The sequence below is a fragment of the Ornithorhynchus anatinus genome, chromosome 10 (genome assembly GCF_004115215.2).
Source record: "Ornithorhynchus anatinus isolate Pmale09 chromosome 10, mOrnAna1.pri.v4, whole genome shotgun sequence".
NCBI lineage: Eukaryota > Metazoa > Chordata > Mammalia > Monotremata > Ornithorhynchidae > Ornithorhynchus > Ornithorhynchus anatinus.
In genome coordinates, this window is record NC_041737.1 from 56,660,359 (window position 1) to 56,800,086 (window position 139,728).

The window sequence follows — 139,728 nt, forward strand, 5'->3', positions numbered from 1 at the left end:
TACAAGATAATCAGATCTGACACAGTCCTGTCCCACACGGGCTCACAGTCTGAAGGGGATGGAGAACAGATATTAAATCCTCCTTTTACGTTATCGTCATCATCAATTAATTTATTGAGCGCAGAACACTGAACTAAGGGCCTTTTAATGGTATTTGTTAAGCGCTTACTATGGGCAAAGCACTGTTCTAAGCGTCGGGGTAGATATAAAGTTATCAGTTACCCCAACTGGAAAATGGGAATTAACACTGAGAGCCCTATGTGGGACAACCTGATTACCTTGCATCTACCTTAGTGCTTAGAACAGTGCTTGGCACGTAGTAAGCGCTTAGCAAATGCCATTATCATTATTATTATTATTATTATTATCAGGTTGGACACAGTCTATGTTTGACGTGAGGTTCACAGTCTTAACCCCCATTTTACAGATGAGGAAAATGAGGCACAGAGAAGTGAAGTGGTTCACCCAAGTTCATACGGCAGACAAGTGGAAGATATGGATTAGAACCCAGGTCCTTCTGGCTCCCAGGGCTGAGTTCTATCCATTGGGCCACGCAACTTCCCTAGAGCTCTTCCTAGAGCTAGGAAGAAAACATCATAAGCTAGACATGTTCCCTGACCACGAAGAGCTCACAGTCTAGAGGGGGAGACAAACATTAATATAAATAATATATAATATATAATCATAGATAGTTTCAGGCGAAGAAACTGAGAAGCAGAGAAGTGTCTTGACCAAGTTCTAACAGCAGGCCAGTGGCGGGGTCAAGTTAAAAAATCAAGTCTCATGACTTCCAGGCCCCTGCTCTTATCATTAGGCCGAGTCACTTCACCTTTCTTGGATGGAGAATTCCCAGAGGCAGGCGGTTGGGATGGGTTGGTTCCACCATAGTCCAAACCCATCAGAGAAGCTGAGGGATTACCCTATTTATTTTGTTAATGAAATGTACATCGCCTTGATTCTATTTAGTTGCCATTGTTTTTACGAGATGTTCTTCCCCTTGACTCTATTTATTGCCATTGTTCTTGTCTGTCCGTCTCCCCCGATTAGACTGTAAGCCCGTCAAACGGCAGGGACTGTCTCTATCTGTTGCCGACTTGTTCATTCCAAGCGCTTGGTACAGTGCTCTGCACATAGTAAGCGCTCAATAAATACTATTGAATGAATGAATGAATATTTTCACACAGCAGAGTCAAGACTGGAAACCAAGCAGTTTCGCCTATTGGAAAGAGTCCAGGCCTAGAAGTCAGAGGACCTGGGTTCTAGTCCTAACTCTGCCTCTTGCCTGCTATGTGTCCTCAGGCAAATCACTTCAATTGTCTGTGCCTCAGTTTCCTCATCTGTAAAATGGGAATTCCATACCTGTTCTCCCTCCTACTAAGGCTGTGAGCTCTATGTGGGACATGGACTGCCTCCAACTTGATTGCCTTGTGTCTACCTTAGCGCTTAGAACAGTGCTTGACACAAAGTAAGTGCTTGAAAATACCACAGTCTTAGTCTTAGCACTGTACTAAGATCTTGGAAAGTACAATTCGGCAACAAATAGAGACAATCCCTAATCAACAACGGGCTCACAGTCTAGAAAGGGGGAGACAGACAACAAAACAAAACAAAATAAGTAGACAGGCATCAATAGCATCAATATAAATAGAATTATAAATAGGCTGCACTCTCCCAAGCGCTTTGTATAGTGCTCTGCACCCATTAAGCCTTCAGAGATTGATTGATTGATTGATTGATTGATTGATTGATTGATTCAGGCCTTTCTGTCCCTTGGGGCTGTTATGGTCCAATGCTGGCTTTCTCTTTCCCCACCTGAAGCCCACTCGCCGACTTTTCCAGACTCGATGTCAATGAGAGTCGGAGGGAGACCCTCGGGGCTACCGGCCGCCGGTGTCTCTCGTGTCTCTGACCCTCCAAATCGGACGACAGGGAGCAAATCACTGGCGGTGACGTCCCAACAGGAGCCGGGGCGGCAGTGAGGATTGAGTTTGGTGAGGCAGCAGGTGGTGAGCCGCTATGGATTGAGGGGTGGGTGCGAGAGAGACCCCCTGCCCCTGTAGCCCCTCCCACCCGAAAGTTAATTTGGGGAAAATTCGCCTTAGTCTCATGATCCCGGACTTCTGGGAGTCCCAGATTTTGGCAGGATGAGTGATGTGCAGCGTGGCCGATTGGAAAGATCACGGGCCTTGAAGTCAGAGGATGTGGGCTCTAATCCCGGCTCCCCCACATGTGTGCTGTGTGACCTTGGGCAAGTCAATTCACTTCTCTATGTCTTAGTTATATCATCTGCAAAAATGGGGATTAAGACAAGACCATGTGGGATTGGGACTGTGTCCAACCTGATTATCTTGTACCTTCCTCAACGCTTAAAACAATGTTTGGCATATAGTAAGCACTTAACCATAAATGAATTAATGAATTAACAAATTCCATTATTATTATTATTTTTATATGGTTTTAAGAGAGGTATCCCCGCGTCCTCTCTGGGACCGCCCCCAGGTCCCAGACTGAGATCAACTCTCTGGATGAACAAATCAGCTCGAGAAACTGAGGGTTGAGAGTTCTAATCCCGCCTCCTCCACCAATCTGCCGTCGCTGCGCACATCCTTTGCACTCTCTGAACGTCGGCTGGAGCTGACCCAGCCTGCCTCCCCATCGCCCATCCCCTCGTCTCGGTTAAACGCACTCCAGCCCACAGCTTGAGTTTTCCTTGAAGTTTATTGGGAAAGCGGCAGAAAGCAGAAGGTTTTGAATGGCAGATGCGAGCAGAAGCGCAGAGGTTTTTATCTCCATGAAGAACCCCCCTCTTTGTCCAGATGGCACGCTCACCCCGGAACGAGTTAGGGCCGGACTTTCGCCTCTGGGTACCCGAGGGGTTGGATAAAGGGGTGGGTGAGAGAGAGTGAGGTGGTCCTGACCTCCACCCCTAACCAAACCTATCCGGATCCAGCTTTAATCCCCTCCTGGGGCCATCTGGGCATCTCCTGGGCAGCCGGATTAAGTTCCGAGGAATCTCTAGCTGTTTAGACGTATAAACCAGGAAGGAGGTTAACCATTCTGGCGGTGTAGACACGGACTCAAAGCACCTCTGTCCTGTTGGTGTTCGGGGAGGTTGGGAGGGCGAGGGGCAGGGCAGAAAATCTACGGATGGGAGGCAGAAAGCAGGAAGCCCCCAGAGATCCCAAAAAGAAAGATTCCGAGAAGCCGGGATTGGTGGTTCTCTCGTTGGAGGTGGGGAGGGTACCTAAGGAGTTGGGGGGCGGGGGGTCCCTCGGAAGGTCGGGAGTGAGGGTGCACCTCTCCCTCTCTTTCTCTCTCTCTCTCCCTTCTACCGGCTTACTATTTCACCAGAGAAGCGGGGCTATCCCGGGTTCCCACTTCCGAGCTTCTCCTCAGGCTTCTTCCTGAGCTGGAATCTTGGACGCCAGAGATGGAAACAGAGTCGGAACCAGAAACGGAGCTGGAGACGGTATTTCGCGACGTGGAGCTGTTGCTCTTGGATACCAGAAGCCCTCCGGGAACATAGGGGCCGCCTCTCCCTCCCGAGCCCAGCGAGCTTTGAGACAGGCCCTGGGTCGAAGAAACACTCTTGACCACGGCTGCAAAGACAAAGGGGGAAATCAGTGCCTGAGACGCCCAGAAACTCCCCCTCCTCCTGCCTATCCCCACCCCCCTTCAGTTTTTCTTCCACCCCAGACCCTTCTCCCTATACTCCTGAAAACTCTTCGTGCGAAGGGAATGTAACGGCCAATTCTATTGAAATTTCCCAAGTGCTTAGTACAGTGCTCTGCACACATTAAGCGCTCAAAAAATACCAACGATTGATTGACTAATACTCACAATAGCTCACGTTACTGGAGAAATCTCCGGACAACCTAAGAGGTGACAAATTTCGATGAGTCTCAAAGAGAGTACAGGTAACATCCAGCTTTCCAACCCTAGCATCCGGGGTCCACCCTCACCTCCCTCTCAGCCATCCCAAACTAATGCGACTACATCCAGGACGGTATCTTCAAAGCTTAATTTAAAAACTCCCCAGAGAAATCAGGCTGGATTTCAGATTCATTTCCTTTCAGAGAAATGCAGTTCCATCTCATCAACCAGCAAAAGGGCGTTGCATCCCATCAAGAAGTTCCATCTCATTCCAAGCGCTTAGTACAGTGCCCTGCACATAGTAAGCGCTCAATAAATACTATTGAATGAATGAATGAATCTCATCAGCCCACAAGAGGGCATTCCCTTCATTCATTCATTCAACCGTATTTATTGAGCGCTTACTGTGTGCAGAGCGCTTGGGGGAGTACAGTATAACGATAAACAGACACATTCCTTGCCCATAGCGAGTTTACAGTCTAGAGGAGCTCTCATCAGCCCGCAAGAGGGCATTCCGTCTCATCAGCTCCCAAATCGTTCATCTGAAAAGTTGAAGCTCAAAGGGATTGGAAAAGTTTAGGCCCCACCTGCACTCCTCGCCCTCTAGCAGGGTGCGGTAGGTGGCGATTTCCACATCCAGGGACAGTTTGACGCTCAGCAGCTCCTGATAATCGCGCAGCATTCGCGCCAGGTCCTCGCGGGCCATCTGCAGGGCCTCCTCCAGCTCTACCAGCTTGGCCTGGGCATCCTTGACGGTGCGTTCACCCCGCTGCTCCGCCTCCAGGATGGCTTCCTGCACGCTGGCACACTGAGAAAATAGAGAATCAGCATCGTTCACTGCTCCTCGAAATGTGGAAGAGGAAAACTCTCCCCCAACCAGCAGGGAGCGAGTAGCACCCTAGAGGGGGACCAGTTTGTAACCGCGGATTCTTCACCTGCTCCACTCAAGTCCGTACCTTCTCCTTAGACTCCTGTGCGACAGGGGCTGTGTCCATCTGATTATGCTCCGCACACAGTAAGCGCCTAATACATACGATTGAATAAATCTACCCCAACGCTTTTGCTGCGTAGTTTAGCAAATACCACAATTATTATTATTGCTTTCTGGCTAACCTGCACCCCTCTGCCCACTCACGGCTTCCTCGCCTCCAAATTCTGGCCCCCCCCCTCCTCCCCGCTTCTGGAATGGCCTCCCTGCAGCATGGTGTAGTGGATAGAGCACGGGTGTGGGGGAAAGAAGGTCATGGGTTCTAATCCAGGCTCCACCACTTGTCTGCTGCGTGACCTTGGGCAAGTCACTTCTCTGGATCTCAGTTACGTCCTGTAAAATGGGGATAGAGACTGTGAGCCCCATGTGGGACAGGGACTATGTACAACCCGATTTGCTCGTATCACCCCCAGCATTTAGTACAGTGCTTGGCACATAGTAAACGCTTAGCAAATACCACAATTATTATTATTATTCAACAAACCACTTTGAGCCTCCCTTCCTCCAAACACTACTGCAAATCCGCCTCCTTCAAAAAGCCTTCCTAGATTGCTACCCCACTCAGCTTCCGTCACGCAGATTCCCAAGCTCACAGGGCCTGAGGATGGATGTGAATTGCACAAGGGCTGGAGTGGGTTCCCACTCTAGACTATAATCTGGATGTGGGCAGGGGATGCATCTGTTTATTCTTGTTTTGTACTCTCCCAAGCGCTTAGTACAGTGCTGGGCACAGAGTAAGCTCTCAGTAAATATGATTGACCTATTGACTGATGGACTGGCTAGAGTGGTTGTGAAGAATCCATGGGAACACCCTCATTCCTTGTCCTTATGTTTTCCCGAGTGCTTCGTACAGTGTTACCAGCTCCATTATATTGTACTCCCCCAAGCTCTTAGTACAGTGCTCAGCACACAGTAAGCGCTCAATAAATACCACTGGTTGCTTGATGATTGCCCTGAGCCCAGGACCTTCCCAGTTAGGACCGTCAGTACTCCCGCTGCTAGAAGGAAAGCAGCGGGACTCACCTGCTTCTTCACGTGTTCGATCTCGGCCCGGAGCCTCTGAATCGTCCGGTTCAGCTCGCTGATCTCGGTCTTGACGACTTTCAGATCGTCTCCGTGCTTTCCTACGCTTACCTGGAGCTCCTGGTACTGGAGACCGGAAAGGGATGGAGAGTAGGGGAAGGGGCTGAATTCAGGGACGATTTCCTTTCCCCCACCGCTACTCTTCTGCAGCTCTGGTCATCCACCAGAACCCCCCATCTTCCTCACCACGACTCCTGATCCCCTAGGCGAATCCCCAGAAATCCTCCTTCCCTCCTTCCCTCCCATTCCCGCTCCTCTTCTCCAAACCACTTTTCCTTTTGCTTCCAAACACTACTGCAAAACCCGCCCTCCAGGAAGCTTCCCCAGGTTCACCCCCACCTGCACCGGTGACAACCATTCCCTCCCCCCGCTCCTGTGCCGCTGACTGGCCTCAGCTTTCCGGGTGGGTCTGTTACCTGGCGGGCTGGTGCGGTTAGGGCACTTGTCCTGTTCAGGAAATAGCAGCCTAGAAGGTGGGCGGGCTGAAGTGAAGCTCACCTTGTATTGGTACAAGGCCTCGGCTTCGGCCTTGCTGCGTTGGGCGATCTCCTCATACTGGGCTTTGACCTCTTGAAGGATACTATCCAGGTCCAGGCTGCGGTTGTTGTCCATGGACAGGACCACACTGGTGTCGCTGACGTTCCGTTGTACCTCGGATAGCTCCTGCATAGACCCATCCTGTCAGCCTTTCATTCATTTATTCAATAGTATTTATTGAGCGCTTACTAAGCGCAGAGCACTGTACTAAGCGCTTGGAATGAACAAGTCGGCAACAGATAGAGACAGTCCCTGCCGTTTGGCCGGCCGGGCAGCCCGTCGACCCCCTCCGTTATCCTCTCCGCCCCTCCACCCCTGCGCCCCGCTCTGACCACCCTAACTCACACCAAAAATTCAGCAACAGTGATAGAGGACGGAGATATTATCTTGTGAAATTGAACCTCTATTTCTCGAGGGAAAACAATTCTGTGAGCTCTTGGGCAGATTGTTACTCTTTGTTGCTGCACTGTACTTTCCCAAGCGCTCTGCACTTAGTAAGCGCTTAATAAATACAATTGAATGAATGAATGACTGCAGCCGGTATCCCAACCCTGTTTTTCACTAGGAAGCTCATCAAATTCAGAAAGTTTCCTGTTAACGCTGGCAGCTGGATGAATGATCTCTCAGTTATCCGCGGTGATGAGGCCAGGTAGAGCACCGATCAATTAAATCCCCGGATAACCCAAATATCCATAGTTTCAACCCACTCCCACACCAAACCTTTTCTCCAGGATTTCTCAGAGGGAGCTCTGGGTATCCTCTTTGTAGAGGTTTTGCTGTGCCCCCAAAGGAGAGGACATGGGGAAGTGAGAAAGGTAAGAAGGGGCCGAGGGTGAGGGGGAATTAAGAGAGGAAGAAAAAAGGGGAAAGTTGGGGGGGAGAGCAAGGGTTCGGGGGATGGGGAAGAGGAGAGAGAGGGAGATAGGGGTAAGGGGGGAGAACAAGGAAGGCAGAGAAAGGAAGGGAAATTGGGAAGGAAGGGAAAGGATGTGGGAGAAAGATGGAAGGAGAAGAAAGAAGAGGATGGAGGAAGAGTGGGGAAAGAGGGAGTAAAAGAGAGGGAGGAGGGTGAGGACAGGTGGATCGGGACAGAGAAGAAGGCGGAAGAAGAGAGAGGGGGACAAAGAAGAGCGGGAGAACAGGGAAAGGGGAGGAGAAGCTGGAGGAGAGCGGAGGAGAAGGAAAAGAACCTCACCGCTTCGTAGAAGACCTTAAGAAATTCAATCTCCCGCTGCAGTCCCTCCACTTTGGTGTTCAAGTCAACCTTGACCATGAAAGCTGCGTCCACATCCTGGAAGGAAACAGACCCCGGTTGGGAGTTGGGGGTTGGGGAAGGGGTCTTGTTCTCATGGGTGTGTACCTGGAGCCTGGTGATACGGACGCATGACAGCTCCTGTTTCTCTACCTCCTTCCCACTAATGGAGGCTAGCAGTAGTGGGTAAAGCAAAGCAAAAGGTAGGACACAAAAAGGGAAGCAGCTGTGTGACCTTGGGCAAGTCACTTCACTTCTCTGGGGCTCAGCTATCTCAAGATTAAGACTGTGAGTCCTATGTGAGACAGGACTGTATCTAACCTGGACCGTTTGTATCTACTCTAGTGTTTAGTACAGTGCCTGGCACATAGTAAGCGCCTAGCAAATACCATCAAAAGTAGTCCCTATTCCAGTTGGGGCAGGGAGCTCCGAGCGATAGATTCAGGAGAGAATCTTCGTTTAGAGGGCAAGCGGTACAGGAAGGGAGAAGATCAGAGAGAAAGCACATTAAACCTCTGCAAAAGCTTCTGCGGGGCATAATCCAGAAAGTGGAAAATCAGCATGTGGATAAGGGAGAATGGACTGTATTCTTACTGTGTGCCCCCAGTTTACAGATGGAGAGAAGTGGTGACCTGAAGAATGGGTAGAAAAGGAAATGGAGGATCTGGAGCGGGTACCTCTTTGGACGCCCTGATTCTCTTACCTTCTTGAGCAGCACAAAGTCGTTCTCGGCGTTTGTTCGGCTGTTGATCTCATCCTCGAACCTAGGGGTGGGGCAACAAGGCAGCTCAGTGTGAAGTAGGGCTCGCCAGCCCCCACGACTATGAACTCCCTATGTTTCTGAAAAACCGATCGATCCCCATCTCCCACTCCTCCTAAACCTCCAGTGACGACCCATCCACCTCTGCATCAAAAAGGAACGCCTTACCATCGACTTGCATCAATCAATGGTATTTATTGAGCCCTTACTGTGTGCAAAGAAATGCACTAAGCGCTTGGGAGAGTACAGTACAGCAGAGTTAGTAGACACTTTCCCTGCCAACGGCGAGCTTTAAGACACTCAATCAACTCTCCCCCTCCTACGTAACCTCGCTGGAATTTTGCTCCTGTAAGGTTCACCTGATATGACAAAGCCGCCATTTTCCACTAGGACAGAGTGTCGTGAGGGGCACATCTGATTCCCGCCCCCTCCCTACCTCCTACTCCCCCCCTCCTCACTTCTTCTTGTACTCCTCCACGCGGTCCTGGATGGTCCGGAGCTCCGAATCCTGCTGGGTCCTCTGGGCATTGAGAACATCCACCTGCTGCTTGAGCGAGCTGATGTAGGCCTCGAAGAGGGCGCTCAGATCGCTGGTCTGCGTCGTGGTGTTCACCTGCTGCAGCAGCTCCCACTTGGTCTCCAGCACCTGGTTCTGCTGCTCCAGGAACCGCACCTGCGGAACGAGGGACAAACATACGGGATTCCTGACCCAGCTCACCCCGAGAGCTTCTCGGGGAGAGGCCTAGGAAAGAAAGAAGACACGGGAGTCCCTACCCTGGAACACTAAACACACACACACACACATATACATACTGTGCTAGGTTCTGGGAGGAGGGATAAATCAACCAACCAATCAATCAAATGAGCGCTAATTGTGTGGAGAGCACTGTACTAAGCACTTGGGAGAGTGCAATATTACAAAGGCAACCAATAGTACTTAGAGAGCGCTTGTCCTGAGCACTTGGGAGATTGCAATATTATAAAGTCAACCAATGGTACTTAGTGAACGCTTACTGTGTGCAGAGCACTGTACTAAGCACTTGGGAGAATGCAAAATAGCAAAAGGTGTACACAAATTCCCTGCCCATGAAGTGCTTACAGTTTTAAGACAAAGGAATTCATTCTAGTGGCCTCCCCCCAAAGACTGGAAGTTCTTTGAGGGCAGTGATCATATCTACTAATTCTATGGGCACGCTTTCAAGCGCTCGGTATAGTGATGTACTGTAGTAAGAGCTTAAAAGAGGACAATATCACAATAAACAGACACATTTCCTGCCCGCAACGAGCAGTCTGACTCTGGCTAGCAGGTTCCACTCAGCAGAGGTCCACTAGCTCTGAACTCTATGTCCTGCTGCCCCTAAGGAGTTTAGGGTGGCCCCAGTAAAAGCCACTGCCATGTACCTTATCGATGAAGGAGGCGAATTTGTTGTTGAGGACTTTGATCTGCTCGCGCTCCTGCGTCTTCACGTTCCCAATCTCGGGATCGACCTTCAAGTCCAGCGGCTGCAGGAGGCTCTGGTTGACGGTCACCGCCTGGATGCCTCCGGGGGGGCAGGCGGGGCCGAAGCCTCCCGGTCCCCTCCCGGCCCCGAGCAACCCTCCGGCCGAGAGGCCAGAGACCCCCAGGCCCCCTCCCAGGAATCCGACGTCCAGGGCGCCCAAGCCGCCGGCCACGCTAGTGGAGATGCTCTTGGTCCCTCCCAAGCTGACCAGACTCTTGCTGGTGAAGGTGCCGGAGCCGGCGGACCTTCTGGAGCCCCCCGGTCTACAGACGGAGAAGGAACTGCTGGAGGTCCGTCGGCCTCCTCCGGTCAGGACGGCCGAGCCGCTGGTGAAGCCTCCGCTCCTGGACTTCCAGCCCAACTGGCGACTCATGGTGACGACGGGCGGAGGGTGGAAACGATGTGTGGAGTGGTGATGGAAGGATGGAAAGGGCCGAGACTCAGCTCCTCTGACGGAGACAGGCCAGCCGGGTCCTTATAAGCTCCAGGGGAGCTGGCGGGGAGCCAGAATCGAGGAACGGAGGGCGAGGGCTTGGTCGGCTCCACCGGGCAATATGCCAGAATGTGACAGCGGGAAGGGGTGTCCCACCAGGGTTGCTGCGCTGGCAGGTTCTAGATGGGTTATCTGCACCCTATCTTCCTCCCCGGGGCCATCCGCGGGGTGAGATTCGGCTCCCAGAAAGCCCCGGCCTGCCACGGGGCCGAGCTGGGCTTCCTTTTCTTTTAAATCAACGGGATTTCATCACTTCTTCTGACATACAAGGGAGGGAGGGATCGGAGGATAGAGTGGGGATAAAGAATGATCTATGTGCAGCAGAGTCAGAGAGACGGAAAGGCAGATAGGGAGACAGAGAAAGAGGAAAAAGCACGGAAAGAGAAACAGAGACAGGTAGACGGGTACAGAGACGAGGACAGGGAGACAGAGACAGAAGCAGAGAAAGAGAAACGGAGACAGGGACAGAGAGGTGGACAGGAAAACAGAAAGAGGCAGAAGCAGTGAGAGAGAGAGGTAGAGACGAAAGCATAGACAGGTAATATTAATAATGGTATTTGTTAAGCGCTTACTATGAGCCAAGCACTGTTCTTAGCAACGGGCTACTTACAAGGTAATCAGGTTGTCCCACGTGGAACTCATAGTCTTAATCCCCATTTTACAGATGAGGTAACTGAGGCACAGAGAAGTTTAGTGGCTTGCCCAAGGTCCCATAGCAGACAAGTGGCGGAGCCGGGATTAGAACCCACGTCCTCTTACTCCCAAAACCAAGCTCTTTCCACTTATCCATGCTGCTCCTCAGTAGGCAGAGGCAGGGCAGCGAAAGAGAGAAAGAGATCAGGAAAGAGAAACAAGAGACAGATAAACAAGGAGACAGGGCGAGAAAGAGATAGAAGCAGGAAAGGAGACAGAAAGCCATCTCGGTTCCCTCTCTCAGAATATCAATTTATTCCCTTATTAGGACCTTTCCCCGATTGATGAAGCTACGGGCAGAACTCTATGGAATGCTTGTAAAGTGCGGAACACTATACTGGATGCCTGCTTTGGGCAGCGTGCTGTACTGGGTGCTTAGCTGTGTGTAAACCCCAGGCCTGGATCTCTGCTGCGTGCAGAGCATTATATGGGTGCCTGTGTAGTGAAGTACTGGGTACCTACTGTGTTCAGAACATTGTACCGGGCTTCTAACAATGTGCAAAGCACTGTACTGGGTGCTTACTGTGTGCAGAGTGTTCTACTGGATGCGTACTTGGTGAAGGGCGCTAAGGTGGGTGACCTACGCTAGGAAGAGAGCTGATGTCTTTCCTTCCTTTCTTTTCTTTCTTTCTTTTCTCTTTCTTGATGTCTGCAGTGTGCATAGCGCTGTGCTAGGCACCTACTTTAACCAGAGCCCTGCTGGGTGAAGGCCATCTAACCCCATCATTTTAGCCCCAGGAAAATCCTGGTTCAGACCAGTTCTTACCTGATTCCATCCACGTGCTAGTGGAACAAAACCCCTTCCCGCCCCTCCGGGAGGGAGAGAGCAGCAAAACCTGCTATTACTCCAGTAAATCAGGAAGCAGGAGTTTATGCTGAGGTGTGTGTTGGGTGGAGGAGGGGGACGCTCCCTGTCCCAACTCCCAGGAGATGAACTGGGACAGTTGTAACTGTCAGTGGAGGGCGTGGGGTGGAGGGAGGGGGTGCACACCTTCTTCTCCCTCGGAGGAACTTCCCGGTTGCTCCCTTTTTCCCTCCAGGTTACTCCCCTCCAGATCAAGGTGGCCGGGGAGACAGTCAATTAGCTAAACCCACACGCCGAATGCAGAATACTATACTGGGCACCTACTTTGTGTAGAGCACTATCCTGGGCACCTACTGGGTGTAGAATGTTTTACTCTCCACCTACTGGGTGCAGAAGACCATAGTGGCTGCCTATTGAGTGCACTGTACTGGGTGTCTATTGTGTACCCAGTAAAGTGTCTCAATGGATACAGAATGGGCCTGGGAGTCAGAAGGACCTGGGTTCTAACCCCGGTTCCGTCACACGTCTGCTGTGTGATCTTGGCCAAGTCACTTCACTTCTCTGAGCCTCAGTTTCCTCATCTGTGAAATGGGGATTAAGAGTGTGGGCCCCATGAAGGATAGGGGCTGTTTCCATTAACATGTATCTACACCAACGCTTAGAACGGTGCTTAGCAAATAATAAATGCTTAACAATATTGTTATTATTATTATTCCTACTCTGCCCAGTAATCTCCTCCAGGGCTGCGTGCCTGTCCATGACCTTTTCTGAGCTCTTGCCAATTAAATGTCAGAATAAATCAGGAGTGGGGAAGTGAGGCAGAAAGCCCTAGTTTGAACCAGATCTTTGGAATCAGACTAAGCTCTTGCAGAGATCAACCCAAAGTCCCTCAGGGGACGCTGGGACAGGGCAATCAATACTAATTATATAGTTTGAAAGATCTCACAACTAGCTCAGTCGCCTGAGTTGGTGAACAATGAACCATCAGGACTGGTCCCTCTTAGAGTTTGTCTTCGTTGGTAGAGAAGGGGGGAGAGAAAGAAAGGAGAGAGTATGTTCAAGGCCTTTCAGCATCATTAGAAGGCAGTAAGTAGGCAAGAGTGAAGGCGGGGGCGAGATCAGAGAGGCTAAGAATCCTGTCTTAGGTCACACAGCAAGGAAATTATCCCACAATCCGGGTTTCCTCTACTCATTCATCAAGCTATTCTCTGGCTGTCCCATTCCTGAAGAATGTCCAGTATATGCTCAGTTCAGTTTTCTGCTTTCATTAGATGCTAAGTACAGTGCTTTGCACAGCGGGGTGTCTAGTATAGTACTCTAAACTGGACACAGAGTAGACATAATAATAACTACCAACTCTGTTGTATTGTACTCTCCTAAGCGTTTAGTACAGTGCAAACAGTAAGTGCTCAGTCAATACGATTGATTGACTGATGAAGCACTTACTAAGTACCAAGGACTACACTAAGCGCTACAAGATAATCAGGTCGGATTGAGTCCTTGTCCCACATAGGGCTTATTTCCCCTATTTCCCCCTTATCCCTAATCTACCTTAATGTCTGCCTCTCCCTATAGATTGTAAATTCTTGGAGGGTAGGGATTGTATCTGCCAACTCTATTATATTATACTTTCTCAATCGCTTATTACAATGCTCTGCATATGGTAAGTGCTCAATAATCATCATTGATTGATTGATGGAGAAAAAGATAATAATAATAATAATAATGTTGGTATTTGTTAAGCGCTTACTATGTGCCGAGCACTGTTCTAAGCGCTGGGGTAGACATAGGGGAATCAGGTTGTCCCACGTGGGGCTCACAGTCTTAATCCTCATTTTACAGATGAGGGAACTGAGGCACGGAGAAGTTAAGTGACTTGCCCACAGTCACACAGCCAACAAGTGGCAGAGCTGGGATTCGAACTCATGAGCCCTGACTCCAAAGCCCATGCTCTTTCCACTGAGCCACGCTGCTTCCCCAGCATTGAATCTCCATTTTACAGATGAAGAAACTGAGGCACCGAGAAGTTGCTTGACTTGTCCCAGGTCATACAGCTGTCAAGTGGCAGAGACAAGATTTTTAACCTGGGTCCTCTTACTTCTAGTTCCATATTTTTCCCACCAGGGCAATCTGCTTTCTATCAGTCAATCAGTCAATCAGTCAATTAATTGTATTTATAGAGTCCCTACTGGGTGCAGAGTTCTGAACCAAATGCTTGGTAGAGCACAAAACATGATACCTCTCACTAGAATGTAAAATACCTGAGGACAGGGATCTTGTCTACTGATTCTATTACATTGCATTCTCCCAAACGCTTAGTACAGTGCTCTACACAGAGTAAGTCCACAGTAAATACCTCTGATTGATTGATTCCAGGTTCACAATGAGAGACAGAATTTAAAAAATTACATAAGGGGGGAGTGATTAAATGGCAGGGTATATAAAATGATATTACCTAAGGACAGTGGAAAGATGTGAGTGCAAAAGTTCTGAGACACTGGGAGAATGTAATCTGAGAAGAAGAAAAATTAATGAAGTAAAGCCTTCTAGAGGACACGAGATGCCTGATGGGTTTTGAAGTTAGGAAGAGAAGAGGTCTGGCTCATCTGAGGGGTTTTTAGGGCGCGGGTTTGGCTAGCTGAACCTTCATCATTTTCTGTGCTTTTGTGGGATGCCAAATTTAAATCGGGGGTGGGATCATCTTGGGATGCTCTGGGATGGAGCTCCAGGAGAGTCCCTACCTGAATGTACGGGGTTTGTCCCCCACCCTCACCGAGATCCCCTCTGCTTCCCCTCTCTTTCTACCTTATTATTCTGTGATCTACCTTGAGAGAGGGGCGGAAGATGAAGGAGATTGAAGATGGAAGGTGAGGAAGGGAATGTGAGAAGGCATAGAGGGAGGGGAGGGAAAAAAGGAGACGATCTGCTGGTTCATCCCTCCTGCTTCCACTATGAGGCATGTTCTTTCTTCGAGGGCCGCCAAACCTACAATTTTCCTTAGGACCCTCCCTCCCCGGTCCCGGGAAGTTCTTCTCGTTGTTCAGCCTCCACCCTTCTTGCAGCTGGAAGGGAGAGGAGATGGGAGCAATCTATTTCCCTGCCCCCTGTGGAGATGGACAGCAGCAGGCCGCCTCCCTCCAGGACCCTAGACCCGCCGGGAGGAAGACGACAAGGACGAGAAGAAAATTGCAAATGCTGTTTATTGCGGAGACGCGGAAAACGCAGGCGCCTCAGGCAGGGAGTATATACACAGGGCAGCAACCACTAATCTCTTTTTTTCTTATGGTATGTATTAAGCGCTTATTATGTGCCAGGCACTGTAGTAAGCACTGGAGGAGATACAAGCTAATCAGTTTGGACCCAGTTCCTGTCCCACATGGGGCTCACAGCCTTAATCCCCATTTTATAGATGAGGTAACTGAGGCATAAAAAATTGAAGTGACTTGTCCAAGGTCCCACAGTAGACAAGTGGCAGAGCTGGGATTAGGACCTAACCTAATCTTTGACCTCCCTCCTCCCGCAGAAGGGCTGAGGCAGGGAGAGGTCATGAAGGGGGGGCGCGAAGGGGGTGGCAATTCATTTAAGGACTCAGCCGCCCCCACCCGATGCTGCAGTGAAAGGGAGGATCGTCTCGGTGCCAAGGGCAGAGGCCAGAAGGCGGGAGGAACGGGGAACACCGGAAGCATCTGGAGACCAGGTTAGCGTTTCCCCAGAAACACGAGGTTTCTGAGGGTCCCTGGGCAAGTTGGGGGGTCGATAGGGAGGCCAAGGTGGAGCCCGCAGCCAGGGAGGAGACAGAGATATATTTTACATTCTGGGCGAGAGGGATGGAGTCGAATTATTATCTGAAGGCAACCCTCCTCTCCCACACACGCTGTAAGCATCACCCCCTCTTCTGGAAACAGAGCTGCCCCCTTTCCCTCACTCTTCTCAGTGGCCGGGTCTGGAGACAGATACTTTTGTCCCAGAGCTGGAGCCTCCGACTCCTCCAGAGCTTCCCACCCGGCCTCCTCCCCCGGAGCCAAATCCCCCTCCAGAGCCTGAGCCGCCTCCGGAGCCGTATCCCCCTCCAGATCTGGAACCACCTCCGGAACCGTATCCCCCTCCAGAGACGGACCCGCCTCCGGAGCTGAATCCCCCACCGGAGCCGAAACCGCCGCCTCCAGAACCAGATCCGACTCCCGAAGTCATGGACACGCTACTGCTGACCACCGCTGCGGGAAACAAGAGGCCTCCCCTGATTAATCCCCATTTTAAAGATGAGGTAACTGAGGCATAAAAAATTGAAGTGACTTGTCCAAGGCCCCACAATAGACAAGCGGCAGAGCTGGGATTAGGACCTAACCTAATCTTTAACCTCCCTCCTCCCGCAGAAGGGCTATTTATTTGCTATTGTTTTAATGAGATGCTCTTCCCTTCGATTCTATTTATTGCCATTGTTCTTGTCTGTCTGACTCCCCGATTAGACTGTAAGCCCGTCAAAGGGTAGGGACTGTCTCTATCTGTTACCGATTTGTACATTCCAAGCACTTAGTACAGTGCTCTGCACATAGTAAGCGCTCAATAAATACTATCGAATGAATTAACCCCCCCCGCTTCGCCCAGTACCTTCTGCTCGCCCTTTATTCATCCCCCCTCCCAGCCTCATAGCACTTATGTCCATATATGTAATTTATTTATTTCTATTAATGTCTGCCTTCCCTCTAGACTGTAAGCTCGCTGTGGGCAGAGAATGTGTCTATTGTTATATTGTACCCTCCCAAGCGCATAATAAAGTGCTCTGCACACGGTAAGTGCTCAATAAATACGTTTGAATCAATTAACCAACCATGGCTAGAGGTCAGAGCTCCCACTCTCGGCACAGCTCTTCGCACGTAGTGAGCGCTCAACAAATATCACAATTATTCAGAGATCCTTTCCGCGGGAGAAACTCTGCCCTTTCCCGGACCCCTCCCCTCCACCCAACCCACAGCGGAACCATGTGCGATCACTCCTGGCTACTTACATACGGTCACTTGGCTGGGATAGTCCCCGGACATCCTGGAAACGGAAGAGAAGAGAGGAGATCCCATTGGAGTAACATCCCCCTCCCTCCCCTCCCGCCTTGAGCCTGACCCTCCTAGAAACCGTTTCCAGAGTCGCCCCGATCGCCTCCTTTCCGAGGACCCCCTAAAGGTGTAGATGTCATTCTCTTATCTCTTTTTATTCTCACACCTTCTCAGAGCGCGAAGGAGAGGCAGGTTTCATCATCCCCATTATACAGATGATGAAACTGAAGTCCAGAGCGGGTAAGGGATTTGCCCCAAGTCGCTGAGAGAGCAGGGGACGGGGATAGAACTTGGAATTTATAGAGCCTTGAAATCCCCCTCCCCTTTTCTTCAAAGCGCCCCATTAGTTGGGTCGCCAGGGAGCGAGGGGGTGACTCTCATATCGTCCCAAAGGGTTCAGTTCTATCCCCACCCCAGTCCAACTGAGTCTGCTCCACATACATCTCAGCGTGGCTTAGTGGAAAGAGCACGGGCTTGGAAGTTAGAGGTCGTGGGTTCTAATCCCGGCCCCGCCACTTGTCAGGTGTGTGACTTTGGGCAAGTCACAACTTCTCTGTGCCTAAATTACCTCATCTGCAAAATGGGGATTAAGACTGTGAGCCCCACGTGGGGCAACCTGATAATCTAGTATTTACCCCAGCGTTTAGAACGGTGCTTGGCATATAGTAAGCGCTTAATACCATTATTATTATCATCATCATCATCTCCCCCAGCCCCTCTGCCTGTCCGGCTCCGGAGGGAGGGAAAGTCAGTCCCGCCTTTTAGGACCGGGAAATACCGGGGTCCCCTTCTGGGACCCCTCCCTCATTTCTCCACCTCCCCTCGACCTCGCCCCTCCTTCCCACCTGCACTCCTCTCCCTCCAGCAGCTTCCGGTAGGTGGCGATCTCCACATCCAGGGCTAATTTGACGTTCATCAGGTCCTGGTAATCCTTCATTAGCCGGGCCAGATCCTCCTTAGCCTTCTGCAGGGCGGCCTCCAGCCCCGCCATTTTTTGAGCGGCGTCCTGGAGGGCCCTCTCTCCGTGCTGCTCGGCCTCGGCCACCGCGTCGCTGATGGATTTACACTGTAGAGGAATAATATTAATAGTAATAATGATATTTGCTAAGCGCTTATGATGTGCTGGGCACTACACTTTGGATACAAGCAAATCGAGTTGGACACTCCCTGGCCCATGTGGGGCTCACAGTCTCAATCCCCATTTTACAGATGAGGGAACTGAGGCACAGAAAAGTGAAGTGACTTGCCTAAAGTCACATAGCAGGCAAGTGTAGGAGCCAGAATTAGAACCCACTACCTTCTTACTCCCAGACCCGTGCTCTATTCACTACCCCATGAAAGGACTCTGCTTTCCTGCAAGCTCCCCCCACCCCTATTCATTCCCCTCTGTCCAGATGGATGCGGACAGAAGAGGTACAGGAAATGAGCCCGTTGTGGGTATGGCCTGTGTCTGTTATTGTTATATCGGGCTCTCCCAGGTGCTTAGTACAGTACTTTGCACACAGTACACACTCAATAAATCCAATGGAATGAATGAATGAAAGTCATAAGCAGTGACCCTAAGTTGATGAGGGTCTTCATCCACTCTAAGGCATTCTGCTTCGGGACACCTAACTGGCCCTCTGACACTCAGTCCCAAATTAATCGCCTCCCTTTCCCCTCAAACCCCCTGCTCTCTCTCCCCTCTTCCCAATCAGTTTCCATCAACTAGGTCTTTGAACGTTTTTCCTGTGGATTTTCCATCTAGGAATGCTCTGCGGCCTGATCGGAAGTCATCCCTCCCGCTTCACCGTGGACAGCCGAGAACCACTGGACACGAATGGAATCCGTCCTCTTGGATCGTCTCCCGTCCTCCTCTAAACCAGGAGCCACCGAGGGTCAGACAAGGTCGGCCTCACCTGCTTTTTCACATGAGCGATCTCCCCCTGAAGCCTCTGGATCATGCGGTTCAGCTCGCTGATCTCCATCTTGGTTTGCTTCAGGCGGTCCCCGTGACTCCCGGCGGTGACCTGGAGCTCCTGGTACTGAATCCGTGAAGTAAAAGGACAGTGTGAATGGGGGAAGAGAAAGTGAAGGGGGACCAAGATTTATGAGTTTCAGGGCCCCCAAAAGGAATTTCTGCTCTCTCTCACACACACACATTTTCCAATTTGCTGTATTGTACTTTCCAAGCGTTTAGTACAGTGCTCTGCACACAGTAAGCACTCAATAAATACAATTAAATGAATTGATCTGTCTCTTTCTGGTTAACAGCATCCCAAGCTATGATCTGGAATGCCGGATTCCCTTCACCCACCAGTGAGAATCAATCAATCAATCAATCAATGGTGTTTATTAAGCGTTCACTGTGTGCAGAGTACAGTACTAAGTGCTTGGGGAGTACAATACAAGAGAGTTGGTAGACACGATCAAGGAGCTTCTAAACTAGTGGTAGAGATGGACATTAAAATAAATTATAGAAGTTTGTTTGGAAATAACGGTCTAGCGGGTTGCCCCAGGGGGAATCCAGACTTTCCCTACTGGTTCGAAAGGTGAAGTCATGCCTCAAAAAATAAAGGCCCGAAAAGTCGACCCCACCCCTCCCCGTGCTGCTCCTGGCCTTAGCCCCTCGTCCATCTCAGCACGACAGTGTCTTGGGTTCTCGGGCTCAGGAATTGGGAAGAAGGGGTCTCTCCTGGAGACTATCCCAAGACCCACCTTGCTCTGGTACAGGGTCTCGGCCTCCATCTTGCTCCTCTTGGCGATCTCCTCGTACTGGGCCTTGACCTCGGAGATGATGCTTTCCAGGTCCAGGCTTCGGTTGTTGTCCATGGACAGGACCACGTTGGTGTCACTGACGCTCTGGTGCATCTGGGACAGCTCCTGAGACCCAGAGCAAGAGTTCAGTCCACATGCCCTTCCAGGGGATGATCTCCCCGCTCCCCAGTCCCACAGTCTTCCTGCCAGAAAGGGTTGGGGGAGCCGCTTACCATGTCGTACAGAACACGGAGAAACTCGATCTCCCTCGTCAGATCGTCCATTTTGGCCTGAAGGTCTACTTTGACCATGAAGGAGCTGTCGACGTCCTGGAGGTCCGGGGAGGTTAGGATTAAAAACAATAATAATAATAATAATACTTTTTAGACACATACAATGTGCCAAGCACTGTTCTAAACTCTGGGATAAATACAAGTCATTCAGGTTGGACACAGTCCCTGTTCTACGTGAGCCACACTCTTAATCCCTGTTTTACAGATGAAGAAACTGAGGCCCAGAGAAATTAGGTGATTTGCCCAAGGTCACACAGCAGACATGTGCCAAAGTCGGGATTAGAACCCAAGTCTTTCTCACTCCCAGGACTGTGTTCTATCCACTAAGCCACCCTGCTCCTCAGCTCTAGGAACTGCTCTAAGCTTGCGTCTACTAGATCAGCCTCACCAACCTGGTCCCTGGTGGGGATGACTCCCCGGGAGCCACTTTCTTCTCCCCGCTACCAACTGTAGGGTAAAATAAGTGCTATTCCCCTAGAGTAATCAGAGTTTCCATGCAGGGCTGAAAAAACTCCAAATCAGTACTTTCTGACCCAAGCAGTATGGTGTACTGGAAAGAGCATGGGCCTGGGAGTCAGGAAGTCATGAGTACTAATCCCGGCTCCGCCACTTGTCTGCTATGTGACCTTGGGCAAGTCACTTCACTTCTCTGCGCCTCAGTTACCTCTTCTGAAAAATGGGGATTGAGATTATGAGCCGCACATGGGACAGGACCTGGGTCCAACTCCTAATTCAATTTGCCCACTGCTTAGTACAGTGCCTGGCACAGAGTAATCATTTAACAAATACCATAATTATTATTACCAATCTGTCCCCTCCAAACTCCCTCCCATATGTGCTCCTCTCCCACTCCCCCGCCATCCCTACAAGGAAAAGTGCTTTCCACGATCAGGAGTGAGCCCCCTTCTCTCGGCTCGACCCCCTCCCCCCAACAACCCCTCCACCGAGACTTAGCCTCTCGCCTTTTTGATCGTCACGAACTCGTTCTCTGCGTTTGCCCGCTTGTTGATCTCATCCTCATACCTAGCGGGACAGAGAGGACATCGGATGGTCATCGCTGGCTTTGGCTGCCGGCCAACACCGCCCCGAAGAACCGCGCGCCCCCTCCCCCATCCCCAGTTGAGGTGTCTCCTTTCCAGTAGCAGGAGGAAGGGAGCAGGCCCAAGTTAGACGCTCCCTGACGGCATAGTTTACTTCCATCCTTCAATCCATAGTGTGTACTGAATACCTTCTGCTGACAAAGCATTGCGCTAAGTCTTGGAAGACTACAGCAGAAGCAAAAACCCAGGTCCCAGCCTTCAACGAATTTATAATAGTACTGGTACTGGGCTAAGCTCTGGGGTAGATACAAGATCATCAGATCGGACATAATCTTTGTCCCTCATGAAGCTCACAATCAAAGAGGAGGGAAAACAGCGATCCTACCCCCACTTTAATCAATCAATCCAGCCATCATATTTATTGAGCGCTTACTCTGTGCAGAGCCCTCTACTAAATGCTTGAGAGACTACAACATAATAGATGGTAAACATGTTCCCTGCCCACAGTGAGCAGGGAGGGGAAAACAGACATAACTGTAAATAAGTAAATTCCGGATAGGTACACTATATTTATCTTTTTACAGAAGAAACTGAGGCCCAAGGGGGTTCAGTAACTTGCCCAAAATCACACAACAGGCCAATGGCAGAGATGGGATAAGAACATAATGCCTCTTCCCCACTCCACCCGCACCTGATTTATTGCTCCCAGATCCGGGCTTCTTTCCATGAGCTAATCAAGGACACTGGCAGCTTGCTTTCAGACTCTAGACTGTAAGCTCATTGTGGTCAGGGAATGTGACTGCTTATTGTTATATTGTACTTTCCCAAGTGCTAAGTCTAGGGTTTTGCACACAACAAACACTCAATAAACACGATTAAATGAATGAATGAAATCTCCTCTCAATTTCACCACCTCCACCAATGAAGTTTTTGTGCAATACGAATGTGATGTGTGTTAGGGGGTGGAGGGAGGAGGTCCCCCTGGAAGCAGAAAGGGAGTGGAGTCCTATTTCCGCCGGCTCACTGCCCCTCCGTGCCCCGTACTTACTTCTTTTTGAAGTCCTCCACGAGCTCCTGCAAGCTGCTCAGCTCCGACTCCAGCCGTGTCTTCTCCCCAGAGAGCGAGTCCTTGTGCTGACGGAGAGAGCTGATGTAGGCCTCAAAGATGGGCTCCAGGTTGTTAGTTCGCTTCGTCGTGTTCACCTGCTGCAGCAGCTCCCATTTTGTCTCCAACACCTTGTTCTGCTGCTCCAAGAACTGCACCTGTGGGCCCAGAGGCATATGGTCGTGAGCCGCTGGAGACCGGAAGAACACCTAGCCCCCAGAGGGAGAAAGGACGTGGCCAACTGGAAGACAAGGGACCGGGAGAGGGGCCCGAGGCTGTGAGAAGCAGCACGGCCTAGTGGCAAGATCACAGGCCTGGGAGTCAGAGGAAGTGGTTTCTAATCCTGGATCCTCCATTTATCTGCTGTGTGACCTTGGGCCAGTCATTTAACTTCTCTGTGCCTCAGTGACCTCATCTGTAAAATGGGGATTAAGACTGTGAGCCCCATTTGGGACAGGGACTGTGTTCAACCTGATTAGATTGTACCTACCTCAGCCCTTAGAATAGTGCTTGAGCTTAAAAGATACTATTACTATTATTATTATTAACAGCATTTACTGAGCACCTACATGTACTAAGCACTTGGCAAGATAAAAGACATGATCCTTGCCATCAAAGAGTTTACAGTCCAGGCGGGGGAGGCAGACACTTTACTGGGCAACTACTGAGACCAGTACTAGACTGCGCTGGACCACCGCCAGTTTCAGAAAAACCATATTAATATTCATGGTATATATTAAGTCTTCCTATAGATCAAGTTCTGGGTTAAACTCTGGGGTTGATATAGCATAACTGCCCTTCATGGAGTTCACAATCGAGCCTCAATAGAAAAGCGGGGTGGGGGAAAAGGGGAGGAGGAGGGAGTTGGATTCAGAAAGCCCTCCCAGCATACCTATCATTCCCGAGAAGGACAGGGCCCTGACTGATTCCCAAACTTAATATAACTAGTATTAGTGTCAAAGTAATAATAATAATAATAACAACCAAACTTGGGTGATATGCATTGGGGTAGATGTAATTTAGATATACTATAATCAGAGATAGTCCCCATCCCAAGGTCAAAGGCGAATAGACCTTTAATCCCATTATACAAATGAGGAAACTGAGGCTCAGAGAAGTCAAGCGACTGGCCCAAGATCACATACAAAAAGCAAGCCGGGGAGCTGAGATTAAAACCCATATTTCCTGACTCCCCATCCTTTACTCTTCCGTTTTGGCCACCCTGCTCCTCTTTACGGGAGGAGAGGACGACTCGAGTCACAGGATAGAGGAAACAATTCGCCCTAGTTCCATCTTGGGGGTCTTGAAGGTGACTGAAATTTCCGAAGGCCTTGACGGGGCCCGGGGCATTCCTATCTGCGCCCATGTCATGCTTCTGGAATGTTCCCCTCCGCTCAAACCCCCGGGATTCCAATCCAACTCCAAAGACCCTCCAAGCCCTCCCAGGTGGTTGGAAAAAACGCCAATCCCTCCAGGACTCCGCCGGAATCCCTGCCCAGAGTGAGCAAGGATGGAGCTCGGAGGGGAAGGCTTTGTGTCTCGTAAAGTCAGCGGGGACGAGATTCCTGCAGAACACAACTCCTTTAGAGACCCCTTGGGTCCCCAGAGTTCTGAAACTGCCTAGGGAAGGGAGGGGAACTCATTTAGCACGGAGAGCCCTGGGGGATCCCCAAAGGGTGTACCGGTTCCCTGTGCCAACCGCTCCCTCCGCTCTCTCCCTTGCTTCCTCCCTGAAGCCATCTTGAGGATCTCAAATTCACACAGACCAGGGGGCCACAGGCTGAATGACCTCTGAGGAAGGGATAGGGGCTTCCGCTACCCAGTTTGGGGTTTATGAAAGATGGAGCGTCACCTTCCCCCCAGCCTCTAGGGAGTTTTGTGTCGGAAAGGGGGCGACCTTCCCCCGTCTCTTTTTCTTCCGAGGATGCGTCGCCCTTACATTTAGATTTGGCCCTTTTATTCACCCCTTCCTCACTCCCACGGCACTTATGTACATATCTGAAATTTATTCATTTATATTAATTCAATTGTATTTATTGAGAGCTTACTGCACACAGAGCACTGTACTAAGCGCTTGGGAGAATACAGTACAACAATAAACAGACACATGCCCTGTCTCCCCAACTGGACATGCGTCACCCTTACATTTAGATTTGTCCCTTTTATTCACCCCTTCCTCAGTCCCATGGCACTTATGTACTTATCCAAAATTTATTCATTTATATTAATTCAATCGCATTTACGGAGAGCTTACTGCACACAGAGCACTGTCCTAAGCGTTTGGGAGAGTACAGTACAACAATAAACAGACACATTCCCTTTCTCCCCCACTGGACTGTAAACTCGTTGTGGACAGGGAATGTGTCTACCAATTTTTTTCTGTTGTACTCTCACAAGCGTTTAGTATAGTGTTCTGCACACAGAAAGCGTTCAATAAATGCCATTGATTGAGCTCCCCGCTGAGAAGCAGGATGGCGTACTGGGTAGAGCCCGAGCCTGGGAATCAGAAGGTCATCGGTTCTAATTCGCATCCGCCACTTGTCTGCTGTGTGACTTAGGGCAAGTCACTTAATTTCTCTGTGCCTCATTTATCTCACCTGTAAAATGGGCATTGAGACTGTGAGCCTCACATGGGACAGGGACTGTGTCCAACCCAATTTGCTCGTATCCAACCCAGCACTTAGTCCAGTACCTGGCCCATAGTAAGTACTTAATATATACCATAATTATTATTATTATTATCATCCACGGCCAGGACGGCCGAGACCCACCTTATCGATGAAGGACGCGAATTGATTGTTCAGGGTCTTGAGCTGCTCGCGCTCCTGGGTCCTCACGTTCCCGATTTCGGGGTCAACCTTCACGTCCAGGGGCTGCAGCAGGCTCTGGTTGATGGTCACCTCCTGGATGCCGCCAGGGGGGCAGACGGGGCCTCCAGGTCGACCAAAACCACCGAGTCCGCCGAAACCACCACCACCGAGTCCGCCGAAACCACCACCACCGACGCCGAAACCACCACCACCACCACCGAAACCACCACCACCGCCGCCGAAGCCACCACCACCACCACCGAAACCACCACCACCACCTCCTCGTCCGAATCCACCCCCTCCCGAGCCGGCCACGCTCATGGAGATGCTTTTGCTCCCGCCGAGGCTGACGAGGCTCCGGCTGCCGAAGCCACCGCCACCTCCTGCCCCTCCGCTGCAGAAGCCACCACCACCTCCGCCGCCCCCACCGCGACGCATCATGCAAGAGGTGGAGGCGACCCTCCGGGAGCCCCCGGAGACCAGGACCGAGCCACTGCTGAAGCCCCGGCCCCCTCCGCCGCCGCGGGAGGAGCAAGACAACTGTCGACTCATTGCGCTGGGTGCCAGGAGGCGATCGGGGCCTGCAGGTCGGGAGTGGAAGGAGAGTCGAAACCGGAATCGGAGACGGGACTCTGCATCTCCGGGCAGGTGGCCGGGGCCCTTATATGCCCCGAGAGGCGGCGTTGGCACCGTGGGTGGCACCGCCTCGACCCCTGGGCTGGGCAGGCTTGGGGGCCATTGGTGCTGAGTGACGACCGGGCGACGAGGAAACGGCCGATCCTGAATGTGCTGGGCCGACACTTTCCCGCAGCCCGCGGGTCTTGGATCTGCTGACTCGGGCTGGGTTGTTGGAAGGGCGCCGGTCACTGGGATCTCCCCAAGGCGGAGCGGGAGGCTGCCCAACTCCCGGGCCCGGGGCCTTCCCCTGCCGTCGAAAGAGGCCTGTGTGGGCTCGCGGTCCTCAGTGAGTCACCCGGGGAAACAAGGGCGAGCATGGAGCAGCTCCAGTCGCCCTCTTCCCTCGGCCTCGCCGACCCTCCCCTCCGCCCCCCTAGCCCTGAGGGAGGGTATTCAGAGGGGTCCAGGAGTTCGGCTCATCTCGGGAACCCCAGATCTAGAGAAAGTTGCAATTTTACCATGTTGGTTTCCAGGCCCAATGCAAGAAAGATGTGTCTAACCCGGTTTGCTTGCATTGACTCCAGCACTTAGTACGGTGACTGACACATAGTAAACACTTAACAAATATCACCATTATTATTATTAAGGAAAGTCACATAGCCCCATGGAAAGAGGCCAGGCAAATATTTGCTCACCCTTTGGACCTTGGGCTAGTCCCTGCTCCTCTCTGGGGCTCACTTCCCCCATCTGCCAAATGGGGAGACTATTTCTGCTCTCCCTCCTTCTTAGACTGTGAGCCCTGGGGTGGGACAGGGACTGAGTGAAATCTAATTCTCTGTATTGACCCCAGCGCTCAGATTAGGGCCCAAGTCAATAATCTCCTGACAAGCAACATGGTTTAGTGGAAAGAGTACAGGCCTGGGAGATAGAGGACCTGGGTTCTAGTCCTGACTCTGCCCCTGGATTGCTGGTTGATCTTGGATAAATCACATAACTTCTCTGCGCCTCATTTGTCTCATCTGTAAAATGGAAATTCAGCATGGCTTAATGAAAAGAGCACGGACTTGGGAGTCAGAGATCATGGGTTTTAATCCCAGCTCTGCCACTTCTCAGCTGTGTGATTTTGGGCAAGTCACCCAACTTCTCTGTGTCTCAGATTCCTCATCTGGGAAATGGGGATTAAGACTGTGAGCCCCACATGGGACAACCTAATTACCTTGTATTTACCCCAGTGCTTAGAACAGTGTAAGTTTAACAAATACCATCATTATATATCTATTCTCCCTCCTCCTTAGACTGTGGGCCCCATGTGTGTCAGGAGCTATGTCCAACCTGATTATCTTGTATCTTCCCTAGCACATAGTATAGTACTTGGAACATAGTAAGTGCTTAATAAACGCTGTTATTACTATCATCATCACAAATAAGACTTGAGCCAGGGCCGGCCCAGCTCAAAGAGAAGGAGTCCGGGGAGGAGGGATTGCTAAATTACCCCCTCCCCATTCCAACTCATTTCCCACACCCTCCTGTACTCTTCCTTCTGCCAATGGCTGCATAATAATAACTAGGATATTTGTTAAGTGCTTACTGTGCCAAGCACTGTAAGAGTACTATAATCAAGGTGAACACAGTCCCTCTCCCACATAAGGCTTACAGTGTAAGTAGGAAGGAGTAAGATTTCTGGGTTTAAACCCTGGCTCTGTCGCTTGCCTGCTGTATGATCTGAGGAAGTCGTTTCACTTCTCTGTGCCTCAATCACCTCATCTGTAAAATGGGGATTAAGGTTGTGAGCCCCATGTAGGATAGGGAAGGCGTCCAACCTGATTAGTTTGTATCTACCCCAGCACTTAAAGCAGTGTTGGGCACATAGTAAGCACTTAACAAATACCACCGTCATCATCATCATCCCCTTTTTACAGATGAGGAAAATGAGACACAGAGAAGTGAAGTGACTTGCCCAAGGTCATACAGCAAACAAGTGGCAGAGCGGGATTAGAATCCAGGTCCTCTGATGTTCGACTCATGCTCTTTCCACTAGGCCAAACTGTTTCTCTGGGATCGGAGAATTCCACAGGCATCCCCGGAATCCTGGGGTTGGCACGGGTCTCCCAGTGAACTTGGATTCTCCCAACACCCCACTCCAGGCTGAACATCCCTTGCTGGGGCTCAGCTATGGGAGCTAAACCGGGAAGCCTGAATGGCCTCCTCAACATTTCCAAAGGAAGAATCTGTCTGCGGGCTGGGATGGATTAAATAAGATTAATTTCCTTGGATTTATTCACGAGCATCAGGCGTGCGAGCAGCTAAAACCCCAAAAGATTTCCCCAGGCACCAATCTACTTAAACACTCTGATACTCACTCCAGCCCCACATTGCTTATGTAAATATTCTTATGCTCTGCTATCTCCCCCTATCTAATTTATTTTAGTGTCTGTCTCCCCCACAGAATGTAAACTACATATGGGCAGGGATTACGACTAGCAACTCTATTTAATTGTACTTTTCCAAGCACTTAGTACAGTGCCAAGCATTCAATCATATTTACTGAGCACTTATTGTGTGCAGAGCACTGTACTAAGCGCTTGCAATGTACAATTCGGCAACAGATAGAGACAATCCCTGCCCAACAACGGGCTCACATTCTAAAAGGGAGAGATGGACAGCAAAACAAAACAAGTAGTCAGGCATCAATACCATCAAAATAGATAAATAGAATCAAAGATATATACACATCATTAATAAAATAGAGTAATGATGTAGCACTCTAAGTACTTATTGCTAAGTGCTTGGGAAGTACAATTCAGCAACAAATAAAGAAAATCCCTGCCTACAATGGGCTCCTCGAGGAGCTTGTACTATAATAATAATAATAATGGTGTTTGTTAAAAGCTTACTATATGCCAAGCACTGTTCTAAACTCTGGGGGAGATACAAGGTAATCAGATTATCCCAGGTGGGACTCACAGTCTTAATCCCATGTTATAGAAGAGGTAAGTGAGGCACAGAGAAGTTAAGTTAACTTGACCAAAATCACAGAGCTGATAAGTTAGAGAGCCAGGCTTAGAACCCATGACCTCTGACTCCCAAGCCCCTGCTCTTTCCACTAAACCATACTGCTTCTCTACTCTAATGAAGGAGACAAGCAGACATGACAGGGAAAATCTACAGTAGTGGCAAGACTTAATGTAAGGTGCTCTTTCTCATGAAACAGTGGCATCCATTGTTGCAGAATCAAATGTTTAACCTTTGTATTTCTTTAACCTCCTCCTTCCCTTCACACCTCAGGACGTACAGTCTCCTTCTTCCCTCAAGACCCTCACTGAGAGGACCGGGCAATCCAGTGTTTAGAGTGTCCACCTAACCCACGTTCTGCAGATGTGCTGTTCGATCTCTGACAGGTCGCTTAACCTCTCTGGGCCTCTATCTCTCCAACTGTAAAAATGGAGATGGGGGGAATCACTCCATGTGCTTCCTGACTTCCCTGGGATTGGCTGAGGATGTGGGAGACCTGGTCCTGAGAAATCCAAAAGGCTGCAGTGACTCTGACAAGGCGGCGGTCCCTATGACCAACAGGGCAGGGGGGGAAGAGTGTCAAACGGTGGGCAGAATCAGGGATATAATCCGGGCTCTCGACCAGCTTGGATGGTTGCAGCCTCCTGCAGCCTGGGTGCCAGTCAGGGCGTCTTCAGCCCTGCCCACAACTCCACTTACACCATGCCCGCCCGGAGCCATCTCTGGGAAGGCTCTTGTTGACAAACAGGCCCTGCCTTGTATCCTGCCCTGCCCTGTGACCCAGTTCTAGAGGTGAAGTTGAGCCTCCCTGCAACTTTCCCCACATAACCCTTGACCCTGTGTGGACATTCTGGTCCATCTCTTGGGGGTGATCCCCATACCACCCCCATTTCCAGGGACTCATATAAGATGTCCTCAGCCTAGCTCCCTGGAGTGAAGGGAGGCTTTCAAATCAACAGAGAAGGCAGAATACCTCTGGAAGAATTTCCTTCTCCTCAGGTCACCACCTGCTAAACAACAATCAATCAATAGCATTTACTGAGCGCTTACTGTGTGCAAAACACTCTACTAAGTGCTTAGGAGAGTACAATACAGCAGTAAGTAGGCATGGTCCCTGCTCACAGGATCTTACAGTCTAGAGTGGGTGCAGATATTAATATACATAAACAATTTATAGCATAATAATTTATAAATATGTACATATCTAACACTTTTGAACTCACAGTCACCCATAGTACATCTTTATGGCTCAGTTTCACCATATCTGTATGTGACTATTCAGATGTGCATATTCTGCTATTTAATCTTTCTACTACTATTTAATCTCTCTACTAATCTTGTTACTCTCCTACTACAACCCAGCCCACTCACTTCATTCCTTTAATGCTAACCTTCTCACTGTACCTCGATCTCATCTATCTCGCCACCAACCTCTTGCTCATGTCCTGCCTCTGGCCTGGAACACCCTCCCTCCTCATATTCAACAGACAATGACTCTCCCCACCTTCAAAGCATTCTTGAAAGCACATCTACTCCAAGAGGCCTTCCCTGACTCAGCCCTCCTCTCCTCTTCTCCCTCTAGCTTCTACATCACCCTGACTTGCTCCTTTTATTCATTCCCCCTCCCAACCTCACAGTACTTATGTGTATATCTGTAATTTATTTATTTATATTTGTAATAATAATTATAATTGTGGTATTTGTTAAATCCTTACTATATGACAGGCACTGTACTACGTGCTGGGGTGGATACAAGCAAATTGGTATGGACACAGTCCCTGTCCCACCTGGAGCTCCCGGTCTCAGTCAATCCCTATTTTACAGATGAGGTAACAGGCCCAGAAAAGTGAAGTGACTCACCCAAGGTTACATAGAAAATAAGTGGCAGAGCCAGGATTAGAACTCATGACATTCTGACTCCCAGGCCCGTGGTCTATCCACTTTGTCATGTTTTGTCTCCTACTCTAGACTGCAAGCTCACTGTGAGCAGGGAATGTGTCTCTTTTTTGTTGTACTATATTCTCCCAAGTGCTTAATATATTGCTCTCTATACACAGTACTATATTCTCCCAAGTGCTTAGCGTATTTCTCTACACACGGTAAGCACTCAATAAAGATGATTGACTGACTGGCTGACTCTCATTTCTCCACCTATTCATCTTCCCATTCTCTGATATCTTATATACTCTGTTATTTCTGCTCTGAAATTTATTTAAGTTTTCCCTTCACCCCACTACATTATAAATTCCATAAGGGCAGAAACCTTGTCTACTAATATTCGTTGTTCTTTCTCAAACATTTAATACATTGTTTTTGAGAGCCTACCTCCTCCTCGAGGAAGCCTTCCAGGAGCCTCTTCCAGGACCAATCTCTTCTGGGTCCCCCTATATTTTTACAATGATGCTTAGATGAGGAGAAAATAGCTTTCATTTAGCTCATTCATTGTCCTGGTATGGACGACCACCTTTATATTGTTACGGATGCCTCTGGGAGTGTGGGTTTGGCTATGACGCACTTAGATCATTAGTTTTTAGAGGACCTGTGACTAGCACAATAGTAGAAAAACACTTAAGGTAACCAATTTTTCCATGAGAAATCCTCAAATAATCCAAAAATTAGTCTCTCATTTCAATCTCCTGCCCCTTCAACCCTTGAACTACCACTCAGAGGGGAAGAGGTGAATCCCACAGTCCCAAAGCTGGAAGGGGACTCAAGGTCATGGGGTCCAGGCCCCTGGCACCAGGTTGGGAGATGCTTAAGCCTTTCAGGGTAGGCAAACAGGCTTCCGTGGGAAATGGGGAGCAGCATGGCCTAGTGGAAAGATTATGAGCCTGGGAGTCAGAGAACCCAGTTCTGCCACATGTCAGTAGAGCAACCTTGGGCAAGTCATTTTACTTCTCTGTGCCTCACTTCTCTTATCTGCAATATGGAGATTCAATAACCTGATTATCTTATATCTACCCCAGCACTTAGTACAGGTCTTGGCACACAGTATGAGTTTAACAAACACTACAACTGTTATTATTATTATTATTGTTACTATTATTACGGGCTGTCCTCTGTTTAAAAGCCTCTGTGGGTGGGGAATCCACACTCTCCTTTGACCATCTGTCCTAATTTTATATCCCTCTTCCTTTCTGGACATTCTTCCTTAGATCTAACCAACTCCTTCCTGCATTTTCAGCTCTTTTCTTCTTGTCTGGCTCCCTGTGGGCCCAGAGAAACCAGTCAGGATCCATCATGTGGAAACCCTGGTGTGGCCCCTCAACTTTACATTAGCTTGGAGAAGCAGAAGGTCTGTGGATGGGTTGAACAGCCACTGCAAGATTGAGTCCGCATGATGCCCCTAAGAGGATGGAAATCACCCCAAAGCAGTGCCAGGCCTTACCCATAGCTCCCGCCCTGCCCGGGAGCCAGGCCAGGCCTCGATCTGGCTGCCATAGAAACAGGCTCATCAATCACCAGCCTCAAAGGCTGGGCCTACCTTGGAGGTTGTCAGTAATCCAAGACACGCCCTATTGATCAGCCCTCAAGGGGTGCAAGATGAGTCAGTCAGTCCATCATATTTATTCAGTGCTTACTGTGTGGAGGGTACTGTATTAAGCACTTGGGGGAGTACAACACAACAATATAACAGAAATGATCCCTGCCCACAAGGAGCTTATAGTCTAGAGAGGGAGACAGACATTCATAGAAATAAATAAATTACAAATATGGACAGAAGTGCTATGGGGCTAGAGGGCTGAATAAAGGGAGCAAGTCAGGGTGACCCAGAAGGGAGTGGGAAAAGAGGAAGAAGTGAAGGGGTAGTCAGAGAAAACCTCTTGGAGGCCTCTCACAGATTTAATCCCCCTTTTACAGATGAGGGAACCGAGACACAGAGAAGTGACATGACTTACCCAAGGTCACAGGGCACACAAGTGCGTGGCTTAGTGGATAGAGCACAGGCTATGGAGTCAGAGGACATGGGTTCTAATCCCGGGCGCAGCACTTGTCTGCTGTGTGACCTTGGGCAAGTGACTTAACTTCCCTGTGCCTCAGTTACCTCATCTGTAAAATGGGGATTGAAAATGTGATTCCCACATGGGACAATCTGATTACCCTGTATCTACCCCAGCTCTTAGAACAGTGCTTGGCACACAGTAAATGCTTAAGAAATACCATAATTATAAAGTGACAGAACTGGGATTAGAACCCAGTTCCTTCTGATTCCTAGGCCCATGGTGTACCCACTAGACACACTGCTTTTTCTCATCCTTCGCCTCCTCTTCTCCCTCCTCCTCTTCCTCTTCTCTCCTCTCCTTCTCCTCTTCCTCCTTCTCCCTCTAGGCATCTGGTGCTTAGTATAGTGCTCTGCACATAGTAAGCGCTCAATAAATACTATTGAATGAATTGAATGAATGGTGCATCAACTCTGTGGCTAATGTCTACATCCCCGGCAGGCTGCCCCTGGTTTTGCCTCCCCATCCAAGTCCCTCCTCCATACACATCTGTCACATCCCGAATGACTCAAAAAAGAAAAACAACTCTGTGGCCTGGTTCCAGTCAAGAGCTCTGTGATTCCGGACCGGGTTGGGGGAGAGGGAGGAGCGGTGGAATACCCAGAGAGGTGGGGAATGGCAGGGTGCTGGGGGGACCCGAATGGATTACCTTTCCCTAAGTGGCTCCCCTGTTGGGTCACCAGAGACTGTCACTCCCATGAAGCGCCAGGCAGCAAGGTTCTTGACTTCAGGTGTGGTTCCAGAGGTGAACCAGAGAGATGCCATCTCGTTATTCCCTCCTGCCCACAGCATCTCCCACAGGAAAAAGGGGAGATGCCTCTGGGATCCTCCAGAAAGAACTGATTCATAACAGAGAAGTTAAGTGCCTTGCCCACAGTCACGCAGCTGACAAGTGGCAGAGCCGGGATTTGAACCCATGACCACTGACTCCCAAGCCCGGGCTCTTTCCACTGAGCCACGCTGCTTCACTTCTCTGTGTCTCAGTCACCTCATCTGTAAAATGGGGATTAACTGTGAGCCTCACGTGGGACAACCTGATTACCCTGTACCCCAGCGCTTAGAACAGTGCTCTGCACCTAGTAAGCGCTTAACAAATACCAACATTATTATTATTACAGTGATCTGCACACAGTAAGTGCTCAGTAAATACGACTGACTGATTGACTGATTAGGCCACACATGTGAGTGCCAGGGTGAATGCTCCCTCCCACCCTTGGGCACCTTGGGCTCCAGATACGGTTCCCGCCCTGACTTGATCAACCAGAACCGATGTTTTCAAATATTCTCCCACATCTGGGACTTCCTCCTACCTTCCCCAAACACTCTTTAGGAGAAGCAGCATGGCTCAGCGGAAAGAGCACGGGCTTTGGAGTCAGAGGTCATGGGTTCAAATCCCGGCTCGGCCACTTGTCAGCTGTGTGACTTGGGGCAAGTCACTTAACTTCTCGGTGCCTCAGTTACCTCATCTGTAAAATGGGGATGAAGACTGTGAGCCCCACGTGGGACAACCTGATTCCCCTGTGTCTACCCCAGCGCTTAGAACAGTGCTCAGCACATAGTAAGCGCTTAACAAATACCAATATTCTTCATTCAAAAATAAAAGAACCTCCCCAGATAGGGAGCAGAATCAAGAGAGCTCAATCCTTCAGATGAATTTATTGAATGCTACTGTGTTCAGAACACTGTACTGAGCGTTTGGGAGAGTCTAATCCCGCTTCCTCCCCTCGTCTGCTGTGTGACCTTGGGCAAATCATTTAACTTCTCTTTGCCTCAGTTACCTCATCTATAAAATGGGGATTAAGACTGTGAGCCCCACATGAGACAACCTCATTACCGTGTATCTACTCCAGCGCTTACAACAATGCCTGGCACATAGTAAGTGCTTAACAAATATCATAATTATTATTACAATACAACAGAGTTGGCAGACACGTTCCTTGCCCACTAAGAGTTCAGTCTAGAGCGGGAGGCAGACGTCAATGTAAATGAATACTTCATAATATAATAATGATGGTATTTGTTAAGCGCTTATTGTGTGCCAAGCACTGTTCTAAGAGCTGAGGTACAGACAAGGTAATCACGTTGTCCCACGTGGGGCTCACAGTCTTAGTCCCCATTTTACAGATGAGGTAACCGAGGCACAGAGAAGTTAAGTGGTTTGCCTAAAGTCACACAGCAGACAAGGGAGTCAGACCACGGCCTCTGACTCCCAAGCCCGTGCTGTAGGGTTGGTCTGGTGAAAGTCTGAGGGAGTTAGGGACTGATTTTGCAATTGAAGGCTAAAATGAGTGTGTGTTTGGGGGGAGGGGGAAGAGACGGTCGTTGCGGGTTTCATTTTTTCACGTTCTAGCTATCTCCTTAGCATGGGTTTTCGAGGGTTAAAGATTCTAACCATTCCTTAACTTTTCACAGCTCCTTTCTTCAAAGGGCTTCTAATAATGCTGTTACTCGTTCCCAAGATGAACAGGACGGGAAAAGACCCCATAAATCGCTGCCCTAAATGGGACCTCGGTAGTTGACCTGATGTAGAGAAACAGCGTGGCTTAGTGCAAAGAGAACGAGCTTGGGAGTCAGAGGATGTGGGTTCTGATCCTGACTCCGCCACTCTGCCTGCTGTGTGACCTTGGGCAAGCCACTTAACTTCTCTGTACCTCAGTTGCCTCATCTGCAAAATGGGGATGGAGACTTTGAGCCCCACGTGGGACAACCCCAAGGCTTAAAACAGTGCTTGGCACATAGTAGGCCCTTAACAATGATTATTATAATGATTATTATTAATTTCCCTCCCCATTCCTAATCCTAACACTTTCCTCCCTTCCTCCCTCGGCCCCCTCCCTCGATTCTCCCCCCACCCCCGCCTTCACAGCGGAGCCGGAGAAACCCACAGAAACGGAGGGTGAATTTCAGATGTGCTTTATTGCAGGTAGAACCAGAAACCGAGAGCTCCAGGAAGACAAGCCACCCGGGGGTTTTCTATATACACAAACAAAACCAGCGGGGCCTTGCGGGCCTGGTCGAGAGGCGGGAGCGGGACAGAGGCGAGGGGCTCTCCGGGCCTGTTGGGGGGACTTTCTAGGGGTGAAGGAGGACCCGGGAGACCCCTCTAAACCCGCAGTAGGGTTCTGATTCCGAAGAGGAAAAAAAAAAAAAGGTCGCTCCCCCATATACCGCCTCTGCAGAAGTGGGGGCGGGTCGTGCGAAATGGCACCGAAAGGCACAGGAGGACGGGGGCTGCGGGAGCAAGGAAGGGTCCGGGAGGACAGAGAGGGTGGGTTTAGGGGACCTAAGGGGACCCCCCCCCCTCCCCCCGGGACTCTGTGGGCAGGCGGGGAGGGAAGCCGGGTTTCTTTCCAGGAGGGAGGGAGTGTGGAGGGACGAGGGGGGCTCCGGCTTTATCTTATGACCCTTTTGGTCGAAGACGTGCTGGACGAGAACTTGACACTGCTGCTCCCGCCGCCGCCGCCCCCGGAGGTCTTGCTCCCCCCGCCGGAGCCGCCGCCGAAGCCCCCGCCGCCCCCGGAACCGGAGCCCCGGCCGCCGCCGAGGCCACCGCCGCTGCCGCCGCCGCCGGAGCCGTAGCCGCCTCCACCGGAGCCGTAGCCGCCGCCCCCGGAGCCGTAGCCGCCTCCACTGGAGCCGTAGCCGCCGCCCCCGGAGCCGTAGCCGCCGCCTCCGGAGCCGTAGCCGCCGCCTCCCCCGGAGCCGTAGCCGCCTCCGCCGCCTCCCCGGCCGAAGCCGCCTCCTCCGCCCCCGGACATGGAGACGGTGCTGTTCACCACGGCTGTGGACCAAAGTCGACGGCTCAGCACCCTCGAGACTCCCCAACAGCTCTCCATCCAGAGCCCCGTGCCCCCAAACCTCACACCCTCTCCCCAAAGCCCCGCGCTCCCAAACCCCATACTCTCTCCCCCAACCCCCTCGCCCCCAAAACTTCATATTCTCTCCCAAAGTCTCACGCCCCGAGACCTCACACTCTTTCCCCAAACCCCATCGCCTCCAAACTTCACACTCTCTCCCCAAAGTCCCGCTTCCCCAAACTTCACACTCTCCCCAGAGCCCCGCGCTCCCCAACCTCACACTCTTTCCCCAAACCCCGTCGCCCCCAAACTTCACACTCTATCCCCAAAGTCCTGCTTCCCCAAACTTCGCACTCTCCGCAGAGTCCCGCCCCCCTACACCTCACAATATCTCCCCCAAGTCCCACGCCCCCAAACCTCACTCTCTCCCCAAACCCCCTCGCCTTCAAACTTCGTACTCTCCAAAGTTCTACTCCCTCAAACCTCACGCTCTCTCCCCAAAGTCCCGTACCTCCAAACTTCACACTGTCCCCAAAGCCCTCTCAATATCACACTCTCTCCAAAGCCCCGCGCCCCAACCTGCCACTGTCTCCCCCAAGTTCCTCTCCCCCAATCTCATATCGTCTCTATAGCCCTGCGCCCCTACACCTCACACTGTCTCCCCAAAGTCCTGCGCTCCCAAACCTCACACTCATTCATTCAATCATATCTATTGAGCGCTTACTGTGTACAGAGCACTGTACTAAGCGCTTGGGAGAGTACAACATAACAATAGACAGATTCCCTGCCCATAACGCTCCAAGCCCTATCTCCCACCTGATACTCTGTCCCCAAAGTCCCACGCCCCACAGTCTCACTCTTTCTCCCCATGGCCCCCCACTCAAAGCCCCGCTCCCCGGACACTTACAGATGCTCACGTTGTCCTGAAAGTCTCCGGACATCCTGTCGGAGGGAAAGAAATTGTAAAGTGAGAACTCACGGTTACACGCGCTGTTCACCCTCTCCGCCCCGACTCGGATACTCTGGGGTGATGGGTGGGGGTGAGAGAGAATCTTGGGGTTCCAGGTGGGGGCCCCTTTCCCTCTCGGTACCCAACCCTCTCCCCCGGGGTTCATCATCTCGACTCAGCCGATCAGAGACCCAAAAGAGTCGGGAAGATCAGCTCTGGGGACCAGTGGGGACCATTCCCCCTCCCCGCATTTCCAGCTGTGGCGAAGCCAGGGTCCCCTCTCCGACAGCTGTGAGCTCTGGACCCGCGCACCGGACCGAAAGGCTGGAGGGACCCCTGAATTCGCCCCCCTGCCCCGTTAGCTCTTGGCAATCGCTCCAGCCCAGTCCCCACCTCCATCAAAGCCACGTTCCAATAGCCTCGACCCCTCTTTTCCAGGGGGAGTCCGAGGCGCCCCCTCACCTGCACTCCTCGCCCTCCAGCAGCTTCCTGTAGGTAGCGATCTCCACGTCCAGCGCCAGCTTGACGTTCATCAGCTCCTGGTAATCCTTCAGCAGCCGGGCTAGCTCTTCCTTGGTCTTCTGCAGGACTTCCTCCAGCTCCTGGAGCTTGCCCTGGGCATCCTTCAGCGCCGCCTCGCCGCGCTGCTCCGCGTCGGCGATGGCTTGTTGCAGGCTGGCGATCTGCGGTAGGGGAGACCCTCGTCCATCCATCTCTCTCCCCGGTGGCCGCCCTCCCCTCTCCCCCAACTCGACCCGCAGAACCCTGGGATCCGAAGCTCCAGGTGCCCAGATGTGGGGCCCCAGAAACGGGGAAGCCCCCCTCAGCCTCCAAGTCCTCTTTTTAATGGTATTTGTTAAGCGTTTACTGTGTGCCAGGCACTGTACTAAACGCTGGAGTAGATACAAACTAATCAGATTGAACACTGTCCCTGTCCCACAAGGTTTCACAGTCTTTATCCACATTTTATAGATGAGGTAACTGAGGCCCAGAGAAGTTAAGTGACTTGCCCAGAGTCACACAGTAGACAAGTGGCAGAGCCGGGTTAAGAACCCAGATCCTCTTACTCCCAAGCCCGTGCTCTTTCCACTAGGCCTGGCTGCTTCTTCCCAGGTTCAGGGTGTAAAACAGACTCCTCCCCTCCTTCTCCCCTCCACCCCCCACCCCCCACCCCTTCCTCGTACCTGCTTTTTCACATTCTCGATTTCAGCCCGAATTCTCTGGATCATCCGGTTCAGCTCAGAAATCTCTGTCTTGGTGTTTTTTAAACTGTCTCCGTGTCTTCCGGCAGTCACCTGGAGCTCCTGGTACTGAAATGGATCAGGGAATCGGCATAGAAAGTGTTATACTGGGGCTTTCCTTCCACTCCATCCCTGGACCTAACGTCAGACTCTTCCCCTGCTGGGCTCCTGCTTCACGGGGGAGGGAGGCGACCTGAGTCCCGTTTGGCCCCTGGATTGCTGGGTGACCTTGGACAAGTCACCTAACCTCTCTGAGTCTCAGTTTCCCACACGGTCATCCCTGCCCCGTCTGGGAAGCAAGGCCGGGAAACTCGGGGGTGGGGGAGGGGAAGAGGAGTGAGCTGGGGTGAACACGGGCCTCGGAGGGAAAGGGAGCAGCCCAGGGGAGGATCGCTTACCTTGTGCTGGTACAAGGCCTCGGCCTCAGCCTTGCTGCGCTGGGCGATCTCCTCGTACTGGGCCTTGACCTCGGAGATGATGCTGTCCAGGTCCAGGCTACGGTTGTTGTCCATGGACAGGATGACATTGGTGTCGCTGATGTGGGTCTGCATCTGGGACAACTCCTAATAATAATAATAATAATAAATGTGGTATTTGTTAAGCACCTACTATGTGCCAGGTCACTACCTGGCCCATTACAAGTGCCTGGGAAGGGGTAGATGCTCTTGGTGGGAGGGAAGATGGTGGGCCAGAGGGTTGAAGGAGGGGAAGAGAGGAAAGACACCTCTTACCGCATCAAACAGGACTTTGTAGAAATTGATCTCCTGCACCAGGGAGTCCACCTTGGCTTGCAGGTCCACCTTGGTCATGTAGGCCGCATCCACATCCTGCAAAAAGGCGACCAATCAGTGAATCAGTCATACTTATTGAGTGCTTTCTGTGTGCAGAGAGCACTGTACTAAGAGCTTGGAACTGTCCACTATAACAGAGTTCATAGACCTGTTTCCTGCCCACATGAGCTTACAGTCTAGAAGGAAATGAAATGATGTTCTCTGCCGCGGGGGACCCTAGGATATCAGCCCAGGTGTGAACTGGAGGTGCAGAGAGTAGAGGGAGGCAGGGAGATGGAGGTGAGAGACTAGGGTCTAGGGGCAAAGTCAGAGGGGTTAGGGGCTTTGGGGAGGGACAAGTGAGTGGGCCTGGAGGAAGAATGAAAGGGAGGGGGACAGGGAGCTAGAAGGGAAAATCTGGGTTGGGGGAGGAAGAGGCGAGTACAGAAAACTCTGTTTAACCCCCCAAAAGTTGCATAGTAATCCCCTCGCGGGTCCCTGGTAGGCAGAGGTGACCCCTACCTTCTTGATCGTCACGAACTCATTCTCGGCAGCTGTGCGCTTGTTGATCTCATCCTCGTACCTGTGTGAGACCCAAGGTTGGTGTGAGAGTGTGGTTTAGAATCCCCTGCCCCTCCCGACCAAAACACAGGCCCTCTATCTTACTTGGCTCGGTAGTCTTCCACCAAGTCCTGCATGTTCTTCAGCTCCGAGTCCAGCCGGCTGCGGTCACTCTTGATGGTGTCTATCTGGTGGCGCAGGGAGCTGATGTAGGCCTCGAAGATGGGATCCAGGTTGTTGGTCCGTGTTGTCGTGTTTACCTGCTGCAGCAGCTCCCATTTTGTCTCCAGCACCTTGTTCTGCTGCTCCAGGAACCGCACCTGTAGGCAGAGAACACGGCACCGGGTTCACTGCAAAGGGAGGCAGGGCAGAAGGATGGAGGGAAAGAGTGTACACCGAACAGAATCAGCATCAAAGTGCAGACTTCTGGGTGCCCTCTGGGTGCAGAGCATTGTACTGAACGTTTATGGTGTGCAGAGCACTGTACTACGTGCCTGTTCGGGGCAGAGCGCGGGGCTGAGCCCTTGGTAACATTCAGGAAATGGGACACAATCCTTTCCTGCTGGCTGCTTACCGTCTAATGCAAGAAGCAGACACAAATTAAGGAATAGGCCACAGAGAAGAGAGGATGTAAATAATAGGCTGGTGGAAATGCATAAATGGAAAAGGGAAGAGAGCAGATAAAGATAAGCTCGTGAAAATGCATGAATGAACTGAAAAATCCTTGAGATCTGAGGTGGCTGAGAGGAAGGAGTGACCGGAACTGTGAATGGGATTAATCAGGGAAGGCTTCCTGAAGAAGGTGGCTTCTTTAGGAGGGTTTTGAGAGTAACCATTAATGCTCTTTGGATGGAAGAGAACACTCACAACCCTTAGTGAAACTCTCTTAGGGAGGGGAGGACGGAAGGGAAAGAATAGGCTGGTAAATACTGGCTCTTATTTGCAAGGCTGAATAGTCTGCTCAGGGCCTGGGATCAGCTTGGATTTGAATACTCACTGGGGAGGTGAGAAATATGAAATGGGCTTCGCTAGACTGAGTGGATGGAGGTTTTTCCCTCTAAGAATCCCACCTCAGCGGCCGTGTCTCTACAGCCAAAGGGAAGGGGCGAGTGGAGATTATCCGAACAATTTTGGCCAAAGAAGGCCCTGGCCGGGGGTGGGGAAAGGGGAGATGGGATGGTCTACAGTGATCATCTCCCCCGACACCCTTTAAGCCCTGCCCTTCACCCTTGTAGACATTACCACAGCCAGGCCCTTTTGATTCGACAGGGTGTCCCGATCCTGCGAGATTTTCAGGAAGAAGCAGCTGCTCCCTTGCCAAAGCATCCAACACTCTCCCTCCCGTACATCACGGGCCCCAACCTTATGTCGGGGTCGGGAGGGTCATCCTGTCCATCCCTGCGCCTCTTTCCCGGGGCAGAACCGGACCAAGGACACCCACCTTGTCGATGAAGGTGGCGAACTTGTTGTTGAGGGTCTTGATCTGCTCGCGCTCCTGCGTCTTCACCTTCTGGATCTCGGGGTCGATCTCCACATTGAGCGGCTGCAGGAGGCTCTGGTTGATCTGCACCTCTTGGATGCCGCCGGGGGGGCAGACGGGGCCGAAGCCGCCTCCGGGGCCGCCAAAGCCACCCCTGCCGCCGAATCCGCCGCCTCCGAAGCCACCTCCTCCGAAGCCACCGCCTCCGAAGCCACCGCCTCCGAAGCCACCTCCTCCGAAGCCACCGCCTCCGAAGCCACCGAAGTGGCCTCCTCCTGCGGCCACGCTCATGGAGATGCTTTTGCTTCCCCCGAGGCTGACGAGGCTCCGGCTGCCGAAGCCACCTCCGCCGCCACCGGCTCCTCCCCTGCAGAAGCCACCACCGCCTCCGTATCTCCCTCCGGTGCTACGGCGCACGCTGCTGGAACTACTGGTCACCCGGCGACTCCCTCCCACCCCGGCCGAACCGGAGCTGAAGCCGCCACCGCCGCCACCGCTCTGGTAGCTCGATTTGGAGCTGAACTGGCGTATCATGGTGTCGAGAGGCGGGAGAGGAACAGAAGCGAGGAATCGGAGAGGGCAGGATCTGATCCTGCTCTAGGAGAGGCTCGGAGCCGGTCCCTTTTATACTGCGGCGGAGCTGGGCTGGGCGACCCGGGGGGGACTCGGCCGAGAATTGGAGCAAGGGAAGGGATCGGCAGGCCTGGGGCCATCTCGACTCTGCTAGCCCCAAAATAGACACTCCCCGCCTCGCCCACCTCGCTCGCCTCGCCCGCCTCGCCCGTCCCGTCGGAACCATCTCCCTAAAATGCTTGGCGTGCAAGATCTGCCAGGGCGATAAATCAGATCGGGGGAATTTCCCTTTGGCTGGGAGCGCAGTGGGGGCCCGAAATACTTCCTGGTGTCCCTTCGGGGTTCCATCTAACAATAATAATGATAATGTTGGTATTTGTTAAGCGCTTACTATGTGCAGAGCACTGTTCTAAGCGCTGGGGTAGATACAGGGTAATCAGGTTGTCCCATGTGAGGCTCACAGTTAATCCCCATTTTACAGATGAGGTGACTGAGGCACGGAGAAGTGAAGTGACTTGCCCACAGTCACACAGCTGACAAGTGGGAGAGCCGGGAGTCGAACCCATGACCTCTGACTCCGAAGCCCAGGCTCTTTCCCCGGTGCCGGCCGCTGTCCAAAGCACCTCCCTCGCGGTCAATCTCGGAGAGCTGTCTGTGTCCTCCGAGATAATAATAATAGTAATAATTTTGGTATTTGTGAAGCTCTTACTATGTGCAGAGCACTGTTCTAAGCGCTGGGGTAGATACAGGATCATCAGGTTGACCCACGTGAGGCTCACAGTTAATCCCCATTTTACAGAGGAGATGACTGAGGCACAGAGAAGTGAAGTGACTTGCCCACAGTCACACAGCTGACAAGTGGCAGAGCTGGGATACAAACCCACAACCTCTGACTCCCAGGTCCGGGGTCTTTCCACTGAGCCACGTCCACCCCTTCCCCAGCTCCAATAATAATAATAATGTTGACGATGGCATTTCTTAAGTGCTGGCTATGTGCCAAGTAATAATAATAATGATGATGGCATTTGTTAAGTGCTTACTATGTGCAAAGTACTGTGGGGCTATAAAGTGAACAGGTTGTCCCACGTGGGGCTCACAGTCTTCATCCCCATTTTACAGATGAGGTAACTGAGGTACAGAGAAGTTATGTGACTTGCCCAAAATCACCCAGCTGACAAGCGGCAGAGCCGGGATTTGAACCCATGACCTCTGATTTCCTAGCCCGTGCTCTTTCCACTGAGCCACGCTGCTTCGCACTGGGGGAGATACAAGGTCATCAGGTTGTCCCACCTGAGGCTCAAAGTCTTCATCCCCATTTTACAGATGAGGCAACTGAGGCACAGAGAAGTGAATTGGCTTGCCCCAGGTCACACAGCTGACAAATGGCACAGCCGGGATTAGAACCCAAGACCTCCGACTCCCAAGTCCGTGCTCTTGCCACTAAACCGCGTCTACCCTACTACGCGTAGTATAATAGACACATTCCCTGCCCACAACGATCTGGCCTGAGTTTGGGATTTGTCTTCTCAGAGAAGGGTGGGAGAATTTGGGGGGGGGGGGGTCTCAGGGTGGAGATGCAGGAGGCAGGGAGAGGATTGGGGAATTGGGAGGGACACCAAAGACCCCACGGCGACCTTGTCACCGGAACTGTGTTCGATCTACTTATCCAGACTCCAGCCCAGTGCTCAACGAAGAGCTTCATAAGTAGTAAACATTTACCTAATAAACACCATCACTACCTGAGCTGTTGGAGGCTGCTCACCAAGTCAGCTAAGCATCCGTAAAGTAATACCACATCACCTACGCACAAACCTATAAATTATTTATATACGTTAATACTTGTCTCCCGCTCTTGACTCTAACCTTGTTGTGGGCAGGGAACGAGTCTGCCACTTCTGTTGTACTCTCCCAGATACTTAGTACAGTGCTCTCCACTTAGTGAGCACTCGATAAATACCACTGATGATGATGAAATGCCACTGGTGACGATCACCACTCCCCTCTTCAAACCCCTACTAAAATGGTTATCTCCTCCAAGAAGCTTTTCCTGACTAACCTTTCATTTCCCTACCCTATTCACCGTCCCTTCTGCGTCTCCTATGCATGTGGGTCTGTACCCCTTAAAACTGTGATACTCACCCCACCTCTATTCTCACAGCGTTTATGTATGCATCGTTTTATCCTCCCATTTCTCTGTCTGTAATTTATTTTGACGCTACCAGATTGCAAGCTCCTTCAAGGGCAGGGATCGCGTTTACTGACTATTGTTTCTTATTCTTCCGGGCGCTTAGTACAGTGCTCCGCGCACCATAAGTGTCAATAAATGCTTTTGATTAACTGGGGCCAAATATTCTAGGGATCAGTGGCCACTCCCCCAGAGAGGTGACTGACCATGTCCGAGATTTGGGAGTGACTGAGTGTCAGGAAGAAGCTGCCATCTTCTCCCCCAGCTGCCCAGTCCAGGACCTCCAGCCCCACTCAGGCAGGAGCTTGATCCTTAGCTCTAACCTGAGTCCCTCATGCTGTAGGCCAAGTGCTCTTTCCCTTCCCGCTGCACAGAGAATGAATAGGAGTGGTGGGATTGAATCCTCTTCCGTTATCCCCGGGGAAGGGGGAGACCTTTCCCCGGCAGGAGGAATTCTATTCCAGGAAGGAAGGATGGAGGCAGACGGTGCTCCATCACCGTTAACCGGAGCCTGTGACAGTCGGAATCTGGAAAGACCAGAATGACACAGCCACAAAAGTTTGTGTCCCCGGCCTACCTCCGAGCCGAGGTCCAGGGGCCAGTATTCCCGCAACTCTGAGGAACGTGGCGTCGTCTGTGGGACCGGTGTTCTCCTTCCAGACACTTAATAGTCACCCCACCTTCGGCCCCACAGCACCCGTGTCCATATCTGTAATGTATTTTCATTCATTCGATCATATTTATTGAGCGCTTACTGTGTGCACTGCACTAAATGCTTGGGAGAGTACAAAACAACAATAAACATACACATTCCCCGCCCACAATGAGCTTACCGTCTAGAGGGGGAGACAGACATTAAATGTAAATAAATGAATTGCAGATATATGTCTGTCTCCCCTTCTAGACTCCAAGTTTCTAATGGGCAGAGAATGTGTTTGCCAACTCTGTTGTATTGGACTCTCCCAAGTGCCTAGGATAGGTCTCTGCACTCAGTAAGCGTTCAATAAATACCACTCATTGCTTCTCTAGCGCTAGGCTTGATCTCATCTACCTTACTGCCAACCCATTTCTCGTGTCCTTCCCTTAACCTGGAACTCCTTCCCCCTCTATATGCGCCAGATCACCACTCCCCTCCCTTCAAAGCATTATTAAGGTCACTTAACTTCTCTGTGCCTCAGTTACCTCATCTGTAAAATGGGGATTAAGACTGTGAGCCTCACGTGGGACAACCTGATTACCCTGTATCTACCCCAGCGCTTAGAACAGTGCTCGGCACATAGTAAGCGCTTAGCAAATGCCAACTTATTATGTCCAAGAAACCTTCCCCGATTAAGCCCCCTTTTTCCCAACTCCCTCTTCCTTCTCTATCACTTATGCGCTTCGATCTGCGACCTTTGGGCGTTTGATATCCTCCCCACTCTCAATCCCACAACACTTAGATGCATATGTTTGTATTATATATTGTAAATTATTTATTTATAATAAAAAATCATTTATTTGTACAGTATTTATTGATATAAAATTATATATTATAAATTATTTATGTGTACTAATGTCTGTCTCCCCGGTCTTGACCGTAAACTCATTGTCAACAGGAAATGTGCCTACCTGCTTTGCGGTATGGTATTCTCTCAACCGCTTAGTACAGTGCTCTACACATAGTAAGTGATCAGAAAATGCCACTGATGATGATGACGACGACGGGGATGGTGAATATCTGCGGCCTATTTTAATCCCTCCCCCACTGCACATCTGCCTTCTCTTGGATCTTCCCCTCATCCCTCACTCCCCCGCCGTCCCCTGTAACCTCATCTCACCTGCTCTGCTCATGCCCCAGGCAGCCTCTCCCCACTGCCTCTCCTGCCCTATCGCTGGGTGACCTTGGGCAAATCACTTCACTTCTCCGTGCCTCAGTTCCCTCATGTGGAAAATGGGGCTTGAGAGTGTGAGCCCTATATGGGCTAGGGATTGTGTCCAACTTGATTTGCTTGTATCCACCCCAGCGCTTCGTGCAGAGACTGGTACATAGTAAGCGCTTAAAACCACAATTATATCATCTGCTGCTTTGCATGATCCACGGCCCAGTCCCACCCTTGTCTGCATGGCTCCTCAAGTGCCGATTGGCTCTGTCTCCAAGTGAAGAATGACATTTGCAGCCGCCCCCTCAGCAGAGGCTCTCTGTGAGGGAGGTGACTGAGGGGAACCACTGGGATGGGAAGATGGAAAGCCACATCTGGGAAAGCCCTTGATCCACGCTGATAAAACCAACCACGGCCCGGGTGGGGCCTCTGCTAACCCTCTAGAAGGGCTGCAGACACACAAAAAAAATGCACACACACACACAGGACAGGGACACACACCTGGAGACACACCGGCATCCTGAAACCCACACACACGTGCACGCAGGCAGAACCTCTCAGGCACATTCACCTGGAGACACACAAACGCACACACACACACGTGCACTTTATCTCACAGACACGTACACAAATGTGCACAAAGTCATGTACATACATGTTCGAGCATGCACATAGAAGACACACCCAACTACATGTACAACTACACAAAGGGGACACAAGTAGTTCTGCTTATAAACACAGATGCACGGGGGTCTTGATGGGAGGAAATGAGAGGGTCCCTTCCCTCCAACTGCTCGCAGTGGGAGGGGGACCAGGTCAGAGCCTATTTGCCTGCTGTGAGACCTAGGGCAAATCACTTAACTTTACTGGGCCTCAATTTCACTTCTGTAAAATGGGAATCTGTTCTCCTGCCACCTTCAACTGTGAGATTCATGTGAGACAAGGACTCTGGTTACCTTGTATCTGCCCCAGGGCTTCACATAGAGTAAACCCTTAACAAATATCACTTTTTTTTATTGCTGCTGTTGTTGTTGTTGCAGCATCCAGAGCTTGCTTTCCTGTATCTTTTCCTAGCTCCCATCTCATTACATCCTTGGGAAATCCATATTATTCTCCTCTGCTTGGGACAGGGTGGGGGAAAGTGGGAGAAAAATAATAATTATAATAATATTTTTAATAATTATTATGGTATTCGTTAAGAGCTTATTAAGCACCAGGCACTGTTCTAAGGTCAGATACAGTCCCTGTCTCACATGGGGCTCACACTCTTATTCTCATTTTACAGACGAGGTAATTGAGGCACAGAGAAGTTAAGCACTTACTTTGTGTCAAGGCACTGTCCTTAAGCACTAGGGTAAATACAAGTTAACCAGGTGGGGCACAGTCCTTATCTCACAAGGAGCTCACAGTCTACACAGGAAGGAGAACAGATGTTGGATCCCCATTTTACAGCTGAGGAAACTGAGCCACAGAGAAGTTAAGTGACATTCAAAGTCACACAGCAGGTGTGTGACAGAGCCGGGATTAGAACCCAAGTCCTCTGACTTCCAGGCCCATGCTCTTTCCACTAGGCTATGCAGTTAAGAGAAGGTGAGCGATTACCCCAAGGTTACCTTAGATCAGAATCCAAGATGGAGGACTCAGTATTCTTGCCTCAATTATGCTGGATGCTCACCCCCAGACTAGACCACAAAATGTTGGGAAGCAGTGTGGTCTAGTGGAAACAGCCCCAGACCTGGGAGTCAAAGGACCTGAGTTCTAATCCCGGCTCCACCATTTGCCTGCTGTATGACCTTGGACGTGTCACTTAACTGCTCTGGGCCTCAATTTCCTCCTCTGCAAAATGGGGATTAAATCCTACTCCCTCCGACCGAGACTGTGAGCTCTTTGCAGGACAGGGACTGTGTACAAGCTGATAACTTTGCATCCAACCTAGCTTTTAGAATGTTGCTTGGCATATAGGAAGGAGAAGAAAAACAAAGAGGAGAAGAGAAGGAGAATATAATAATAATAATAACGTTGGTATTTGTTAAGCCATTACTATGCACCAAGCACTGTTGGGGTAGATACAAGGTAATCAGGTTGTCCCACCGGAGGCGGGGGGGGGGGGGGGGGGGGGGGGTCACATTTTTAATCCCCGTTTTAATAACGTTGGTATTTGTTAAGCACTTACAATGTGCAGAGCACTGTTCTAAGCGCTGGGGTAGATACAGGGTGATCGGGTTGTCCCACGTGAGACTCACAGTTAATGCCCATTTTACAGATGAGGTAACAGAGGCACAGAGAAGTGAAGTGATTTGCCCAAAGTCACCCAGCTGACAAGTGGCAGAGCCAGGATTAGAACCCACAGACCTCTGACACCCAAGCCCGGGCTCTTTCTACTAAGCCGCTCTGCTCCTCGAGAAGGAGAAGGAGGAGAAGGAAAAGGAGGAGAGGAGGAGAAGCAGCATGGCTCAGTGGAAAGAGCATGGGCTTTGGAGTCAGGGCTCATGAGTTCGAATCCCAGCTCTGCCACTTGTTGGCTGTGTGACTGTGGGCAAGTCACTTCACTTCTCTGTGCCTCAGTTCCCTCATCTGTAAAATGGGGATTAAGACTGTGAGCCCCACGTGGGACAACCTGATTCCCCTATGTCTACCCCAGCGCTTAGAACAGTGCTCGGCACATAGTAAGCGCTTAACAAATACCAACATTATTATTATTATAGGAGGTGAAGAAGGAGAAAAGGAGAAGAAGTCTCATCCTGGAGAGAGGACTCTTCCCCAGCAGCCAGCCCCTTCCTCCACCTTTCCCCCTTCTCCTGTGGCCCGTTCCTGGGCCGTCGGGGCGGGTCGGCTGGCTCTCCCCGATTTCCCTCCCTCTGTCAGCTCTGGGTTGCAGGCTGGGCCTCCCGCCTCAGGCCTCAGAGCAGGGAGGGACCCTGGTTCTGCTAAGGCAGCGGCTTTCTTGCAACACCGAGCTCTTTGTCAAGGAGAACCGAAATCTCTCGATTCAGCCACCTCACAGCTGATACCCATCGCGCCAAACAATGGTCCCCTCCGGGGCTTTCTTCCTCTTTTTTTTTTTTCTTGTTGTTGTTTTTGTTCTCAATCTGTTTCGCCCCGTAAGGGCTGGCAGGCGAAAGAGTTGGGACTCAGCACTGATTCCCAGGGGTAGCTCCCAGTCACCTCCTCCATGAAGCCTTCCCTGATTCGATTCCCCCATCCCGTTCTCCCTTGCCCACATGCCAACATGCCAACCCCAGCTGTGACCCCCTCTCCAAGAATCCCCTTCTGATCTGATCATATGGGGCTCACAGTCTTAATCCCCATTTTACAGATGAGGTAACTAAAGCACAGAGAAGTTCAATGATTTGCCCAAGGACACAGAGGTGACAAGTGGCAGAACTAAGATTAGAACCCAGGTCCTTCTGATTCCCAAACCCATTGTCTATCCACTAGGCCACGCTGCTTCTTTAGACTGTAAGCTTCTTGTGGCCAAGGAACACGTCTACCAACTCTGTCATATTGTACTTTCCCAAACACTTAGTACAGTACTCTGTACACAGTAGATGCTCATAAATATAATTGATTGATTGACTGATTGATTGAAGGCCACCTACAGAATTTTCTGCTCCGGGATTTGTGACTCTCTGTCTGCTCTGGGTCTTCAGGAAATGAGCGATTGACATGCGGCCTTGGTGGAGGCAGGAGGTTGGATTCAATGACCCCCGAGGGACCCTTCCTGCCCCAAGATCCTGGACTCCAGAGAGGCAGCGTGACTCAGTGGAAAGAGCACGGGCTTTGGAGTCAGAGATCATGGGTTCGAAACCCAGCTCTGCCACTGTGCCACAAGCTGCCACTTGTCAGCTGTGTGAGTTTGGGCAAGTCGCTTAACTTCTCTGTGCCGCAGTTGCCTCATCTGTAAAATGGGGATTAAGAGTGTGAGCCCCACGTGGGACAACCTGATTCCCTTGTGTCTACCCCAGCGCTTAGAACAGTGCTCTGCACATAGTAAGCGCTTAACAAATACCAACATTATTATTATTATTATACCCATAGCAGATAGGCAGTCCATTAGACTGTAAGCTTACTGTGGGCAGGGAATGTATTATTGTTATACTGTACTTTCTCAAGCACTTAATACAGAGCTCTGCACACAGTTTAAGTGCTCGATAAATACAATTGAGTTTCGGAGTTCAGAAAGGTCTGGGACTCCCAGCAAGCGACGCTATTGTCTACTCTGGTAGAGTAATTCACTTCTAGTCCCTAAAGATGGTTTTGCTGGTGTTGAAGTCAAGTAGACTTTTCTGGGAGGAGCCCTGGGCTCCCGGCACTAGTTTCAGAATGATATTCTTTGCCCAGCATTGGAGGATAGCCTGCTGGCAGAAAAGGATTGAAAGAGAAAAGTAGCATAGCCTAGTGGATAGAGAATGGGCCTGGGAGTCAGAAGGACCTGTTTGGGTTTTTTTTTAATGGTATTTGTTAAGCAATTACTCTGTACCACACACTAACTGCTGTGTGACCTGAGGCAAGTCACTTCACTTCTCTGTGCCTCAGTTAGCTGTAAAATGTAGATTAAGACTGTGAGCCCCAAGTGGGGCACGTACTGTGTCCCACCTGAGTAGCTTGTGCCTACCCCAGGTCTTAGAACAGTGCCTGGCACATAATAAGTGCTTAATAAGTACCATTTTTAAAAAAATCCAAGCTTCATTGTCAAACCCCCAGGCTGCCATAATAATAATAATAATAATTATGGTATTTGTTAAGCGTTTACTATGTGCTGAGCACTGTTCTAAGCACTAGGGGAGATACAGGGTAATCAGATTGTCCCACATGGGGTTCACATTTTTTAATCCCCATTTTTACAGATGAGGTCACTGAGGCCCAGAGAAGTTAAATGACTTGCCCAAGGTCACCCAGCAGACTAGTGGCGGAGCCGGGATTAAAACCCACAACCTCTGACTCCCAAGCCCGGGCTCTTTCCACGGAGCCACACTGCTTCTCAGTGGATCTGAGTGGATCCTTCTTCTCAGTGGACCTCGCCATTTGCCCTGGGGTAGACCCTGGGTTGGAATAACCCCTCGGGGAACAAAGTGGCTGCATCTCTTGGATCTGGCCCCTTTAAGCACTTGAAAGTCACCGACCCTCAGCCCCACCGACATTTATGTACATATCTGTAATTTATTTTAATGTTTGTCTCCCCTTCTAGATAGTAAACTCCTTACGGGCAGGAAGTGTGTCTACTAACTCTGTTGTACACTCCCAGAGGCTTAGTAGAGTGCTCTGTACAGAGTAAGCACTCAATAAATATCATCGACTGACTATTCCCTGCAGCACTGGTACAGGATCAATCGCATTTATTGAGCACATACCGTGTGCAGAGCACTGTACTAAACACTTGGGAGAGGATATGTACATATCTGTAATTTTATTTATTTATATTAATGCCCCTCTCTCCCTCTAGACTGTAAGCTTGTTGTGGGCAAGGAAATGAGGCTGGGTTTTGTTGTGTTGTACTCTCCCAAGTGCTTAGTACAGTGATCTGCCCTCAATAAGCACCCAATAAATAGCACTGATTAGAAGCTACATCTCCTGCATCTCCCCAGACTTTTCCAGAATTCGCTTGGATCAGGGATCCACCCCCCTCTCTGTCCTTCAAACCAGAACCATGAGTCCACAAGACCCTCCCCTTCAGGACCCCCTCCCCTTTAATCCCCCGTCCAGTCTCTAGCTCCTCGGATGGACCACTCAGGCCTAATTTGGTTCCTAAATCTGAGTGAGCAGGGAGCTTTGCCTCCGACCAGAGAGGGCAAGGGACTAGCTCAAGGTCATACAGCGCTGCCATCTAGCAAAGCCAGCAGTTCAGAAGCTGGGAAGTTCACTCAGAGCGGGGCAGGGACCCAGTGCCCTCCCTGGCGCGGATGATTTGGAAAGAAGAGGGAGGGAGGATTTGAACCTGTTCCAACAGGCATCAGCTCCAAACCCACGGGCGTGGGAGAAGGAACGACAAAGGGACACGGAGAACCGAAGCTTGGGCGGAGTGGAGGGGAGATAAGAGCCAGAGGGCGGGAGAGAGGGTGGGACGGGTGTGGAAATTTGTCGATCCGAGGAGAAAAAGCCTTGTGGGAAAAGAGAGAAGGAGGAGCAGAGGGGCGGGAGCGACCTGGACAATGGGGAGTGGGGAGGTTTGAGGATGGGGAGAGAGCAGTGATAGGCACAGAAACTGACAGACAGAGAGGGAGACGGAGATAGGCAGCGACAGACTGAGAGATAGAAGAGGAGAGATAGGCAAGAGGGGAGAGGAAGAGGGACGCAAAGAGAGACTACAGAGATGCAGGGAAGGAGACAGAGACGTGGAGACAGACCAAAGATGCAGATGCAGGCTAGAAACATAGAGATGCAGAGTCAGAGATGGAAACCCAGAGACAGAGAAGAGAGAAGCAGAAACAGACGGATGAAAACAGAGAGAAGCAGACAGAGATGGAGTTGGAGAAAGGTAGAGAGAGAAAAGGAGAGACAGAGAAATAGAAACAGAGACCGGGATTAAAAAAAAAAAAGATAGAAACGGAGAGGCAGACAGTTACATTCAGAGAAAGAGATGAAACAGAAGCAGAAGCAAAAATAGAAGCAGTCAAGCCGAGATGCAGAGACGGAGGTAAAGAGATGGAAACAAGAGAGGTAGATAAGAGCTAGACAGAGACGGAATGATAGACTGATAAGAGATGGGCAGAGGTAAAAAGATAGAACTGGAGAGACAGAAAGAGAGATGCAGCGACAAAGAGATGGAGACAAAGAGCTAGACAGAGACAGAAGCAAACATAGACAGAGATACAGAGAACTAGAGACAGAAACAGGCAGAGAGCCAGAGACATACGTAGTGTGAGGGCTTAGGGAGCTCCTTCGTTGTTGGGGTAGGTAGTGGAAGGGGCCACTGGAAAAATGAGGAACTTGGCTAAGAGAAATCAGGGTTGAGACTTGTGAGGAGAGAGAAGGGAATAAAGGTTCCAGCTGGTGAAGAAAAGGATGAGGGGAGCGGGGAGGGGATGAGGGCGGGGAGGAGGACGGGCCTCAGTGACGGCTCCCACACACCCGGGGTTAGAGAAGGGTGTGTCCCGATAGACCAAGAGGAGAACAGCCTCAACATGAAGCAGGAAGGACTCAGGTTAGACTGTGGGCAAACTTTCCCTACCTCTGTTTACAGCGGGCCAGGTGGGGTCTGGGAAAAGTAGGTCAGACCCCAGCGTCCTCGGGAGTAGAGTCACCATCTTTGGACAAGACTTCTGGGAGGAGAGGTTGGAAGAGGGGCGGGTTCTGAGGGGGTGAGGAACCCATCTAATTGGGTTAGTAATAATAATAATTGTGGTACATGTTAAGTGCTTACTATAACAATAATTGTGCTATTTGTTAAGTGCTTACTCGATGACAGGCATTGCACTAAGTGCTGGGGTGGATGCAAGCAAATCGGGTTGGACACAGTCCCTGTTCCACGTGGGCCTCACAGTCTCAATCCCCATTTTCCAGGTGAGGAAACTGAGGCACAGAGAAGTAGAGTGACTTGCTCAAGGTCACACAGAGCCAGGATTAGAACCCATGACCTTCTGACTCCCAGGCCTGTGCTCTCTCCACTATACATCAAGCACTGTACCAAGTGCTGGGATAGATAAAAGATGGGCTCACAGTCTAAGTAGGAGGGAGAACAAAGCAATGAATTCCCATTTTTCAGATGAGAGAAGTGTAGTGACTTGCCCAAGGTCTCATCAGACAAATGGTGGATCAGGGATTAGAACGCAGATCCCTCTGATTCACAGACCTGTGCTCTTGCCACTAGGCCACCCTGCTTCTTAGCAGCTCCAGAAGGCCAGAGCTCCAGAAGGCCAAGGCTGGAGTCGAGGGGATAAAGGCCTTTAGGTGGTCTAAATTGGAGGTGGAAGAGACCCAATCCTGGATGGGGGGTGGGAGGGGGAGGATAGTGGTTTGTGTGCAACTTGTTTGCACCCTCCAGATAGTTTCCGGGCCAAGGATGAGTCTCAGCCTCTCCTTGGGCCAAACTGGGAACCTCCCAGCCCCACAGCACTTACATATAGATCTGAAATTTTCTTTATTTGTATTGATGTCTGTCTCCCCCCTCTAGACCGTGAGCTCACTGTGGGCAGAGAATGTCACTGTTTATTGTGGCATTGTACTTTTCCAAGCGCTTAGAACAGTGCTCTGCACACAGTAAGGGCTTAATAAATACGACTGAATGAATGAATGGTCATGCAGGGCCAGGGAACTGTGAAGTCGTTGTGGGCAGGAAATGTTTCTGTTTATTGTTATATTGTACTCTTCCAAGCGCTAAGTACAGTGCTCTGCATAGAGTAAGCGCTCAGAAAATATGAGTGAGTGAATGAATGAATGAATGAGCCCAGGCTCTGATCCCACTCTGCAGAGCTGAGGGGGGGTGGGAGTAGGGGGGCGGGTGGGGACGAGGAGAAGCGAGGTAGGGCAGATCTGGGGCGCTGGTGTTTGGTCTGGATGGCCGGTGCCTGGAGAGAGGCGGCGAAAAGTCCAGAAGGAGAATCAGAGCTCACAGGACACCCTCCCCTTCCCGCTCCTTACCTGTGGGATGCACTGGGCTGAGCACTGGGCTGAACGCTAGGGCAATGAGAATAAATAATAATAAAATGATTGTGGCTTTTGTTAAGCGCTTACTATGCGCCAGGGTCTGTACTAAACGCCGGGTGGATATCCCAGCTCTGCCACTTGTCAGCTATGTGACTGTGGGCAAGTCACTTATCTTCTCTGTGCCTCAGTGACCTCATCTATGAAATGGGGAGTAAGAGTGTGAGCCTCATGTGGGACAACCTGATTACCCTGTATCTACCCCAGTGCTCTGCACATGGTAAGCGCTTAACAAATGCCAACATTATTATTATAAGCAAATTGGGGTGGACATAGTCCTGGTCCCACGTGGGGCTCACAGTCTCAATCCCCATTTTAAAGATGAGGTAACTGAAGGACAGAGGAAGTGAAGTGACTTGTCCAAGGTCACACAGCAGAGAAGTGGAGGAACCAGGTCCTTCTGCCTCCAGGCCCGTGTTCTATCCACTACACCAGGAGAATCCCTGGTTCTACAGGTATGAGGGGAATCCAGCAGGGCAGGGGTCAAGGAGAGTCACCCTGTCTTTCTCCCTTCATTCCTCCCCCTTCCAGCCCCATAGCCCTTATGCATATCCATAATTTATTTCTATTAATGTCGGTCTTCCCCTCTGAACTATACACTCGTTTTGGGCAGGGATTGTGTCTGTTATATATATAATAGAAGCAGCAAAGCATAGTGGATAGAGCAAGGGCTTGGGAGTCAGAAGGGCATGGGTTCTAATCCCAGCTCCGCCACTTGTCTGCTGTGTAACCTTGGGCAAGTCACTTCACTTCTCTGTGCCTCGGTTTCTCATCTGCAAAATGGGGATCGAGGCCGGGAGCCCCACGTAGGACAGAGACTATGTCCAACCCAGTTTGTTTGAATCCCCCCCCCCAGGGCCTGGCCTGTAGTAAGCGCTTCACAGATGCCATTATAATAATGTTGGTATTTGTCAAGCGCTTACTATGTGCAGAGCACTGTTCTAAGCGCTGGGGTAGACACAGGGGAATCAGGTTGTCCCACGTGGGGCTCACGGTCTTAATCCCTATTTTACAGATGAGGTAACTGAGGCACGGAGAAGTTAATAATAACAAGTCACAGCTGACAAGTGGCAGAGCCAGGATTCAAACCCATGAACTCCAAAGCCCGTGCTCTTTCCACTGAGCCACACTGCTTCTCCATTATTATTATATTGTTATATAGTACTCTCCCAAGCGCTTTGTACAGTGCTCAGCTCACAATAAGTGCTCAATAAATACGATCGACTAACTGACTGAATGAGTGGGGCAAGGTCAGAGTTTACCTATGGTGCAGCTAAGCGTCTTGAACTCTGTTTGGGCATCCTTACTGGGCAGAACCCAGCAGTGGGTGCTGGGATCAGGGTCAAGGCAGGAGGGAGACACGGGCCCTTGATGCCAGGCTCAACGTTTGTTATTCAATCCCAGAAATGGAGAGTCATCAATGGTCGGGAAGTACATCTCTCTGCATTCAGCTCAAGTATCCTCCACCTCTCCGAAGGAAGCATTCCCCTGTGGGGTCTTCTCCCACTCACCCTCCCTCCAGCAATCTGGACAGCACGTGTGAATTGTGTGTATGTGTTTGTATGTGTGCATACGTGTGAATTGGCTATTTCTTTGCATTGTATGTATATGAGCGGATGTGATTGGGCATTGTGTTTTTCTTCTCCTCTGGACTGTAAGCTCTGTGGGCAGGGAATGTCTCTGTTTATTGTTATATTGTACTCTCCCAAGCTCTTAGTACAGTGTTCTGCACACGGTAAGTGCTCAGTAAGATACAATTGACTAACTTGAACTTGTACTGGGTGTGCAAATGTGTGCGTTTCATTCAGTCATCCAATAGTACTTATTGAGCACTTTCTGTGTGCAGAACACTGGACTAAGCGCTTGGGAGAGTACAATTCAACAATAAACAGACACAGTCCTTGACCACAAGGAGCTTACTGTTTAGAGAGATCCCATCCTGCCTCAGTTGGAGACCCTGGTCAGCCTGGGCAATGGTAGCCGGTTTTGGACCCCAGAACCAGGTCTTCCAAGAGAGTCCCATCCCTCGACCCAAACCCCCACCCCTAGCTGTCTTGCCCAGCTCCGCCAGGCTGGTTTGCTGGATGATGTTCGGCAAGTAGCTTGCCCTCCCTGGGCCTCAGCTGCCTTAGCTGTAAAATGAGGGGTGGGATCCCTCCCACTCCAAATGGATGACACACTATGGTACCAGGTGAATGACATAAGGGAGTTTATTGGAACAGGGCCCAAACAATCAGCTCTCCAAACAAAAACCTGAGACTCACAGCAAGGAACGCCTCAATCCAAGTTCACCCATTTCCTCTCCAACCCTCAGCGCGGTTAATTCCATCCCACTGAACATTCTTAAGGCAGCCAGTACTGTCCAGATAGGGTGGAGCAGAATGAGTGTGGAAAAAAGACACAGGAGGTTCCCAGGAGAGTGTCCCACAGCCTTGTAAATAACCATTTGCCCGTTGGCCTCAGCTGGCCAAAGAGGAGTACTGACTGGTAATGTTGAGACACATTTGCAAGCCTGGGATCCGATTCTTAATACAGTGGGATAATTTGAGCAGGGCTAACACAAGGAGCAGTTCTGGAAGGCGAGGATCATCATTACCATCAACAGTATTTACTGAACACTTACTGAGCACAGAGCACTAAACCTTTGGGAATGTACAATACAATTGAATTAGCAGACACATTCCCTCCTCCATTATATCTATGTTTCTTCCTTTTTTTATCCAACCCCCACCCCGAACATTGGGAGGGTGTAGGAAGGAGGGAGGGGGTGACTTTAGTAACTGGGTAGAGGGGGGTGGGGCTTCCCTGCCCACAGAGTTTACAGTCTAGAGGGGAAGAAAAACACAATGCCCAATCACATACACTCATATACATACAGTGCAAAGAAATATCCAATGCACACATACACACAATTCACACGTGCTGTGTAGATTGCTGAAGGGAGGGTCAGTGGGAGAAGACCCCACAGGGGAATGCTTACTTTGGAGAGGTGGGGAATACTTGAGCTGAATGCAGAAAGATGTACTTCGTGACCTTCGATGACTCCCCATTTCCGGGACTGAATAACAAAGATTTCTCCGGAAGCAGAGAAATCACAGTGGACTGGGTGACTGGACTGACCGTAAGCTCGCTGTGGGCAGGAAATGCGTCTGTTTATTGTTGTGTTGTCCTCTCCCAAGTGCTTAGTACAGTGCTCTGCACACGGTAAGCACTCAATGAATCAGATTGAATCAACGAGATGACGAGGGGGTGGCTTCTGAGAGAGAAGGGGGCTGAGAGGTCCCATGGAGGGGGATCCCGCAGGCTGCAGTTTCCCCAGCGGGGCCTGCGCCTACTCGAAGATGCGCTTGCTGGAGGTGTTGGTGGACGTCTGGATGATCTGTACCCGGGAATTGCCCCCGGATTTCACCCCCCCGCTGGAGCGGCTGATCCCGCTCCCACCCCTCACCGAGCTTCCGCCCCCGTAGCTGCTTCCTCCACCCCCGCTGCTTCCACCCCGGTAGCTGCCGCCCCCGCCGCTGCCAAATCCGGACCCTCTGACGCTGCTGCTCCCGTAGCCTCCTCCGTAGCTACCGCCACCACCGCCACTGATGGTCGTATGGCTACTCTGCACCGCTGCAGGGAAGACAATAATAATAATTGTGATATCTGTTAAACACTTACTATGTGCCGGGCACTGTACTAAACGCTGGGGTGGACAGTTTACTTGTTTTAATGTCCCCCCTCCACCCCCCACCCCAGACTGTAAACCCACTCTGGGCAGGGATTGTCTCTATTGCTTGAATTGTACTTTCTAAGCGCTTAGTACAGTGCTCCGCACACAGTAAGCGCTCAATAAATTCAATTGATTGAATGAATGAATAAGCAAATCGGGTTGGACACAGTCCCTGTCCCATATTGGCTCTCAGTTAATCCCCACTTTGCAGTTGAGGGAACTGAGGCCCGGAGGAGTCAAGTGACTTGCCCAAGGTCACGCAGCATCTAAGAGGCAGAGCTGGGACTAGAACCCATGACCGTCTGACGCCAGTGCTGTATTCACTACACCATGTTGCTACTCAAGGTCAATCAACAAATTTACCTCTAGATTGTAAGCTTGTAGTGGGCAGGGATTGTCACTGCATATTGTTGTATTGTTCTTTCCCAAGCGCTTAGTACAGTGCTCTGCACACAGTAAGCGCGTAATAAATATGATTGAATGAATCATGCATTTTTTTTATTTTATTTGTTAAGCGCTGACTATGTGCCTTGCACTGTACTAAGCACTGGGATGGGTACAAGGTTCAATTTATCCATCCTATTTATTGAGCACTTTCTTGTACTGAGCACTGTACTGAGCGCTCGGTAGAGGATGCGTGTATATCTGTAATTTATCTATTTATATTAATGTCTGTCTGGGGTAGTGCTGCGGAAGGTACAAGATCAATCGTACTTATTGAGCGCTTCTGTTTGCAGAGCACTGTACTAAGAGCTTGGGAGAGGATATGTGTATATCTGTAATGTGTTTATTTATATTAATGTCCGTCTCCCCCTCTAGACTGTGAGCTTGTTGTGGGCAGGAATGTGACTGTTTACTGTTGTACTGTACGCTCCCAAGTGCTTAATAAAGTGCTGTACACACTAAGTGCTCAGTAAATACAATTGACTGACTGACTGAGAGGACAAAATAACAATTGGTAGAAACGTTCCCTGACCACAACGAAATAACTAGGTTGGACACTGTCCCTGGCCCACATAAGGCTTACAGTCTTAATCCCCATTCTACGGATGAGGTGACTGAGGCACAAAGGAGTTGAGTGACTCATCCAAGCTCACACAGCAAACAAGTGGTAGAGCTGGGATTAGAACACAGTTCCCTTGACTCCCAGACCTGTGCTCTTTCCACTAGGCCACGCTGCCTCTCTACTGGCCCTCCACCCATGCTCCACCCCCTCCTGTTCCTCGCCCTCCGTGGGTGAGGTCCTGGGAGGTACTTACATACGCTCACGGGACTCTGCAACTCGCCGGACATCCTGAAAGGCAAAACTGGACAGTGAGCCCAACCTAACAGCAGTGGGGATGGAGGGAAATCAGGCTGCGGGCCGGGCAGGAATTTGGATCGGAATGGAAAACACGATGTGCCCCTTTCCTCCCTGCTGATTTTCGACCTTTAGGCCCGGTCCTGTGCCTCTCGGGGTGCCCGCCTCACCATTTTTAGTGGAGGAAGCGCTGAGGCAAAAGAGAATGGGCTGGCAGACTTTTCTGCTATCTGTAAACTCAATGAGAGCATCCAAACCCCAGCCCATAGTGAAAAGCTTCCCTTCTCTTATCCCCACCATCCGGGGTCCAGTTCTGAACAAGAGGTAAATGCAACACAAGGGACTTAGGTGAGACTTAAGGGACAATGTCCCATCAGGGAAGAGGTGATAGCCACCGAGTATAAGTAGCCAGAGGAGGCTGTGGGGAGAGAAAGATGGTTTTGGAAGGGAATAGCATAGAGTCAAGGGGATAATAATTAATAATGGTATTGGTTAAGCACTTACTATGTGCCAATCACTGTTTTAAGCGCTGAGGTAGATACAGATTAACCAGGTTGAACACAGTCCCTGTCACATGAGGCTCATACTCTTAATCCCCTTTTTACAAATGAGGGAACTGAGGCCCAGAGAAGCGAAGTGACTGGCCTAAGGTCACACAGCAGACACATGGAAGAGCCGGAGTGGATGAGATGACCCCTCCACGCCCTCTTCCCACTCCCCAGCACCAGATCGGAGGGGTAAGGGTGGGGCGGGGGGCAAGAGGAGACCCTTCCTGTTGCCCACCTGCACTCCTCGCCCTCCAGCAGCTTCCGGTAGGTAGCGATCTCCACGTCCAGTGACAGCTTGACGCTCATCAGCTCCTGGTAGTCACGCAGCAGCCGGGCCAGCTCCTCCTTGGCCTTCTGCTGTGCAGTCTCCAGCTCTTCCAGCTTCTGCTGGGCATCTTGGAGGGCCCGCTCCCCACGCTCCTCGGCGTCGGAGATGGACGTCTGCACATGGCCTATCTGTGGGGGAGAAGAAAGCTGATGAAGGATTGCCGCCACCTTGCCTGGGGACCCTGGTCTAGGGTGGTGCTACCTTCCCAGTAGCCAGTGAGGTCTGGTGGCCCGTGGTGGAGGGCAGGGGAAGTGTTCCAGCCGATGGGTGGGGCAAGGCTGCAGCTATTGCCCCTGCAGACCACCAGGCAAATACCCACATGATCTTGGAGCAGTCCAACCTTGCATTCATTTATAATAATAATAATAATAATAATTATGGTATTTGTTAAGCCCTTACTATGTGCCAGGCACTGTTCTAAGCACTGGGGTGGATACAAGGTAGTCAGGCAGGCTGTCCCACATGGGGCTCAAAGTCTTAATCCCTTTTTTACAGATGAGGTAACTGAGGCCTAAAGAAGTGCAGTGACTTGCCCAAGATCACATAGCAGACAAGTGGCGGAGCCAGAATTAGAACCCATGACTTTCTGACTCCCAGGCCCGTGCTCTATCCTGTATTTATTGAGTATTTGACTCCCTTCAAGGATTGGCCCACGGGATGAAGGTGTGGATAAATTTTTTAAATAGCATTTGTTAAGTGCTTACTACATGCCAGACAATGTGTCTGTTGATTGTTATATTGTACTTACCCAAGCGCTTAGTACAGTAATCTGCACACAGTAAGCATTCAATAAATATGACTACCTGAATGAGTGAACACTGGGGTAGAAACAAGCTAATCTGGTCGGACACAAACCTGCCCCTCATGGGAATCAAAGAGAGAGAGAGGAATTTCATCCCCATTGTACAGATGAGGTAACTGAGTGAAGCGACTTGCCCAAGGTCACAGAGCAGACGACTCCCAGCTCTGTGCTCTATCCACTAGGCCATACTGTTTCACATGAACCATAAATGCCTGCCCACCTGCTTCTTCACGTTGGTGATCTCAGCCTGCAGCCTCTGGATCACACGGTGCAGCTCCGAAATCTCCATCTTGCTGCTCTTCAGATCATCGCCATGACGCCCGGCTGTCACTTGAAGCTCTTGGTACTGAGGGCGAAAGCCAGAACGGGGTCAAGACCTTTTCCCCCCGGCTACCAGCTTGGACTTCTAGGACCCTGTGATTCTATGACCTGCCTTTTCTGATCTGGGAAGAGGGTAGGCGTCATGTCACTTTAGGAAGGGGTAAATTCATCCTACTTTTTCTCCTGTTTATTTTCCCCAAATCACTTCTAGATTAATCAGCCCATCCCAGATTTGAAAAGTGGGACCCAGAGCTGTTAAACTGTAGACTCTAAATTCCTTGTGGGCAAGGAACGTGTCTACCAATTCTGTTATATTACACTCTCCCAAGCACTTAGTACAGTACTCTGCACGCAGTAAGTGCTCCATAAATATGATTGATTAATTGACTGATTAAACCACTTACAGAGCAGAGCCCTAAAACTCACTCCTCTTAAGCAGATCCCAATTTCAGAAGTCAGGAACAATAAACTGAGTGGTGATCTTGAAAGGAGCTGTAAACAGGGTGGGGTCTGATGACCCTTAAACTAACCCAACTGGCCTTGTAGGTAGCTTCCCTCAATCAATCAGTCATACTTAGTGGGTGCTTCCTATGTGCAGAGAACTGTACTAAGCACTTGGGAGAGTACAAAAATAATAATAATTGTGGACTTTGTTAAGTGCTACTATGTGCCAACCACTGTCTGGGGTAGACACAAGCAAATGGGGTTGGACACAGTCCCTTTCCCACTTGGGGCTCACAGTCTTTATCCCCATTTTACAGATGAGGTAACTGAGGCACAAAGAAGTTAAGTGACTTGCCCACGGCCTCACAGGAGACAAGTGGTAGAACCAGGATTAAAATTCATGACCTTCTGACTCTGACTATATCTACCGACAAGACAGGGTTGGCAGACAAATTCCCTGCCCACAACAAACCTACATTCAAGAGGGGGACCCATTCCCAGCTGATGGGTATAAAATATCCAGTGACAGGCTGGTAGAGGTGTTGCAGGCTGGTAAACATCCCGGATATTTGCAAGGAAGCAACAGGATCCCAGTCCCAAGACTGAGACCTAGGGAACGCCGTCTCCGACCCAGGGGCCTCGTGGTGACCCACCTTGTGCTGGTACAGGGCCTCGGCCTCAGCCTTGCTGCGCTGGGCGATCTCTTCGTACTGGGCCTTGACCTCGGCGATGATGCTGTCCAGGTCCAGGCTACGGTTGTTGTCCATGGACAGGATGACGTTGGTGTCGCTGATGTGGGTCTGCATCTGGGACAGCTCCTGAGGGAGACCGACCCATGGAGCTTAACCCCCTGCCTCGGGAAAATGCTGCTCTATAACTTCAAATGCTCCCGCGGCAACATGAGTGCAACAATAAGAATAATTATGATATTTGTTAAGCGCTTTCTATGTGCCAGGTATGGTATTTGTTAAGCACTGGGGTGGATACAAGCAAATCGGGTTGGGTGATGATGATGATGACTATGGTATTTGTTAATAATAATGATGATATTTGTTAAGTGCTTACTATGTGTCAGGCACCGTACTAAATGCTGAGGTGGTTACACGCAAATCAGGTTGGATACAATCCCTTGTCCCCCGCGGGGCTCACAGGCTCATTACCCATTTTACAGCTGAGGTAACTGAGGCCCAGAGAAGTGAAGTGACTTGCCCAAAGTTACACAGCAGACAAGTGGCATAGCGGGGATTAGAACCCATGATCTTCTGACTCCCAGGCCCGGGTCAGGCACTGGGGTGGATACAAGCAAATCGGGTTGGGTGATGATGATGATGACTATGGTATTTGTTAATAATAATGACGGTATTTGTTAAGTGCTTACTATGTGTCAGGCACCGTACTAAATGCTGGGGTGTTTACACGCAAATCAGGTTGGATACAATCCCTTGTCCCACGCGGGGCTCACAGACTCATTACCCATTTTCCAGCTGAGGTAACTGAGGCCCAGAGAAGTGAAGTGACTTGCCCAAAGTTACCCAGCGTGGCTCAGTGGAAAGAGGACGGGCTTTGGAGTCGGAGATCATGGGTTCGAATCCCGGCTGTGCCACTTGTCAGCTGTGTGACTGTGGGCAAGTCACTTCACTTCTCTGGGCCTCAGTTACCTCAGCTGGAAAATGGGGATGAAGACTGTGAGCCCCACGTGGGACGACCTGATTCCCTTGTGTCTACCCCAGCACCTAGTAAGCGCTTAACAGATGCCAACATTATTATTATTATGAAGTGGCAGAGTGGGCATTAGAACCCATGACCTTCTGACTCCCAGCCCCGGGCTCTATTCGCTACGCCAGGTGAATTTCGCCTCTGCAGGAGGGGGCTTCGGGGCTCTAATGTGGAAAGAGATATATGATGTTGGTTTGGATTTTCCCGGCAGAGGAGGGTGGGAAGGGCTTACCGATTCATACAGACATTTCAGGAACTCCAGCTCCCTCATCAGCGACTCCACATTGGCCTGCAGTTCCACTTTGCTCATGTAGGCGGCGTCCACATCCTGCGAAGAGAGAACAGTCCCCATTATCCGTGGTCGCCTGCCCAAGGAGTGAATTATCCGTGACCGCCCCCCCCCCCCCCATCTCTTTCTCTCCTAGCGTTGGTGTTCCCACTTCCAGAGAAGCTGCGTGGCTTAGTGGAAAGAACCCGGGCTGAGGAGTCAGAGGTTGTGGGTTCTAATCCCGGCTCCGCCACTTGTCTGCTGTGTGACCTTGGGCAAGTCACTTAACTTCTCGGTGCCTCAGTTACCTCGTCTGTAAAAATGGGGATTTAAAAATGGGAGCCCCTTGTGGGGCAATCTGATTACCCTGTCTCTACCCCAGCGCTTAGAACAGTGCTCTGCACATAGTAAGCGCTTAACAAATACCACTATTATTATTATTAGTGGAAAGAGCACGGGCTTGGGAGTCAGAGGTCATGGGTTCTAATCCCAGGACCACCACTTATCAGCTGTGACTTTGGGCAAGTCACTGAACTTCTCTATGCCTCAGTTTCCTCATCTGTAAAATGGATTGAGCTGAGAGCCTCAGGAGGGACAACCTGATTACCTTGTGATAATAATAATAATGTTGGAATTTGTTTAGCGCTTACTATGTGCCGTGCACTGTTCTAAGCGCTGGGGTAGATACAGGGTAATCAGGTTGTCCCACGTGAGGCTCACAGTCAATCCCCATTTTACAGATGAGGTAACTGAGGCACAGAGAAGTGAAGTGACTTGCCCACAGTCACACAGCAGACAAGTGGCAGAGCCGGGATTCGAACCCATGACCTCTGACTCCGAAGCCCAGGCTCTTTCCACTAAGCCACGCTGCTTCCCCAACCTACCCCAGCGCTTAGAACAGTGCTTGGCACATAGTAAGCGCTTAACAATCATTATTATTATTATTATTATTATCATTATTATCCCAGTCTGGTGTAGCCTGGTGAAAATCCTTCATGCTCACAGAGTTGGCATGACTCTAATCCCAGCCTGGACACCCACTCCACCCTTCTTATACTGGAGCAGAACGTGGGTGTCTCCTCTCACCTTCTTCAGGATAACAAAATCGTTCTCAGCATTGGTTCTCCTGTTGATTTCTTCCTCATACCTGAGACCAGGGAGAAAATCAGATATCAATTCCCCTCAGCTCCAAGAGCAGGAGGGAGAAAAATCGATCAATTGAGAAGCGGTGTGGTCTGGGATTCTGAAGGGCCTGGATTCTAATTCCGGCTTCGCCACTAGTCTGCTTTGTGATCTTGGGAAGTCACTTAACTTCTCTGTGCCTCAGTTAAGATTATCCCTATTAATGTCTGTCTTCCCCCTCTAGATTGTAAACTCGTTGTGTCTGCTAATTCTATTTTATTGTACTCTCCCAAGCGCTTTGTGTACAGTGCTTTGATTGATGACTATGAGCTCCTTGAAGAGCAAGGGGTGTGTCCAACTTGATTAATTTGTACCTACCAGCGCTTAACATAGTGCCTGTAAGTGCTTATTAAATACTACATAAAATTCAATCAGTGCTATTGACTGAGCTCTGACTGTGTGCAGATCACTGCACTGAACGCTTGGGAGAGCACAATAGATGGACAGAGGGAGAGAAAGAGGAGAAATTTCGGTCTAACTTGGACCACAAGCTCTTTAGGCCCCTTCCCCTGACCCTTCCTCCCCCCACCCCCCCTTACTTGCTCTTGAAATCCTCCACCACGTCCTGCATGCTCCGGAGCTCTGAGTCTTGGCGCATGCGTTCGGAGTTAAGGCAGTCCAACTGGCGGCGCAGAGAGGCGATGTAGGCCTCAAAGAGGGAATCCAGGTTGTTGGTCCGCGTTGTCGTGTTCACCTGCTGCAGCAGCTCCCATTTCGTCTCCAGCACCTTGTTCTGCTGCTCCAGGAACCGTACCTGCAGGCCGAGAGATGCCCCACGGCGAGATGGAGAAAATTCCCACACCGGGAAGGCTCCCGGCACATGGGCACCCTCCCTCTGTTCCCAGCATCCCAGGGACCAGAGCAGGACAATCCATTCCGGCTCTGAGCCTCCTCCATCCGGGAACAATTAAGTGTTTTCACCTGGGTTTTCATCATCCGCCCCATTTCCAGCACCTGGGAAAACTCCAGCCCCTCCCCGCCCCCATCCTGGTTTAGTACATCTTAAAAAAAAATTAGTATCTGTTAAGTCCTTACTATGTTCCAGGCACTATAATAATAAAAATAATTATGGTATTTGTTAAGCGCTTACTATGTTCCCAGCACTGAAATAAGCACTGGGTGGACACCAGCAAATAGGGTCGGACACAGTCCCTGTCTCACGTGGGATTCACAGTCTCAATCCTCATTTTACAGAAGTGGTACTGAACTCCAGAGAAGTGAAGTGACTTGCCCAAGCTCACACAGCAGACAAGTGCCGGAGTTGGCATTGGAGTCCACGACCTTCCGACTCCCAGTCCTGTCCTCGATCCACTATGTCATGCTGCTTCTAATAAACACTGGGATGGATACAAGCTAATTAGTTTGGACCCAATCTGTGTCCCACCTGAGGCTCACAGTCTTAATCCCTATTTTACAGAGGAGGTTATTAGAGCACAGGGAAATGAAAGGACTTGATCAAGGTCACACAGCAGACAAGTGGTGGAATTGGGATTAGAACCCAGGTCCTTTTGACTCCCAGGCCCGGGCTCCATCCACTAGATCACGCTCCTTCTCCGGTCCCCTTCCTGTCAGTCGATCAGTAGTATTTATTGTCCCTCCGACGATGGGAAGACCCAGCGTCCCCTGTCCCCCCGTCAAAAGGCCCGGGATGGGTGGATGATGTGGGAAATCACCCAGTTCCCCGACTCCCCACCTGGCACCCGCACCCACCGGTTTTCGCCAGCTCAGAAATGTCCTCGGACCCGTTCTTGGCCCCGGCTGGACAGAGACAACGTGTTTCACTGGTTCTCGGCTGGGGCGGGGCGGCCCTCGGGCTGACGGAACGCACCGTCCTAGGAGTTTGCTCGCCCCCGGAGCTTCGAGTTCACCCTTATCCATCCACATCTACAAGGGCCTCCTTTTCCAAATAGTTTGAGAGGCGTCATTGTGGAAAAGGGGGCGAATGGAAGTCCTCTCAACGACCCCGCCTTCCCCTTAGCCTCGGCCCCCACATCGGAACACCCTCTCTGCTCCTGCCCGCCCCATCCCACTCTACTGGTCACCTCTTCTGAGAAGTCTTCCCTGACTTCTCCCCCCTGCTTACCACTCGCCTTCTGGATAACCCTTCCCTGCTCTCTTCTCTCTCTGTCTGGGTCAGTTTGCCGCATGCATGGGGAAAGCCCCCCCGTCTGCCCCTAGACCCCATCGGACACCTGAGGGCGGAGGCCGTATCTATTCTTTAAAGGGACATAGGGTTTTGTCCAGGGGTCACCCTTATCGGTCAACAACTGACAGAGCCAAATGACACAGTGGATAGAGCATTAGCCTGGGAGTCAAGTCATGGGTTCTAATCCTGCCTCCTTCCGCCCCCTTAACCGGTTCTCTGTAGACCTCCCCCTTTAAAGGCTGGATCTGCGCATCCAACAGTCAGAATCATGCAATCTCCAAAATGCTCTTGGGCAAAGATGGTCCTCCAGACCTGGAAATACCCATGTCTTTGAGGCAAAATAAGTTTTTATCGATCGGAACAATCCAGAACACTTGCTAGTGTGAATCGGCTGATCCTAGTGGGACCGGTGGTGTGGCCCGTCTCCTCCTAGAAGCCCTCGGGGAGCCGGCTAGGAGAGTCACCAGGCATCCTCCGCTCCATCCCCAGGCTGGGGCCGCACAGGGGGAGAATTGCCCAGCTGGAGACTCCACTAAGGAGCAGGGGGCCGCCGGTCCTCGACAGGCCCCACTAGCGTGGGAATCAGAGAGTGGGAGTGGGTCCCTTCCCTCACCCCTTCCACTGGAGTCCTCAAGACAAAACAGCATGGCCTAGTGAATAGAGTCCGGACCTGGGGGTCAGGAGGACCCGGGTTCTAATCCCGGCTCCTCCTCTTGTCTGCTGGGTGACCTTGGACAAGTCACTTCGCTTCTCTGTGCCTCAGTTACCTCTTCTGTGAAATGGGGATGAAGACCGTGAGCCCCCAGTGAGATAGGGACTGGGTCCAACCTGATAAGCTTGTATCTACCCCAGCGCTTAGAACAGTGGCTGGCACATAGTAAGCACTTTAAAAAAATCACAAAAAAGATAGGGGTGCGGGAAAGTTCTCCTCCGAGGGGTCTACAGATTCCCGCAGAGCCTGAGCACTGTTGCGCAGGTGCTAGGCGAGGTCAAATCCCGCTGGCTGCCGGGGACTAATTCCTTTAGCAGTAATTAACCTCGCCCACTAATTGGATCGTTCATTTTCTTTTAATAAAACCGGCCATAAAACCCGAGGTGTTGGGATTACACTAATGGGCACCTCGTAAAACTGTTAACGAGCGAAGGTAAAATTGTCAGCAACGCACTCTCGCTCTCTTCCCACACCTCGCGCCCCGGCAGAGGGAGGGGATTATTGGAGTTCTCTGCTTGCTGGGCGGCCTACCTCAAGTCACTAACCCTCTCTGGGCCTCTATAGGTTGGAACGCCATCCCTCTTATTTTAATTTCTTGTGGCAATATTCCCTTTAGGAGCGGCAGCTTCTTGTGGGCAGGGAAATGAATCATTTTTATGGTATTTTTTCAGCGCTTACTATGTGCCTAGGACTGTACTAAGCACGAGGATGGATGCAAATTCAACAGGTTAGTCCCTGTCCCACATGGGGCTCTCAATCTAAGTAGAAGGGAGTACTTCTTTGTGTTGTACTTTCCAAGCCGATCGATAATAATTACTATTATGGTATTTATTAAGCGCTTATTATGTGCCAAGCACTGTTCTAAGCGCTGGCGGCAGATACAACGTAATCAGGTTGTCCCACGTAGGGCTCACAGTCTTAATCCCATTTTATTACAGATGAAGCAACTGAGGCTCAGAGAAGTTCACTGGCTTGCCCAAGGTCACACAGCAGACAAGTGGCAGAGTTGTGTTTAGAACCCCCATCCTCTGACTCCCAAGCCCGGGCTCTTGCCACTAAGACACGCTGCTTCTCTCAATAGTATTGCTGAAATGTACTTTCCAAGCGCTTAGCAGACCGTAAGCGCTCAATAAATACGAGTGAATGAATGGATGAATAGTAATAGTAATAGTAGTATTTGTTAAATGCTTACTATATGTCAAACATTATACTAAGTTCTGGGAGAGATACAAGGTCATTAAATCGCACACTGTCATAAGTACTATTGAATGAATAAATACGAATTCACTAGGTGGGTGAAGGGGCCGGGGGATTCTCCCTCCAGGATAGGAAAAGGAGGCTCAGAGAGGGTGAGCGAGTTGCCCAAGGTGGCCCAGCAAGCGAGGGACAGAGGCGGGGCTCCAACTCCGTCTCCCACCACCACGGTCACATTGTCCCTCACCCGTCCAACACTGGTCCTGGCTTCCCCCTCGTACCTTCCTCCAGCCCCTCCTGGCTACTGACCTTGTCGATGAAGGAGGCGAACTTGTTGTTGAGGACCTTGATCTGCTCGCGCTCCTGCGTCTTCACCTTCTGGATCTCGGGGTCGATCTCCAAGTTGAGGGGCTGCAGGAGGCTCTGGTTGATCTGCACCTCCTGGATGCCCCCGGGGGGACAGACGGGGCCGAAGCCCCCGGGGCCGAAGCCTCCGAAGCCCCCGCCGCCCCCCAGGCTCCCACTCCCGAAACCCCTCCCGCCAAAGCCCCCTCCGCCGCAGGACCCTCCTCTGAAACCATAGCCGGCCCCGGCCACGCTGACCGAAATGCTCTTGGTACCCCCGAGATTATAGAGGCTCCTGCTGCCGTAGCCCCCGAAGCCGCCGCCCCCCGAGCCGCATCTCCCTCCGACGCGACCCGCGGAGACCCCGGTGCGACCCCCGGTCCGGAAGGCCATGGTGGAGCGGGCGCTGAAGACCCTCCGGCCACCCCCTCCGCAAGCCGATTTGGAGCTGTACTGGCGGCTCATGGTCCCCCCTGTCTGAACGCGGGACGGCCAGGCGGGAAAAAGGGCCGGGGAGGCGGTGAAGGAGGTGCGGGACGAAGAGGAGGGCGGTGCGGGAAGGAGTCTCGGCTCCTCTGACAGGGTTGCCCTGCCCGCTCCCTTATATGCGTGGCGGGATCTGGGTTGGGCCTCGGTGGGGACCGGTTCCACGCCGCGATGTTTATGTTTATTCCCTTCGGGGCAACCGTCTCGGAGCGCCCGGTCCTAGGGGAGGAGTTGCACAGAGTTACTCCAGGCTGCGGCCTCCCGCCCCGTGAAGACGTTTATCTTTTTGATCTCTCTCCGTGGGGACCCGAGATGATCGCCTCCCCTTATCTCCCCCATCTCCCCCCGCCGCGGGCCTCGGGGTGACCGCATTTTCCAGCCACCGAAGGCGGGGGAGGGGGAGGACGGGAGCGGGTGGGGTTGGAGGGGGAGCAGAGAAAAGGGAGAAAGCAGATGTAGCCTAGTGGAGAGAGCGCAGGCCTGGAAGTCAAGGAGACCTGGGTTCTAAGAAGGGCTGGGCCACCTCCCTGCTGGGCGACCTTGAGGCAAATCACTTAACTTCTCTGGGGAGGACAAGGAATCTCCGTCTACTAGGAAGCTCTGAGCCCAGATCGGCCCCTGTCCGCCTAGGAGAGTTTAGACACCACATACCTGGAGGCAGGGGGTTGGATCAAATGATGGGTTTCTCCCCACTCTGAGATCAACGGCCTCTCCCACATGAGGGGGGAATTCAGCTCATTTCTCTCCGGTGAGGTGTCCCACCTGCCCCCCTTTCCCCAGGGAAGCAGGAAAGCGGAGGGGCAGCTGGAGAGTGGCTACCATTAAATACAGATGTGTATTCATGTCCACATCTGTAATTTATTGATTTCTATTACTGTCTGTCCCCCTTTTTAATAATGTTGGTATTTGTTAAGCGCTTACTAGGTGCAGGGCACTGTTCTAAGCGCTGGGGGAGTTACAAGGTGGTCAGGTTGTCCCAAGTGAGGCTCACAGTTAATCCCCATTTTACAGATGAGGGAACTGAGGCACAGAGCAGTGAAGTGACTGGCCCACAATCACACAGCTGAGAAGTGGCAGAGCCGGGAATCGAACCCTTGACCTCTGACTCCCAAGCCCCGGGCTCTTGCCACTGAGCCACGCTGCTTCCCAAATAAAAATAATGCTCCTGGTGGGCAGTGATGTGTCTGTTTATGGTTCTGTGGTCCTCTCCCGAGCGCTTAGTACAGCGCTCTGCACACAGTAAGCACTCACTAAATATGATTGCAGGACTGACTACGGGTGGAGCCAGTCTTGTGGGGCAGCCAACGGGGCGAGGTCCCGTGCCGCTATCGAGCACCTCATCGTGCCCGTCCCAGGGGAGCGTTGACGGGAGATGGGCCAACGCCGATGGGTCGATGAGCTGGAGCGCCCGCCCCGACCCACTTCCCAGGCAGGGCACAGCCCATGGTTTGTCTGTGTGTTTGCTGGTTTCCCAGCCCCCACGGACCTGAGTCTTCGCTGGACCCCAGGAGGGTGGACGGGAGACCTCGATAAGGGCCTAGGGAAAAGGTCAGAGGAGAAGCAGTGTGGCCTAGTACATGGGGCACGGGTCTGGAGGGAACTGGATTCTAATCCTGACTCCTCCAACTTGTTTGCTGTGTGACCTTGGGCAAGTCACAGAGAAGCAGCGTGGCTCATTGGAAAGAGCACGGGCTTTGGAGTCAGGGCTCATGAGTTCGAATCCCAGCTCTGCCACTTGTCAGCTGTGTGACTGTGGGCAAGTCACTTAACTTCTCTGTGCCTCAGTTCCCTCATCTGGAAAATGGGGATTAAGATTGTGAGCCCCACGTGGGACAACCTGATTCCCCTGTGTCTACCCCAGCGCTTAGCACAGTGCTCGGCACAGTGCTCGGCACATAGTAAGCGCTTAACAAATACCAACATTATTATTATTAAGTCACTTAACTCCTCTGTACCTTAGTTACCTCATCTGTAAAATGTGGGTTAGACTCTGAGCCCCATATGGGAAATGGACTGTGTCCAACCTAATTATCTTGTATCTACTCCAGCGCTTAGGACAGTGACTGGACAGTAAGTGCTTAATCAGCACCATAAATAAAGTCACTTGACTTCTCTGTAGCTCAGTTACCTCACGTAAAATGAGGATTAGAATATGAGCACCATATGGGACATGGACTGTGTCCAACCTGATTATCTAGTTTGGTGTCTGGCACATAGTAAATACTTAAATATGGTCCTGTAGACTGTAAGCTCATTTGGGGCAGGGAATGTGTCTGTTTATTGTTATACTGTACTCTCCCAAGCACGTAGTAGAGTGTTCTGCACACAATATGTGCTCAATAAATACAATTGACTGATTAAATACCATTTTTTAAAAAGGCAGGAGGGTGAAGTGAGGGGGCAAGGAAGGGGGAGAGGGCCAGGGCTGGAGGGCCTGGCTTCTCCCAGTCTACTATAAGAACCATTTTTCTCTTGGGCCCCAGAACCCGGGGGGCAGAACATCTGGGGAGGGGGCCTTTGAGGAGGAGTCAAAAAGGGGCAGGGCACATTTAAGCGCTTAAGTGCTTAGGACAGTGCTCCACACACTACCGATTGTCTGATTGAAATAGTGAAGGAAATAGGGGAAAGAGAGAGAGGAGGGGAAGGGAGGGGGGAAAACTCCCCCTTGCTACCTCTGCCACCTTGTGTAATAATAATAATAATGGTATTTGTTAAGCACCTACTATCTGCCAGGCACTGTACTAAGCGCTGGGGTGGATACGAGCAAATCCAGTTGGACAGTGACTATGTATTTGACTTGTGGCCCCCACTGCTGCCACACCAGCTGTGCCCGGGCGCTCGTGACCCCAGGGGGTACGAGTCAATTTTCAGTCAGTTGTATTTATTGAGTACTTACTGTGTGCAGAGCACTGTACTAAGCTCTTGGGAAAGTACAATATAACAGAGCAGAGCAGAGATAGGCCGTTGCAAGTGAAGAGGAGGAGGAGAGGCCCGGGGTTTCCGTTCTGGCCCTCACGGAGACAGGACGACCCCTCCCCCAATGCATGATTGTCCCTCTTCCTGTGAACCAGCTGGTCACTGTTCCTCCCCCAGGAAGCCCCTGCACCATAGTGGAGAATCCGAGAGGCTCAGGAGTGGAATGTGTCGGTTCTATTGTTGTACTGGACTCTTACAAGCACTTAGTACATTGCTGTGCACACAGTAAGTGCTCAGTAAGTACGATTGACTGAGTGGTCTGGCCACCTTTCTGAAGTAAACTACTCGCCTTGCCTTATTAGCAGTAAAGGTAATGGTCTGTTACCCTTTTTTAAAAAATAATCTTGTAAAGGGCTTATTATGTGCCAAGCATCGTACTAAGCATGGGGGTAGATACAAGATAATCATGTAGGACTCAATCACTGCCCCATATAGGATTTACAGTCTTAATCCCATTTTACAAATAAGGAAACTGAATCACAGAGAAGTTAAGCGACTTGCCCAAATTACACACCCGATAAGAGGAAGAGACAGGATTAGAACTCGGGTGCTCTGACTCCCAGGCCTGTGCACTTTTGCAAGGACATACTGCTTCTCGGTTCTATTTGGAGCTTTTATTTCCAAAGCACACTACACTACTTATTTTGATTTAGCCCTCACAACGCCCCTATTATCCAGTCCTATTGGTTGGAGAGGACAAGGAAGCTGAAGGAGTTAAGGTTGAGGGAAATCCTGGAGGAGGTAGATGGGGAGGGTAGAAAGGACGGGGAAGCACTGGTTCAGAAGCACTGACTGCCTTCCAGGACCATTGGACAGGTGATCTTATCTTTCTCTTTGGTTTGAATGGGGCTCTTGGGCAATGTGGGCAGCACGACCTAGTGGAAAGAGCACAGGCCTGGGACTCAGAGGACCTGGGTTCTAATCCCAGCTCCTCCACTCGCATGCTGGGTGATCTTGAACAAGTCACATAACTTCTCTATGGCCCAGTTTCCTCAACTGCAATATAGAGATTCAGTGCCTGTCCCCCTCCTACTTAGATTCTGAGTCCCATGTGGGACAGGGACTGTGTCTGCCCTGATTACCTCGTATCTATCCTAGCGCTTAGAACAGGGCTTGACACATGGCAAGCACGTAACAAATACCATTTTTTTAAAAAAGAAGGAAGGCTTAGGGAGGGTGGGGAGGGCAAAGAGGAGGGGGAAGAAGGAAGCGAGGAAGGGAGGGGAGGGGTTATAGGGAGGGAAGGAGAAGAGGACGGTTTAGGGCAGGGAGAAATTTCCCCTGAGAGTGATCGAGGGTGGAGACCGCACCTGGTAACTGCCCCGCAGAACCGGAAAAAGAAAAGAGGGGAATAGAGGGCAGGGCAATGGGGAGGCCAAGGCTGGACTTGCCATCGCGGCTCGCACCCTGGCCCCACCCTCCTCTCGGAATCTGGCTCGGCGGCCCGCGGGCGCCTCGGACCGATGCCAACCCTCCAGCCCTGACCTACCACCCCCGCTGCCCCGCTGGGAGGCTGGAGCGGGCCGCTGAGCGGGTGGGCAGAGAATGTGACTGTTTATTGCTGGATTGTCCTCTCCCAAGCGTCTAGTACAGTGCTCTGCATCCAGTAATCGCTCAATAAATACGACTGAATGAATGAATGAATGGCGGTGGGCAGAGAAAGATAGCCAGCCTCCAGTGAATAGCAAATTCCCATTGGGACGCGAGGGGGTGGCGCTCAGGGGGCGTGGAGGGGGCGGCTGAGGGTGGTCCCGCTAGGGGAGGGATGATGGGAATGGCTAATATGATGTTGGATTGGATGGGATTATGGGCGGGGCTATCTAGGGACGGGGCTAAAGAACAGGTCCTAGTTAAGGGTGGCTTTGGAGGGGCGGGTCTAACTGGAAGCGTCTGAGGGGGACAGACTTTGTCTCCCCCCCCCAACCCCGCTAGCTCCACAGCACTTATGTATATATCTGTAACTTTATTTATTTGTATTGATGTCTGTCTTCCCCTCTTCTAGATTGGGAGCTCGTTGTGGGCAGGGATTGTCACTTTTTATTGTTGTATTGTACTTTCCCAAACGCTTAGTAGAGTGCCCTGCACACATTAAGAGCTTAATAAATACGACTGAATGAATGAAGAGCTAACGGGTCAGAGAGAACAGGTTTGGGGGTCTCTACAGTCTCGCTCGGACGCCCAAGGTAACCCCGGCTAGGGCACCAGGACAGAAAGCTGTGGGTGTGGGGAACAAGCTGGAAAGCGGAGAGAGGAGATGGGGATGCCGGAGACGCTGCCTGGAGCGAAACTGCCCTGGAGGAGCTTGAATAGCCAGAGAGCAAGGACCGGGGGAAGGGAGGGAGAAGTGGGCAGTTTGGGGGGAGCCTAAGAACGTTGTGGGGCCTGAAGAGGCTTTGTGGGAACAATAATAATTATAATACATTGAGGTATTTGTAAAAGGCTCACTGTGTGCCAAACACTGTACTAAACACTGGGGCAGATACGAGATAATCAGAACCCACATGGAGTTCACAGTCAGTAGGAGGGAGAAGAGGTATTGAATCCCTATTTTGCAGATGAGGGAACTGAGGCATGGAGAAGTTAAGGGACTTGCCCGAGGTCAAATAAGCAGGTACCTGGTAGAGTTGGGATTAGGACCCAGGTCCTCTGACTTGCAAGCCTGTGCTCTTTCCACGGAGGGAAGGGCAGCAAGGATTTGGAGGTGAAACAGAGGGTCTCAAAAGAGTCCTGAGTGGGAACGGAGGGTGTTCCGGGTGACCAGAACTGCCCCGGACGAAATGGGGAAGAGGCAGAGAGGTGGGATTGGGATTCCCAGGGTTGTCCAGGGCGAAGAGGGAATAGAAGCGTTTGAGAATGTACAGGTAGGAAATACATCTGCTTCGGCTTCCATTCATTCAATTGTATTTATTGATTGGTTACTATGCGCAGAATAATAACAGTACTTAGCGCTTGGGAAAGTACAATATACCAATGCAATAGACGCATTCCCTGTCCACAACGAGCTTACAGTCTAGAGGGGGAGACAGACATCAGTATAAATAAATAAATTACAGATATGTACATAAGTGTTGTGGGGATGTGTGTGTTTGTGTGCGGGGCGGGGGGGGGGGGGCGAGGGAGAAATGAATAAAGGAGTCCCAGTCCAGGGTCCCTATCAGACAGCCTTCTTGAGGACAGGAATCACGTGTTCTCCCTCTCATTACTGTCATCGATAGTATTTACTGAGGGACTACTGTAAGCGGAATGCTTTTCTAAATTCTCGGGAGAGTGCAAAATAGTTAAAGGAAATGATTCCTTTTCCGAAAGAGTTTACAGCCTGGCGGGGGAGATATACACTTAAATAAATGATGGATGGGGTAGTAATGGAACATGTAAAATTTGTACATAAGTGCCACAGGGCGGTAGTGATTTAAGAGTTTAGGTGGTGAGGGAGAGTCGAAGAGGCAGTGGGAGATTCAAGATGATAAGAATAGCGTTAACTTGGGGAAAGTGATGTCATGTCAGGAGGTCTTTGAAGATGCCAGAGAGGTAGCCTAAGAGATGTGAAGGGGAGGGAGTTCTAAAGGGAGAGAGGAGGAGAAGTGGAGGGCAGGAGAGACGAGCACAGAGAATAGATTGCCTTGAGAGGAAAGAAGATGGACAGCTGAGGTGTAGTGGGAGAAGAGAGTGGGTTAGGAGAGAGAGAGCTGAGCGAGAACTCTAAAGCCAAAGGTCAGGAGTTTCTGCTTGATTCAGAGAGGAATGGATAAACGCTAGGGACTTTAGGGGACGGGTGTGCAGAACGATGTTTTAAGGAAATGTTCAGAGAAGCAGTGACACGTGTATTAGAGATCGGGGAGGCTGGAGGAAAGGAGGTGAGAGATGAGGCCGATACAGTAGTCAAGCCAGGATATAAGTGCCTGGACCACAGGGGTAGCAGTTTGGAGAAGATGGGCAGATTCTTGAAATGTGGAGGAAAAGCAAAGAGAGATCGACAGTGGACTGGATTAAGTTAAGGTTGCAAGTTTAAAAGACTGGGAGTGTGGTGGTATTGTAAACTTTGTTAGGAAAGTGAAGTGGAAGAAAGGAGTTGGTGGTGGGAGATGAGCTCAGTTTTAGACATATGGCACCTGATGATTCAGTGGGACATCCACGTAGAGGTGTCCTGGAAGGAGGAAAAAATCAATCGGTCAATCAATTATATTTATTGATCGCTTTGGAGATTGCAGAGAGGGAGAGAATTTAGGGCTGTTGAGTTAGAATTGGGAGTCTCCCGCATAAAGTTGGTGATTTGAAACCACGAGCTCTGAGGAGATCCCCAAGGGAGTGAGTGAAAATTGAGAATAGAAGGGGCCCCAGGACAGAAATTTTTGAGGGACACCCACAGTTAGGAAGTGGAAGGAAGACAAAGGAGACTGAGAAAGATCTGCCGGAGAGGTAAAAGGAGAACCAGGAGAGAACTGTGGCAGAAAAAAATAAGATTAGATAGTGTTTAGTAGCCCTCCGTGTCGAAGGTGGCCGAGAAATCGAGATGGAATAAGACTGACCAAAGTCCATTAGATGTGGCAAGGAGGTCACTGGTGATTTAGGAGAGGGCAGTTTGGGTAGAGTAGAGAAAGAGGAATTCAGGGGGTCGAGGAGGAAGAGAGAAGGAGGATGGCATAGTGAAGAGAGCACGAGCCTGGAAGCCAGAAGGACCTGAGATCTGATTTCTGCTCTGCCACATTTCTGCTATGTGACCTCGAGCAAGTCACTTAACTTCTCTGTGTCTCGGTAACCTCATCTGTAAATGGGGATTGACTGTTCATTCATTCAACAGTATTTATTAAGCGCTTACTATGTGCAGAGCACTGTACTAAGCGCTTGGAATGAACAAATCGGTAACAGATAGAGACAGTCCCTGCCCTATGACGGGCTTACAGTCTAATCGGGGGAGACAGACAAGAACAGTGGCAATAAATAGACTCGAGGGGATGAACATCTCATTAAGACAATAGCAAATAAATAGAATCAGGGTGATGTACATCTCATTAACAAAATAAATAGGGTAATGAAAATATATACAGTTGAGCGGACGAATACAGTGCTGAGGGGATGGGAAGGGAGAAGGGGAGGAGCAGAGGGAAAGAGGGGAAAAGAGGGTTTAGCTGCGGAGAGGTGAAGTGGGGGGTAGAGGGAGCAGAGGGAAAAGGGCAGCTCAGTTTGGGAAGGCCTCTTGGAGGAGGTGAGCTTTAAGTAGGGGGGAAGAGAATTAGTCTGGCGGAGGTGAGGAGGGAGGGCGTTCCAGGACCGCGGGAGGACGTGGCCCGGGGGTCGACGGCGGGAGAGGCGAGAACGGGAGACAGTGAGGAGGTGGGCGGCAGAGGAGAGAAGCGTGCGGGTTGGGCAGTGGAAAGAGATAAGGGAGGAGAGGTAGGAGGGGGCAAGGTGATGGAGAGCCTCGAAGCCTAGAGTGAGAAGTTTTTGTTTTGTGCGGAGGTCGATAGGCAACCGCTGGAGGTTTTTAAGAAGGGGGGTGACATGCCCAGAGCATTTCTGCAGGAAGATGAGCCGGGCAGCGGAGTGAAGAATAGATTGGAACGGGGAGAGAGAGGAGGAAGGGAGATCAGAGAGCAGGCTGACACAGTAATCTAGCCGGGATATTACGAGAGCCTGTACCAGTAAAATAGCCGTTTGGGTGGAGGGGAAAGGGCGGATCTTGGCGATATTATAAAGATGAGACCGGCAGGTTTTGGTGACGGATCGGATGTGTAGGGTGAACGAGAAAGCCGAGTCAAAGATGACACCGAGGTTGCGGGCCCGAGAGACGGGAAGGATGGTCGTACCATCCGCCGTGATAGGGAAGTCAGGGAGAGGACAGGGCTTGGGAGGGAAGGTGAGGAGCTCAGTTTTGGTCATGTTACGTTGTAGGTGGAGGGCAGACGTTCAGGTAGAGACGTCTTGGAGGCAGGAGGAGATACGAGCCTGAAGGGAGGGGGAGAGGACAGGGGCAGAGATGTAGATTTGCATAGAGATGATAGTTGAAGCCGTGAGAGCGAATTAATTCACCGAGGGAGTGAGCGTATATGGAGAACAGAAGAGTGCCAAGAACTGACCCTTGAGGAACCCCAACAGTTAGAGGATGGGAGGGGGAGGGGGAGCCTGCGAAGGAGACCGAGAATGACCAGCCAGAGAGATAAGAGGAGAACAGGGAGAGGACGGAGTCCGCGAAACCAAGGTGAGATAAGGTGTGGAGGAGAAGGGGATGGTCGACAGTGTACAACCTGATTAGGTTGTATCTACCCCAGGGCTTAGTACAGTGCCTGGAACACAGTAAGGGCTTAACAGATACAATTTAAAAAGGGGGAGCTGAAGAAGAGAAAGTGAAGGATGTAAACAACCCGTTCGCGTTAGGACAGGCGTGGGAGGAGGGGAATGGGGTGACTACTGGAAGGAACAGTGGGGTTCAGATTTTTAGGATTGTCCCTTCCTAAAATGTCCCTCTGTCCCTTCCCCAGAGCCCATCACTGTTTCCAGCGGCCAGTGGGCACTTAGTCAGAGGGTGGTCTACCTCCTTGACTGTCTTTTCACAAGCCCTTGTTCCTCTTTGTATGGGAGATTCCCCTGCTCCCTCTCTCAAGGATCACCCTCCTCCTCCTCCCCCCTCCCTCATCCCCACCCCTCTCTCTGTCTCCCAGAGACCCCGCCCTTCCCACCCCACCTCGGGACACAGACAGAGACGACCACCGACTCTGAAACACAATGCAGTTTATTGAAGAGACCTCAGGGAACTTTGCCTTAAGAACCGCGGATGGGGGCACTGCAGGCGGGCTTGGGACGGGGAGGGGGACGAGGGAAGCTGTCCAGCAGCGGGGGCAGAGCACGTGTGACCCCCACAGAAAGCAGAGGCGGTGGGACTCCCCCCGGCCGGAGAGGACGGGACGGGGAAGGAGTCGGGAAGGATGCCTCAAGGGGCAGGGACTGGGGCGGATGCCTTGGGTTCTGGTCGGGCAGATCAGAACTTGGTGGTGGCTCTCTGAGTGAGGCCACTGGCCGGGGCTACGCGGCTGGAGCTACTGGTCCCTCCGACGGCCCTAGACCCGCCGACGCTGGTCACTGCGCCGCTGGACAGGCCACCTCCCACTGCCCGGCTGCTTCCTCCGCTCACGCTGCTGCTCACGGTGCTACTGCTCACACGGCTCCCTCCTCCACTCACGCTGCTGCTCACGCCGCCGGCGATCCCGCCCCGGATCCGGCCTCCAGCCCCTCCGGCTCCTCCGGCCGCGGCGCTGCTGCTGCTGCTGTGGCTGCTGACCATGGCTGCAAGGGGGACATAGGGTTAACCGTGCCCGGCCATGAGACCACAGGGAAATGCTAACGGGAGAGGAACCCTCTGACTCCCGCCCCACCCATTTCCCCACCCAAATCCAGTCCTCTGACATCCAAACATCTGACCCCTCCTTGACCCTGAAGTGACCTTCTTGGGTGTCTACCAACTCTGTTCTATCGTTGTCTCCCAAGCACTGAGTACAGTACTCTGCACATGGTAACCGCTCAATAAATGCCATCGATCGATTGATTGATTAGACTATGATAATCCTGGAGGTCAACAAGTCTATCCCCTGGGTCTCTGGATGGGACTACCCTTCGATTCCCAGCCTGTCTGGAAAAAGGTCAACTGATCTCTATCCCCTTTTTCAAACATTCTCCCTCAATTGAGACTAACTTCAAGCCCTTCCGCTGCAGGTGAAATATATGAGCATTCAGCACTCAATAAACATCATTGACTGACTGGTTGGATGACACTTACCAATGCTGACTTCATTCTGGCATTCTCCGGACATCCTGGGAACAACAAAAAAAAATCAAATCCCTCGAGTGAGTCAGCCTCCAAGGTCTAGGTCTGGCTCTGCTATAAACCGTTCTGCGTCCTCAAGGAATTATGGATTTATTTATACCCATTCTCAGCATTTGTGTCGACTGTACATTCGGTTATTTATTCTGATTTCTCTATTTGTAAATATTTTTTAAATGTCTGGTTCCCCAGTGAGAGTGTAAACTACTCGCAGGCAGGGAAAGTATCCCTGTTTTGTTAAGGACTTTCTCTAGCACTTAATATTGTGCTTAGTGGGTGCCCACTAGATATTTATAACAATAATAATAATAATTGATATTATTGATATTCATTACTAATAATTTAGTGGTAGTAATAATATTGATAATGATGGTATTTGATTTTACTACTACTACTATTATTGGTTCAGGGATATCCCCTCTGAGGGGTCCCAAGATCGATGAGCCTCTCTCCGTCTCGCCTTATCCACAGATTCATTCTTCAACCATTCTGGGTTTGAGCACGTGTCCCTGACTCATTTCGGTCCTGGGAATTTTAGATCTCCAAAACCGGCAGGGAATCCTGGAGATCAACGAGTCTCTCCCCCTGAGTCTCTGGGTGGAACTACCCTTTGACTCCAGGTCTGTCTGGAAGAAAGTCATTTGATTTCTCTCCCCTTTTTCAAACCGGTGTCCCTCAGTTACGTATAACTTCAAGCCCTCTTGCTGCAGGTGAAATCTATTCTCTCTTGCCCCGCCTTCCTTTGTCCTCATTCTCCTCTTCCCCAGGGTGCGTGATCTCAGCTGAAGATTTTACTCTTCCAAGGGAATCAAAAGTTGAAAAGTTATCCGGGCTAGGGCCGGCGGAGCCTACCTGTATTCTTCTCCTTCCAACAGGGTCCTGTAAGTGGCGATCTCAATGTCCAGAGACAGTTTGACGCTCATCAGCTCCTGGTAATCCCTCAGCAGCCGAGCCAGATCATCCTTAGCCTGCTGCAGGGCGGCCTTGAGCTCCACCAGCTTGGCATTGGCATCCTTGAGTGCCAGCTCCCCGCGCTGCTCGGCATCGGCGATGGCCGTCTGCAGGTTGGTGTTCTAACGGAGGGAGAAGATGAGAGTATGAGCAGAGACCCGGCCGCAGAGACAGACTCCTGGGAGACTCCTCCCTTCTTCTCCCCTTCTCTGGGAGCTATTTCCTTTCCGCTCCTCCGCGGGAAATTCAAACATGCCCATTTCTGGGAGAGGCAGCCACGACCACCCTAAGTTTCTGCAGGGAAAAATGGGTGGGCGGAAGAAACCCCACCCCTTCCTCCTCCCCTGGCTCTGATTCTCAGGGTCATTTGTGCACTTCAGCCTGTCTTCTCCTCCCCCTCTATTTGCCTCCTGTAGTCGCCAATGGTTTCCCTTGGAGGAGAGGAAGGGAGGGAACTGGAAAAATCCAGTCATTCAGTTCTCCCCCTTTCCCGGGTCTCTTTTCCCCTTTCCCCTGAAGAATGGGGAGCTCTGATACAGTGGAAGTCTCCCTCTCTCCCTTCCCTCCCCCTTTTCCCCTACAGATGCAGACCACGGGTGAAAAGCCCTCTTTGACCTCTGGAGATAACCTTGGCACAATGTGGGGCATTTAAACATCTGGGGAGGCAAGGTTTTCTTTTTTCTCCCCCATCCCTGCCTCTGGTCTGCTGTGAAACCTCGGGTCCACTGCTCAACCTCTCCGAACTTCCTAATCTTTCCTTCCCACTCCCCCGGTTGGCGAATACGTGATTCGGGCGTACCTGCTTCTTGACACTCTCGATCTCGGCCCGCAGCCTCTGGATCATGCGGTTCAGCTCGGAGATCTCGCTCTTGGTGCTCTTCAGGTCGTCTCCATGGCGACCGGCAGTGCTCTCCAGCTCCCCGAGCTGCGGGGCGAAAGCTCGGGTTATTGGGGTGAGAACTGAGGATCTTGGTGGGGGCGGGGGGGTGTCGCAAGACAGAAGGGCGGCAAGAACAAAGTGCCCCCGAGCACCCTGGGTTGGGCAACCGAAGCACTTGCCAAACGTTAAGGGGGATTGGATCCTCAAACGCGCTCCCGAGCAGCGGGGATGGATGGACAGAAGAGGGTGAAGGGCGGACACAGGGGGCTGGCCTGGATGAAGTCGCCGAGGGGAGGAGGGGGCTCTCCCGGCTCACCTTGGTCTTGTAAAGGGCCTCGGCCTCGGCCTTGCTGCGCTGGGCGATCTCCTCGTACTGGGCCTTGACCTCGGCGATGATGCTGTCCAGATCCAGGAAGCGGTTGTTGTCCATGGACAGGACCACCGACGTGTCGCTGGTCTCCGAATGCACCTGGGACATTTCCTGAGGGCGGCCGACAGAGGCTCGGTTCAAAACCGCCGCCCCCATCCCCACCCCTCACCCCCGGGATGGTCCCTCGCGGACCCACGGGGGAGAGGGAAGGGGGACGGTCCGGGCGGGGGGCGCTAAGGAGGGAGAGGAGACTCACAGCATCGTAGAGGGCTTTGAGGAAGTTGACCTCGTCCGACAGGCTCTCGACCTTGGCCTCCAGTTCCACCTTGGTCATATAGGCTGCGTCCACGTCCTGAGGGAGGGGAGAGAGCGGGAGTTATGAGGGGGCGGGGGGGGAGAAGGGCTGGAGGCTTTGGTGGAAGTGGGGTAAGGAGCCCAGGGGACGGGTCTGAGGAGGATCTGAGAAGCAGCGTGGCTTAATGGCAACAGCACGGTTTGGGGAGTCAGAGGACGTGGGTTCTAATCCCTGTTCCCCCGCTTGTCGGCTGTGTGACCTAGGGTAAGCCACTCAACTTCTCTGTGCCTCAGTTCCCTCATCTTTAAAATGGGGGAAAAGACTGAGCCCCACGTAGGACGACCCGATTATCTTGCATCTACCCCAGCGTTTAGAACAGTGCTTGGCACATAGTAAGCGCTTAGCAAATACCGTAATTATTATTGTTATCATCTGAGAAAGAAAGGCGCAGCTACACCCAACCCAGCCCCGCAGCTTGCAGAAACCGGTCCGGTGGGACGAGATAAATAGAGGGGCGTTCCGGGCCATGGCGGATATGGAAATCGTCCCGGAGCCCCCCGATCCCCTCCCTGCCAGCGCCCCGCAGCCTCGGTTTTGGGGGACTCACCTTCTTCAGGACCACAAACTCGTTCTCGGCGGCTGTGCGTTTGTTGATTTCGTCTTCATACCTGCAGGGACAGAGAAGCGCGGGCTCAGGAGGGGCTCTTCGGGGAAACGGGGCTCAGGTGTGGGGCTCGCTACCTCCCGGAACGAGAGACCTTAGGATGACTCCAGCAGAAGGGAGTTAGGTTAGACCGAAGGCAAGACCAAGTGACAAAGTGGACACTCCACCCGGGAGTTTTAACGCTTCCTCTAAGGAAGGCGAATCCATAACTTCTAGACTGTGAGTCCATTGTTGGATAGGGATTGTCTCTATCTGTTGCCGAATTGTATTTTCCAAGCGCTTAGTACAGCGCTCTGCACACAGTAAGCGCTCAATAAATGCAATTGAATGAATGAATAACTTCCCGGGACCGCCTACTTCTTTCCCCAACAGCCCCGTCGTCCTCCAGGAAACCTTCCCAGATTCATCCCAGCGGCTCCGATTACTGAGATCGCCTCACCCCCCGGGCACTGTGTTCCTGTCCAGGCTGGTATGGGGTCTGAGATGGGTTTGTTTTTTTTTTTTCCCCTGAGTCTGGTGGTTTGTGAGGGTGTGTGCGTGTGTATGAGCGCGGATGCCCATTTTGTCTCCAGAAGACAGGCATGCCTCTGAGGGTGGGATCCAGATCTCCTGTTGTCTCGCCCCTCAGCGTCCAGTACAGTGCGTGTATGTGTTTGTGTGTGAATGTGTGTGTAGGCGCCTGTGTCCTGTCCACCCCAGCAGACTGCTAGCCCCTAGGGGACAGGGACCGAATCTCTTCTTCCTCTTTTCTCCCCACTCAACAACGAGCACAGGGTGCATATGTGTTTGTTAGTGTGCGGGTGTGTATATCCGAGTCTCTGTGTGTGTACGTGTGACCAGCCTTCCCCCAGCAGCCCCTTGAGGTCGGGGACCTTGTCTCCTCCCTGTCCCCGACACCCAAATGGACACCCAAACGTCCTGGGGGACTGAAAAGCCACTCCTCCGGTCCCCGGTCCTCACTTCTTCTTGAAGTCCTCGACCAGCTCCTCCATGGAGGTCAGCTCGCCCTCCAAGCGACCCTTCTCGCTGAGCAGCCCGCTGAGGTGGGACTGCAGGCTGCTGATGTAGGTCTGGAAGAACGGCTCCAGGTTGTTGGTGCCCGTCTTGGATTGGCCTCCCTGCTGCTGGAGCAGCTCCCATTTGGTCTCCAGCACCTTGTTCTGCTGCTCCAGGAATCGCACCTGCAGAAGACAGAGAGTCGGGGGTCAGGATGCCCCTGACCAGCTCTCCCAGGTCCGACCTGGCCTCCCTTCTTCCCCCCTCCTGCCTTCCAGGAGGCTTAGTGACAAGGACACGAGCTTGGGAGTCAGAGGACATGAGTTCTAATTCCGCTCTGCCACTTGTTGTGCTCTGTAACCTTGGGCAAGTCATTTAACTTCTCTGTGCCTCAGTTCCCTCATCTGCAAACTGGGGGAAGAAGACCGTGAGCTCCACGTAGGATAACCTGATGACCTCGTATCTACCCCAGCGCTTAGAACAGTGCTGGGCACATAGTAAGCGCTTAACAAACACCATTATTATTATTATCTCTCTCTCTTCTCCATCCCGTGCCCCACCGCTTCCTTCCCCTTAGCTATCGACACCCCCCAGCTCGGCCTGGGTCCGTCCGCCTGGGCCCTCCATCCAGCTCGGGGATCCCCCTTCTCTAAAGGGGACCCCGTAGGCCCACCCCTCCCGCCCTCAGCCCCGTAACCCCGGGACTGCTTGTAGTCCTCCGGGCGAGCGCTGCCCTCCGTCCTGGAAGCGTGCGGCAGAATCCGGGTGACCCCCTCCTGCCGGAGAGGGGGCCGAGACGCCCCCTCCCCACCCAGCAGAGCGCTGGAGGGAACCGGCCGGGACGGACAGAGCCGAGCGAGATCATCCTCCTCGGAGGGATGGAGGCCCGGAGCGCACCTTGTCGATGAAGGTGGCGAACTTGTTATTCAAAGTCTTGATCTGCTCCTTCTCCTGCTTCCTCACGACGCTGAACTCCGGATCGACCTCCACGTGCATGGGCTGCAGGAGGCTCTGGTTGACGGTCACCTCCTGGATGCTGGCGGGTAAGCCCCCGGAGCCTCCGGGCCCTCCAAAGCCTCCGGGCCCACCGAAGCCCCCAGGTCCGCCGAAGCCGCCGGGTCCCCTGAAGCCCCCGGCGCCGCCACCGAAGCCCCCGGCCCCTCCGCCGAAGCCCCCGGCCCCTCCGCCGAAGCCTCCTCCGAAGCCTCCTCCGAAGCCTCCGCCGAAGCCCCCGGCGGCTCCGCCCATGCCCCGGCCGCCGCTCCGGCCGCCACCGAAGCCGCCCCCGGCCACGCTGCCCCCGGCCACGCTGATGGAGATCTTCTTGTTGCCTCCCAGGCTGTAGAGGCTCCGGCTGCCGAAGCCCCCTCCCATGCCGCCGTAGCCGGCGCAGGCCGACATCCCGCTGCCCACGGCCGCTCCTCCGGCCCGGGAGCCGGAGGTCCGGGTGGAGCTAGTGGTCACCACGGCCGAGCGACCGCTGAAGGTCCGGCTGGCTCCGCCGCTGCTGCCGCTCTTGGAGGCGGTGGCGAGGGTGGCTTGACGACTCATGGCGAGTTATTCCGAGAGAGGCGGGAGATGCGGAAGGTCCTAGGGCTCGTGTGGGCTCTGATCGCCTTCTGCAGGCCCGCTGTCCGGCCACCCCCTTTTATAGCGCGGGGCGGCAGGTCTGCGGCGTCCCCGGCCGCGGCTTAGAGGGCGGGTTTGCGGGGTTTGGTTTGCCCCGCGGCTACGAGCTGATCCGGGCCTGGGCGCGGGCCAGTGGCTCCCGTCGAAGGGCGCTTCGGAGTTTACTCACTTGGAACCGGATCCCGGCGGAGCGCGGTTAAATCCGCAAACGGCCTGACTCCCCGCTTCGGCCCCTCGAAAAGGGAGAAATCAGCAGTTCTTCCCCGGGCGCCAGCCTCGGCCCCCGTGACCCCCACCCCGACCCCCTCCCCCGGGCACCCCGACACGCTCTTTACCCCTCTGCCCGGTGCAGGGGTCGTCCTCCCTTCCTGCCCCGTCCCCGCCATTCGCTGAGAAGACGGGTGGGGAGGGGATAAGGAAAGAAGCCCCCTCTTCCCCCAGACTGTAAACTCGTTGGACGCAGGGAACGCGTCTGTTTAGTAGTGTAGTGTACTCTCCCGAGCGCTTAGTACAGTGTTCTGCACACGGTAAGCTCTCAATAAATAGGATTGACTGACCAGAGCCCATCGGGCTCGTGGTCATCTCTCTGCCGGGGCTCCACGGCCAGTATAGTCTAAGGCTGGGTCTAATCCCGGCTCCGCCACTTGTCTGCTGTGTGACCTTGGGCCAGTCACCTCACTTCTCTGGGTCTCAGTTCCCTCCTCTGTAAAATGGGAATTGAGACTGTGAGCCCTACGTGGGACAGGGACTGTGTCCAATCCGATTTGCTTTCATCCGCCCCAGTGCTTAGTACAGCGTCTGTCACATGGTAAGCCCTTAACAAATACCATTATCGTTATTATTATTATTATTATTATTATTCACGGGCTGGGGAAGCTGAACCACTGCTGGGGAACTGAAAGATTCTGGAGCCTCCTCCCTGCATCTCCCCTGGACATCCCTGTGCCCCAGGACTGGACCAAGCCTCTGGTTTCCATATCCGAGTACCCATGTCCAGGACGGGACCCCTACGGGTTCAGATGGGGGGGCCCAAGGCTGGGATCCAGACCCTTCAGGCCCAAGACATCTGTGTTTGCTCTTAGTACAGTGCTCTGCACTCAGTAAGCTCTCAATAAACACGATTGAATTTAATTTAGCTTTCTCCTAGGGCTTCTACCCTAAAGATCCGGATCAATCATTCAATCAATCAGTCAGTCCATCAACTGACCCATCAACTGTTTTTTATTGACTGCCGCACTAAGCGCTCGGGAAAGTGCCTGCATTAACGGTGGAGACGAGGTTCATTTGCTATGCGTCCTCTTCCGTCTCCCCGTCCCACCGGCTCTTAGAGAAGTATAGGCTCCCCCAGCTTCGGTCACCCGTTCCCCCGGTCTCACTGGCAGAGGCAAACAGGGAGAGACAGAGACATGGCAAGAGAGGAACAGAGGGAAACAGAGTCAGTGAGAAAGGTCGACACAGATGGAGGTAGGCGGAGACACAAACAGAGTCCCAGGGAGAGACCATGAAAAAGAGAGAAATGGAGAGACAGTGAAAAAGAAGGGTGAAGAGAGATAACGAGGAGAGAACGGAGACCAAAAAACATTGAGAGAGATACAGCAAACACAGTGAGAAACCGACCAAGAGGCATAGTGAGAGGCAAAGACCCAGAGAGGCAGTGAGACAGAGATCCGGAAAAAACACTGAGAGACAGAGACTTAGAGGGAGACGGTGTGAGACAGAGATCCAGTGAGACAGAGACCCAGAGGAAGAACCCACGGAGACCTAAAGAGAAACAGAGACAGACCCAGAACGGTGGTGAGAGACAGAGATCCAAAGAAACAGTGAGGGAGAGGGACCCAGAGAAAAATGAACCAGAGAGCCAGACAACTAGAAAGAGACAGAGATGAGAGGTCTCTTGGGGCAGAGACACCACAGGAAAGAGTGTGAGACAGAGATCCAAAGAGACTGTGGGTTAGAGACCCAGCGAGAGACAGTGATAGATGGAGACCCAGTGAGGGACCCAGAACAAGAGATGGAGATGGAGAGACAGGGTCCCAGAGGAACAGAGACAAAGACTCAAAGAGACAGTGAGAGATAAAGACCCAGTGAAACAGTGAGGGACGGAGAGACAGTGCAGATAGAGACCCAGAAAGGGACTGTGAGAGACAGACCCAGAACGAGCCAGGGAGAGACAGAGACCATCCAGAAAGCTCTACATTGCCCAGGGGGCATTGTATCTCTTGGGGCAGACTGAACCCCCTTGGGGACCCCCCCCCCTTCCCGAAAACCGTCCTTTTCCCAGGCGTTTCTCCCCACGACTCCAGCGACCTTTCAGGAGAGGTCCTCTCGGCTGACCCAGTTGCAGAGTGCTGAGGAAGCCGTTTGGGATTTAGGAGTTAATCTGCGCGTTCCCCAGGGCTCAGGGTGAGGGCTGGGCCTGGGTAATCCCGGCCCTTCCCAAACCCACGCGGCCGCCATTCCGCTTGCTAAGCTCCTGCAGACCCAAGTTTGCACGAGCATTCTTCCTAATCTCCCCCTACCCGTCCCCTTCGCCCACCTTCCCTCCATGCTGCCCTAGACTGTAAGCTCGTCCCTCTAGCTTGTTGTGGGTAGGGAATGTGCCTGTTTATTGTTATGTTGTCCTCTTCCAAGCGCTTAGTACAGTGCTCTGCACACAATAAGTGCTCAGTAAATAGAATTTACTAGACTAACCGACTGACTGCCCCCCACCCTTTCCTTTCATCCATACTACTCCAAGAACCCCAGACACTCCCTGCCCATCTCCTTTGTCCACCTCCTCCACACTCCCCAGATGCCCCCCCATCTCCTTTATCCCCGACCGCCCCCCCGCTGCTCAAATGCCACCCCATTCACCCCCTTTTTCCACCCCCTTCCACAGTCCCCAGATGAGCGTGTCCACACTTGCCCTCTTCATCCACCCTCCTGCATGCTCCCCAGATACCCCTTCTGCTCCTTTGGCCAAACAAAGGGTTAAAAGAAGTCGGTCAGTAAATCGTATTTACTGAGTGCTTGCTGTGTGCAGAGCATTGTACTAAGTGCTGGGGAGAGTACACCACTTCTCTGGGCTTCAGTTCCCTCATCTGTAAAATGGGGATTGAGACTGTGAGCCCCAGTGGGACAGGGACTGTGTCCTACCCAATTTGCTTGTGCCCACCCCAGCTTGGTACAGTGCCTGGCACATAGTAAGTGCTTAACAAATGCCATCATTATTACAATTTAACAATAGACACATTCACTGCCCACAGTAAGTTTACAGTCTAGAGGAGGGGACAGACATTAATATAAATAAATAAATTAAAATACACATATGTGCAAAGCAGGATTTAATATTCCTATTCGCTTGTGGACAGAGATCATGACTTTATTTTTTTGAGTAGCTAATTTTTATGGTATTTGTTAGGCGCTTACTATGTGTTAGGCACTGTACTGAGTGCTGGAGTAGATACAAGTTTATCAGGTTGAATGCAGTCCATGTCCCACTTGGGGCTCACAGTCTTAATCCCCTTTTCACAAATGAGGTAAGTGAAGCACAGAGAAGTTAAGTGACTTGCCCAAGGTCACACAGTAGACAAGGGGCAAAGTCGGGACTCAGGTCCTCTGACTCCCAGACCCATGGTCTTTTCACTGGGCCACGCTACTTCTCAATCAATGTGACCATTTTCAATTTATCTTCTTTTGTCTGAAATCTATTTTAATATGCTCCCCCCTACTAACTGTATGGCCCCTGAGGTCAGGGATAATGTCCACTCTATTGTACTCTCCCAAGATCCTGCTACAGTGTTCTGTATACAAAGGGTGCTCAGTCAGTACCATTAATTGATGGATCGATTACTTTCTGCTCCCAACGACAGTACTCTTCACGCAGTAGGGGATTAATCAATTAATCAATTATTCAGTTGAATCATAGTTTCATTATCGTCCACTCCCAAGCACAGTGATCTGCATAGAGTAGGCCCTCAATACTGACTGACTGAATTGAGGTTAAGCTGTGTTTCAGCCCTCCACCCACTCAAGATCCAGGTCACAGTGCTGGGAGGCAGAAGGAGGCATGTCAAAGGGAATAGATGGTGGGCTCAGAATTAAGCAAATACCAGGAGAACATCACCCGTTCTACCACTGGCAGGCTGGGGTAGGGACTGGTTGTGTAGCCAGATCCTCTGGAGATCTTCCGTCTCATTGAATTTCTTCATTCAGAGTTAGCTCTTCCGCTGTTTCACTCAGAAGGACCTGCTGCTGTATGTATTTCCCTCCATGTGGTTACTATCTTAGAATAATAATAACAATAAGGGTGGTATTTATTATACGCTTACTATGTGCCATGCACTGTACTAAGCCCCGTGGTGGGTACTAGCAAATTGGGTTGGACACATTCCCTGTCTCACATAAGGTTCACATCTTAATCCCTATTTTACATATGAGGTAACTGAGGCCCAGAAAAGTTAAGTGACTTGCTCAAGGTCACATAGCAGTCAAGTGGAAGAGCCAGAATTAGAACCCAGGTTCTTCTGACTCCCAAGCCCGAGCAGGATCCAGCATAGCCTAATGGCCCAGTCAGGGGCTCTGAGTTCTAATCCCTGCCCTTTCCTTTCACCCGCTGTGTGACTTTAAGGAAGTCACTTTACTTCTCTGGGTCTCACTTTCTTCCTGTGTAAAATGGAGAATCATTACCTGCTCTCCCTCTCCCTTAGACTGTGAGTCCCATGAAGGGACAGGGCCTGGATCTGATCTACTTACATTGTATCTTCCCCAGAGTTTAGCACAGTACATGGCATAAAGTAAGGCTTAACAAATGCCAAAATCATCATTTTTTTATTATTATTACCCTAGAAGGGATTTGAGCATTTGCCTATGGTGTGTGCATGCTTGTGTTCGTGTGGGTGTGCGTGTGTTTATGTGTGGTGGTGAGTGGGATGGAGAACACGCCTTTCTCCCTTTTCCAAAGAGTGGGGAAGAAGCAGCAGGATCTCCTTGCCCTGAACCCTGCTGAAGTCACACAGGACATTACCAATCCCCAGAAGCAGCGTGACCTAGTGGATAGAGCATGGGCCTGGGAGTCAGAAGGTGGTGGGTTCTAATTCTGAATCCACCACTTGTTGGCTGTGGGACCCTGGGCAATTCACTTCGCTTCTCTGTGACTCACTTACCTCATCTGTAAAATGGGGGTTACAACTGTGAACTCCATGTGGGACATGGACTGTGTCCAACCTGATGATCTTGTATCCATCCTAGTGCTTAGCACAGTGCCTGGCACATGGCCAGTTCTTAACAAATGTCATTAAAATAAGTTTCTCCACTAGATGTTCCACCAGGGGACCTGGGGCTTGGTTCTGGCTGGGCAGAAGTAGCCCAACCCTGGCAAGACGGTGCCGATTCATGTCTTGGTGACTTTCCAGGGGGCCGGGCCAGGGCCCTCCCCTCAATAGAAGCTCAGCCAATCACTGATGCAGAGGTTCCCTGAGGAATTAAATAAACATAACAATTATGGCATTTCTTAAGCGCTTACTAAGTGCCAAGCGCTGGGGTACATTCAAGACTAAACAGGTCAGTCATAGTCCCTGTCCCACAAGGGGGATCACAATCTAAATGGGAGGGAGGACAGGCATTAAATCCCCATTTTCCAGGTGAGGAAACTGAGGCCCAGAGAACTGAAGTGATTTGTCCAAGGTCATACAGCAGGTAAGCGGCAGAACCGGAATTAGAACCCAAGTCCTCTGACTCCAAGTGTCTTTCCACTAGACCACACTGCTTCTCGAGGTTGTGCTCAATTTGTGTGGCTGAGAGGGGCTGTGGAGGGGGGACCCTGGCTGGGTCCTTCCTGTCTGGCACGCTCCTCGCCCCCCCAGATCAAAGCCACCTCTTCCAGGAAGCCATCCCTGATCCACTCAGCCCCTATTTCCTCCTCACCTGCTCCATCCCTCCACCTCCAGCGACATCCCTCTCAACCCCCCCGCCAACCGTGTCTGTCCGTGGGGAGTGTCTGTGGATCTGTCTTGCCTTTTCAATTAAACAGATCCACTAACAGGACTGAGCTTCCCCTTTAAAGTGGAAGCTGATTGCGGGCAGGGGGTGTAACTCTTCTTTATATCGTATATATATATTCATTCAATAGTATTTACTGAGCGCTTACTATGTGCAGAGCACTGTACTAAGCGCTTGGAATGTACAAATCGGCAAATATATATATATATATTATACAATATCGTACCGTTAGTTATGTACCCTCCCAAGCGTTGAGTACAGTGCTTTGCACACAGTAGTTAATAAATACAGCTGATTAATTGACTCCACCGTGCTTTTCCAAGCGCTCAGTTCAATGCATCCCATCTAGGAGGCTCTCAGCAAATAGTATCGCTAAAGCCACTGCTAGCTGCCTTGCCTATGGGCCTAAAAACCATACCTGGCAGGAAAGAGAGGAGGAGAGGCAGAGGTAGGAAACGGATCCCTGAAGCCACGGCCTGAAGAGTTTAGCTTTCCTCCTTTCCGGCACCTTGGACAGCCTCAGACTCACAGTGGAGTAATCGACCTTCCACCGCGTCCCCCGCACTCCCCAGGCAGCGGAGTGGAGTCTGGATTAGACAGGGGAGAGGGTGGAGGCAGGGAGGCCAGCAAGGAGGATGATACAATAGTCAAGCCCCTGATCCAGTCTGGTGGACAGAAAGAAAGGGGGTGGAGTCTAGAGATGCTGTGGAGGTCCAAGCTCTATTTATTGATGTTGTACTGTCCCACCCTGTACCTGTTGAGAGATTAAATGGATGCCTTGACCCTTCCGGGTGACTACACCCGGTATAGGTGACCCTTATGCCCGCTCCAGGATGTGGGGGAGGGAGAAGGAAGGGGTCATCTGGTCACCAGGCAGAATCGCGAGGGAGAATCTGTGTGTCCATTTCATTTCCGATGAAGTAGAAGTCGATTATCCTAACGTGGGACCTCTCTGATTCCATGTAAATACCTACTCAGTGGAGAAGCAGTGTGGTCTAGTGGATAGAGCACGGGCCTGGGAGTCAGAAGGACCTGCGTTCTGATCCCAGCTCGGCCACTTGGGCAAGTCACTTCACTTCTCTGTGCCTCAGTTACCTCATTTGTAAAAAGGGAATTAACCCAGTGAGCCATTAAAAAATACCTGGATGGAGCTGTATTCCTCGCCCCTGATTGCCTTTAGTCCTCAATTCCGGGTCATTAAGGAACAGTAGGGAATCTGCCTATTGCCTTCAGGAACCAATCCCCATTGATAACACAATACCATAGGGAAAATAATTTCGACTTTTAACCCCTCAATTTATGACAATTATATTGCTTGTATCCACCCCAGCGCTTAGTATAGTGCCAGGCACATAGTAAGTGCTTAACAAATTTCATCATCATCATTATTATTTTATGCCGGGTGACTGAAAAAGTTCATTCATTCAGTTGCATTTATTGAGCACTTACTATGTGCAGAGCACTGTGATAAGCGCTTGGGAGAGGACAATACAACAATATGTAGACACATTCCCTGCCCACAACGAGTTTGTGGTCTAGACTGGGGGGAGGGCGGGGATACAGACATTAGTATAAAAAAAAGACAGATATATACATAAATGTTGTGGGGCTGGGGGCGGGGGGGAGAACAAAGGGAGCAAGTCAGGGCGACCCAGAAGGGACTGGGAGAAGAAGAAAGGGGGGAGGCTTAGTCAGAGAAGGCCTCCTGGAGGAGATGTGCCTTCGATAAGGCTTTGAAGGTGCGGCGGGAGAGTAATTGTCGGATTTGAGGAGGGAGGGCGTTCCAGGCCAGAGACAGGACGAGGGCGAGGCATCGGTGGAGAGATGGAGGCACGGTGAGAAGGTTAACATTAGAGGAGAGAAATGTGCGGGCTGGGTTGTAGAAGGAGAGTAACAAGGTGAGATAGGAGGGGGCAAGGTGGTGGAGTGCTTTATAGCCAATGGTGAGGATTTTTTGTTTGATGCGGAGGTGGATAGGCAACCACTGCAGTTTTTTGAGGAGTGGGGTGACGGGTCCTGAACATTTTTGAAGAAAAATGATCCGAATAGCAAAGTGAAGTACGGACTGGAGTGGGGAGAGGCAGAAGTCTGGGAGGTCAGCAAGAAGGCTGATGTAGGAATCCAAGCGGGATAAAATGAGTGGTTGAACACTAACGTGATGGCAGTTTGTATGGCGAGGAAAGGGCGGATTTTAGCCATGTGGTGAAGGTGGGACCGACAGGATTTAGTGAGGGATTGAATATGTGGGTTGAATGAGCGAGAGGAGTCAAGGATAACGCCAAGATTACGGGCTTGTGAGACGGGAAGGATGGTGGGGCCGTCTACAGTGATGGGAAAATCAGGGAGAGGACAGATTAGAATATCCAACACAGAGAGGGTGCCCTTCGTGTAAGGGTGAGATTTATTAGGATTTAGAATCTGTGGTGGCCAGTTGGTGGGTGGGACACTCTGCCCACCATAGGCACCCCATACAGCGCTCTGCCCACAGCAGGCGCCCACTACAGCTCTCTGCCACAGCAGGTGGCCAGTACAGTGCTCTGCCCAGAGGCAGGCATCAGTCAATGCTAGCGATACTGACAGCGAATGAGAGTCAGAGACAGAGATGCAGTGAAACGCAGTGCAGTTTTATTAGAGGGAGATACCCAGAGACCAAAGAAGGCAACGGCATGTCATGTTATATACAAAGGTACAAAGTTGCTTGTACCGGGCACTAGTTGCCAGGGCGGGTCGGTGGGCATCGCTGGAGCCCCATCTCTCCACTGAGCCTTGGGGGAGCCAGCACCGGACCGGACAGGACTCGGAAGTGTCCGGTCGTCTTCTCGCTGGGGTGAGGGGCGGCACCCGCTCTGAACCGGGTCAGAGACCCTAGGTCAAGGGCAGGGTGGGGCTAACCCCCCAGGGGGAATTTCCCAGCTGTAGAGATGAATCCGTCCCCCGATGACGTCTAATAAGTGCATTCATTAGTGCACACTACTAATTCCCGGAGGCTCTTCCAGGGGGCAGAGCAGAGAGAAGGAGAAGATCGCGGAGACGGAGCTGTTTGCCTGGAGCTGCGAGGCGTCGAGGGCAGGGGCGGGAGGTCAGAGATGCCGCTGACCGGGATGGATGGTGCGAGGGGCGGAGGCCGGAGGGGAGCCGTCAGCGGTTGGGGGGTTAAAACTGGGTGGTGGACCTCTGGCTGGTGGTGGTGGTCTGGACGATCCGAGGGGCGGGCACAGAGGGCACCACGGGGACCGCGGTGGGCACCGCGGGCACCCGGCTGGCGACGGGGGCTACGCCGACCGCGGGGACCCTGGCGGGGCCCACGGGGGCGACTCCGCCGACCACCACGCTCTGGCCCACCCGAGAGCCGGAGCTGACTCCGGTGCTGACGCTGGAGCTGACTCCGGTGCTGACCCCGACGCTGCCGCCGCCGCCCACGCGACCCCCGGAGACCACCGTGCTGCTGCCGCCCACGCGACCCCCGGAGACCACCGTGCTGCTGCCGGCCACGCGCCCCCCGGAGACCACGCTGCTGCCTCCGCGGACACCGGCCGAAGCGCTGCTGCTGCTGGAGGCGCTGCTGACCATCGCTGCGAGGAGAACGGGAGGGGGTCACTCACAACGCCCTGACTTGGGCCTCCTCCCCACTAATGATAACGTTGGTGTTTGTTAAGCGCTTACTATGCCCAGAGCACCGTGCTAAGCGCTGGGGGAGATACGGGGTCATCAGGTGGTCCCACGTGAGGCTCCCCATTTTACAGATGAGGTCACTGAGGCACAGAGAAGTGAAGTGACTTGCCCACAGTCACACAGTTGCCAGGTGGCAGAGCCGGGATTCGAACTCATGACCTCTGACTCCCAAGCCCGGGCTCTTGCCACTGAGCCAACACTGCCGGACTCCCCCTGGGTCGGACACCCCTAGACCCACTTCGTCGTTTCCTGCTAGTCCTTGGAATTTATTTTTAGAGCCTGTGTCCCCCACTGAGACGATAGGCTCCTTAAAGGAAGCGACCGTATCTGCCAGCTCAATTGAGTGGCCCAGTGGAAAGAGAACGGAGCTGGGAGTGAGAAGACACACTACCCTGCTGTGTGACCTCGGGCAAGTCACTGAACCTCTCTGGCCTCAGGTCCCCAAGATTGGGAATCTCTGCTCTCCCTCCCTCTTAGACTGTGAGCCCCGTGAGAGACAGGGACTGTGTCTAACCTGATTATCTTGTAACCTTAGTACAGAGTAAGCGCTTCAGAACAGCGCTCGGCGCTCTGAACAGTGCCTGACACATAGTAAGCGCTTAACAAATACCGTTGTTATTATTAATACATACCGTTGTTATCATTATTATTACTGTTACTCTTCCAAGAGCTTAATGCACTGCTCTGCACAGAGTAGGCATTCAATCAGTACTGTTGATCGATGGATTGATAAGGTGAGAAAAGCCCCAACTCAAACCTCCTCTCACTCCACCCCTCGGGAATGTCACCCAGGAGCTCAACCCTCCCCGAAAGTCCCGTCCTCAGACGTCCCGCCCAGTGGCCTGGTCTTACTGGATTTGGTCCAGCTCCACCGAAAGAACGGGTGGGTTTCAAACACAGACCTGTACAGGCCGTCTAAGATCGAGACACTCACCAATGCTGCACGTGCTCTGGCATTCTCCAGACATCCTAAGCGATAAGAACAGAGAGAAAAGATTCAGGAAATCTGTCCAACTCACCGAAATGCCTCCCCCTGGGCCGCCCACCTACCAGAGAGAATGGGGCTTGAGCTGTAACGTGAGGGACTAAGGTGAGACCTCCAGAAAGAACCTGAGATACTAGATGGAAGATGTAGACTCCTTTTCCCTGGAGAGATGCCCCTCTCTGCTCCCTAGCGCACTGTTCCCCGGGTGGAGGGATTAGAACAGGTCTGCTCGGGGGCAGGGGGATGGACGAGACGACCTCCGGCGGGACCCTCTAAGTGTGCCCACTTCGCACCTGCACTCCTCTCCTTCCAGCAGCTTCCTGTAAGTGGCGATCTCCACGTCCAGGGCCAGTTTGACGTTCATCAGCTCCTGGTAATCCTTCATTAGCCGGGCCAGATCCTCCTTAGCCTGCTGCAGGGCGGCCTTGAGCTCCACCAGCTTGGCATTGGCATCCTTGAGTGCCAGCTCCCCGCGCTGCTCGGCGTCGGCGATGGCCGTCTGCAGGTTGGTGTTCTGGCGGAGTGGGAGGAGGAAGATCAGGAGGAGGAGGAGGGACAGCGAGCCCTCTCACCTGGGTGGCCACCTCTCTCCCACCTGTCTTCCCTTCTGCTCCCCCAGCCTTCTGGCTGGTCCTTGGTGAGTCGCCTCTTCCAGGAAGCTTTCCTTGATTCCACCTCCCTACCTCCAACCCTGCAGCCCCCTCCTTGCCCCGCCTCCAGTCCAATCAGAGGAAGCCGACCGCGCCAGCCTGTCCCACCTGCTTCTTGACGTTCTCGATCTCAGCCCGCAGACGCTGGATCATGCGGTTCAGCTCGGAGATTTCGCTCTTGGTGTTCTTCAGGTCGTCTCCGTGGCGACCAGCTGTGCTCTCCAGCTCCCCAAGCTGTTGGGGGAGGAAGGAGGATTTGTTTAGACCAGGAGGATGTGTTGGTAGGGGGGACGGAAAGAAGGTAGTCTAGGACCTGGATGGGGGCGGAGGGGTCAGGGAGGCTCCCCCAGCAGAGAAGAGACCCACCTTGTGCTGGTACAGGGCCTCGGCTTCGGCCTTGCTGCGCTGGGCGATCTCCTCGTACTGGGCCTTCACCTCGGCGATGATGCTGTCCAGGTTCAGGCTGCGATTGTTGTCCATGGACAGAACCACCGATGTGTCGCTGACACTCTGCTGGGTGTGGGACATCTCCTATCGAGACATAAGATCGACCTCACTCAGCCTCCGTTTCTCAGCTGTGATGCTTCTCTGTTCTCCCTAAAGGCACCCAGATTATTTCCCCCTCGGCCCCCAGCCTCAGAAACCAGCACTGGTTTGGGCTCCCAGGACCCCCAGGAAATGGGGCAGTAAGACTAACAAAGTCCAGGTGTGGAGTCTAAAACAAATCAGGCAGGTCGCAAGGTAATCGGAAAGAAGGTCTAAGGAAACCACACAGGAACTAGAAAGTGTGTCTGAGATACATCGGGGGGTGCAGGAAATTAGGAGGTCAACCTGAAAGAAATCAGGCAGGGGGCCAAAAAGAAATGAAATCCACATCGTCCTTTCTCTCCCTTCTGTGGGATTTCCCTGGACCCCTAGGTCTGAGCAGGAAACTCTGATGGGGCTGGGGACAGAGTCCTGGGGGTCCTGGGGGCTCAGAGTCAAGGGAATCTGGGTCAGAGGGTGGCCCAGATTTGAGAGGACGAGGGTCAAGGGACATGGGAGAGAAATAAATGACTCCTGTGACCCTAACCCCAACCCTACAGCCTCAATCCCACCCCTCCCCAGACCACAGTGATAACAGGGACTGAAGACTCACAGCATCGTAGAGGGCTTTGAGGAAGCTGATCTCATCCGTCAGGCTCTCCGTCTTGGCCTCAAGCTCCACTTTGGTCATGTAAGCAGTGTCCACATCCTGGTTTGATGCCGGGGTGGGGGGAGTTTGGGGAGGGGGGGAAGGTTAGGGAGGAGATATGGGGAGCGGCATTATTAATCAGCAGTTAGCAAAGGCCACAATTCTAGCCTGAAAGTTTCTTGAGAGCAGGGATCACATCTACTAACTATTAAGTCTCCCAAGCGTTTAGCACAGTACTACGCCCACTGTAGGTGCTCAGGAAATGCTACTGATGGATTGGTTCTCCAATAAACTAAAAGCTCGATGGCAGAGGTCATGCCTGCTCTCATATTTTCCCAAGAGTTTAGTGCACACTCTAAACTCTCAGTAAGTACCAGTGATGGACACCTATGATTTGTCTACTGTATTACCCCTCAAGATCCCAAAGTCATCCTGACTCTTCCCAACTCCCCGCCCCTCTGGATCCCCCTCCCCGAGCCGCTCACCTTCTTGAGGACCACGAAGTCATTCTCAGCGGTGGTGCGCTTGTTCACCTCATCTTCATACCTACAGGGCAGAAGATGCGTTCAGATTCCTGGGCCGAAACAGTGGGACCGTGTTCCATCCCCAAACATGGATTTCCCCTCTTCTCCAGGCCCTGGATAACTGGCCAAATTCCCAGCTCTGATATTACCCGCCCCACCCCCCCACCCCCCGACCCCTTGGCAGAGAGGATCTCTCCAATCCAATGAAAACAACTCTCGATTGCATGTGTGTGGATTATTCTCAATGTGGATTAACCACAGCTGGGAGCCAGCCTTTCCCACCCCTCTCCCTCCCATGCCCACTTGAGGAAGGGGCTCTCCCGACTCCTCTGACTCTGGGCTATGTCTCCTCATCGCCCAGGCAAGATCCACCCATAGAATATTGAATGGGCTGGGAACGGAGTGGGAGACTCTCCCCCTCTAGACTGTAAACTCATTGTGGGCAGGGAATGTGTCTGTTGTTAGATTGTACTCTCCCAAGCGCTTAGTTCAGTGCTCTAAACATGATTGATTGATTGACTCTCCCCCAACTTAATTGGTGACTCATCCAAGGGAAGCAGAGACGTTTCCCCACAACACACACCATCCCGGGGACTCCCGGGGATTCCCCACTCACTTCTTCTTGAAGTCCTCCACCATGTCCTGCATGCTCTTCAGCTCATCATTCAGCCGGTCCTTGTCGCCGAGCAGCCCGCTGAGGTGGGACTGCAGGCTGCTGATGTAGGTCTGGAAGAATGGCTCCAAGTTGTTGGTGCTTGTCTTGGAATGGCCTCCCTGCTGCTGCAGCAGCTCCCATTTGGTCTCCAGCACCTTGTTCTGCTGCTCCAGGAACCGCACCTGTGGAGGAAGAGAAAGCCACATCAGCACCAACTCCACAGCACTGACGAGGGGTGGGGGGAGGACTGGAGACTCTGGTCACCTTGGGAGGGCCATCCCTTCCCCCATACGTCCTACTTCTGCCCTGGACTGCCCTCCCTCCTCAAATCCGACTGACAATTACTCTCTCCTCCTTCATAGCCTTATTGAAGGCACATCTCCTCCAAGAAGCCTTCCATGACTAAGCCCTCCTTCCTTCTTCTCCCTTGCCTGTCTGTGTTGCCCTGACTTGCTCCCTTCATTCATCCCCCCTCCCAGCCCCACAACACCTATGTACATATCAGTAATTTATTTACTTATATTAATGTCCGTCTCCCCGCTCTTTGAAGACTGTAAGCTTGTTGTGGGCAGGGAATGTATCGGATATATTGTAACATTGTACTTTCCCAAGCACTTAGTACAGTGTTCTGAACACACTCGTGATCTCACGGCACCCATACACATCCCATCAATTAAGCACTAATTCTTATCCATTTCCTTTTTACCTTCCTGTTCCTTTCCAAAAGGTTTTTTAGTGTCTGCCCTCCCCATCAGAACTAAAAGATCTCTAAGGGCAGAGATCATGTCCCCTCAGTCCTCCAGAGTATGCTCTCAAGCATTCCATTTAGTGCTCCTCGCCCAATAAGCACTCAAAATATACTACTAATGGACTGAGAGATTGATCATGGGGACAAACGCTCAGCACAGTGTTAGGCATACTAGAGTTACTCAGTGCCATCGATTGAGTCAATATGAGGACAGACACTTAGTGCAGTGTTCTGTACATAGTAAGAGCTCAATATTATTATTCACTGGTCAAACATTTTGCAAACACAGAGACGGCTACTTAATAGAGAAGCACTTAGTGGAGAAGCAGTATGGCCCAGGGGAAAGAGCACAGGCCTGGGAGCCAGAGGTCCTGGCTTGTAATCCCAGCCTCGCTACTTATCGGTTGCATGACCTTGAGCAAGTCTCTTTTCTTCTCTTCTCTTTGCCTCAGTCACTTTATCTGCAAAATGGGGATTCAACATCTGTTCTCCCTCCTTCTTAGACTGTGAGCCCCATGTGAAGCCTGCTTACCTCATATTTACCAGAGTGCTCAGTACAGTGCTTGGCATATTAGTAAGCATTTAACAAATACCACAATTATTCTTAGAACAATCTGATGGGTACTCAGTAGTTGGTTGTTACTACCACTACAAGCCCAAATATGGAGCCGCATTTTTCGGGAGGGTTATGAGATCTCCCCCACCCCCATGGGGTCTGAAAGCTGTTGTTCAGTCGTTAGGGAGGAGGCATAAACCCCCTTTAATGAGATTCCATTCACTGGCATTCTTTACTTTCACCAGTGGCTGAAGTCACCACTTCAGATATCCTTCACTTTCCCCTCATAACACCACTAACTTTTCCCCCTCTGACATCCTTAACCTCACCCCCGATGACCCTAACTTTCCCCCTCTAATTGCCTGCCACGAAATTCTTGTCCCTGAATCCAGACCCACTGATATTTCCAATTTACTCCGACTTCTAAGTAGCTCAATCCCAGATTTACTCCCTGCTGGGGGAACTAGTCTTCATTTTATTTGTCTAGAACCTTCCCCCCCACAGCTCTGATACTGCCTCTCCACCATCCTTTTAATGGTATTTGTTAAGCGCTTACTATGGACCAGCACTGTACTAAGTGCTGGGGTAGATACAAGTTTATCTTTCAGAAACCTTTTTCTTAAATGGTATTTGTGCTATGTGCTAGGTACCGCATTAAGCACTAGAGTAGATACAAGCTAATCAGGTTGGATGCACTCCATGTCCCACATAGACCTCACAGTCTTAATCCCCATGTTACAGATGAGGGAACTGAGGCCCAGAGCAGTGAAATGACTTTCCCAAGGTCACATAGCAGAGAAGTGGCAGAGCCGGGATTAGAACCCAGATCCTTCTGACTCCCAGGCTTGTGCTTCATCGACAAGGCCATGCTGCCCTGCGATGGCTGCATGTGAGGAACAGCAATTCTATGTTCTCCACTCCACACCCCCTCTGCTATTCTGCAAGCCTCCAACCTGTCCTTTGCAAGCTGGGACAGTCAAGGCTAAAGAACCTTAATCCTTTCCATCTTTCTTCAGGTTCTCATTAATCTGGGCTTGGACCTTTGCTTCCTGAAGATAAAGTTTCTTCCTCTATGCTGCTCAGCAGTTCCTCCCCTTGTCAATCACTCTTTCCTACATCAGTCCTTCCTTTGCCTGTCAGTCATGTCTCTCCATCAATTGCACTCCCCTCTGTTAATCACTCTTCCCTCAGTAATCAGTCTTCCTTCTTTAAATTACTCTTCCCCTTTTGATCACTCTTCCCTAGGTCAATCATCCCATTCCCTGCCAATCACTCCTCTACTGTCAATCACTTCCCCCCCTCCATTATTCACTCCTCTCCCATAAATCACTCCTGTCTATCCACTAGCACACCTCCACCCAGCAGGTCTTTCCCCCCACTGCTGTTAATCACTCTTCCCCCTGTCAATCACTCCTCCCCTGTCAACCACACCTATCTAGTCTCACCTGAGCTGACCCCACTGTGTGCTAAAACATCTCACCCCAGTAGGGCCTTTTCCCCCTCTTCTGTCAATCACTCTTCTCCCCGTCAATCACTCCTCCCCTGTTAATCACTCCTATCTAGTCTCACCGGCTGAGGAGACCCCACTGTCTGATAACACATCTCACCCCAACAGGGTCTTCCCCCCCCCCCCCCCACTGCTTGAGCCCTGAGCTTGGGTCTCCCCTAGAGTGTGGAGAAGCCTGGAATGGACATTTAGGAATCGCAGCATCCCAGAGACCGGATGCGCTCCATCTCTGTTCGTCCTATTCCGGCGTGGACCTACCTTGTCGATGAAGGTGACGAACTTGTTGTTCAGTGTCTTGATCTGCTCCTTCTCCTGAGTCTTCACCATGCTGAACTGAGGGTCGATCTCCACTTTGAGCGGCTGCAGAAGGCTCTGGTTGACGGTCACCTCCTGGATGCCGGCGGGATGGCCCCCGGGGCCACCGGGACCCCCGAAACCTCCGGGTCCGCCGAAGCCACCGGGTCCGCCGAAACCTCCGGGTCCGCCGAAGCCCCCAGCGCCGCCACCGAATCCGCCAGCTCCCCCGCCAAATCCGCCGGCCCCACCGCCGAATCCACCGCCGAAGCCTCCGCCCAGGCCCCGGCCACCACCACGGCCGCCCCCGAAGCCACCGGCCCGGGAACCGCCCCCGGACATGCTGCCCCCGGCTACGCTGATGGAGATCTTCTTGTTGCCACCCAGGCTGTAGAGGCTCCGGCTGCCGAAGCCCCCTCCCATGCCGCCGTAGCCGGCGCAGGCCGACATCCCGCTGCTGATGCCGCTCCCGCTGGAGCGGGTGGCGGACGACGAGCGGGCAGCGGTGGTCCGGGTGGAGCTGGTGGCCACAACGGCCGAGCGGCCGCTGAAGGTCCGGCTGGCTCCGCCACTGGCCTTGGTTGCTTGTTGGGCCATTGGTTCGGTGTTGTTGCTGGAGAGAGGTGGGAAAGAAGTGGAGCGATGAGAAGCCCGAAACCTACTGAATCCAGGGAGAAGGCTGGCCTTTATATAGGGCTCGGGAGCCCGGTGCCAGGGAGGGGCGGGCACGAGACAGCGGGAGAGTTCGGCCCTAATCCACAGCCTCCCTGGGATGGGCCTCGCCAGCAGAAGTAGGCCAGCGGTTCCCCAAATCCGGCCCGTCCCCGCCCTAATCCCCAATCCTCCAATTGCTCGATGGGCCCATCGCCTGCCCCCGGAGGTCAGGACTGAAAGCGCTTAGGTTGTCGCCACAGCGGCTTTGGCTGACATTTCCTTCCCTGGCCGGCCCCTCCCACGGCCACTGGCTCCTCTCCAAGAGGGGCAGGTTGACCCGGTGGCTCCCATGGGCCCTTCCTCCTCAGACCCCTACCTCTGAGGGGATACCTGAGTCTCCTCAGCTGGAGGAGGTCTCCTCCAGACTGTAAGCTCACTGTGGGCAGGGACTGTGTCTGTTTTATTGTTAGATTGTACTCTCCCAAATGCTTAGTGCTCTGCACGCAGTGAGCACTTAATAAATACGACTGACTGACCGACTGACTGGAGGGGGATCTTTCCCTCTCCCCACATACACTTGAGTTTCCTCCTACCCACCCCCCATCCTCCAGCCTGTTCTCCCTTCAAGTTCCCGCTCCTACCCACTCTTCCTCACCTTTCATTCTGTTCTATCTGCCCCAAATCGGCCCTCCTACCTATCCTCCTTCACCCCCCAGCCCATTCCCCCTCCCCCAAATTTCTCCTCCTATCCATCCTCCCTCATCCCCAGCTAGTTCTCCCTCCAAGTACAGCTTCCTAGCCACTCTCCCTCATCCTCCAACCCGTTCTCCCTCATCCAAATTCCCTCTCCTACCCACTGTCTCTCATCCACCAGCCCATTTTCCCTCCAAATTCCTCTTCTTACCCACTCTCCCTCATCCTCCATCCCATTCTCCCTCCCCCAAGTCGCCCCCTCCTACCCACTCTCCCTCATAATAATTAATAAGTGTGGTATTTGTTAAGCACTTACTATTTACCAAGCACTGTACTAAGCGCTGGGGTAGATACATGGTATTCAAGTCAGACACAGTCTCTGCCCTAACCAAGGTTCACAGTCTAAGTTGGAGGGAGAACAGGTTTTGAATCCTCATTTTACAGATGAGGAAACTAGGGTACAGAGAAGTTAAATGTGTTGCCCAGGGTCACAGAGCAGGCAAGCAGCAGAGCTAGGATTAGAACCCAAGCCCCCTGAGTCCCAAGCCCCTGCCACTTTTACTAGGCTACACTGCTCCTCTCTTTCCCCCATCCCATCCTCTCTTCCCCAAATTCCCCTTCCTATCCCCTCTCTTATCTCCCCAGCTCCCTGCCCCACAAGACCCCTCATCTTCCCATCTCTCCGTCCCCCCAGTTACCCCGCTCATCTGCCCTTCTTCATTCCCTCAGCCCCCACCCCAGGTTGCCTCTCCTCTCTACCCTCCTTCATTTCCCCAGCTCCCCTCTCCTCCTACCAAACCAGCAATCCTATTTCCCCTCATGGTTCTCCCAGCACCCCCAAGTTAATCCCTCTGCCTGGATTACTACCCTCTTGGCTCCTCTTCCCCAAACCACAATTCAACCTTCTTTCCAAACACTGCTGAAAAACCCCTTCTGCCAAGAGCCTTTCCCGGTTTTACTCAACCTGATACCAGTCACTCCGATCTGGACCATCACCCCTTCGGCCCTGGGGGTCAGGTCTGAAAAGAGTCACTGGGGGGCAAGAGAAAAGGACAGGGATATGAGAGGCAGTGGACCAGGGTTTGAGTCCCAGCTCTGCCTCTGGCCTACTTTGTGACCTTGGGCAAGTCGCTTAATCTCTCTGTGTTTCTGCTTCCTCATCTGTAAAATGGGTGTAATTATCTCTGCTTCACTGGAAAATATGAGAACACCTAATACAAAGTCAAGGGTGAATTGTTAATGAGTTATTTATACACTTTTGGCATTAGTGTACCTCGTTCGCTATTTCTCTTATTTGGGTTCACTTGATATTTTTGTGTATGTAAGTGCTTAAGCATGGGTCTGCCAAAATGCATGTGTTTTGTGTGTGTGTTTTATGGTATTTGTTAAATACTTACTCTGTGCCAGGCACTGTCCTAAACGCTGGGGTAGGTATAAGAAAATCGAGTTGGATACGGCCACTGTTCCATGTGGGGCTCACAGTCTCAATTCCCATTTTACAGATGAGGCAACTGAGGCCCAGAGAAGTGAAGTGACTTGCCCAAAGTCACACAGCAGACTAGTGATAGATCTGGGACTAGAACCCAGGTCCTCCCCCTCTAGACTGTAAGCTCATTGTTAGTAGTGAATGTGTCTGTTTAATGTTATAGTGTACTCTCTCAAGTGCTTAGTACAGTGCTCTGCACAGACTAAGTGCTCAATAAATACAGTTAAATGAATGAATGAAGGACTGGGCTATTTTCATTAGTGCTGCTTCTCCCATCCTGTCTCCCTCATCAGACAAACAGCCCCCAAAGAGCAAAGGCCAGGTATCCTCTTCCTCCCTGTTTCCCCTCCTCGAACCCGGTTTGGGATGGGGAGTGGGGATAGAGAAGGATAGAGTTTTCTGTGTCCCCCAGCACTCTGAAAGGGTACCTTTCTCTTCCTCCCCTTGTCCCTCTTCCAGTTCCCAGCTCATGGCTCTCCAATCATGGGAACACAGGATAGAGGGGAATCTCACTGACCCCAACATAGCAGGAATTAAATCTCATCCAGTGACCTCTGGATTGACCGTTCCAGGCCACCCTCCTCTCCAGAGAGCAAAATCAGTAAAGGTCACGCACTGTATTATTCGCCTGTCCTAGATTGGAATCCACTGTAATTGGCAGCACGGCCTGGTGGATAAAGTACAGGCCTGGGAATCAAAAGGATCTGGATTCTAATTCTGGCTCTGTCACTTGTCTGCTCTGTGATCTTGCACAAGTCACTTCACTTCACTGGGCCTCGGTTCCCTCATCTGTAAAATGGGGATTAAGCCTGTGAGTTCCCATGTGGGACAGGGATCGTGTCCAACCTGGGGATCGAGTCCAACCTGATTCGCCCGTATCCACCCCAGTGCTTAGAACAGTGCCTGGCACATAGTAAGCACTTTACAAATACCACAATTATCATTATTATTAAGTGGCAGTTTGTAAGATCGCCTGTTCTGGCTCAGAATGCTTCTGCCTCCCGCCCCGCTGAAGGATAATAATGATGATGACGACGTGATTTGTAAAGCGCTTAATATGTGTCAAGCACTGTTCTAAGAGCTGAGGCAGACATAAGATAATCAGGTTGGACCCAGTCCTTCGCCCACATGGGACGGATGTCTTAACCTCCGTTTTACAGGTGAGGTAACTGAGGCACAGAGAAGTTAAAGTGACTTGCCCAAGTGGCTGAGCTGAGATTAGAACCCGGGTCCTTCTGACTTCCAGGCCCTTGTTCTTAATCAATCAATCAATAACACTTATTGAGTGCTTACTAGGTACAGAGCACCATACTAAGCGCTTGGGAGAGTGCAATACAGAATTACCGGACATGTTCCCTGCTCATTGTGAGTTTAGAGTCTAGAGGAGAAGAAGACCCAGGAGACACTCCACTGAAATTGCACTGAGCATGCTCAGGGGCAGGTTTGAATCTCAAAGTGGAAAGCGGTTTTTTTTTTCTTTTTTTTAAAAAAATATGATATCTGCTAAGTATTTACTATGTGCTGGGGACTGTACTAAGCCCTGGGGGTAGATACAAGCGAATCAGGTTGAACCTAGTCCGTGTCTCACATGGGGCTCTCAGTCTTCATTTCCATTTTACAGATGAGGGAACTGAGGCACAGAGAAGTGAAGTGACTTACCTAAGATCACACAGCAGACAAGTGGCCAAGCGGGGATTAGAACCCCGGGCTCTTTCCACTAGACAACACTGCTTCCCTTCTGTGGCAACCGGGAGAAAAGTCAACTTTCCAGGGGTCTCCTTCCCTGTCTTTCCCAACTCCTCTCTCCCTCCAATCCAGGCCGGGACCCCCGGGAACACAATTGTCCCACCGGATGATAAAAAGCCCCGCTGCTCCCGTAATCCCCTGAATATGGAGCGCATTAGGGAGGCACGTTCCGTCTTCCCACCCACGCCCCTCGAGAACAATAATAATAATGGGGAAAAAAAGCCTTTTGTCAGCTGAATCCGGAACCTCCCGTGCGCCCGGTCAGCTGAGATTACTGAAACCAATTTAGGGGGTGCGGGGTTGTTCGAGGGCGGGGAAGGGTGAGTTAGGGATGACCTTACGGTAATGCCTTTATGACGCAGGGTGAGGAGCCAGAAAAGAATGACAGTGTCTATGTGCCCAGGGAGAGTTCAGGGTTGGGTACCTTAATCCGAACGCTTCGTCCTGCCTTCCTCGGCCGGCTCACGGCGGCGACATAAAGAATTTCCTGAGAGCCCCAGACACGAAACATGCACCCCAGTTTAACCCTCTAACCCTCCTCCTCTAGACATTGACCCCAGTCTAACCCACCCCCCCGTCTAGACCGTGAGCTTCTGTGAGCAGGAATGCGTCCCTTGGTTGTTATATTGTACTTTCCCAAGATCTTAGTTCAGTGCTTTGCAGACAGTAAGCGCTCAATAAATACCACCGAATGAATGAACCCAAAAATAATAATAATGGTACTTGTTAATTATGTGCCACGCTCTGTTCTCAGCGCTGGGGTAGATACAAGGTAATCAGGTTGTCCCACGTGGGGCTCACAGTCTTAATCCCCATTTTACGGTTGAAGTAAGTGAGAGAAGTTGTGACGCCCAAAGTCGCACAGCTGATAAGTGACGGGATTGGGATTAGAACCCACGACCTCTGACTCCCAAGCCCGGGCTCCTTCCACTAAGCCATGCTGCTTCAATACCACCATTTATCATCCTGTCCTCATCTCCTCCTCCTGCTCCCAGATCAATCAGTGGTAGTTAGTGAGCCGTTACTGCGTGCAGAGCACTGAACTAAGCGCTTGGGAGAGTACAGTATAAAAATGTAACAGACACATTCCCAGCCCACCAGGAGCTTACTCAGTCCCGACAGCCTCCCTCTTCATCATCCTACCCCCAGATTCCCACTTAGTCAATTGTATTTATTGAACACTTGCTGTGTGCAGAGCACTGCACTAAACGCTTGGGAGAGTACGATACAACAATATAACAGACACGTTATCTGCCCACCAGGAGTTAACTCTTTCCAGAGACCCTCCCTGCCATTCTTCCACAACTCAAACACCCTCTCTGCTCCTCTTCCCCCAACTCACCATCCTCCTCCCCCATGCTTTTGAAGCCCAATCCTCTCCAAGAAAACTCTGAAAAGAATGATATTTGTTAAGCGCTTTCTCTGTGCTAGGCACTGTACTAAGCACTGGGATAGAGACAAGGTAATCAGGTTGGACAAGTTCCTGTCCCACATGGGATTAGCACTTTTAATCTCCATTTTACAGATGAGGTCACTGAGGCACAGAGAAGTTAAATGACTTGCCCAACGTCACGAAGCAGACAAGAGGTAGAGATGGGATTAGAACCCAGATCCTTCTGACTCCCAGACCTGCGCTATGCTGCTTCTCTTAAGCCTTCCCAGAGTGGTCATACTGGGGCTTCCCCTGCCTATAATATATTTTGATATCTGTCTGCCCCATTAAACTATAAACTCTTTGAGGGTAGGGATTATGTCCATTTACTGAACTCTGCCAAGCACTTAGTACAGTGCTTCGCACAGAGTAACTGCTCACACAGCTGTGTGACTGTGCGCAAGTCACTTCACTTCTCTGTGCCTCAGTTACCTCATCTGTAAAATGGAGATTAAGACTGTGAGCCTCACGTGGGACAACCTGATTACCCTGTTTCTACCCCAGCGCTTAGAACAGTGCTCTGCACATAGTAAGTGCTTAACAAATACCAACATTATTATTATTATTTTACTTTCCCAAGTGTTTAGTATAGTCCTCTACACATAGTAAGCACTCAATAAACGACTAGTAGATTGATTCTCCTCAGCAGGAGAGTGGAAAGATCAGTGCCCAAACCCTTTCTCCTGTCACCTAGGGATACCGGCTCTTCAAATCGCATCACCTCCAGGAGGCCTTCCCAGATTCCACTCTCCCCTCCTCCAGTGTTTATTCCTTCCTGCCCCACCGCCCCCTCAGTATTTCTGCACCATTTGAGCACCAGTGAATTCACAACGTCTCATGCAATCATTCAATCGTATAATCGTATACAATGGTGCACACATTACCGTAAACTCCATTACTTCATTTATTCATTCAGTCGTATTTATTGAGCGCATACTGTGTGCAGAGCACTGTACTAAGCCCTTGGAAAGTACAATTCGGCCTGTATCTATAGTACCGATTTCCTTCCTCCTTCTATGAATAATTTATTCTACTGTCAGTCTCCCCGAGCCCTCCCTTCTGTGTTATACACTAATTCATTCATTCGGTAGTATTAATTGAGTGCTTACTATGTGCAGAGCACTGTACTAAGCACTTGGAATGGACAATTCAGCAACAGATAGAGACAGTCCCTGCCCAATGACGCGCTCACAGTCTAATCGGGGGAGACAGATGGCAGACCAAAACAGAACAAAACAAAAACAAGATGATCAAGATAAATAGAATCAAGTGGATGTACACCTCATTAACAAAATAAATAGGGTAATAAATAGAGAAGCAGCGTGGCTTAGTGGAAAGAGCCGGGCTTGGGAGTCAGAGGTCATGAGTTCGAATCCCAGCTCTGCCACTTGTCAGCTGTGTGACTGTGGGCAAGTCACTTAACTTCTCTGTGCTTCAGTTACCTCATCTGTAAAATGGGGACTAAGACTGTGAGCCCCAAGTGGGACAATCTGATTTACCTGTATCTACCCCAGCGCTTAGAACAGTGCTCTGCACACAGTAAGCGCTTAACAAATACCAACATTATTATTATTAATAAATACTTTATACAAATGAGCACAGTGCTGAGGGGAGGGGAAGGGGGAGGAGCAGACGGTTGTGGGGAGAGGAGGGGAGGGGTCGAGTCCATACCCCTTAGACCCTTTGATTCTCACCCACCTCCAGCCCCACAGCACTTACATACATATCTTCTAGACTATAAACTCGTTATGGGCACGGGACGTGTCCGCTAATTCTACTGTATTATACGCTTCCAACCACTTAGAACACTCCGCACATAGTAGCCTCTCAATAAATACACTGGATCGACTGAGATCCATCTGTAATTTATTTTAATATCTGTCTCCCCTTCCAGTCTCCTTGTGGTCAGGGATCATTTCTACCTACTCTAATTGTATTGGTGGGCAGGGATTGTCTCTATTTGTTATGGAATTGTACTTTCCAAGCGCTTAGTACAGTCCTCTGCACACAGTAAGCGCTCAATAAATATGATTGAATAAATGAATAAATGAATCATCTTCCAAACACTTACATGGCCTAGTGGCAAGATCATGGACTTGGGAGTCAGAGGTCAGGGGTTCTGATCCCGGCTCTGGTATCTGTCTGCTGTGTGACCTTGCACAAGTCATTTAACTTCTCTTTGCCTCGGTTACCTCATCTGTAAAATGGGCATTAAGACCGTGAACCCCACGTGGGACAAGCTGATTACCTTGGATCTACCCCAGCGCTTAGAGCAATCCTTGGCACATAGTAAGCGCTTAACAAGCACCATCATCATTATTGTTATTATTATTAATAGAATCAATCAATCCATCAAAGGTATTTATTAAGAGCTTAATGTGTGCACAGCACTGTACTAAGCACTGGGGAGAGCATAATACAGAAGAGTTGGTAGACAGGCCTGCTCACAACCTAGAGGGAGAGACAGGCATTAATATAAATACCTACATTATGGATATGTACGTAAGTGCTGTGGCGCTGAGAGTGGGGTTGATACCACTGAGAAGGACACTGTTTACTAACTCTACTGAGATAAGCAGCATGGGTCACGGGTTCTAATCCCGGCCCCGCCACCTGTCGGCTGTGTGACCTTGGGCAAGTCACTTAACTTCTCTGTGCCTCAGTTATCTCATCTACAAAATGGGGATTAAGACCATGAGACCCACGGGGACAACCTGATTACCTTGTATCTAACCCAGAGCTTAGAATAGTGCTTGGCACACAGTAAGCGCTTAACAAATAACATTATCAAAATTATTATCATTATGGCCTAGAGACAAGAGCACGGGTTTGGGAATCAGGGGATGTGGGGTCTAATCCCAGCTCTATTATTTGTCTGCTGTGTGACCTTGGTCAAATCACTTAACTTCTCTGTGCCCCAGTGACCTCATCTGTAAAATGAGGATTAAGACTCTGAACCCTAAGTAGGACAGGGACTGTGTCTAACCTGATTACCTTATATCTACCCCAGTGCTTAGAAAACTGCTTGGCACACAGTAAGCACTTAAAAAATACCACAATTATTAGCAATAGAAGTACTCTCCCAAGGTGTTTACCAGCAGAGCACCGCACAGAGTAAGCCGGTGTTTGATCAATATTTTTAATTAGCAGATTGATTATGTGTGCGTGTTCTGTCTCTCCCATCAGACTCACAGCCCCTCCAGGGCAGGACACGTGTACTTTCCCAAGTGCTTAATACAGTGCTTTGCGCACCGTAAATGCTCAATAACTACCATTAATTACGGTGTCTCCTCCAGCCTCCGTCCCTTTCAGGGTGACTCCCTGCCTCCCGCGGAGGAAACCACAGCAGCTCCGACTCCTCCCGCTTCTCCCCTGTTTCCAACTTTGGCGAACCCCTGGTCCCTGTTCCCTCTTCTATCTGCGCTGGACCCCAGCCTCGGTCACCCCGAGGCCGGGACCAAACCGAGAGCTTCCCGATAGATGAAGAGACCCCCAAACCGGTCTCTGCCTCGTTAGCTCACTACCCCCCCCCCCCCCCCCCGTAATAATAATAATAATCATGGGATTTGTTAAGTGCTTACTATGTGGCAAGCACTGTCCTAAGCGCTGGGGTAGATACAAGCAAATTGGGTTGGACACAGTCCCTGTCCCTCGTAGGGCTCACAGTCTCAATCCCCATTTTACAGATGAGGTAACTGGGGCACAGAGAAGTGAAGTGACTTGCCCACAGTCACACAGCTGACAAGTGGAGGAGGTAGGATTAGATCCCATGACCTTCTGACTCCTAGGCCCCAGCTCTATCCACTATGCCTTGCCCCTTAGCCTCCCTGCCTCCTCCTCTCCCCACCCCGTCCTCGGGGCAACCCCTGTCACCGTCAACCCTGTGCCCGCCTCTCCGACCCTCATCCCAAATTAGATTCTTTTTGAGGAATAATAATAATTATGATAATAATAGCATTTGTTAAACGCTTACTTCGTGCCAAGCACTGTTCTAAGCGCTGAGGTAGATACACGGTAATCAGGTTGTCTCGCATGGGCTCACAGTCTTAATCCCCTTTTTACAGAAGCGATAGATGAGGCACAGAGGAGTTAAGTAACTTGCCCCAAGTCACACAGCTGACAAGTGGCAGAGTCGGGATTAGAACCCATGATCTCTGACTTCCAAGTCTGGGTTGGAAAAGGAGGATCGTGAAGTTGCCCGGGAGGTGAAAGATTCTGGGGGAAGCCCGATTTCTCTGGTGGTGGGAGAATCCCTGTGGCCAGTGGGGATGGGTCAGATCATTTCTGTCCGGGACCCTCCTCCCCCGACCCCCCACCAGCCTTCCACCCTCCCAGAAAGTGCTGGGGTTGCAAGGGCTGAGGAAACGCCCCTTCTCATCTCCCGGGAAAGGGATCTGGATCCGGATCCTTCCTGTTTTGGGAAACGCAGCGTCCCAAGCCGCAGCTCTACCGCCGCCCGGATCCTTCTTGTTCCTTCATTCATTCAATCAATTGTATTTATTGAGCGCTTCCTGGATGCAGAGCACTGTACTGAGCGCTTGGAAAGTACCATCAAGAGAGGCAACGTGGCTCAGCGGAAAGAGCCCGGGCTTGGGAGTCAGAGGTCATGAATTCGAATCCCGGCTCTGCCACTTGGCAGCTGTGTGACTTTGGGCAAGTCACGTCACTTCTCTGTGCCGCAGTGACCTCATCTGTAAAATGGGGATTAACTGTGAGCCTCACGTGGGACAACCCGATTACCCTGTATCTACCCCAGCGCTTCGAACAGTGCTTTGCACATAGTAAGCGCTTAACAAATACCAACATTATCAATCCCAGATCACAATGGATTTACAGTGTAGAGGGGGGAAGCACACATCAAAACAAGTAATAAAAATGTTAATAATGTTGGTATTTGCTACGTGCCGAGCATTGTTCTAAACGCTGGGCTAGATGCAAGGTAATCAGGTTGTCCCACGTGAGGCTCACAGTCTTAATCCCCATTTTACAGATGAGGGAACTGAGACACGGAGAAGTAAAGCGACTTGCCCACAGTCACACAGCTGACAGGTGTCAGAGTCGGGATTCGAACCCATGACCTCTGACTCCCAAGCCCATGCTCTTTCCAATGAGCCACGCTGACATCAAAATAAATAAATAAAATTATAGATATATACATAAAGCTTCTCTATACAGAGAGAAGCAACGTGGCCTCGTGGCAAGAGCCCGAGCTTGGGAGTCAGAGGACGTGGGTTCTAATCCCGACTCTGCCCCTCGCCTGCTGTGTGACCTTGGGCAAGTCACTTGTGACATGTCACTTGTGTCACTTGTCACTTGGGCAAGTGAGAAGCAGCGTGGCTCAGTGGAAATAGCCCAGGCTCTGGAGTCTGAGGTCATGGGTTCGAATCCCGGCTCTGCCACTTGCTAGCTGTGTGACTGTGGGCAAGACACTTCACTTCTCTGGGCCTCAGTTCCCTCATCTGTAAAATGGGGATGAAGACTGTGAGCCTCACGTGGGACAACCTGATTACCCTCTATCTCCCCCAGCGCTTAGAACGGTGCTCTGCACATAGTAAGCGCTTAACAAATACCAACATTATCATTAACAAATGCCATAATTATTATTATTATTACAAGGGCCGGGAGAGGGGGAAGCAGGGAAGGTGTCTACCAGCTCTGTTATATTGGACTCCTCCAAGCGCTTAGTACAGTGCAGCGTGGCTCGGTGGAAAGAGCCCGGGCTTGGGAGTCAGAGGTCATGGGTTCGAATCCCGCCTTTTCCACTTGCCAGCTGCGTGACTGTGGGCAAGTCACTTAACTTCTCTGTGCCTCAGTTCCCTCATCTGGAAAATGGGGATTAAAACTGGGAGCCTCACATGGGACAACCTGATGATCCTGTATCTCCCCCAGCGCTTAGAACAGTGCTCTGCACAGAGTAAGCGCTTAACAAATGCCAACATTATTATTATCATTATTATTACAGTGATCTGCACACAGAGAGTGCTCAACAAATACCCCTGATGGCTTGATTGATCCCTCAACTCCTGCTGCCGACCGGACTCGCTCCTGTCCGGGAAAGGCGAATTTGGCATGAGTGTAACACCCGCCTGTCGCCACCAAGGGGCGCCCCGAGACGCCAGGGGCGGGGCCGACCCCAAACTCCGCCCCCTCCCTCCTCACCCCTCCCCTTTCCCGGAGAGGACGAGCCGGGATAATAATAATAATAACGATAATAATAATAAATAGTATTTGTTAAGCTCTTACTGTGTGCCAGGAACTGCACTAAGCGCTGGGGTGGATACAAGCAGATGGGGTTGGGCACAGCCCCTGTCCCACGTGGGGCTCACAGTCTCAAGCCCCATTTTACAGATGAGGTAACGGAGGCACCGACAAGTTAAGTGACTTGCCCGAGGTCACACAGCAGACAAGAGGCAGACGCAGAGTTAGAAGTCATGACCTTCTGACGGCCAAGACAAGGCTCTAGGCACTACACCATGCTGCGCCAATCCAGAGAGAGTTCAGCAGTAAGAGGTATCTAGGCCGCCTGCGGTAACAATAATAATAATAATAATGATAATAAATATCAGTTAAGCGTTTCCTGCATGCCAAGCCCTCCAGTAGGCACCCGGGTAGATATAAGATAATTACGTCCCTTAGAGGGCTCACAGTGTAAGAAGGAGGGAGAACAGATATTGAATCCCCATTTTGCAGATGAGAAATAACAGTGATAATTCTGGTATTTGTTAAGTGCTTTCTGTGATCCAGGCTCTGTACTAAGCGCTGGGGTGGATACGAGCCAGTCGGGTTGGACACAGTCCCTGTCCCACATGGGGCTCGCTGAAGCTCACTTGCCCAAGATCACATAGCAGGTAAGAAGGGGCAGAGCCAGGATTAGAACCCAGGTCCTCTGACTCCCAGCCCCCTGCTCTTTCCATTAGGCCATGCTGCTTCCCTCATCAACACGCAACAGATAGCTCCATAAATCCAAATCACAGCTCGGCCGGAGGGGTTAGGGGAAGCTCGGCCAGCGGCAGGGGGTTGGACGAGGTGACCTCCGGGGCGAGGTGCTTTGGGGACATCACGGTGGTGGAGAAGAAAAGCACCGGAGCAGGATTGAAACCCCACTGGGAATTTTGGGCCCAGGCCACTGAGCCCCGAGGGCTGTTTTGTTGGAGAAGCCGCTCTCCACCCAACCCGCAGCTTCCTTGAGGAAAAGGGCCGTGGTGGCCAGGGTGGGCCGGGCCTATCAGGGATGCTCTAAGGGAGTTCCTCCCGGCAGGCTGGGGGATGGACGAGGTGGCCTTAGCTATAAATTATTGATTTATATTATTGTCTGCCTCCCCCTCTAGATTGCAAAATCATCGTGGGGAGGGAAAGCATCTACCATCTCTGTGGTATTGAAGCAGCGTGGCTTAGTGGAAAGATCCCGGGCCTGGGAGGCGGAAGGACCTGGGTTCTAATCCCAGCTCCACCAGTCAGTTCACTTCTCTGGGCCTGTTACCTCATCTGTAAAATAGGAATTAAGACTGGGAGCCCAATGCGGGACGGGGATTGTATCCAACCTGATTTGCTTGTATCTATCCCAGTGCTTAGTACAGTGCCAGCATGTAGTAAGCACTTAACAAATACCATAATTATTATTATTATTACTTTCCCAAGCGATTAGTACAGCACTCTGCACCCAGTAAGCTCTTGATAAATATCACTGGTCAATTGATTGGTTCATTGATTGACCTGGAAGATTAGATTAGACTGTAAACCCGTCAATGGGCAGGGATTGTCTCTATCTGTTGCCGAATTGTACATTCCAAGCGCTTAGTACAGTGCTCTACACATAGTAAGCGCTCAATAAATACTATTGAATGAGTGGAAGAGCACGCCCACCCCAACCATGGGATGCCAGCACCCCATGAATAACAAAGAGAGCCGGGCATGGGAAATGTATTTTAGTTCCACTGGCTGATTTTTTTTTATGGTGTTTGTTAAGTGTTTACTCTGTGCCAGGCACTGAACTAAGTGCTGGGGTAGATACAAGCTAGCCAGCTTGGATACAGTAATAATCCCCATTTTACAGTTGAGGTAACTGAGGCACAGAGAAGTGGAGAGACTTGCCCAGGGTCATACAGCAGACAAGTGGCAGAGCTGGGATTAGAACCCAGGTCCTTCTGACTCCCAGGCCTATGATCTATTCACTAGGTCACCCGGTTTCTACTAGGCTATGCTGATTTCTATTATGGCCACTGCCAGGCTTCCATTAGACCTGCTGTCTGATTTACATTCTGTCATCTACCTGTTTTCCATTATTATTATTACCAATAATAATGGTATTTGTTAAGCACTTACTATGTGCCAGGCACTGTACTAAGCACTGGGGTGGATATAAACAAATGGAGTTGGACGCAGTCCCTACTTCCTTTTTACAGATGAGATAATTGAGGCACAGAGAAGTGAAGTGACTTGCCCAAGGTCACAGAGTAGACAAGTGGTGAAATCGGGATTAGAACTTCTGACCTTCTGACTCCCAGGCCGTGCTCTTTCCACTACACCATGCCATTAGAAACCCCCCCCCCTTCCCTATTGATTTTTGTATCGTACTCTCCCAAGTGTTCTACCCCCAATAAGAGCTCAACAAATACCATTGATTCATTGACAAGCTCAGACCCTGGGGCAAGGGATCAGTTGTCCAGCTCTCAGAAACATAAAACAGAAACACTCATGAAATAATGACCAGTTTTTTAGAGAAAATCCTCGGGTTGCAAAGGAGGAGAGGAGAGGAAAGATGGGGAGGAGAGAGGAGAGAGGAGGGGAGGGGAAGAGGAGAGGAGAGGGAGAGAAGAGGAGAGGAGAGGGAAAGGAGAGGAAGAGGGAGAGGAGAGGGAGAGGAGAGGGAGAGGAGAGGGAGAGGAGAGGGAGAGGAGAGGGAGAGGAGAAGAGAGGGAGAGGAGAGGCGAGGCGAGGCGAGGCGAGGCGAGGCGGGGCGAGGCGGGGCGAGGAAGGGAGCTGAGGGGAGCGGAGAAGAGCGGAGAGGAGCGGAGAGGAGAGGAGAGGAGAGGAGAGGAGAGGAGAGGAGAGGAGAGGAGAGGAGAGGAGAGGAGAGGAGAGGAGAGGAGAGGAGAGGAGAGGAGAGGAGAGGAGAGGAGAGGAGAGGAGAGGAGAGGAGAGGAGAGGGAGGGGGGGAGGGGGGAGAGGGGAGAGGGAGGGGAGAGAGGGAGAGGGACAGGAGAGGAGAGGAGACAGTCCCAGCGGGGCTGGGGAGGGAGGGAAGGGACAGGGGCGGAGTAGGGGCTCCCAGAATTTGGCTCCGTCCCAGGATCGGCCTGACCCCCTGGCTGGGCTTTAGAGCGCCACCGTCAGGTAGTCTGGGGAATTGCTTGCAGGGCCGGGGCTGCGAAGGACTGTAATTTATTTATATTAATATATCTGTAATGTATTTACCTTGTAAATGTATTTACATTTATGTTAACATCTATATTAAGATCTGGGGTGTTTATATCCTCCCCAGTGCTTAGTACAGTGCCGGGCACATAGTAAGCCCTTAACAAATACCATCATTATTGTTACGATTTTCTGTCTCCCCCTCTAGACTGTAAGCTCTTTGTGGGCAGGGAGGGTGTTTATTGTAATAATGTCCCCTCTCAAGCGCTTAGTACAGTGCTCTGCACACAGTAAGGGCTTAATAAATAAGAATGAATGAATGAATTAATGAATGAATGAATGAATGAAGAGCCCGCGGAGTGGGGAGGGGAGGAGGAGGAGGAAGAGGAGGAGGAGGAAGAGGCTGTGCTGCTGCCCCCTAGTGGTAGCTCTGGAGATCGTAGTGTAGACGCCCCCCACCTGGGCTGGGTTGGGGTCGCCAAGAGAGACGTCGGAGAAACCGCGGAGAGGCACCTTCATCATCATCATCATCATCATCATCATCATCATCATCATCATCATCATCATCATCAATTGGGTTTATTGAGCTCTTACCACGTGCAGAGCACTGTACTAAGCGCTTGGGAGAGTACAGTTCAACAGAGTTGGCAGACATGTTGCCTGCCCACGACAAGCTTACAGTCTAGATGGGGAGGCAGATATCAATATAAATAATGTGTAATATATAATTTAAAGATACGTACCTGTCATTGACTGAGAGCCCCATGCGGGAGAGGGACTGTATCTGACCTTATTAATTGTACTTACCCTAGCACTTAGAACGGTGTTAGACACATAGTAAGTGCTTAACAAATACCATAAAAAGCTAAGCCCTCCTTTCCTCTTCTCCCACTCCATTTTGCGTGGCCTTGACTTGCTCTCTTTATTCATCCCCCCTCCCAGTCCCACAGCACTTACATACATATCTGTAATTTATTTACTTATATTAATGTCTGCCTACCCCTCAAGACTGTAAGCTTGTTGTGGGCAAGGAATGTGTCTGTCTGTTGCTACATCGTACTCTCCCAAGTGCTTAGTACAGTGCTCTGGACACAGTAAGTGCTCAATAAATACGATTGATTGAATGAATGAAGGAATGAAGGAATGAATGTTAAAAGTGCTGTGAGGTTGAGGGTGGGGAGAATATCAAATGCTCAAAGGTCACAAATCCAAGTGCATTGATGCCACAGAAGGAGAGTGAGCTGGGGATGGGGGAAAGGACTTAATCCGGGAGGGCTTCTTGGAGGATATGTGACCTTAATAATGCTTTGAATGTGCAGGGAGTGGTGGTCTGGTATTCAAGGGAACCGAACCCAAAAGGATTTTGGCTCCTGGGAGTGGGAGGTGAGGTGTGAGGGATGGTCAGCAACTGGGAATGCCACAAAAAGGAGAAGAAGGAGGAGGACGAGGAGGACGAGGAGGAGGGGAAAGAGGAGAGGAGGAGAAGAAGGAGAAGGAATAGAAGAAGGAGAGGAGGAGGAGGAGGAAGAGAAGGGGAGGAGAAGGCAATGGGAGGACTAGGACTGAAATTGCAGCTAGAAGAAGCTGAGTGAGACCTAAAGAAAGCTTTCTAGACTGTCTTAAGGTCACTGTGTGCAGGGAATGTGTCTACCAACAATATATATTGTACTCCCCCAAGCTCTTAGTACAGTGCTCTCTGCACACAGTAAGAGCTCAATAAATATGATAGATTAATTAAATGCCATTTAAAAATCCTTATTATTGTGATTTTTATAATAATGATTAATGAAACTTTGTATTCAAGTTTCATCTTCAACGTCATCCACTTGTTCCCTTTCCCAGTGGATTCCCGCTCTCTGAATCAAAAGTCGGGGAGGCTGGAAGTTTCAAGAAAGGTTAAATACATCTGTAGACTATTTTTCATACTGAGTCACTAGTGGGGACAGTTGGGAATAGAGAGGTGAGAGTTAAAGATGTTGGATCGTCCATGCTGGGTCACTGGGGGAGGGTTGGGGTTACATTTTCCTCATCTGTAAAATGGGCATAAAATATCTGTTCCTTCTTTTTAGACTGTGAGCCCCATGGGACTGTGTCCAATTTAATGGTAATGTATCTACCCCAGTGCTTAGTTCAGTGCTTGACACAGAGCAAGCACGTAAGAGAAGCATATAGGGAAGCTGGGTGGCTTAGTGGAAAGAGCACAGGGATGGGAGTCAGAGGCTGTGAGTTCTACTCCCGGCTCTGCCACTTGTCAGCTGTGCGACTTTGGGCAAGTCACTTAACTTCTCTGCGCCTCAATTACCTCATCTGTAAAATGGGGATTAAGACCGTGAGCCCCACGTGGGATAACCTAATAACCTTCTATCTACCCCAGGGCTTAGAACAGAAGTTAGCACACAGTCTGTGTCCCCCTTCTAGACTTCGAGCCCGTTGTTGGGCAGGGATTGTCTCTATCTGTAGCCGAATTGTACTTTCCAAGCCTTAGTACAGCGCTCTGCACACAGTAAGCGCTCAATAACTACGATCGAATGAATGAACCATCATCATCATTATTATTATTACCTAACAAACACCTCTATTTATTCATCGTTATCGTTGGTGGTGTGTTGTTGCTATTACATGTCCGGACCCTGCTCTTGTCCTAGAGTTCAGAACGGTGCTCAGCGCTTAGAACAGTGCTTGGCCCACAGTAAGCACTTAAATAGCATCATTATTCAGGGGCGAGTCACAGTGGCTCAGGAGAGGAGCACCGACGGATCACGACCACCTCACATTACTCCCCCCATTCCAACCGCGTAGACCCCCCCCCCCCCAAAGAAGACCTTTAAAGGAGCACTCGAGAGGCGCGAATTGAAACACGATGCGATTTATTCGGGGTCAGAGAACCCCCCAGGGAGCGCAGGGCTTTGCTGATTATATACATCCGAACGGCAGCAGCTCACCCGGAGCGCGCAAGGGACCCCAAGCATGGGTTGGGGAGTGGGGGGCTGGAGGGCGGGTGGGGGGGGGGGTGTCCCCGAAATCCCGGCCGAGGCCCGTGGGACTGGGGGCCCTTCCTTGAGCCCCTCAAAGGGGTCAGGGGGAGGATGGAGTGGGGAGAGGGCGGGAAGGGATGGAAATTCGAGGCTGGGGGAGGGTCGCCGCGGGGTCGCGGGGGGCGGGGATGGAGGGGGTTTATCTGGGGCAGCGCTGGCTGGAGGACGATTGGGAGAAGCGGACACTGGACCCGCTGACCCCTCCCCGGCTGCTGCCGGAGGAGAAGCCGCCTCCCAAGCCGCACCGGCTGCCGGAGGAGAAGCCTCCTCCTCCGCTGCTCCCGAAGCCTCCGCCGCTGCCGAAGCCTCCACCGCTCCCGAAGCCTCCTCCGCTTCCGAAGCCTCCTCCGCTCCCGAAGCCTCCTCCGCTCCCGAAGCCTCCACCGCGGCCGAAGCCGCCGCCCACCGCCGAGGAGGTGCTGGTGTTGCTGCTGACCACGGCTGCCAGGTGAAAAAGAAGAAGACTCACGATGGTTGCTAAGCGCTAAGTGCCAGGCACCGTAGGAATCGTCGCGATGGTTGAGCGCTAATTACGGACCAAGCCCTGCTCTAACTGCTGGGGGAGATACAAGGTGATCGGGTTGTCCCAGAACTCATCCCCATTTTAGAGGTGAGGGAACTGAGGGCCAGAGAAGGGAAAGGACTTGCCCCGGGTCGCACAGCGAAGTCAGGTCCTCTGACTCCCAAGCCCGGGCTCTTTCCACTAAGCCACCCTGTTTCTCGTCTGTAGTAAGCGCTGGGGCGGATAGGAGCAGATCGGGTGGGACTAGGTCCCTGTCCTGTGTTGGGCTGTCCAGCGTCATTGCACAGAAGAGGAGAGTGAGGCACAGAGAAGGGAAATGACTTGCCCGAGATGACAGGGCGGTCAAGTGGTGGAGAAGGGATTAGAACCCCTGACTCTCTGACTCCCAGGCCCGGGCTCTATCCACTAGGACACGCTGCTTCTCTGTGGGGGGGATCAGTCTGTAGGATCCCTGCACCCAACCCCCCTCGTCTGCCCCCTCCAATCCAGCAGAGAAATCCCAACTGTCTGTGGTCTCTGGAGGCTAGCTCCCCTCCTCCCAACCCAGCCCTGTTGACCCTAGAGACCCTCTCCATCTCTCCTCTCCACCCTTGGCTTCTCTATCCATGCATGGTACTTATTGAGCATTTGCTATGTGCAGACAGAGCACTGTCCTAAGCGCTTGGGAGAATACAATATAAATCACTCCCCAGCCGACTGGCCCCTGGCCCAGCCCAGCTGACCCTGGACACCCATTCCTTCCCTCTTCCCCTCCTTCAGCCTTCTCAGCCATCCATGGTACTTACTGAGCGCTTTCTGTGGGCAGGCACAGCACTGTACTAAGCGCTGGGGACAATACACTACGATAGGATGATAGACATGATCCCTGCCCTCAAGAAGTTTATAGTCTGTAGGAGAAGCTGACAGTCTTCAGTCTCCCTATCTATTCTCCCTGCTCCTATGGGCCTGCCTCTCCCTTGGCCCAGGCAGATCATGACCTTTCCCTCCTCCAGGAAGTTTTCCCTGATTCATCCCCAGCCCTACTCTCCACTCTTCCGTCCTGACTGGACCTCGGTGCCCCTAGAGAAGGGGATTGCCTGTGGGCCTGACCCTTTTCCCCTATTGGATGGGAGGTTTCCACGGTAATAATAATGGTGGTACTTCTAAAGCACTATGTGCCAAGCACCGCACAAAGCACTGGCTAGTTGCTAGATAATCAGATTGAACACATTCCCTCTCCTACATGAGGTTCACAAAGTGGGAAGGAGAACAGGTACTGAACCCCCTTTTCAACTTTAGAAACTGAGGTCTGGAAGAGTTAAGTGACTTGACTAAGGTAAAACAGCAGGCAAGTGACAGAGCCGGGATTAGAACCCAGGTCTTCTTGCTCCCAGGCCCGAGCTCTTTACTGAGGATCCCAAGGTCCCCCCCATACACTATAGGCTGGGTGGTTGATTGCCAGGGGCCCTGGGGAAAAAGACTCTAGGGAAATGGATACTTACAGATGCTCACGGCGTTCTGGTGCTCTCCAGACATCCTGTGCGGGGAAACAGACGTAAGGTCAGCAAAGAGAGTGCAAGGGAATCAGTCGATCAGTCAATCCATCAGTAGTATTTACTGAGCATTTACTATGTGCAGGGCACTGTACTAAGTGCTTGGGAGAATAATAATAATAATAATGTTGGTATTTGTTAAGCGCTTACTATGTGCAGAGCACTGTTCTAAGCGCTGGGGGAGATACAGGGTAATCAGGTTGTCCCACGTGAGGCTCACGGTCTTCGTCCCCATTTTACAGATGAGGTAACAGGCACAGAGAAGTGAAGTGACTTGCTCATAGTCACACAGCTGACAAGTGGCAGAGCTGGGATTTGAACCCATGACCTCTGACTCCCAAGCCCAGGCTCTTTCCACTGAGCCCCGCTTAAAGCGGGGTTGGGAAGAAACGTGTCACATAAGGGGAACAGTAGACACGGGGTTTGCCCCCACCCCCTTGCAGAGACACAGTTGCCCCCCATGTCAGAGGTGAGAAATGAGACTGTTTAAAGTGCTTGCTATGAGGTTGCCATAATGGCAGGAAATTGGTGTGGGCTGGTAAATGGTAACTTATCTGCAAGGTAGCCTTAGGCTTTGTCACGTCCCTCTGAGCTCTCAGCTCAGGTCACCCCTGAGTCCTCGGGGTCCCCTGGGGTCCGGGTCACCCTTGAGCCCCACCTGCACTCCTCTCCCTCCAGCAGCTTCCTGTAGGTAGCAATCTCCACATCCAGGGCCAGTTTGACGTTCATCAGCTCCTGGTAATCCTTCATTAGCCGGGCCAGATCCTCCTTAGCCTGCTGCAGAGCCGCCTGGAGCTCTTCCAGCTTGACCCGGGCATCCTTGAGTGCCAGCTCGCCCCGCTGCTCAGCGTCGGCGATGGCCGTCTGCAGGTTGGCATTCTGGCCGGGGAGAGGCGACGGAGAAAGCGGGTGAGCGAGAGGGGTTCCATCAAACGCCCCCATCAATCAGGGATGGCTGGGATGGCGCCCTGACTGGAGGCGGAGGGCTGACCCAGATGACCCCTTGGGTACCACCCTGCTCGGGGCTTCTAGGATGAGATCGCCTTCCTCCCTCCTTCCCAACTCCAGCTCCCCCGGCTCCAGCCTCGCCCCACCTGCTTCTTGACGCTCTCGATCTCGGCCCGCAGCCGCTGGATCATGCGGTTCAGCTCCATGATCTCGCTCTTGGTGCTCTTCAGGTCATCTCCGTGGCGACCGGCGGTGCTCTGCAGCTCCCCGAGCTGGGGGTGGGGAGAGGGAAGCCCGACCGCCATCGCGGATCAGACACAGTGGGGGTGTCTGCCCGACCCCTCTCCCTTCCTCCTTCCTGTACCAGTTCGGAATCACATCCTCCAGGAGGCCCTCCCGGATCCCTTCCCACACTTAATCGATCAAACCACGGTGTTGATTGAGTGCTTACTGGGTGCAGAGCACTGTATTAAATGCTTCACCTCAACCTCCTTCCCATTCCCACTGTTGTTTGGGGACCTACTTGGGGGTGGCCGCAGATCGTCCCCCAACCAAGGCAAGCTCCCCTGTGGAGGACTGGCTGTGGTTTAGAGGGTTCCAGAGGGTAGAAATCTTTCTCCTACCTTGGTCTGGTACAGGGCCTCGGCCTCAGCCTTGCTGCGCTGGGCGATCTCCTCGTACTGGGCCTTGACCTCGGCGATGATGCTGTCCAGGTTCAGGAAGCGGTTGTTGTCCATGGACAGGACCACCGATGTGTCGCTGACGTGGGATTGCATCTGGGACAGCTCCTGGAGGCACCCAAGAAAGTCTGAGCCCATCTCAAGTGTGTGCCGCGAGAATAGGGCAGCAGCGACCCTGCTCTGCAGAGACTCCCAGAGGGGTCCAGAACACACAACGTGCCCCCAACCCTGTTTCCGAGAAGATCCTGGGCTGCGGGAACCCCCTGACTCCCCTAAACCGCTTCTTGAGAACTCATCCCCGATGCCTGATTTCAGGAACCGCGGCCTTTTGTGTTTTTTTAGGTTCCTGGACCCCGACCCCCAATCCCGGGCCGAGGGGGTCCTCCAACCCCCACGTTGGCCTGGCAGAGATACAGGACCCTCACCATCTCGTATAACGCCCGCAGGAAGTTGATTTCATCTGTCAGGGAGGTCACCCGGCTCTGAAGTTCCACCTTGTTCATGTAGGCGGCATCCACATCCTGGGAGGGGTGGGAAGGAGAGAGTTTATATTCAACCCCTCAGTGGCCAGAGAGGTGAGGGTGTCCCAAGCCCCACCCCCCTCAAAGATCCATGTCCATTCCTACACTCTGGAGGGGCCAGAGGGGAAGCGGTCTAGACTAGTGGATAGAGCATGAGCCCGGGAGTCAGAAGGACCTGGGTTTTAATCCCAGCTCTGCCACTTGTCTGCTGTGTGACCTTGGGCAAATCACTTCACTTCTCTGGGCCTCATTTATCTCATCTGTAAAATGGGGATTAAGACAGTGAACCCCATGTGGGATATGGATTTGTGTCCAATCTGATTACTTTGTATCTACCCCAGCACTTAAAGCCGTGCCTGGCACACTGTAAGCCCTTAACAAATGCCATTAAAAAAGAAAAAACTGGGGCGGGAAGGGAGGAGGGAAAATCTGGGAAGGGCAAGAGCCCCAGGTCCCGGGGGGGGGGGGGGGGAGACAAAAGGAACCAGGAGAAGGATGCCCCTTCCAAAGCCGCCATGAGCCAGGGAGGGGAGGAATTAGTTCCCTTGTAGCAAGACGGATTGAAGCTGGAACAAAGAGATAATTTTCCAAATTGCACCCCGAGGGCACTGGAGCTCTTTAGAACCACAAAACAACCCCGCCCATTGGAAGAGGGAGGATGAGATGGAAGAAGGAGTAGAGTGGTCTAGTGGATAGAACCTGGGGCTTGGGAGTCAGAAGGACTTGGGTTCTAATCCTGTCTCCCCCAATTATCAGCTTTGTGACCTTGGGCAAGTCACTTCACTTCTCTGGGTCTCAATTACCTCATCTGTAAAATGGGGATTAAGACTATGAGCCCCTTGTGGGATATGACCCGTGTCCAACTCGGTTACCTTGTATCTACCCCAGCGCTTAGAACAGTGCCTGGCACATAGGAAGCACTTGAATACCGTAAGAAAAAACAAAAGATCAGGCACTTGGGCAGGAACTAGACCTTCAGAGATGCCCAGACCCCTATTCCCTATTCCTGTTCATCTAGTTTCCCAACTTCCGCCTCCCGCCCCCACCAGAAACAAAAGAAGAGGGGAAAACCCTCTTCTTCTCATGCGAAAAGGAAAACTTAAGCTCCTTATTCCAACACCCAATTCCTCTTCCCCGGCCCGCCCCCTTACCTTCTTGAGTGTCACGAACTCATTCTCGGCCGTGGTGCGCTTGTTAATTTCCTCTTCGTACCTGGTAGGGAGAAGAGAGGGAGAAGGGGGGTTGGATTGGGGTTCCTCCAAGGAAACCACTCCCTTACGGTCTTTGCTGGTCTTACTTGAGTCCCTCGCACTGCGGTTTCTTCCCCAAGAAACACGCTGAGGGGAGCCCTGCTTTGGACACAGCCCCTCAGAGCAGCCCATAGGAGGAAGTCTCCTTGCTGATTTTTCTGCCCAGAATATCCTCCCTGCTCAGACCAACAATCATGGTCTCTGCCTCCCTACCCACCCGAGCTGGCCCTACAGGGTCCCCTGTTTTTTTTAAAACGGTATTTGTTAACCATATTTATTGAGCTTTTACTGTGGGCAGAGCACTGTACTAAGCACTTGGGAGAGAACAATGTAACAGTTGGTAGACATATTCCCTTCCCACAATGAGCTTGTATGAAGCACTGTACTAATTGCTGGGGTAGATACAAGATAATCAGGTTGGTCACAGTCCAAGTCCCTTATGGGGCTCACAGTCTAAAGAGGAAAGAGAACAGATACCAAATCCCCATTTTACAGATGAGAAAACTGAGGCACAGGGCTTTGCCCAAGGTCACACAGTGGCAGAGCTGGAATTAGAAGCCAAGTCCTCTGACTCCCAGGAATGGGCTCTTTCCATTAGGCAACAATCCTTCTCAAATCCAAAACAGGGGTTTGAGTCACTTTACTTCTCTGTGCCTCAGTTACCTTATCTGTAAAATGGGGATTGAGACTGTGAGCTGCCTGTGGGACGGGGCTGTGTCCAACCTGATTTGTTTGCACCCACCCCAGCACCCCAGCACTGAGTACCGTGCCTGGCACATAATAAACGTTTAACAAATGCCACAATTATTACTATCATTATTATTATTATTATACTTATGCATTCTGTGGGATGGAGGAGAGGCGGGACAGATTCTCCCCATTTCACAGAGGGGGAAAGTTGAGGCACAAAGAGGTCTTGCAACGATCCCCCTACAGCGAGACCCTCTACCCCTACTCCAGGGCGAGTGTCTGGGCTCACTTACTTCCTCTTGAAGTCCTCCACCAGCTCCTGCATGCTCCGCAGCTCTCCATCCAGTCTGCTCCGCTCTGACAGGAGCCCATCCAAGTGCCTGTGCAGGCTGCTGATGTAGGTCTCGAACAACGGTTCTAGGTTGTTGGTACCCGAGATGGAGCCAGTCCCATGCTGCTGCAGCAGCTCCCACTTGGTCTCCAGCACCTTGTTCTGCTGCTCCAGGAAACGCACCTGTGTGGGAGGAAGGGACAGAGAGGGGTGTCAGGACCCCCAAATCCAGCAGTCTGGGATGTCAGAGCCCGCCCCCCCCCTTTACGGAGGTTTCTAGACTCTTGAATGGGAAAATGCAGGATTCTGGGTGATTCTGCGGCAGGGGGGATGAGGATCGGACTGACGGGAGAATTTCCTGCCTCCGATGAGGTCTAATCTCCACCAGAAAAGTGGAGTAGTGATTTTACCACGTAGACAGCCCAGGTGGGAGAGGGAAGCATCACCCTAGGCTCATCGCTTAAACCAGAAAACGGCTATATCTCCCCACATTTGAAGGGGACCAACTCTCCATTCAGGGGAGTTGATGGAGATTTTGAAGGAAAAAGGGAAGGGGGAGACTCTGCTCCGCTGAGGGAGGCCAGAGGCAGGAGCATGGCCCAGATGACCTCCCCAGAGATGCTGCGATCCAAAACCGCCAGGATAGGGAAGGAAATAGCCCGGACCACGTCCCCTCCCCTAGCCCTCCCCCAGCAAGGTCCACGGCAAATTCAGTTTCCACTCCTGAGCTGATTAGGGTGGGGAGCAGGGATGGGGGAGAGGAGCAGCTGAGACCCAGGGCCGGCTATAGACCCCCAAACTCCTCTCCCCAAGACACACACATGCCCTGTCTCTGTCTCCCCTCCTCGGAATCCCAGGAGACGGGCTGCCTTTGAAGCGGTAGTCGGGTTTGGCTGGCATTCTACCCCAGGAGGGTTTGTTTCCCTGGGTAGCTGAGAGCCAAGCCTCCTCCCTCAGGGCACCACGAGTGGGGTCCTGGGGGAGAGAAGGGAACCTGCCTGTGGGCCCACGGGCAGGGAGAGGTACCCTGGAGCATACTAGAGGCCCACAAGCTGCAGCCCATCTAGGCACGCCACCATCAAAGATGTCTCTAACCATCGGCATCTGATCCACCCTTGAGGCTTCCCCTTCCCTTCTGGCCCCCACAGGTGTCCCGACTCCCACATTTCACCTTGTCGATGAAAGTGGCAAACTTGTTGTTGAGTGTCTTGATCTGTTCACGCTCCTGGCTCTTCACGGCCCCGATCTGGGGGTCGATCTCCACGTTGAGCGGCTGCAGGAGGCTCTGGTTGACCGTCACCTCCTGGATGCCACCAGGGAAGCCTCCAGGGCCGAAGCCACCGGGACCCCCGAAGCCGCCGGGACCCCCAAAGCCTCCGGGGCCTCCGAAGCCGCCACCGCCGAAACCCCCGGCACCGCCGAAGCCCCCGGCGCCGCCGAAGCCCCCGGCACCGCCGAAGCCCCCGGCTCCGCCGAAGCCACCGCCGAAGCCCCCTCCTACGCCACCGAAGCCACCGCCTCCGAAGCCTCCGCCACAGACGCCACGGCCGCCCCCGAAGCCTCCGCCGCGGGCCCCCACGCTGATGGAAATGCTCTTACTGCCACCCAGGCTGTAGAGGCTCCGGCTCCCGAAGCCCCCGGCCCCTCCACTCCGGCTTCCACAGGCCCCACCGCCCCCGCCGGACCGAGCCATGCAGGAGCTCATGCGGCTGCTGCCCGAGACCACGGCCGAGCGGCCGCTGAAGCCCTTGCCCCCGCCGCTGCTGACGGTCGTCCTGCACACTTGTCGGTTCATGGCGATGCTAGCTGGGTTCTGGTGTCGGTGTCGGGATCGGAGCGAGGAAACCGAGAGCTGTGGAGGCAGAGCAGGAGACCTGCCTTATATACACCCAGGGAGCCTCTGGCCTCCGAGCCCCGGTGAGCTAATTAATCCCCAATACTCATGGGTTGGGTTTGCCTGCCAGGCAACAAGTTTGTTCCCAGAGCCCGAACACACCTTAGAAAATCGTCTGAATCGAGAAAAGTGCTGGTCTGGCAGGCGCGGCACCCCTGGGGGCACTCGGCACTTTTGCTCGACGGAGTGCCACCCTGCCGGGGCTGCGCTCGGGAGGGCGCCGGGGACCCCTCGAGACCCATCTGCCCCGCCGGCAGCTGCCCTTGGAACGCTACCTGCCCCATCCTGCCAACTCAGCCCCCTCTCTGCCTACCGACCGCAAAGGGAGAATGAAAACAACGCTTAGGTGGGCACTGAAAATCTCTTTGGAGCCATCCCCTCAGTTGACCGAAGAAAACCCACTGCCCTCATCCTTTCCTGTCCGAGTGACCCCTGTTCCCCCCGACCCCAGCATCTTCCCCAGGGCCTGTACTATAAAGCCACACCAAATGGCCTGGGCACCACCGGTCGAAAGGCCGAGGGCATTTGCTTATCTGGATTCAAGGGACTGGATCCGATGACCTCTTGAGCGTCTTTCTGGTGGTTTCGGTCCCCCTTTCTTCCCCTGAGCATAAGGTTCTTGGTGAGCACTCTGGGAAGATCGTTGCCTGACCCACCAAGGAGCTCTTCGAGCCTGCCAAGACGATTAGCACATTCATTTGGTGGACCTGGCTCCTTGGGGAGGACAGTAAATATGCTTTGGACTGGTAGTTTGTAGCCTAACCTGCAGGGTGGTCTTAAACAGCACAGATTTCTCCTTCCAGTCCCACCATCTCTGACAGGCATCCTCGGCCTCATGACTGTATGCCATCTGATTATCTTGTGCCTACCCCAGCGCTTACTATGGTGCTTGATACGTAGTGAGCCCTTAACAAATGCAACAGTCATCATTATTATAATCCTTCCCCCTTAGTCTGTTGAGGGAAGGGGCAGGAACAAGAGTGAAACTAAGGCCCAGAGAGGTCAAGAGACCTGCCTACAGCCACACAGCAATGGGTGAAGCCTGGGGAGACTGCAGAGGAAGCATAGAAATTTCCTTTTCTCCATGAGATCACTTCCCTCAGAGACTTGAAGGTGGTCCTGTGTAACTCCCAGAGTTCAAGAAGCTCTTGATCATTAAACCGAAACATAAGGTCACACAAAGCTTACTCTCTATTTTCCAGAGCTGTAGAAGACAAAGTGTGGAATATCCAGGCTCCTTGGTGTCTCCTCCTTCCTCGCTCCTGCGGGGAGGTGGGGAGTCGGAGAGGGGTGGGTGGGAAAGGAAGTGGGAGTGAGGCAGAACCAGAAGGGGAAAATTTGACCCTCCGGAGGTGGAGTCGACTCTCCAGCCTCCATTAAGTTTTTTGGATTATCTGAGGATTCTAATTATCCACTCCGCCCCTGGCTCTCCTTCCTGGGAGTTGGCAGTGAATTTGGATGGCGTCCGTCAGAAGGGCCCAGGAAGGAGCCCAAAGGGTGAAGCCAGTGACTTAGGGCCTGAATTCTGCTCTCCTCAGAACAAAGACTTCTGCATCTCATAGGAGTCAGCTTGATTCCATGGAGGTTCTCCCTGAGACAGACCTCTTTCATCCACTATGGGCAAGTTGGGCCTAGTACCCCATATACTTTGCTTGTCTCTGTGTATCCAGATGTATCTGAATCTGTTCTGTGTGTGCAGGAGGGGTTTATGTGGCTGTGGGTCTGTGGGTATTTGTGTGAATGTGTGTATGTGTGGGTCTACATGTGTTCTGAGGCATCCAAGTGTGTGTGTGTGTGTGTTTATGCAGATGGATGGGTGTGACTCTGTGGATGTATACATGTTTTCCTTGGGGGGAGCCCATGGGTGTGTATTCTTGTATATATGTGTGTTGCCCATGTGTGTGTGTGTACATACATTAGGTGGGGAGAGGAGCGCAGTGCGGGTGCATGAGTGTTCGCATGTGTGTGTGTGTGCTTGTTTATTTGTGTATATGTATGTGTGTGCATGCTTCCAAGATGGCTACTTGGAGAAGAAGGGGCAGAGGGGTCTCAGTGGTCTATTGATCCCAGGAGACCAGGGTGAATACACCTGTCATTTTGACAAAGAGTAACAATAATAATAATAATAATTGTAATACTTGTTATGTGCTTACTATACGCTAAGCATTGGGCTAAACCCAAAGGGTGTCCACAAAGAAGCAGGGAGGGCCTTGGTCCCCTGCTCACAGAAATCTCTCACTAATCCCCTCAGAGCCATGGCTCAGTAGCCCTTTAGAGATATCTCTTAGTCCCTCCCATTCAGAATTGTCTCTCAATTAGGGTCCCTGACCTGATCCATGGTCAGAGGGAGCCCGGGGGTCTGGTGGGAGGGGTCAAGCTGGCAGCAAGCCCCCACAAGCCCTCCAGGGTGACCCCCCCCAGTCTCTCCAAAGGCTCACCCATTGAGAATCCCTTCTCGCTCCCTTTTCCTCTTCATTCTGCCGAACCATCCCCCCATCTGGAATGCCTCTTTCTAGGACCACTAAAACCCACCTTCCCCAAGAAGCCTTCCCAGATTACCCCTCCCGGCCCTTCCAAGCGTGTGTGGTTGGGGAAAAAGGATCTCCCCTCAGCAGAGGGGTGGCCTCTCCAAATGATGCTGTAAGCTCTCACCTGGAAGCTCTTTGTGGGCAGGGACGCTGTCTACCAACTCCTTTGAATCATACTCTCCCAAGCGCTTAGTACAGTGCTCGACACAAGGTAACTGCTCAATCAGTACCTCAGGATGATAGCTTGATTGATTGACTGATGCTTGCTGGTTTGGTCCTTTGTCTCGTTTGGAGCCCCACATGGGACAGGGACTGTGTCCAACTTGATTTGCTTGTATCCACCACAGCGCTTAGTAGAGTGCCTGGCACAAGGTAAGTGCTTAATAAATACTATCAGTATTATTATTATTTTTGTCTATTTTATGTATTTTCTTTTCCCCCCAGGAAACTGGCAGGGGCTCCCAGTGCAGGGATCATGTCTTCTTCTCCTCCCTCTGTTCCTTTCCCAGCATCCAGCACAGTATCTGTGTATGGGTGTGTTTTTGTGTGTATGAGGATGGAGGGAATGTCCTGTGCCCCAAAGCAGCCTGGTTGTCCCTCTCTTCCCCAGGGCAGGAAGCGTTTATTCTCCACATTCCTCCAGTTCCAGCTCTCCCGGGTGATGGAGGCAGACACTGGACCCTATCGATCACTCTATCGATTAATCAATCATATTCATTGAGCTCAGAACAATGTATTGAGCACTTGGGAGAGGACAGTGTAACAATATAACAGAAAAATTCCCTGCCCTCCACAAGCTTACAGTCTAGAGGGGAAGACAGACATTAATATAAATAAATACATTATGGATTTGCACATAAGTGCTGTGGGGCTAGGGGTCGGGGATGAATAAGGGGAGCAAGTCAGGGTGACGCAGAAGGGAGTGGGAGAAGAAGAAAGGAGGGCTTAATCAGGGAAGACCTCTTGGAGAAGATGAGCCTTCAAAAAGGCTTTGAAAGCAGGGAAAGAGGTGACCTGTTGGATATGAAAAGGGAGGACGTTCCAGGCCAGAGGCAGGACGTGGGCGAGAGGCAGAGGCTGAGCAAGTGAATCTAGTGTCTGTGCAGGTGGGTGTGTGTGTGGCACCAGCTGCTGGCCACTGTCAGGGGAGGGACCTGTCCCAGGACCCCCTCCCCGACCAAGTACAGTTCAGCTCCAGGGGACTCTCCAACCATTGAAGTCTGGGGTTTCACAGCTCAGGGTATCAACTGGACTAAAAGATTCTTCCCTCTGCAACTGAAGGACTTCACCCCATGCAGCCCTGACTCCAGCTTCTCCTCCACAGACTGTGGATTGGGGGAGGGAGTTGTGGTTGTGAGGTAACCCCAGTGGGTGTGGGTGTGGGTGTGTTGAGGGCACACCCATGGACAGTGGGGATGGATCTTGGAAATACAAGGAGGGGGTGTGGAGGGCTGGAAGGGACCACTAGTTCAACTCATTATTATTATTATGACTTATTACTGCTACTATTATTATATTTGTTAAGTGCTTACTATGTGTAAAATATTATTCTAAGCACAGGGGTAGATACAAGTTCAACAGCTCAGACACAGTCCCTGTTCCATTTGGGGCTCACGGTCTAAATCGGAGGGAGATCAGATATTTAGTTAATCCCCATTTTACAGATGGGGAACCTGAGGCAAAGAGAAATGAAGTTACTTACCCAAGGTCACACAACAGGCAATTGGCAGAGCCAGGGCGAAAACCCAGGTTCTCGGACTCCCCGGCCTGGCTTCTTTCTACTAGGCCATGCTTCTCCTCCATTCCCCGGTCTCCAAGCAGGCTTCTCTGGGCCCCCACCCCATCTCCAACTGGGAGAAAAGTCCACTTTCCCCCTTTGCTTCCGTCCCCTACCTCAGGTTCTCTGTAAGTTCTTCCTTGGGTCTGTCCAAGGTCCTTCTTGCTGCACTAGAAACTAGCTCTTTTCCTTAGCAGTCCATTTAGAGGGGAAAGGGTTCCCATGTCTCTCCCTCCTTCTCCCTTCCAATCCCCTAGATTCTCCCCTCCCCATCTCTCTTTCCTCCCCCTCCCACTGGCTGCCCCTTAAACACAGCTCGGGTTGGGGTTCAGAGAAGAGTCAGACCCAGAGAAGAAAAGTCTGAGGGGTGATTTTCCCCATTCCTTACCGGGCCCAAAGGTGTGGGATGGAGGGATGATCCCCAGAATGATCATATAACAATAATTATGGTACTTGCTAAGAATTTACTATGTGCCCAGCACTGGTCTAAGCACTGGGGCAGATACAAGTTAAACAGGTTGGACACAGTCCCTATCCCACATGGGGTTCAGACTCTTAATCCCCATTTTACAGATGAGGTTACTGAGGAGGAGTTAAGTGACTTTATCAGGATCACACAGAGGACATGTGGTGGAGCCAGGATTAGAATCCAGATCCTTCTGACTCCCAGGCCCATCCTCTATCTACTTAGCCACTCTGCTTCTCTATCTTATCACAAGATAGGGCTAGACAAAATGGGGATGTCCTGTAGCAGAAAGGATTGAAGTTAGACTCTCCTAACCCCAAGACTTATGGGGTGCTGACTCCGGCAGCCACGGGAAATCTTTCCCACCCACTACAGCCTTCTCGGAAGATAGTCTAGGACCACCGGGTCATAGGGTGAGAGGGTGGGCCCTGCCTGAGGCAGGGGGATGGCTGCGATGACCCCTCCAGCCCCCTGCCTTAGGAAATCCGAGAAGGGGGAGGAGAGAGGCTCAGGGGACATCGGTGTCAGCGGGAATGCAAGGGGCGGGGAGGGCGGGTACGGCCTAGGAGGGAATCCACCGATGAGTAAACGCCAGGGAGAAATCTCCCAGCTGCCACTCACGGCCCTAAGCCAGGACCCCGCCAGGTGAGTGGCAGAGGGGGCACGAGTGCCAGCCATCGGAGCTCCACGCGCCCCTGCCAGCCTCGCTCCCTGAGTTAATCCCCTCCACTGCCGCCCCCACCCTGGCCTGGAGCTCGTGGCGGGCCAAAGCTGGGGCCTTGGGGGAGATGACTCTGGGGCTCTTGCCGGAAAAGGGAGGGTCTCGCCAAATTGGGCGTGGGCCCCCAGTGAGTTCATCCGATCCATCCCCCTACCTCCGGGCGGGACGCGCCTCCCGCAGCCGGGGCCGAGAGCGACATGGTTCTCCACGTTCCTCCCAGTGCTTGGGCTCCGCCGCCCTGTCTACCAGGAAGTTCTTCCTGCTGTCTAGCCTCAATCCTTCTTGCTTCAGTAAGCCAACCAGCTCCCTCGCCACCTCGACCCTGCTCCCCAGAGCCCGGACTTGCTGAGAGATAGTCTCTGCAGGAAGGCGGGGGAGAGAAATGGGAGAGATTAGGAGGATACCGAAAGGTAAGGGACTAACCCTCCCTGGAACCATCAGAGTATAAGCTCCTCGTAGCAGGGAATGGGTCACTTCATCTTGTGCTTTCCAAACGTCCAGTGCAGTGCCTTGCACCAAGTGGATACTCAATAAATACTGCTTTTACCACAGACTGTAAACTCATTATGGGCAGGGGAGGTGTCCTTTTATTGTTGTTATTATTGTTGTACTGTACTCTCCTAAGTGCTTAGCACAGTGCTCTGTATACAGCAAGTGCTCAATAAATATGAATGATTGACTATTGCGGAGGAATCCACCCATTGGCCTTCTTTCCTCGGGGTTTCACCCTCAGAACGAGAACGTCGCCACGTCATAGGGAGGGAGGGTGGTGGCACGGGGGGTTCAGAGAGGTTGAGCGCCTTCCCCAAACTCACAAGGCATAGCCTAGTGTAGGCTTTAAGCTCTTTGTGGGAGGGGAAGGTGTCTGTTTATTGTTATATTGAATTCTCCCAAGCACTTAGTACGGTGTTTTGCACGCAGTAAGCACTCAATGAATTAGATTGAAAGAATGAATAATGGAAAGAGCACATGCATGGGAGTTGGGGAATCTGAGTTCTAATCCCACTGTGTGTCCTTGGGCACATCACATAACTCCTCCATTTCTCAGTTTTCTCATCTGTAAAATGGAGTCCTAATCCCTGGCTCTCCTTCCCTTTTAGACTGTCAGCCCCATATGGGATGGGGGACTGTGTCTGATCTTGTCTCTACCCCAGTGCTTAGTACAATGCTTGGCACATGCTAAGTGCTTAACAAATACCACAGCGATTATTAATTCCCTGCCCTTTGGATCCCTCCCGGGTGCTGGGAAGCAGCTGAGCCGAAGCCCTTCGCCAGCACAAAGGAGTTGAGGAAACCCTGAACCGTCATCGCTTTTTAAGAGTCAACAGGAGCCTCCCTGGGGCTCAGCTCCCTCACCCTGCTTCACCCCAACGCCCGAGCCTCCCCCCACCTCCCCAACCAGATGTCCACGGGCTCTCCAGACACCCCCTCCTCATCCCCACTTCTCTGCTAACAAACCAATCTCCTAATCCCCCCACCTGGAATGTCCTCCCTCCTCTTCTCCTGGCGGCTCCCTTCCTTCCATCTTGCACTTGGATTTTGCACCCTTTACTCCTCCCTCAGCCCCACAGCACCTATGTACGTGTCCTTAATTTATTTATTTATCTTAATGAGTTGTTTCCCCTTCTAGACTGTAAACTCGTTGTGGGCAGAGAAAGTGTCTTTCACTCTGTTACATTCTCCCAAGAGCTTAGTTGAGTGCTCTGAATACAGCGAGCATTCAATAAATACCATTGATACCTCAAAATCTGGCTCAAATAGTCCCCCTCCTTTAGAACGCCTCTCGATATTGACTGCCCTCACTGGGTTCCGGCCACTCTCACATTCACTGCTGTCCTCAGCAGCCCGGGCTCGTGTCTCTGGACAACCTTCGGACTGTCCAGAGACACCCAACTCCCCTCCTACCTCACCCCACTACTCTCCTACTCCAACCCAGCCCGCACACTTCGCTCCTCTGATGCCAACCTTCTCACTGTGCCTCGATCTCTCTCGCCGCCGACCTCTTGCCCAGGTCCTGTCTCTGGCCTGGCACACCCTCCCTCTTCGTATCCATCAATCGCTCTTCCCACCTTCAAAGCCTTACCGAAGGCCCATCTCCTCCAAAAGGCCTTGCCTGTCTAAACTCTCCTTTCCTCGTCACCCACTCCATCCTGACTTGCTCCCTTTATTCATGCCCCCTCCCAACCCCACAGCACTAATGTCCATATCTGTATTTTAATTTATTTCTATTAATGTCTATCTCCCCTTCTAGACTGAAAGCTCGTTGTGGCCAGGGGATTGTGTCTGTTACATTGTTATATTGTACTCTCCCAAGCGCTTAGTACACTGCTCTGCACCCAGTTAAGTGCTCAATAAATGCAACTGACTACTGACTGACTCTCCTCTCCCCTTCACTGAGCAGTGAGCAGTGAGCAACTGGGTGGGTGGGTGCTCAGTGGCAGCTTCTTGCGGATAGACAATATTTTTGTTTATTGTTGTACTGTACTCTCCCAAGCACTTAGTACAGTGCTCTGCACACAGTAAGTGCTCAATAAATATGATTGAATGAAAGGCAGCCGAGCCACTGCAGGGTGGGAATTGTGGACGTGTCCTGGGCCCCCAATTCTGAAGAGGAAGGAGGAGCAGAGTGGGTCCCTGGATCAGAGAGGATCCTCTACAGCGATTTCCTGTGATTCCCTGGCAGCGGGAGGAATGAAGTTAGACCATAGGGAGGACTTCCCAGCTATCATATTTACTGAGTGCTTATTGTGTGCAGAGCACTGTACTGAGCGCTTGGGAGAGTACCATATAACAATGTTACAGACGCATTCCCTTCCCACAAGGAACCTCAGAGCTAGAAGGACTTCAGGAGGTCATCAGGTCCAGCCCCCTCCCTCTGGCCTGAAGCACCCAGGGATCACAGGTGTCTTTCCCCAATCTAAAGATCTCCAGGGGGCAGAGACCCCAACCTCTCCCTATCCCCTTTCAGGACAGGTAAGAAGGTCTTCCCTTGGTCTAACCCAACTCCCTCCTGCTGCAATCTAAGACCTTTCATACAGTTCTGTGTCTGTGGACACACAAAGGGAAAAGATTAGTGAGTGCCCTTCTCCTAGATTCAGCTGTCACATTAGTAAAATGGGGATTCAATATCTGCTTGCCTTGTGTTACCTTGTGTTATTGTGAGCACCGTATAGGACAGTGTTACTGTGAGCACTGTATAGGACAGAAATAGTATTTTATTTGATTATCCTCTATCTACCCCAGGGCTTTGAACAGTGCTTGTCACAGAGTATTTGCTTAAGTTGTGGGAAGGGAATATGTGTTTATTATTGTATTGTACTCATCCAAGCGCTCAGTACAGTGCTCTGTACACAGTAAGCACTCAATAAATCTGATTGAATGAAATATCACTATTATTGTATTATTATTAATAATAATCAATCGTATTTCTTGGGAGCTTGTGTACAGAACACTATACAGAGCACTTAAGAGAGTGCAATATAACAGAGTTGATAGATAGATATGTTCCCTGCCCACAGTGGAGCAGTGTGGGATGCAGTGTAGCCTAGTGGAAAGAGCATGGGCCTGGGAGTCAGAGGTCTCGGGTTCTAATCTAAGTTCTGCCACTGGTCTGCTCTGTGGCCTTAGGCAAGTCGCTTCACTTTTCTGTGCCTCAATCACCTCATCTGTAAAATGGGGATTAAGACGGTGAGCTCCCATGTGGGACGTGGACTGCGTCCAATCTGATTAGCTTGTATCTACCCCAGGGCTTAGTATAGTGCCAGGTACATAGTAAGCGCTTAACCAGCACTTAGAGAAGCAATGTGGCTTAGTGGAAAGAGTCCAGGCGTGGGAGTCAGAAGTTGTAGGTTCAAATCCCGGTTCTGCCACCTGTCAGCTGTTGGACTCTGGGCAAGTCACTTAGCTTCTCTGTGCCTCACTTACCTCATCTGTAAAAT

At 51.7% G+C, this 139,728-nt stretch overlaps 7 protein-coding genes across 10 annotated transcripts; all 7 read right to left on the reverse strand.

Moving 5' to 3' along the window:
• Positions 1-2,758: 2,758 nt before the first annotated feature.
• Positions 2,759-10,393, reverse strand: LOC100092878 (keratin, type II cytoskeletal 2 epidermal-like). Its single transcript, XM_029073185.1, has 9 exons — positions 9,895-10,393; positions 8,952-9,166; positions 8,437-8,497; positions 7,677-7,772; positions 6,443-6,607; positions 5,885-6,010; positions 4,461-4,681; positions 3,841-3,875; positions 2,759-3,599 (listed from the first exon to the last, which is right to left on the reverse strand). Exons 1-9 carry the CDS (start codon positions 10,366-10,368, stop codon positions 3,340-3,342), a joined length of 1,653 nt encoding a protein of 550 aa, XP_028929018.1. The 5' UTR covers positions 10,369-10,393; the 3' UTR covers positions 2,759-3,339.
• Positions 10,394-15,916: 5,523 nt separating this feature from the next.
• LOC114814568 (keratin, type II cytoskeletal 2 epidermal-like) lies at positions 15,917-25,570 on the reverse strand. The gene is made up of 10 exons (XM_029072926.1): positions 24,980-25,570; positions 22,152-22,366; positions 21,026-21,086; positions 20,004-20,099; positions 19,732-19,896; positions 18,933-19,058; positions 17,880-18,100; positions 16,992-17,026; positions 16,104-16,200; positions 15,917-16,061 (listed from the first exon to the last, which is right to left on the reverse strand). Exons 1-10 carry the CDS (start codon positions 25,568-25,570, stop codon positions 15,917-15,919), a joined length of 1,752 nt encoding a protein of 583 aa, XP_028928759.1.
• A 9,976-nt stretch (positions 25,571-35,546) lies between these two features.
• Positions 35,547-69,716, reverse strand: LOC114814611 (keratin, type II cytoskeletal 1-like). 2 transcript variants are annotated; one of them, XM_029073170.1, is made up of 9 exons: positions 69,690-69,716; positions 40,073-40,287; positions 39,929-39,989; positions 39,368-39,463; positions 39,035-39,199; positions 38,580-38,705; positions 37,858-38,078; positions 37,354-37,388; positions 35,547-36,430 (listed from the first exon to the last, which is right to left on the reverse strand). In XM_029073170.1, the coding sequence occupies exons 2-9, from the start codon at positions 40,102-40,104 to the stop codon at positions 36,042-36,044; spliced, it is 1,125 nt and encodes a 374-aa protein (XP_028929003.1). In that variant the 5' UTR covers positions 40,105-40,287; positions 69,690-69,716; the 3' UTR covers positions 35,547-36,041. The 2 variants fall into 2 exon arrangements, with proteins under 2 accessions (XP_028929003.1, XP_028929002.1); XM_029073169.1 differs by lacking the exon at positions 69,690-69,716 and adding an exon at positions 41,409-42,009.
• On the reverse strand, positions 56,896-70,273 carry LOC103164924 (keratin, type II cytoskeletal 1b-like). The gene is made up of 9 exons (XM_029073181.2): positions 69,690-70,273; positions 65,868-66,082; positions 65,233-65,293; positions 64,111-64,206; positions 62,816-62,980; positions 61,618-61,743; positions 60,503-60,723; positions 59,679-59,713; positions 56,896-58,319 (listed from the first exon to the last, which is right to left on the reverse strand). The coding sequence occupies exons 1-9, from the start codon at positions 70,188-70,190 to the stop codon at positions 58,036-58,038; spliced, it is 1,704 nt and encodes a 567-aa protein (XP_028929014.1). The 5' UTR covers positions 70,191-70,273; the 3' UTR covers positions 56,896-58,035.
• A 9,711-nt stretch (positions 70,274-79,984) lies between these two features.
• On the reverse strand, positions 79,985-86,707 carry LOC100073951 (keratin, type II cytoskeletal 3-like). The gene is made up of 9 exons (XM_039913398.1): positions 86,054-86,707; positions 85,121-85,341; positions 84,104-84,164; positions 83,458-83,553; positions 83,148-83,312; positions 82,751-82,876; positions 81,853-82,073; positions 80,956-80,990; positions 79,985-80,465 (listed from the first exon to the last, which is right to left on the reverse strand). Exons 1-9 carry the CDS (start codon positions 86,705-86,707, stop codon positions 80,161-80,163), a joined length of 1,884 nt encoding a protein of 627 aa, XP_039769332.1. The 3' UTR covers positions 79,985-80,160.
• Positions 86,708-95,367: 8,660 nt separating this feature from the next.
• Positions 95,368-104,136, reverse strand: LOC114814569 (keratin, type II cytoskeletal 3-like). The gene is made up of 9 exons (XM_029072927.2): positions 103,494-104,136; positions 100,386-100,606; positions 99,731-99,791; positions 99,210-99,305; positions 98,438-98,602; positions 98,180-98,305; positions 97,715-97,935; positions 97,371-97,405; positions 95,368-96,336 (listed from the first exon to the last, which is right to left on the reverse strand). Exons 1-9 carry the CDS (start codon positions 104,124-104,126, stop codon positions 95,918-95,920), a joined length of 1,977 nt encoding a protein of 658 aa, XP_028928760.1. The 5' UTR covers positions 104,127-104,136; the 3' UTR covers positions 95,368-95,917.
• A 17,932-nt stretch (positions 104,137-122,068) lies between these two features.
• Positions 122,069-130,199, reverse strand: KRT3 (keratin 3). Of its 3 annotated transcripts, none has more exons than XM_029073172.1 (10): positions 129,857-130,199; positions 129,576-129,787; positions 128,367-128,587; positions 127,285-127,345; positions 126,038-126,133; positions 125,556-125,720; positions 125,079-125,204; positions 124,643-124,863; positions 123,934-123,968; positions 122,069-122,370 (listed from the first exon to the last, which is right to left on the reverse strand). In XM_029073172.1, the coding sequence occupies exons 1-10, from the start codon at positions 130,197-130,199 to the stop codon at positions 122,069-122,071; spliced, it is 1,782 nt and encodes a 593-aa protein (XP_028929005.1). The 3 variants fall into 3 exon arrangements, with proteins under 3 accessions (XP_028929005.1, XP_028929004.1, XP_001505912.1); XM_029073171.1 differs by having other exon boundaries at positions 129,821-130,199; XM_001505862.2 differs by having other exon boundaries at positions 129,576-130,199.
• Positions 130,200-139,728: the final 9,529 nt, after the last annotated feature.

Coding starts and splice junctions, on each gene's coding strand:
- LOC103164924 (XM_029073181.2), bottom strand. CDS start 70,190: ATGAGCCGCCAGTACAGCTCCAAATCGGCTTGCGGAGGGGGTGGCCGG. Junction 64,207..65,232: donor ATTTTGTTATCCTGAAGAAG/GTGAGAGGAGAC, acceptor CTCTCTTCGCAG/GATGTGGACGCCGCCTACAT. Junction 58,320..59,678: donor GCAGAGTCCCGTGAGCGTAT/GTAAGTACCTCC, acceptor TCTTCCCTGCAG/CGGTGCAGAGTAGCCATACG.
- LOC100092878 (XM_029073185.1), bottom strand. CDS start 10,368: ATGAGTCGCCAGTTGGGCTGGAAGTCCAGGAGCGGAGGCTTCACCAGC. Junction 8,498..8,951: donor GTGGAGGAGTACAAGAAGAA/GTGAGGAGGGGG, acceptor CCCCACCCCTAG/GTTCGAGGATGAGATCAACA. Junction 6,608..7,676: donor TTAAGGTCTTCTACGAAGCG/GTGAGGTTCTTT, acceptor GGGTCTATGCAG/GAGCTATCCGAGGTACAACG.
- LOC114814569 (XM_029072927.2), bottom strand. CDS start 104,126: ATGGCCCAACAAGCAACCAAGGCCAGTGGCGGAGCCAGCCGGACCTTC. Junction 98,306..98,437: donor AGGCCCTGTACCAGCACAAG/GTGGGTCTCTTC, acceptor CTCCCCCAACAG/CTTGGGGAGCTGGAGAGCAC. Junction 96,337..97,370: donor CCAGAGCACGTGCAGCATTG/GTGAGTGTCTCG, acceptor TTCTCCTCGCAG/CGATGGTCAGCAGCGCCTCC.
- LOC100073951 (XM_039913398.1), bottom strand. CDS start 86,707: ATGAGTCGTCAAGCCACCCTCGCCACCGCCTCCAAGAGCGGCAGCAGC. Junction 83,554..84,103: donor AGTTTGTGGTCCTGAAGAAG/GTGAGTCCCCCA, acceptor CCCCTCCCTCAG/GACGTGGACGCAGCCTATAT. Junction 80,466..80,955: donor CCAGAATGAAGTCAGCATTG/GTAAGTGTCATC, acceptor TCCCCCTTGCAG/CCATGGTCAGCAGCCACAGC.
- LOC114814611 (XM_029073169.1), bottom strand. CDS start 41,981: ATGATACGCCAGTTCAGCTCCAAATCGAGCTACCAGAGCGGTGGCGGC. Junction 39,464..39,928: donor AGTTCGTGACGATCAAGAAG/GTAGGGGTCACC, acceptor GCCTTTTTGCAG/GATGTGGATGCGGCCTACAT. Junction 38,706..39,034: donor AGGCCTTGTACCAGCACAAG/GTAAGCGATCCT, acceptor GATCCATTTCAG/TACCAGGAGCTCCAGGTGAC.
- KRT3 (XM_001505862.2), bottom strand. CDS start 130,199: ATGAACCGACAAGTGTGCAGGACGACCGTCAGCAGCGGCGGGGGCAAG. Junction 127,346..128,366: donor GTGGAGGACTTCAAGAGGAA/GTAAGTGAGCCC, acceptor TCTCCCTACCAG/GTACGAAGAGGAAATTAACA. Junction 123,969..124,642: donor CTGGAGGGAGAGGAGTGCAG/GTGGGGCTCAAG, acceptor TTCCCCGCACAG/GATGTCTGGAGAGCACCAGA.
- LOC114814568 (XM_029072926.1), bottom strand. CDS start 25,570: ATGAGTCGACAGTTGTCTTGCTCCTCCCGCGGCGGCGGAGGGGGCCGG. Junction 22,367..24,979: donor TCGCGTCCTTCATCGATAAG/GTGGGTCTCGGC, acceptor CTGGGCCCACAG/GTGCAGTTCTTGGAGCAGCA. Junction 19,059..19,731: donor AGACCCTGTACCAGAGCAAG/GTGGGTCTTGGG, acceptor TCACGGATTCAG/TACCAGGAGCTCCAGGTCAC.